The 144,179-nt window shown below is 40.0% G+C and overlaps 3 protein-coding genes and 1 pseudogene across 6 annotated transcripts; 1 reads left to right on the top strand and 3 right to left on the bottom strand.

Moving 5' to 3' along the window:
* Window positions 1–12,343: 12,343 nt before the first annotated feature.
* On the bottom strand, window positions 12,344–25,241 carry LOC138307603 (integral membrane protein 2B-like). The gene is made up of 6 exons (XM_069248408.1): window positions 25,058–25,241; window positions 21,170–21,328; window positions 20,529–20,834; window positions 19,732–19,842; window positions 18,717–18,870; window positions 12,344–14,749 (listed from the first exon to the last, which is right to left on the bottom strand). The coding sequence occupies exons 1-6, from the start codon at window positions 25,136–25,138 to the stop codon at window positions 14,607–14,609; spliced, it is 954 nt and encodes a 317-aa protein (XP_069104509.1). The 5' UTR covers window positions 25,139–25,241; the 3' UTR covers window positions 12,344–14,606.
* Window positions 25,242–25,748: 507 nt separating this feature from the next.
* Window positions 25,749–29,915, bottom strand: LOC138308097 (uncharacterized; annotated as a pseudogene).
* Window positions 29,916–45,478: 15,563 nt separating this feature from the next.
* LOC138306827 (uncharacterized) lies at window positions 45,479–105,786 on the top strand. 4 transcript variants are annotated; one of them, XM_069247310.1, is made up of 13 exons: window positions 45,479–45,834; window positions 52,733–52,790; window positions 63,050–66,766; window positions 68,545–68,637; window positions 72,863–72,929; window positions 74,601–74,714; window positions 75,122–75,657; window positions 75,905–76,099; window positions 76,398–76,564; window positions 85,728–85,873; window positions 88,537–88,608; window positions 90,465–90,603; window positions 103,149–105,786. In XM_069247310.1, the coding sequence occupies exons 3-13, from the start codon at window positions 63,050–63,052 to the stop codon at window positions 103,789–103,791; spliced, it is 5,889 nt and encodes a 1,962-aa protein (XP_069103411.1). In that variant the 5' UTR covers window positions 45,479–45,834; window positions 52,733–52,790; the 3' UTR covers window positions 103,792–105,786. The 4 variants fall into 4 exon arrangements, with proteins under 4 accessions (XP_069103411.1, XP_069103412.1, XP_069103410.1 ...); XM_069247311.1 differs by lacking the exons at window positions 45,479–45,834; window positions 52,733–52,790 and adding an exon at window positions 62,709–62,859; XM_069247309.1 differs by lacking the exons at window positions 45,479–45,834; window positions 52,733–52,790 and adding an exon at window positions 62,777–62,833 and having other exon boundaries at window positions 90,468–90,603.
* Window positions 105,787–112,472: 6,686 nt separating this feature from the next.
* On the bottom strand, window positions 112,473–138,175 carry LOC138307280 (dynactin subunit 1-like). Its single transcript, XM_069247934.1, has 6 exons — window positions 138,023–138,175; window positions 133,918–134,121; window positions 132,575–132,683; window positions 121,696–121,766; window positions 121,027–121,098; window positions 112,473–116,194 (listed from the first exon to the last, which is right to left on the bottom strand). The coding sequence occupies exons 2-6, from the start codon at window positions 134,057–134,059 to the stop codon at window positions 115,884–115,886; spliced, it is 705 nt and encodes a 234-aa protein (XP_069104035.1). The 5' UTR covers window positions 134,060–134,121; window positions 138,023–138,175; the 3' UTR covers window positions 112,473–115,883.
* Window positions 138,176–144,179: the final 6,004 nt, after the last annotated feature.

Genomic DNA, 144,179 nt, shown 5'->3' with positions numbered 1-144,179 from the left:
ACCTCTCATCACATACATGGGAGGCCGTACATGACTACCACAAACCTCTCATCACATACATGGGAGGCCGTACATGACTACCACAAACCTCTCATCACATACATGGGAGGCCGTACATGACTACCACAAACCTCTCATCACATACATGGGAGGCCGTACATGACTACCACAAACCTCTCATCACATACATGGGAGGCCGTACATGACTACCACAAACCTCTCATCACATACATGGGAGGCCGTACATGACTACCACAAACCTCTCATCACATACATGGGAGGCCGTACATGACTACCACAAACCTCTCATCACATACATGGGAGGCCGTACATGACTACCACAAACCAAACCTCTCATCACATACATGGGAGGCCGTACATGACTACCACAAACCTCTCATCACATACATGGGAGGCCGTACATGACTACCACAAACCTCTCATCACATACATGGGAGGCCGTACATGACTACCACAAACCTCTCATCACATACATGGGAGGCCGTACATGACTACCACAACAAACCTCTCCTCACACATACATGGGAGGCCGTACATGACTACCACAAACCTCTCATCACATACATGGGAGGCCGTACATGACTACCACAAACCTCTCATCACATACATGGGAGGCCGTACATGACTACCACAAACCTCTCATCACATACATGGGAGGCCGTACATGACTACCACAAACCTCTCATCACATACATGGGAGGCCGTACATGACTACCACAACATCACATACAGGGAGCCTACATCTCCATCTCATCACATACATGGGAGGCCGTACATGACTACCACAAACCTCTCATCACATACATGGGAGGCCGTACATGACTACCACAAACCTCTCATCACATACATGGGAGGCCGTACATGACTACCACAAACCTCTCATCACATACATGGGAGGCCGTACATGACTACCACACATACACCTCTCATCACATACATGGGAGGCCGTACATGACTACCACAAACCTCTCATCACATACATGGGAGGCCGTACATGACTACCACAAACCTCTCATCACATACATGGGAGGCCGTACATGACTACCACAAACCTCTCATCACATACATGGGAGGCCGTACATGACTACCACAAACCTCTCATCACATACATGGGAGGCCGTACATGACTACCACAAAACCTCTCATCACATACATGGGAGGCCGTACATGACTACCACAAACCTCTCATCACATACATGGGAGGCCGTACATGACTACCACAAACCTCTCATCACATACATGGGAGGCCGTACATGACTACCACACAAACCTCTCATCACATACATGGGAGGCCGTACATGACTACCACAAACCTCTCATCACATACATGGGAGGCCGTACATGACTACCACAAACCTCTCATCACATACATGGGAGGCCGTACATGACTACCACAAACCTCTCATCACATACATGGGAGGCCGTACATGACTACCACAAACCTCTCATCACATACATGGGAGGCCGTACATGACTACCACAAACCTCTCATCACATACATGGGAGGCCGTACATGACTACCACAAACCTCTCATCACATACATGGGAGGCCGTACATGACTACCACAAACCTCTCATCACATACATGGGAGGCCGTACATGACTACCACAAACCTCTCATCACATACATGGGAGGCCGTACATGACTACCACAAACCTCTCATCACATACATGGGAGGCCGTACATGACTACCACAAACCTCTCATCACATACATGGGAGGCCGTACATGACTACCACAAACCTCTCATCACATACATGGGAGGCCGTACATGACTACCACAAACCTCTCATCACATACATGGGAGGCCGTACATGACTACCACAAACCTCTCATCACATACATGGGAGGCCGTACATGACTACCACAAACCTCTCATCACATACATGGGAGGCCGTACATGACTACCACAAACCTCTCATCACATACATGGGAGGCCGTACATGACTACCACAAACCTCTCATCACATACATGGGAGGCCGTACATGACTACCACAAACCTCTCATCACATACATGGGAGGCCGTACATGACTACCACAAACCTCTCATCACATACATGGGAGGCCGTACATGACTACCACAAACCTCTCATCACATACATGGGAGGCCGTACATGACTACCACAAACCTCTCATCACATACATGGGAGGCCGTACATGACTACCACAAACCTCTCATCACATACATGGGAGGCCGTACATGACTACCACAAACCTCTCATCACATACATGGGAGGCCGTACATGACTACCACAAACCTCTCATCACATACATGGGAGGCCGTACATGACTACCACAAACCTCTCATCACATACATGGGAGGCCGTACATGACTACCACAAACCTCTCATCACATACATGGGAGGCCGTACATGACTACCCACAAACCTCTCATCACATACATGGGAGGCCGTACATGACTACCACAAACCTCTCATCACATACATGGGAGGCCGTACATGACTACCACAAACCTCTCATCACATACATGGGAGTCCGTACATGACTACCACAAACCTCTCATCACATACATGGGAGGCCGTACATGACTACCACAAACCTCTCATCACATACATGGGAGGCCGTACATGACTACCACAAACCTCTCATCACATACATGGGAGGCCGTACATGACTACCACAAACCTCTCATCACATACATGGGAGGCCGTACATGACTACCACAAACCTCTCATCACATACATGGGAGGCCGTACATGACTACCACAAACCTCTCATCACATACATGGGAGGCCGTACATGACTACCACAAACCTCTCATCACATACATGGGAGGCCGTACATGACTACCACAAACCTCTCATCACATACATGGGAGGCCGTACATGACTACCACAAACCTCTCATCACATACATGGGAGGCCGTACATGACTACCACAAACCTCTCATCACATACATGGGAGGCCGTACATGACTACCACAAACCTCTCATCACATACATGGGAGCGACATGACTACCACAAACCTCTCATCACATACATGGGAGGCCGTACATGACTACCACAAACCTCTCATCACATACATGGGACACATACACAAAATATGGTAGTCCGTACATGACAACCACAAACCTCTCATCACATACATGGGAGGCCGTACATGACTACCACAAACCTCTCATCACATACATGGGAGGCCGTACATGACTACCACAAACCTCTCATCACATACATGGGAGGCCGTACATGACTACCACAAACCTCTCATCACATACATGGGAGGCCGTACATGACTACCACAAACCTCTCATCACATACATGGGAGGCCGTACATGACTACCACAAACCTCTCATCACATACATGGGAGGCCGTACATGACTACCACAAACCTCTCATCACATACATGGGAGGCCGTACATGACTACCACAAACCTCTCATCACATACATGGGAGGCCGTACATGACTACCACAAACCTCTCATCACATACATGGGAGGCCGTACATGACTACCACAAACCTCTCATCACATACATGGGAGGCCGTACATGACTACCACAAACCTCTCATCACATACATGGGAGGCCGTACATGACTACCACAAACCTCTCATCACATACATGGGAGGCCGTACATGACTACCACAAACCTCTCATCACATACATGGGAGGCCGTACATGACTACCACAAACCTCTCATCACATACATGGGAGGCCGTACATGACTACCACAAACCTCTCATCACATACATGGGAGGCCGTACATGACTACCACAAACCTCTCATCACATACATGGGAGGCCGTACATGACTACCACAAACCTCTCATCACATACATGGGAGGCCGTACATGACTACCACAAACCTCTCATCACATACATGGGAGGCCGTACATGACTACCACAAACCTCTCATCACATACATGGGAGGCCGTACATGACTACCACAAACCTCTCATCACATACATGGGAGGCCGTACATGACTACCACAAACCTCTCATCACATACATGGGAGGCCGTACATGACTACCACAAACCTCTCATCACATACATGGGAGGCCGTACATGACTACCACAAACCTCTCATCACATACATGGGAGGCCGTACATGACTACCACAAACCTCTCATCACATACATGGGAGGCCGTACATGACTACCACAAAACCTCTCATCACATACATGGGAGGCCGTACATGACTACCACAAACCTCTCATCACATACATGGGAGGCCGTACATGACTACCACAAACCTCTCATCACATACATGGGAGGCCGTACATGACTACCACAAACCTCTCATCACATACATGGGAGGCCGTACATGACTACCACAAACCTCTCATCACATACATGGGAGGCCGTACATGACTACCACAAACCTCTCATCACATACATGGGAGGCCGTACATGACTACCACAAACCTCTCATCACATACATGGGAGGCCGTACATGACTACCACAAACCTCTCATCACATACATGGGAGGCCGTACATGACTACCACAAACCTCTCATCACATACATGGGAGGCCGTACATGACTACCACAAACCTCTCATCACATACATGGGAGGCCGTACATGACTACCACAAACCTCTCATCACATACATGGGAGGCCGTACATGACTACCACAAACCTCTCATCACATACATGGGAGGCCGTACATGACTACCACAAAACCTCTCATCACATACATGGGAGGCCGTACATGACTACCACAAACCTCTCATCACATACATGGGAGGCCGTACATGACTACCACAAACCTCTCATCACATACATGGGAGGCCGTACATGACTACCACAAACCTCTCATCACATACATGGGAGGCCGTACATGACTACCACAAACCTCTCATCACATACATGGGAGGCCGTACATGACTACCACAAACCTCTCATCACATACATGGGAGGCCGTACATGACTACCAAAACCTCTCATCACACAAACCTCTCATCACATACATGGAGGGCCGTACATGACTACCACAAACCTCTCATCACATACAGGGAGCCGTACATGACTACACAAACCTCTCATCACATACATGGGAGGCCGTACATGACTACCACAAACCTCTCATCACATAATGGGAGGCCGTACATGACTACCACAAACCTCTCATCACATACATGGGAGGCCGTACATGACTACCACAAACCTCTCATCACATACATGGGAGGCCGTACATGACTACCACAAACCTCTCATCACATACATGGGAGGCCGTACATGACTACCACAAACCTCTCATCACATACATGGGAGGCCGTACATGACTACCACAAACCTCTCATCACATACATGGGAGGCCGTACATGACTACCACAAACCTCTCATCACATACATGGGAGGCCGTACATGACTACCACAAACCTCTCATCACATACAGGAGGCACAAACTCTCATCACATACATGGGAGGCCGTACATGACTACCACAAACCTCTCATCACATACATGGGAGGCCGTACATGACTACCACAAACCTCTCATCACATACATGGGAGGCCGTACATGACTACCACAAACCTCTCATCACATACATGGGAGGCCGTACATGACTACCACAAACCTCTCATCACATACATGGGAGGCCGTACATGACTACCACAAACCTCTCATCACATACATGGGAGGCCGTACATGACTACCACAAACCTCTCATCACATACATGGGAGGCCGTACATGACTGACAAACCTCTCATCACATACATGGGAGGCCTACATGACTACCACAAACCTCTCATCACATACATGGGAGGCCGTACATGACTACCACAAACCTCTCATCACATACATGGGAGGCCGTACATGACTACCACAAACCTCTCATCACATACATGGGAGGCCGTACATGACTACCACAAACCTCTCATCACATACATGGGAGGCCGTACATGACTACCACAAACCTCTCATCACATACATGGGAGGCCGTACATGACTACCACAAACCTCTCATCACATACATGGGAGGCCGTACATGACTACCACAAACCTCTCATCACATACATGGGAGGCCGTACATGACTACCACAAACCTCTCATCACATACATGGGAGGCCGTACATGACTACCACAAACCTCTCATCACATACATGGGAGGCCGTACATGACTACCACAAACCTCTCATCACATACATGGGAGGCCGTACATGACTACCACAAACCTCTCATCACATACATGGGAGGCCGTACATGACTACCACAAACCTCTCATCACATACATGGGAGGCCGTACATGACTACCACAAACCTCTCATCACATACATGGGAGGCCGTACATGACTACCACAAACCTCTCATCACATACATGGGAGGCCGTACATGACTACCACAAACCTCTCATCACATACATGGGAGGCCGTACATGACTACCACAAACCTCTCATCACATACATGGGAGGCCGTACATGACTACCACAAACCTCTCATCACATACATGGGAGGCCGTACATGACTACCACAAACCTCTCATCACATACATGGGAGGCCGTACATGACTACCACAAACCTCTCATCACATACATGGGAGGCCGTACATGACTACCACAAACCTCTCATCACATACATGGGAGGCCGTACATGACTACCACAAACCTCTCATCACATACATGGGAGGCCGTACATGACTACCACAAACCTCTCATCACATACATGGGAGGCCGTACATGACTGGTTGCTAAGAGGACGTATATATAATAAATCAAACTATTCACTTCAACACCAAGCATTAGTTGCTAAAAGACTATACCAATTTTCTAAGTGTAACATCCGTGTAAATGGTGACCGAGATTTTTTTCGAAGGGTATTAATGTACATATTTTTAGTATACAGAGTAAGCGTTCCGGTAACTTACGCTAACACCTCAAAATATTCATACATTCGTTACTAAATTTTTACAACAATATTGTAATATTGGCAATAGGATATTTTATGGAGATCCATAACATAAACAAGAGGCCCAGAGGGCCTGTATTGCTCACCTGGTTTGTAATACCTAGGAATGTTCTGAAGTTTCATTTTCAAGTTCATTGTTTCTTTTCTGAATTCCCCTGTTAGGCCCCACTCTTTCTGCTCCAGGGGGTGAAAGCCAAAATTTATACAAATTCTGTTAACCCCAAGGATGTTTCTGGGCCAAATTTGGTTAAAATCCAAGCAGAACTATATGACTATTAGCGATTTACAGGATTTACCTCTATTTCCACTATTGGGCCCCGCCCCTCCTGTCCCCAGGGGGTCAGAGCCAAAACTTATACAATTTTCTGTTCTCTTTCCCCCAAGGATGTTTCTGGTCAAATTTGGTTACAACCCATGCAGAACTCTAGGACAAGTAGTAATTTATAAGATTACCTCTATTTCCCCTATTGGGCCCCGCCCCTCCTGCCCCCGGGGGGTCAGAGCCAAAATTTTATACAAGTTCTGTTCCCCTTTCGCCAAGGATGTTTGTGGCCAAATTTGGTTACAATCCATGCAGAACTCTAGGACAAGTAGCGTTTTATAGGATTTACCTCTATTTCACCTATTGGGCCCCGCCCCTCCTGCCCCCGGGGGGTCAGAGCCAAAATTTATACAAGTTCTGTTCCCCTTCCACTAAGGATGTTTGTGGCCAAATTTGGTTACAATCCATGCAGAACTCTAGGACAAGTAGCGTTTTATAGGATTTACCTTAATTTTCCGTATTGGGCCTCGCCCCTCCTGCCCCCGGGGGGTCAGAGCCAAAATTTATACCAGTTCTGTCCCCCTTCCCCCAAGGATGTTTGTGGCCAAATTTGGTTACAATCCATGCAGAACCCTATGACGAGTAGCGATTTAAAGGAAATGTTGACGGACGGACGGACAGACGACGGACGCCGCACCAAGACATACGCTCACCGGCCCTTCGGGCCAGGTGAGCTAAAAATCTATTAAAATTAATCCTTATAATTCAATTTACTGAAGATAATCTCTTCAACATTTAAAATTCATTTTGGGGATTCTTTTGTTTATGAAATTATTACGCCGTCATCTCAGCCAATTAGAAACGACGTTACAAACGGCGACGCCATTTTTCCCTTTATGGGCTGATAAAGTAAATTTTTAAGCCAATGAAAATGCTCGTAACAAGCAAAATTGAATTATTACATACGACCAACATTTGGAGGATGACTATCTCTGACACAATGACTCATGACATGACGACATCATGACTACAGCCAGTCATGAAACTAAGAATCCTGAGTTTGGGTTTGGATTAAACGTTTTAGTGAGGATACACAGAAAATAGGAGATCAAGATGCTTAGGGGCCGATTACATCTATGAAGCAGCATAGTGTGAGAATATTGTAAGAAACAACATAAAGATGGACGTTATTTCATACGTGCCGTCATTGCTGACAGACCACCAGATCAGGGAGTAGCAGTAAGACTTAGAAAAAGGCTGTCTAAAGCTTCAACTGGTGCCTCGGCACCAGCTCGTGAAGCTGGTATGTACATAGTAACCTCTTGGGTAGACATAGGGACAACTGTTTGTGGCTGACATATTACCACAGGCACCCAATCACTGGGTCGTGAGTTGGAATCACATCTGGTGCAATTGCCAGATACTGACCGCTGGTCGATGGCTTTTTCACCTAGTACTACGACTTTTCTCCGCCAACAAATGGCATATTGGGGCTTGATGTTATGAATGAGAGGCATGGCTTTCAGAAATGTCGTTTAGTATTGGATGGTATTAAAATCGCCGCTCAGTATTAGGCTGCAATGAATTGTGTTTGAGTTTAAAGTTTTACGGTGAAAACATCTTTAGTCACTAGTTCCGACCATGCCTAGTGTACCTGTGCGTTAGCTGCGATGACGTAGCTCTGAAGTACGGACGGAAGATTTCTGACAGGTGGTCGTCGTCAGAGCTACGATTCCGTCCCATTGACCATATTGTTGCAAAACATCCAGCGGTGAACATGTTGCATTTCACATGTGTCCTGTAATTTTGTAATTAAATTCAACAATATCAAACATTTTAGATATAAAATGATTATTTATTTACCTACCTACATGTCTAAATTATGTTTTAAAGCACTTTTGAATGGCTCACATCCCCGACACGGCTCACTTGGCCGCCATGATGCTTCTCGTTAGAAAGTCTCGCGCTCCAAATATGGTAACTAGTAACATATATAGAATGACCTACAAATTTTCACTACGAAAGAAATATAATGTCACAAAGTTTTTAACATGAACTTTAAAAATTCCTTTTTCGCTAAATTCTAAAAAAAATACTTACATTTATCAGTTCCAACATGTTTATTCTTAGTTTGTTGGCTTTTTAAAACTTTTAAACATATTTTACCTGTTGAGTGTTTCATTTCGTCACAGTTTCCGGTTAATCAAACATGGCGGCGTATTTGAACAGAATTATACATGTGCTGTGTTTGCCTTGAATTTTTCTACAAATAGTTGATGAAACATTATAATCGAAAGGTTTGTGAATTGAATATTGATCATAGTTGTCAGAACAATACAGTTACATAAGGACATTACCCGAAAAATATATTTTTATCAGTCTCAAAGTGCGCGTGTGGATCACAGCGGGGCTTGCAACACTAGTGGCAATGGGGTGGAATTCATACGCTGCCGGGAACCGGAGTGGAGGCAGGGTATGATTATTCGTTCTACCTGTGCGTATGATGAATCTCAGAGGAGAGAAACAGAACATATATCCTGGCACATCTATTGGTCAAGTTTGCGCCATACAGACGGTAGGCAATAGTCAGCAATCGGAAATAACAGCAGGGAAACTTATATGAGGAAGCATCTGAATAATTTGTTCTTAGCTTCTTAAACTAATATAACTGAAAAACAGCAACAGGATCTGTTAAACTTATTGATGAGGACCGAAAAAGTATTTGTAGTCACAGACTAGGATCTTGGACGTACGGATGTTATTAAACATCGCATTTGTACAGGGGATGCTCGTCCCAAGCATCCGTGGAGAAGGGTCCCGGAAAACCTTGGATCAGAATTTGATAGACATGCTTTAGCTAGGGGTAATACAAAAATCAAAAAGTGCATGGAGCTCGGGAAATATACTTGTGAAAAAGACATATGGTACAATCAAGTTTAGTGTTGACTACCGACAACTAACTCGGTGAGTATTACCAATGACTATCAGTTATCGAGAATAGATGAAACTTTAGATAAGCCAGCAAGATTTCTTATTTTTCGACCTAAGATTTATACTCTGGGTACTGGCAAATGGAGGTAAAGCTAGAAGAACAAACCAAAACAGCATTTTCTATCTACACACACTGAGTTGTGCGAGTGTTTCAGTAAATGTCTTTTGACACCAACGCCTCAACATTTGAATGGCTGATCGAAAAAGTTTTTTATCCGGCTTAGAGTAGTATTGTCATTAGATTGTTCAGGAAATGACAGACTTTTGAATTTTGGATTGAAACTCAAGGCTAGAAAATGTCATCTGTGCAAAACTGGAGTTTTGTTCCTGGGTCACGTTCGTTTCGGAGCAGGCCAATGCTACCGATCTTAGTAAGAGTTTTTGAACAATGGCCAATGCCAAACAATGTGAAGGAGCTGAGATCTTTCCTGAGGTTCTGTGGTAATAGAGAAGGTTCACAATGAACTTTCTTCAAATTGTCAAGTGTCTTCATAAACTGAAGGAGAAGGATCAAAATCTTGACTGGACACCTTGTGGATGGGGTAGAGATGCACGTAGCCTTAGCTCGTCGCACTTTGACAAAGTCAGACAAAAAGTATTGCGTCACCAGGAAAGAGCCGCTCACTGTCGCACGATATATATGCGGCATTCGATGGCTCTTAAACTTCAAGGATCCTGAGGGACAAATGGCTATGTGGATACAAGTTTTGAGTTCATACAATATGAGTATTGCACATGGACTAGTCAAACAACATATGAATGCTGATGCTATAAGCAGGACGCCTTGTTGAGTGTGTGGCTTTGAGTTTGGACTCTGAAACTGAACTGTTGCCCTTTTTATAGTGCTATATCACTGACGTATGCCGCCGAAGACAACAAGCAACACACCCCACCCGGTCACATTATACTGACAACGGGCGAACCAGTCGTCCCACTCCATGTATGCTGAGCGCTAAGCAGGAGCAGAAACTACCTTTTATAGACTTTGATGTGTCTCGGCATGGGGACAGAACCCAACAGTTCCACTGTCGAGAAGACACAACATGAATATAACGCAGTCTCCCAAAACACTCACCTCGCACAACATACACGCAACACACCGCATACGTGGGAGGCCGTCCTTACATGACCATAGCTGTTAATAGGACGTTAATTAATCAAACAAACAAACAAACTCTGATACTGGACCCTTCATCTATTATGTTTTAGTTCAGAGCGAGGTACTCTGTCATGTAACGTATAAAATATATACTGTACAGTAAGTGGCTCATAACAGGGGCCTAAGTACATCTTGGTACGAACCCCTGCCTGACACGTGGCACATATATGGCGTCACATGACTACATGATGGAACGATAACCACGTTTAACTTTTGCAGGTTGGTCTCAGCTTGTCGGGTATCTAGAAAATGTTTTGACGTATTGATTTATGATTAAATCGACAAAACATGTCTTTCATTTTCTAAAAAATATTTTTGTGATATAGCATTAACTGCTTTGCGAAGGTTTCAGTCTTTTTTGACGTATATCGATTTGTTGTCCAACGCTGTTGATGAGAACATCAAATCTCATCTCTGGAACAACAGTCATCTCGGCCTCTTGAAATTCTCAAAATCCATACCCATCATAACTTGAATCCATGAATTATTTTGGAAATAAATGTCAGTTGTTAAATAACCGCATTTTAACAATTCGTAATTTTAATACTGAGAAAGTCATATTTTCATATAACTCTTCCAAGATATTTTTGATATTAAGTTACATACATTGTACAGTTTCATTAAGGTATTACTGGACCTCAAAATGTAACCTCTGCTAATATGCCACATATGGAAAACCAAGAGTTATACAGTTCTGGCAACACAAACAGTTCACAGAATGAGGCCAAAAAAAAATAATGTGTCTGTTTAGGGTTACGCGACCGGCCCTAATTTTGTATTCCCCCGACCCTAATTTTTCCCCACTCTAATACGAAAAAAATAAAGTCGGGATTTCGATCTCAGACTCTGGTTCCAGGCACTATTTTAGAGTGAAAAAAAAAATCAACCCGGCCTACTGACCCTATTATTGTTTGCCAATGTAACCCTAAACAGACATTTTTTTTGGCCTGATGGACCAAGGACAAAAGGCGATTTGTATAGTCCACCATCTGACATAGGGTGCTAATTTTAATATGATCATACAAAATATTAAAACGATAGAACGATCAACTTTTATTAAAAGATTTCATTATACAATTAATACAAAATGACAATGTGATAAATAAGATGTCGAGGAAAGACAGATGAGAAGGAGAAAGGGGAATCATAACAAATATGGACAATAAGAAAAGTACAAAATAAAAAACTCTTCAATATTTTTTGTTAATGAAAATTTACATTTACTTTTAACATTTTTTGTACTTAACTTTATGTCCCTAACCAAGAATTTCTTCAATCAACAATGCCATTTCTCTGTCCTCGCTGAAAGCTCTGCCTATATGTAAAAATATCTACATCTTCTACCAAAGCCACTCCTACTTCTCTCATTCCGTCTGTCATCTCACTCCTCTATAACCAGTTGTGTATCTCTCACCTGTCATTCTGTCCGTCTCACTCCTCTATAACCAGTTGTGTAGCCAACCATTAGTGGAGAGGTTGGTATAAATCTAACAAATAATACAGAATTTTTGCTATGCATTTTTCAATCATAGAAAAAAAAACTAATTACCAATTTACACTCAAAGTGAACAATTATATCCTCTCAAAAACAACCATATTTTTCTATATTTTGTCACATTATTTGTTTCAAATTTGCTTCATTATCTCAGTGTCTGGACCTTCAAAACCACGGACGTTTCTCAAACAATGTCTTTTAAATCTGGTCAAGAAATCCAACACAAATTTCTCCCCTAGTATCCTTCTACTGTATCCAACACAGGATGTTATTAAAACGGTATGCATAAGATAATCACAAACCTGACAAATTATACTGTACATAAAACAAAGATAGTAGATGGGGACATCCACGCAGAAAAACAATGTCCGCACTGCTCATTATTTACCTTTTATCAGAGACCAATTAGTTTGATTACAGTCAGGTATATTGATGATAAAAGCTACGATGTCAACAGGTACGTTAGTTCAACATTACAATGATGCACATACATGTTATTAAACATTGGAATCTTGGAACATGTCTCTCAGCCGAACTGCAAGTTGTAAGCCGACATAGAAGGTAATCCTTACATCAGTATATATAAAGGTGACAGATTATAACATTGAAAGCAGAAGAGTATGTTGAAGGGAGACAACTCTTAGAGAGAAACATCTTGGATACCATGAATAATACAATATAAAACTGTGGTGCTTCGCTCAGACACACTTAATGCTGGTGTTACACATATATATTACAATGATACTGATGATGTGCAGATTTCAGTGGCCATCTTCCTTCACTGTTTTTCATGCCGACATGAATCCCAAAAGATATTTCAACAAAATATAGAGTTGGTCACAAGCTTGTAGAGAAGACCTTTCAAGACATTATTTTCTGCACCAAGCTACAGCAGTAACTTTGGATGCACCAAGCTGTTTTACCTGCCTTTACTATGTACGAGTATATAAGTACATCAACATTGTGTAAATATCTACAATGAAGCACTGACTTACACACTTTCCTGTTCTACAGGGACTAAAGTGTTCAAACATTAAACTAAAGAGTCTTGCTGTACTCTGATCCATTAGGTAAATCACAAATGAAAAATTAACAAACAAATGATTAAAAAAACATGAATCTGCCTAAAACTTTACCCACGGTTTCAAGTTGATTTTTGTCAAAAAGGTATACAATATGTATATCATTTTGCTGACTCCTTACACATATTAAAACCACCATATCAAGATTATAACAAACAAACACAGACACAAAACAGAACCTTGAAGATGATGCACTAAAATTTCTGAAATCTAGAACAGTAAAACTATATGTTTGAGTATATTTCACTGGATCAACAGGGTATAGACATTTTAGTTAACCCATTCACATTCCTCATCTTTTGAGCAAAGAATGCCTAACTTCAAACAGGGAAAAACAGTTTCTTTCAAAATGTACAATTTCTTCAATGCAAATTTGTATTTACATTATGCAAATGAACTGCTTAAAATGAGAAAAAAACAGACAACAATATAAGTATGACACCCTTATGATTCTCACTCGCGGACACTCTTACATATGTCTTATGACTTCTCTGCTGGAGTAGTTATATCACCAACAATGGCCAGGATGGTTCAATAAAACACGGCGTGACAAAGGAATCATGCTTATCCTTCATATCAGAAGGCTATCAAGTATGTCAGCCCCTCACTAAGTTCTGTTTGGGTCTAACGATTGGTCTGCCATGGTGCCGTGGTTGTATCTCCTAGTTATAAATGTGTGATGCCGGCCATTGTCGGAGGCTATGTACACAGTAAAACACTGTCTGTCTAGTTGTAGGTCAGCGACTCCGTTTGTATGATGTCATACTTCATAAATGATTTGGTCTTATCCTCGTAGTAGCCATATATCTTCTCTTTCAGGCTTTCTCCAAATCCGGCGTCTCTCTTCACAATCCATCGGCTCCTCAGTTCTGTAAATACAGCAAATATTAGAATTGAGATTCTGTGATCCTAACACAGGGTATCAATGTTAACAATCTCCAATCTCCACAAAGCCTTTGACCTCTTTCAGAAAATTTGATACAGTCACAAAATTTGCTTTTTTTACTCAAAATTATGGTATTTTGTACTTTAAAAATTTAAAATCTGATTTAAACTACATACTGAAACCTATTCCAGGCAAATCGGACCAGTAGTTATAATAAATATCTATACACAGTTCAATTTTGAACACTGAAAAGCTGTGGCTGCCATCTTGGATGTTGGTCAAAAAAAAAAAAGGTTGACACATCTGCAGGTAACCAGAAATGACATCACAAAATTTCGTCGCTATCAAATTTAAAGTTTTTTGTGAAAATGGTCAGACAAAGTCGCCGCGGAAAAAGAAGAACCAGAAGAAGAAGAAGGAGAAACGGAGCAAACACAATAAGTTCACCACTCCATTTGGGAATCTTAATAAAACAATGGTTTGCATTATTTTGTTTTAGTTCCTGTAATTAAAAAGACCTTGAATTGTATGATCTAGCCATGGCCAGTACATTGTAATTCTAGGTGTTCAAACAACAGATTAATCCTAACTACAACAATAACAAATTATTGCTGTTCATTTCGTAATAATACAAGGCCCCTTCAAACAATTTGACTACAGCTATAGATATAACTTACCTCTCACCTTCTTCTAACACCTCTCCCCTTAACCTGACCCTTCTTCTCCCTCCTATTCTTAACTTACCCTCTTCCCCTATCCCCCACAAACCATCCATCCTCCTAACTTTCCACCTTGACCGACCCCCACACACCATCCATCCTCACAACTTTCCACCTTCCCCGACCCCCACACACCATCCATCCTCAAAACTTTCCACCTTCCCCGACCCCCACACACCATTCATCCTCCTTACTTGCCACCTTCCCCGACCCCCACACACCATCCATCCTCCTTACTTGCCACCTTCCCCGACCCCCACACACCATCCATCCTCCTTACTTTCCACCTTCCCCGACCCCCACACACCATCCTTCCTCCTTACTTGCCACCTTCCCCGACCCCCACACACCATCCTTCCTCCTTACTTGCCACCTTCCCCGACCCCCACACACCATCCATCCTCCTTACTTGCCACCTTCCCCGACCCCCACACACCATCCGTCCTCCTTACTTGCCACCTTCCCCGACCCCCACACACCATCCTTCCTCCTTACTTGCCACCTTCCCCGACCCCCACACACCATCCGTCCTCCTTACTTGCCACCTTCCCCTATCCCCCACACACCATCCATCCTCCTTACTTGCCACCTTCCCCTATCCCCCACACACCATCCGTCCTCCTTACTTGCCACCTTCCCCGACCCCCACACACCATCCGTCCTCCTTACTTACCACCTTCCCCGACCCCCACACACCATCCATCCTCCACTTTCCACCTTCCCCGACCCCCACACACCATTCATCCTCCTTACTTGCCACCTTCCCCGACCCCCACACACATCCGTCCCTCCTTACTTCCACCTTCCCCGACCCCCACACACCATCCATCCCCTCCTTACTTCAACCTTCCCCGACCCCCACACACCATCCATCCTCCTTACTTGCCACCTTCCCCGACCCCCACACACCATCCATCCTCCTACTTTCCACCTTCCCCGACCCCCACACACCATCCATCCTCCTTACTTACCACCTTCCCCCGACCCCCACACACCATCCATCCTCCTTACTTGCCACCTTCCCCGACCCCCACACACCATCCATCCTCCTTACTTGCCACCTTCCCCGACCCCCACACACCATCCATCCTCCTTACTTGCCACCTTCCCCGACCCCCACACACCATCCATCCTCCTTACTTGCCACCTTCCCCGACCCCCACACACCATCCATCCTCCTTACTTGCCACCTTCCCCGACCCCCACACACCATCCATCCTCCTTACTTGCCACCTTCCCCGACCCCCACACACCATCCTCCTCCTTACTTGCCACCTTCCCCCCCCCACACACATCCATCATCCTCCTTACTTGCCACCTTCCCCGACCCCCACACACCATCCATCCTCCTTACTTGCCACCTTCCCCGACCCCCACACACCATCCATCCTCCTTACTTGCCACCTTCCCCGACCCCCACACACCATCCATCCTCCTTACTTGCCACCTTCCCCGACCCCCACACACCATCCATTCCTCCTACTTGCCATCTTCCCCTATCCCCCACACACCATCCGTCCTCCTTACTTGCCACCTTCCCTGACCCCCACACACCATCCGTCCTCCTTACTTGCCACCTTCCCCGACCCCCACACACCATCCATCCTCCTTACTTGCCACCTTCCCCGACCCCCACACACCATCCATCCTCCTTACTTGCCACCTTCCCCGACCCCCACACACCATCCTTCCTCCTAACTTGCCACCTTCCCCGACCCCCACACACCATCCTCCTCCTTACTTGCCACCTTCCCCGACCCCCCACACACCATCCGTCCTCCTTCCACCTCCCCTTCCCCTACCCCACACACACCATCCTTCCTCCTTACTTGCCACTTCCCCGACCCCCACACACCATCCTTCCTCCTTACTTGCCACCTTCCCCGACCCCCACACACCATCCGTCCTCCTTACTTGCCACTTCCCCGACCCCCACACACCATCCTCCTCCTTACTTGCCACCTTCCCCGACCCCCACACACCATCCTTCCTCCTTACTTGCCACCTTCCCCGACCCCACACACACCATCCTCCTCTCCTTACTTGCCACCTTCCCCGACCCCCACACACCATCCTTCCTCCTTACTTGCCACCTTCCCCGACCCCCACACACCATCCTCCTCCTTACTTGCCACCTTCCCCGACCCCCACACACCATCCTCCTCCTTACTTGCCACCTTCCCCGACCCCCACACACCATCCTCCTCCTAACTTGCCACCTTCCCGACCCCCACCCCCACTTCCACCTCCCACCCCACCATCCTCCTCCTTACTTGCCACCTTCCCCGACCCCCACACACCATCCTTCCTCCTTCCCTTCACCTTCCCCGACCCCCACACACCATCCTTCCTCCTTACTTGCCACCTTCCCCGACCCCCACACACCATCCACCTCCTCCTTACTTGCCACCTTCCCCGACCCCCACACACCATCCGTCCTCCTACTTGCCACCTTCCCCGACCCCCACACACCATCCGTCCTCCTTACTTGCCACCTTCCCCGACCCCCACACACCATCATCATCCTCCTTACTTGCCACCTTCCCCGACCCCCACACTCACACACCATCCTCCTCCTTACTTGCCACCTTCCCCGACCCCCACACACCACCATCCTCCTCCTCCTTGCCACCTCCCCACCCCCACACACCATCCGTCCTCCTTACTTGCCACCTTCCCCGACCCCCACACACCATCCATCCTCCTTACTTGCCACCTTCCCCGACCCCCACACACCATCCGATCCTCCTCCTCTTGCCACCTTCCCCGACCCCACACACATCCTCCTCCTACTTGCCACCTTCCCCGACCCCCCCACACACCATCCATCCTCCTACTTGCCACCTTCCCCGACCCCCACACACCCATCCTCTCCTACTCCACCTTCCCGACCCCCACACACCATCATCTCCTACTTGCCACCTTCCCCGACCCCCACACACCATTCATCCTCCTTACTTGCCACCTTCCCCGACCCCCACACACCATCCTCCTCCTTACTTGCCACCTTCCCCGACCCCCACACACACCATCCGTCCTCCTTACTTGCCACCTTCCCCGACCCCCACACACACCCATCCGTCCTCCTTACTTGCCACCTTCCCCGACCCCCACACACCATCCGTCCTCCTAACTTGCCACCTTCCCCGACCCCCACACACCATCCGTCCTCCTAACCTGCCACCTTCCCCTATCCCCCACCCCTTCCATGAGCATATACTGGATACTTACCATCATCCCCTGCGAGCCTCATCAGCTGGAAGGTCTTATAATTGCTGCACTCGTTAACGATGTAAGGTCCCAGGTAGGTGATGTTGTCCAGCGCTGGACTGACCACTCGGTATTTCCTCTTCAGGACGTTGGCTCGAGGTAGATAGTAACCAGACTGGAATCGTAATTCACAAAGTTATAGAGGTGATAGAAATTTATCTCCACCTTAATGTCTAATTGGTGTATCTATCCAGGAGATTACGCTTGACCAGAGAAATACCGATTATTTCAGAACAAGAGGCCTAGAAGGCCTGTATCGCTCACCTGCTTTGTAATGCCAAGAAATGTTCTGAATACAGGATCATTGATTCTTTTCTGAAGGAATTTAAAGATTCAACTAATTTCCCTATTGGATCCCACTCTTTCTGCTCCAGGGGGTCAAAGCCAAAATTCATACAAATTCTGTTCCCCTTCACCCAAGGATGTTTCTGGCCAAATTTGATTACAATTCAAGCAGAACTCTATGACAATTAGCAAATAAAGAATTGTTTATGGATGGACGACGGACGACAGACACTGCACCATGACATAAGCTTATGATCATTGGCCCTTTGGGCCAGATGTGCTAAAAATGCTAAAAAAAAAATGTTAGTAGAAATATGTGTATAGCATAAATGCACACACCACAATATGAAATTGGACCAGCACACCACACTGTGTGTCATGACTCACGCTTCATTCCATGGCAGAGACACAGGTGGTGGGTGGGGTGTGGTGGTAGGGAGAGACACAGGTGGTGGGTGGGGTGTGGTGGTGGGGAGAGGTACAGGTCAGACACATTAGCGCACTGTAAATCAGTTCTTTTGTTTGAAATTCTTCTTTTCAGATGAGATAAATCTACACGGTTACTGAGTTCTCTTCATAGAGCACAAAATTTGACACTTATTGAGTTTCTGGGAATTTGTCACTGTTTTATTTGTGGTTATTTCCATTCAATTTTAAATGCGGACTGAGTTCATGGAGGATTTTTACTCACATTGATTTTGTTTAGAAGGTCAATGAGGTTCCTCGGGGGTGAAACTTCATTTCTGTTCAGGTTCATTACATAACACACTCTGTCGTGGTAATCTACGATGGCCGACTTGTTCTAAAATAGACAAAAACAGTAATCTTGTTTAATTAATCAACATAAACGCCAACAATTTACATTCATGAATGAATAAACAATTCCATGAATAGACGTCAAAATAACACATTTTGAACAGTCATTTAAATAATTCACATCTACAAACGTTTAAGACAGTAATGGTTATTAAAACATTGATAAAATTCATACTCTTATATACAGATACTATTAACTTTTTAGTGTTTTGGAAACGTAGTGGGTTTTTAAGGCAAAACAAGTAAAAAAAAAATATCAAAATAATGATTTGTTATTGTTCTTAGTTATTTTATCATCAGCTTCTTGTTTCGTAGACCCTATCACACAAATGGGGCCGCGGTGGCCGAGTGGTTAAGATGTCCCGACATATTACCACAAGCCCTCCACCTCTGGGATGCGGGTTCGAATCCCATGTGGGGCAGTTGCCAGGTACTGACCGCTGGCCGGTGGTTTTTCTCCGGGTACTCCGGCTTTCCTCCACCAACAAACCTGGCACGTCCTTACATGACCCTGGCTGTTAATAGGACGAAAACTAAAACAAAACCAAAACCAAAACCCTATCACACCTTACCCTTTCAGACCTTATCACACCTTACCCTTTCAGACCTTATCACACCTTACCCTTTCAGACTTTATCACACCTTACCCTTTCAGACCTTATCACACCTTACCCTTTCAAAGTCATGCAGGATGAGAGACTTGAGAATGTCATCAATCTCTGGCATACTGATACGCTCGAAGACGTTGTCTGTGACCTCAATCATTTCCTCCATCTTGACGGTGGTGAAGAGAGGCTTCGGTCCGTGGTGGTGTTTGCGGCCATGCTTGCGATAGTGATGTTTACGGCGCTGGTCGGGTACTGTCAGGCCACCGTCATCAATCCTGGGTAGGGTGTTGGTGTCCTGGAACATCTGACTGGTTGGATCATTGTCAGTCTTCCTCAGTATGAAGGAACAGCGACCTTTGGCGTGCTTCAGCTGTCAAAATGATTGGACATTTTAGTTGTAGACATCTTATAAGCTGTAGCATTTACTTTGTTCAAGTCTATTTATATTATATTTTACATGCTTTTCTGTAAACATATCAGTTTACAGTCACACAAGTTTCTATCATTGTAATGTTAAATTGTTAATTTGGTGTACACCTGATTCATATACTTAACTTGTACATCCAGGTACTGATGTTCTGTTCAAAATATATGTAGAATGTTAAAAAGACATAAACCAGAAAATATTTTAACTTTACATAGCAGCTTTATATAATCCTATGAAGATAATATATATAATAGTTGTGATAACATTTTGGTGCTCACTTTGCTTGGAGTCATGTGGTTTTTGTACAGGTAATACCCAGCAGTCGCCCCCGTGGCCAGGACGAGGAGGGCGATGAGGATGAGGAAGAGATTTAGCCAGGTCTTAGACCTCTGTTGTCTCACATTCACCTGTACAACGGGCTCTGGCTCTGCTTCAGTCTGTAACATAAATACACGTTTATTATTAAGCATACAAATAAATAGGTAGCGAGAGTACCAGAACAAGTTACTGTATACTGTGTCTCACATTCACCTGTACAATGGGCTCTGGCTCTGCTTCAGTCTGTAACATAAATACACGTTTATTATTTAGCACACAAATAAATAGGTAGCGAGAGTACCAGAACAAGTTACTGTATACTGTTATTATTATAAACATAATATTTATCTGAATAACTTCACTTTCCAGATATTGTAACTATGTATATTGTATGATTTAAATTGGTATCAAGGAAGATTCATTTTGCCATCTGGCGATGTGATAGTCAACTAACGCAAGCAATTTTAAATGTTTACATGATGTGTCATTTTAAAGGTTGTCATAATTTAAAAAAAAAAATTCTAATAAAATGATGTAATTGAAATAAGTCATTCACATATATTTTGGGACTCACTAATTTTGTCTGGGACTCACCATTTTCTAAAGAGGCGAGTCCAGGACTCACAAGAAAAAAATCTCTCATAGATTGCTGAGATAATCAGAACAACGATGGCAAACATAAGACAACCCGTATCATGAAATTTGATTTTTTTCATTGAATTGTTCAGAAGGTGGTGATAAGTATAGTTATAACAATAGCAAATAAGTTTTTTGGTTCTACAAAATGATCAGTCTCATTTTAAATTCCTATTTTAAGAGTTAAAAGCTGTTTCGGAAGGTAGTGGGCTTTTAATAGGCATGCATATGTCCTTTATACAGAATTCAAATTCCAACAGCACCAAAATTTGTTGGTAAGTCTGTCCTTTACAGAAAAGTGTCCTATATATATAGAGTGGTGTTATACAGCAGATTTGACTGTATATGTGTATGATTGTATGTACGTAGTAACCTCATCTGTCGTGATAAGCCTCAAGCTCATTTGCATGGTTTTGATATTGATATATATACACAGGATAGCAACTTAAGTACAGAAATTGATCATTTATATATACACATAATCATATGATATGTACATTTAAGTACAAACCTTACCAAGCCTTATAAATAAATATATAGATACATTGACACTACTGGTTTATAATCATGTATTTGGAAAGTTGCCATCACAAACGGAAACTCAATGATAAAGCAATTTGAACTTCCTGTATATAGGACTCCACACAATTACAAATACTCAGATCATGTTAAATGCAGTCAATGTCATCACATTATAAAATTTTAATAGCTATAACAACACGTAATCGTAACTGTATCATGCATGTTCTGCAGTATCTGTCGGTGACAGTCTGTGCTTCATAGAAATGTGTATACACTAGCCCTCTGTACTTGTCAGTGAAAACTAGTGTCTACAGTTTAACATTTTCTAGGAAACATGATGTCATCATGATGTCGATCAATCATATAGGTACACATGTACAAGTATCCCTAGCCTTGAAATCACATAATAACAAAACACACATAAATTAATATTTGTTTTTCAGAGCAACAGGGTTACTGTATAAAATTGGTCTGTAGACAAAGCTATAGTTATATATAAATAATTTATGTTTATAGAGGAGTGACAACTGTGTAAAAGAAGCAGGTCTCTGACGTTGTATGCTTCTTTTGCTAAGTCAATTAATAGAGAGTGCACAGCCAGCCTTGGTGATATATCATGTATCATTTTCAGTTACCGTGAAATCATCATTTTTCTTGGGGGTTTATATTAATTTTCATGGATTTTGTTTTTGAACACAATCAACTACTTATATAATCAACAACAAAAAATTATATCCCCACAAAAAAGCTTATCTTTTTAATGATTTCAGTCATAGAATGATTGCTATTTCACTACATAAAGCTTATTTCAGGAAATACAACAAGTTCAAATTTCATAAAGTATTTATTGTTCAAACAAAGAAAATTTTCACAATTTGTTAGAGTAAGACAACATGTATATATACCAACGAATAATTGATTGATCCTATCATGTGTAGTAGATTTTAATTGTACATAGTGATACGTTCGTATTCTAGCTTCATGCTACAGTGATTTTTCTCCTATATAACTGGGGTCGGTAAATGACCCCATTCCCAATGCCTTAAACCCCCCAATTTTTTTCCCAATTACAATGAAAATTTCCCAAATCAAATCTCTGAAAGACAAACAAAACCCAAAAATATCTCCCCTTTTTGTTTAATCTAGAACAACCTAGTCTGAAGCTGTTGTGATGGTCATCATCTTTTGATAAAATGAAACAGTTTACCGTTTTACAATATTTAATCACCTATGATACCATGTTTATTAATGGGAAACTTTTTCCCAAAACTGCTCTTTGTGCGATTAAAAATTCCCCATTTGTTACAAAAACTTTTTTCCGAAAATACCCTGAAAAATCGCTGCGCTAGAGGGAATTTCCCTTTAGTTCAGTCAGGTAGAGCGACGGATCAGTAAGTCCAGGGTCCGGGTTCAAGCCCCTCTGGCGGCAAAGCGACACTAATCTCGCCCCGTTACATTTGATGCCGTAAACCATGTACTCCAAGCGAAAGCTTTACGCAATTGATAGGCTTCGTTGGAGACAGAACCTGAATTGGTCTTTGTTCAGGGGTGAACACGTTCGAAAGGGGGGAGTAGTGTAGCAAGTTTTAACTGTACATAGTGTTACAGTCGCCTTCTAGCTTCGCTCAATGGGGAATTTCCCTTTAGCTCAGACGGTAGAGCGGCGGACCAGTAAGTCTGGGGTCGCAGGTTCGAGCCCGGCTGGCAGCTGCATGCCACACTAATTGAGTTCTGTTACACATGAAATTATCAAAGCTGACACAAGAATTATTTCTTGGATACATCTATAAAAACACTGGTCGAATAACAACCCTTTTAAGATTGTTATTGCTGTAGAGTACAGCTTAAATCTCCTCAAGAGAACGCACAGTACGCCACTGGGGTCAGCTGTGTTTACTGTGTCTTGGACAATTGTAGTAACTTCTTCTCCACGAATTTAAGTGTCAACAAAATATTTAATTATACAATCCAAGAAAATCGAGTCCAACAGAGATCTAAATGGTGTTTGGAGGGTCTCGTGTTTGAATCACAGTCTAGCCACTACAATTTCTCCTCTCCAGTGACATCGGATATAATCCTACGTATACCTAGAGCAGAGAGCGAGCGAGATGTGGAGCCTGAGAGTAGAACTTGTAATATTATAAATAAATGTAATACCTTAAGTAATCATTGAACTTCACGTATAAGTGTGTTCTTTGCATGAAACATGCTCTCAAAAATCATTGAAAAACGTTTTACAATTACATAACAATTAGTATTTGAAAATGGAGTTAAAACATTTATGTTGATCGCCAAGAATTTATAAATAATGAAGAAACAATATACAACTTACAAATGACGCATAATAAAGATAATAACGATTTTCAAACAATTACATTGTCTCAATCAGTAAGAAATGCAGCTGATTTTCTTATGTAACCCGACAGCTCGATACGCAAAATATTTAACAACAAGACAATAACATACATATTTTTCATTATAAATTGACGCGTCTTTTCCCGACATCATCAGTATCACATACTAGACGTGTGGATTTCTTTATCTCAAATATCGCCTGATTCATTTACGAACTACCTATATCAGTGTTTATTGACGTCGCTAGAACACACCAACAAAGTCAATGTTGATATCCCGACATTTTGTAATGAATCCCGGAAGAGATCTCTAAAACCCTAAATAACAATACTCACCAGCGGGACGGTCAGCACATCTTTCTCCACAAGTTTCTTTTCCTCTTTCTTGTCTTGAGGGATTACTTTATAGATCGTCATGGTGCCGAGAGAGCCAGCAATCCAGACGAATACAAATTGTTATTATGACTTTCCTAAAATTTATTATGGACGACTTCCGGTTTGGGTTATAACGTCACTTGACAGAAGTCTCATTCGCCGAACGAGACTTCGTCTTCGCCAATCAACTGAGTACGATTTGGCGGTTCAATTCGAAAAGTACATTTTTCGAGTTAGTAGAATTCTGATTAAAAAGGGATGCTTGATTTTTATTTCTTCGTGATACATTTACGACTGCTAGCCTTATTCATGTTGGATTACAAATATATATTTGGGATCTGCTCTAGGTGTTCTAGTTCTGGTCCCAGTTTCATGACTACCCTTAAAGGATTTGTGCAGCCATTTTTTTTTTATAATACGTCAGGATATTGCTTTGGATGAATGAAAAATTAAGTCCCACCCAACGAATCGCCTAGCTTTTAGCGCTATCGGTTGGTTTTGGTCGTGATTTACGGGTAGTGTCGACTACGGTTCAGAGATAATGAGCTAGGTGGTCACGTGGTCTTGTGATGTCAGAGTAGTCCGCGGCTACACAAGGTAAGCCTAGTACTATACATGTATACAGCATACGAAATTTCGAAATTCTTTATTTCCGTAAGTATACAACTTATTGGAATATTAACATAAAATATACATATATACAATCAACAAGGGTAAACATTAAATTATCATAGACAAATTGAAATGCACATATGTGATTAAGTGATTCTGCTGTTGTTTGCCTCAATTATGTACTTGCCTAATAAATTAAGATCTTTTATGTTAAACAGATGGCTTTTCCCAAAAATAGTTTTTAATGTATTTTCTCCGAGGATCTGAAAATTTTGGACAAATAAATAAAAAATGATATTCATCTTCTATTTCGAAGAGTTCACAGTTTCTACATAATCTATTATTCCTTTCAACATTTCTATATCTACCTGTCTCGATTGCAAGATTATGAGCTGAAAGACGGAGTTTGGATACAGAAATTCTACGTTGTTTTGAAAGAGACTTCGTTAAATAAAATTGTAATGTTACGTCATCTACTAGATATCTAAAGAGATCACATTTACTGGAAGTGCTTATTGTTGCCAACAACAGTTGTTTTGTCTGATCATCAATTCGTTGTTTAATTAACGGAAGTAAAATGATATCAGCAGGAGACTGCCTTAACCATATATAACCTAACCCAAGTTCAGATAGTTTCTGTTTAATAAACACTAAAAAAATTATGTTTTGGATGTACTTTTTCAGTTTCCTTAAAAAAGAACTGATATATTTCCTTCAAAATACAGTTATTACTATTCAATAGTTTAAACCAATACTTGAAGGCTTTGAAGATTTGTTGATTTACCAAGGGAAAACGACCAAGTTCATAATAAACCATTGCATTACAAGTTGATTTTTTTTACACATAAAATATTTTTACAAAATTCTATATGAACCTTTTCAACTTCACCAGCTTTAAATCCCGCCCATGTTTCACAAGCATAATGAAGGATGCTAACAATATATGTATCAAATAAATGTAATAAAGTTTTAATATTGAAATTTACTTGATTGAACTTTGCCCGCAAGGCAAAAACGGCCTTGCGAGCTTGACTAGCTACGTGTTTAATAGTGGTTTTGAACTTGTTATTAAATCGTAGTAAAACGCCTAAATAACAAAATTCATCAATAACTGAAATACATTTTCCTTCATATGTCCATGATTCCGATTCCTTAATATTCCCACCATTTCGAAAAACTACAATTTTGGTCTTTTCAGTGTTAACAGTTAGCTTCCATTTTTTAGTGTAATCACATAAACAATTAAGCAAACTTTGTAAACCTTCGACAGATTCAGAGGAAAGAACTAAATCATCGGCATATAAAAGTAAAAATAGACTGAGATCACCGAATTCGTATGTACTTGCACCATTTTCAATAAAACTATTTTCAAAATCATTTATAAACATGGAAAAGAGTAGAGGGGATAAGATTTCCCCTTGCATCAATCCAATATGACTAGTAAAAAAATCAGAACATTTCCCATTCACAAAAACACATGATTTTACAAATGAATACAGACCCTTAATAACTTTCAAGAATTTCCCTCTGATGCCCAGTTTGATTAACTTATACCATAAACTTACTCTATCAACAAAGTCGAATGCTTTCCGAAAATCAACAAAACAGCAATATAATCTTTTTTTGGTTGATAAAGATTTGGAAATTATAGATTGTAAAGCAAAAATTGCATCAACTGTACTTAAACCCGATCGGAAACCAAACTGCGCATCCGTAAGAATTTCTTGATCAGAACAAACATTTGCAAGTCGTTTGTTAAGAATAGAAGTGAATAATTTACACAAACAGCTTATTAAACTTATTCCTCTAAAATTGTTAGGGTCTGTAGTAACACCCTTTTTATGAATAGGGACAATAAGTGCTGGCGACCAGTCTGCTGGAAAGCATTCAGCTTCTAAGATATTATTGAAAAGAGTGTGTAATGATGGAATCAGCATATTTTTACAGAAGATAAAACATTCGTTGAGCAGACCATCCGGACCATGAGATTTACCCTTCTTAAGATTAGAAATTGCAAGTTATTTCTTCCATAGAAATTGGAGAATATAATTCATTAAAGATGACGTCATTTTCGAAATCGCTGTTATCAGTATCGGATACGAAATTACCATCTTCATTACCGTGACCTGCTACGTTTTTGAAATGATCAAAAAGTTGATCCATTGGCATTTGAGGAGCTTTTGCTTTTTTCTTTGCAAAAAGTTTGTAGAAGTATTTTGGATTATGTTTTCTTAAGTACTCCATCATGTCACCCTCTTCACACACATATTGACGCTTTAGCCTACATTCCATGACTTTATACTGCTTTTTCTTAGTTTTGAGTACATCGTGAGTTAAATAATTTTTATCATAATTGAAATTATATAGGGCGTCAAGATATTGCGTTCGTAAAAAAATTAATTCATCGTTAAACCATGGTTTGTCTTCTCTTGTCATTAACCTTTGCCTCTTATCACAAGTATTTTTTCTAGTATCATAGCACGATTTCATAAAAAAAAAGGTTTCATTATACTTTGTACATTGTAGTTCAAGCGTAAAATTTTTAACACTTTCATCAATGGAAATCTGATTCAGGTCACCTCTTATCAGTACATGATTATGCAGCCTGTCTAAATTTACATTTAATGACTCCATAAATAAATGTTTTGATTCATCGTTCCATACAAATTTAGGACGATCTACGCCATTATAAGAATCATTTAAGATATCAGCATTAACATTACGTTTAGCACATAACTGAATATGCAAAGATGAATGGTCCGAGAATTCAGTAAAGTTACCAACAATAAATTTCTTTACCACTGGAAACAAAGAAAAAAGGCAAAATTAAGTAATCAATAACACTCATACCATTTGACCCACAAAATGTAAAATCATTCGAAGTACCGTCAGGATCTCTGCCGTTCATAATACGAAGGCCAGTCGATTTACATAAACTGATCAATCTGTTTCCGAAATCGTTAACAGTTGTATCCGGGTTAATTCTACGGGGTAAATCTTTAACATCATCACACAAATAATTAAAAACGGAGGCTATGTGATTCTGGATTCGATCAACCACAGTGTCATTTGCAATAAAATCGTCATTTTCACGAGTACGACTATTTAAATCTCCAATCAACATAACATTGTGACGTTCCATAATGACAGACAGCATGTTTTCTATTTCTTGAAAAATATCACAATTGTATTGCAAATAAAACTGAGAAGAACTAGGAGGGATATATGAAAACAGAATGGTAATATTTTTGTCGCTATCAACAAGGTTGTTGTCAATAGTAACTGGTATAATTGTATCAAAAACAGGATCCTCAACATACACAAATTCAGAGATAGCATCTCTAATAAGTATGACGTTACCACCACCTTGATTGCTGCGAGATAATTTTCTGGGAACAATAACGGTTTTAAAACCATCTATGTCTAAGCAGAAGTCATTTGGAATCCAACACTCAGAAACGAAGATAATGTCATATGTTAAAATATATTTCTTAAAGTTATTTTCATTGATCTTTTTACCAAAACCGCCATTAACATTCCAAGACAAAATTTTAATGTCAGAGCTAGGATTAGGCTGCTTATTGCTGGAGACGCTAGTATGAGGCTCCTGCCGACACCCCTAGCTATGTACGGAGGCACTCGTATTTCTTCTTCTACGTTTGTGTAAGGGCCGACTAGAAGCAGGCGACTTTTTCAGAACATCGCTGTAGGAACGACTATCAGCGCCATTGGATGAAGGAACTTTGACACTTGTCTCATCAGTATCCTGTTCAGAGGAAACAGAAGCCGCCACATAGAGTTTGTTGTCAATGTACAGTTTGTCGCGCACTAATCTGGTAGTATGGCCATTGGCCTTGGCCTGTTTCCTGACGGGGTAAAGGGTACGACGCTCGGTCTCGATTTCGGCCGGGAATTGCTCATTGATGCTGTAAGGGCTGCCACGAAGCTTATACGACTGAGTTTTTACATACACCAAGTCCTTATAATGTATGAAGTGTGCCACAATCGGTCGTGGTTTCCCACGTTTGTGCTTGCCAAAGCGATGCACATTGCCAAATTCGATGCGAAAGTCGATATCAAGCTCTCCAAACAGAAAATCACGTAGGACCGCCTCGGAGTCCTCACCTTTTTGCTCACCATGCAGGCCATGAAATATTAAATTATTTTTCATGGAACGACATTTCATGTCAAGAAGATCGTCACTCATTTGACTGTTCTGTGATTTCAGGTTTTCGAGGTCGTTTTGTAGAGAAGCAATCGTAGATTCTATGCTTTCCTGTAGGTCAGCCACATTACCTTTGTTTTCATCAATACGTATACGTTAGATCTACAATTTGAGTTTTTCAAAACATTTTATTTACACTATTTCAAAAATTCAAACAAGCATAACGTTATATCTAACTTTATATTAGACAATCAGTCCAATTTGATAGCGATATCAAAATAATGTTCGGATCAGTCTGGACTGAGATTCAGATAGCATATGATGTAAATTTCAGTGTAATAAAAAACAGTATAATGCAACAAAAAATTAGCATGAATATGTCTAGAATCCGTGTTTTTATTTCAAGCTTCTGCTATAACAATGCAAACACGGCACAGTTTTTGAGTAAAAATAAAATGTGGACGGTTATATATGATATTGATATAACAGTACCGAACTTAAATACCGAAAATAATATGTATATCTATATTGCTGCCTTTGAAACTTTATCCATAACGCTTACTAAAAAGTAGAAATACATCAATGTTATTTCTGATATATGTTCCTAAATTACAGTTTAAGTGTAGATTTAAATTTATTATTTCAAAATTATACTAAATCCTTAAAATAGTATATTCATCGTCGACCGTTTTGTATATCATAACGAGATTTATTAGTATGATATATGAACATAATTTTCTATTTCTACCTTTTCCAAAATTTCCATCAACGCCGTTTAAATTTTTCATTTCCCACTTATATCGCAAAAAAATTCGTAATTTTCACCAGGTGGCAATATCCCAAAATACCCAGGAAAAACACTGTAACCACATAAAGTGTTCAAATGAAAATTGAAATTACATGTATCCAGGCATTATAAATAGATATAATATTTTGTTCCTTTTTAAAAATATACTAAGTGATATTTAATAAGTATATTTAGTGTGATAATGTTGTAACCCTTCTTGTATGACTATACATGTATATTTAGGTTCGAAACGGTGAAAATACATGATTAGAATTTTCACTAATACCTAAGAAATTACGGAATATTGCTATATGCCACGATTTCGTAATTACAGTAATCGACTGGTATAATTTTTAAGGTTAAACCTTTAGTTGAAATAGTTCTTAGAACCATTTTTGTTCCTGAATAAGTCACCTTCCATTTTTGTTTTACCTGTGTACGACATATATATGTGTATGTAATATATATCCCTAGGTATGATCAGGGATATTTTATTTCCATTTGCTTTTACATCTTCTTTTTTAAAATGGAGGTGACAATAAAAAAAACCTAGAGCATAGATGTACGGGGTTTTCATAATTCAAATCACAATCCAATTAACGGGTGTCCTAACCTGATTGACAGTAAGACAATAGCAAAACCCGATATAGTCCACCGAATAGCAAATTGCCCGCGGCCAGGTAATTACAGGTGAGTTCGATGAATGGCGTTGTGTACAGGTAAACAACATCCTAGTCAAGGTATTACATAACCATCAAACCAATGGTTCAAAGCATGGCTAATTATATATCTATAATATCGGTGTATCTACTTGTATATCGATTAAAAATTGAAAGCGACCGCACGGTCCGAAAAAATAGTTTGTTTTGCTCTAGTAATATCTGAATTATTTGATCTTTTATAATATTAAAAGTTAATTCTTTCTACCACATGTTGAAACGTTTTACGGTATTGGAATAAATTTAAATGTATCTCGATTTATTCGGTTAGCAACACACAACACAATGTTTGTAATGATCAATCATCGGTGTGTACGTATACGTATATCAAGCATCATTTCCTTGATGCTTTATCAAGGATGTCTTAAATTTTTACGTAAAATTTCATTTTACAGTAACATACTTTGTAATTCACAATGTATCAAAGATACAGACTACAGGAAAACATTATCTAATGAAAGCTTATTCGTCGCTGAACTCCTCGACAAAAATCTGAAACTTTTATTTCTGTGTGGATTTTCTTTCATAATATTACACGAAGATACCTGCTATTAGAGCATAAATTACCGCCGACACAACTTCGCTACCCAAGGGTAGTCTAGGCCTAGTCTACCATACCGACGTAGTCTACCGTACCCTTGCATTGGCTAGCGAAGTTGCCGACGACGGAGCATAAATGATTAGTTACTCTTGATTTGAACAATAATTGGGATTTAATTTTGTATATACATGTCTTATTAATATATATATATATAAATGATATAAGATACTTTATTTTGTTTTTGGTGCATGTGCAATCGGTGTTCGTTCCATATAGAAAATAGTGCCACTGATTTTTTTCAATATTTTTATCCTGAATGAAAATCAATGGGAAGCTCGAACTTTTCAATGGTGGTAATGGTGTAAAGTAAGTAACTTCTGTAATTGAAGAAAATACTAATTCGCCTGCACGTGTTTTTGATAGAGAAAAAATACTATTTGTCAGCGGTGGAGCATCTTTAACATCAGGGAATCCCTCAATCAGAGACACAGATAATATAAACCTGTGCTCAACTTAAAATTCTCCATCTAGGAAAGCATTGCAGATTTTAGGGTCGGCACGTTAGCTTAAGGGTTTTTCCTATCGAGAATTTTAAAGATAAGGAATGTTCATGAAACTGGGCCCTGTTCGACGAAAATAGCGGCTTCTGATATCGGAAATTCAATTTCTGATATCGAAAATTCTATTTCTGATATCGGATATTCTAATTCTTCTATCGGAAATTCTATTTCTCATATCGGAAATTAGAAAACAAATTTCAATATCAGAAATTATATTTCCGATATCGGGAATTCATTTGAAAGAAAAAAGGGTCCTCCTGCACATTTTTGTGCTTCATTTTAGAAAATTTTCCGCTACGCGGCGCGTTTCCTAAAACGTTCAAGCACGTAATGTTCAAAACTTTATAATGGACATTCAATACACACGAACTAGACCAAAAATGTCCATCAAGGGATTATACTTTTCAAAAAATGCTTCCTAAAAGATTTATTTGTTTATATATCTGAGCAAGCCAATCAATTCTCTGTTATTTTGAGTTACACAACAATGTGTCGATGGTGTGAATCCGGTATGTTCAGGTCGAGCTGGGTTGCATAATAGTATGACGACACTCACAATTATCATTTCTAAATGCAGGTAACTTTAAATCGAAAAAAATACCGTGTAAAGAACGCTTTAAAATCATAAAAATACATAATATTTTTTATCAGGGGGAGATCCCGGGACCCCACAAAAACTAAATTCTCGCGCTTAGGGCGGTGGCAAATTCAACAAAATGCATCATAAAACTCATCTCAGCCATTCTAAATCGTAATTTTTATTTCCCGAGGGAGACCCTCGGACCCCCAAAACACCATAATCTTGCGCCTTCGTCGCACGCAGATTCAACAAAATGCATCGTAAAACTCATTTCAGCTATTCTAAATCGTATTTTTTCCCCTAGGGGAGACCCCCGGACCCCCCCCCCCCCCCAAACACCAAAATCTTACGCCTTCGGCGCTCGCAAATTCAACAAAATGCATCGTAAAAACTCATCTCTGCCATTCTAAATCGTAATTTCTCCCCGGGGGAGACCCCCGGACCCCCAATTCACCCAAATCTCGCGCCTTCGGCGCTCGCAAATTCAACAAAATGCATCGAAAAACTCATCTCAGTCATTCTAAATCGTACAATTCTTTCCCGGGGGAGAACCCAGGACCTCCCAAACAACTAAATCTCACGCTTTCAGTGCTCGCAACTTCATAAAAATTATCAAATACATAGTAAAACTCATCTCAGCCATTCTAAATCGGAATTTTTATTTCCGGAGGAGACCCTCGGACTCCCCGCCCCCCTAAACACAAATCAAGTGTGTCTCCTGTGGGTGTGGAGCGCGCGAGGGGGTGGGGACAGGGGGGTTACCAAATATTGAGGACCTTTGCCCCCCATTACGTTTCATCCTCCTATGCCACTGACGAGAGAGAGAGAATTTCTGATATCAGGAATCGAATTTCTGATATATCGAAAATAGAATTTCCCATATCAGAATTAGACTTTCCGATATCGGAATTAGAATTTCCAATAACGGAATTAAGATTTCCGATATCGGAATTAGAATCTAAGATATCGGAATTAGAATTTCAACATCAGAAATATATATTTGTATTTCCGATATCGGAATTTACATTTTTTTCTTTTTAAATTTAGATGTTTATTTCAATCTTACGTGTTTGTGTCTGTACGACTCTTTCCAATTTGTTGTCCCCACAGACACCCTTTCTGATCTATTAGAATTACTTCCCTTCATAAAACGTTCTACGTCAGACAGAGTGAAACGAAGGGATATAACTATGATAGAAATATAAACCCAGAAAACCTCCTATAAAATACCTTCAAGGACAACAAGTGTGATTTTTCACTTTAGCTCAAGAGCACACGCAGGGGTTTATGAAATAGGTTTTAAGTCAGTTAATTACACTTGTGTTTGGCATAACAATAAAGACCCCCTTCTTTTCCGATATGGCTTTTTATTTAAAAAATGCAAAATCAGTTTCATAAAAGTCCTATAAAGTTATAAGCTTACAAAAAAACTGTATCATTGGTACTACACTTATGATAGCGCAATGAACAATTTTAAACTACAGACATACGCTTTTTTGTTTTAATAAAGAAAATCATAGATATCATAGTAGTATTCTTTGAAGTCATATGTTTGGGGAATGACCATGTATTTAGTGTGTTATAGTTATGAAGACCCATTGTGTAGTGATTTTGGAGATTGTTTTAGTTAACTACCCGAGCTGCTTCCCTATAGGCTTGGTTTACATCTCGCTCGGGTCTACCATTTGTTTACCTGCAATGTGAACTAGGTAGAAACGTATGTAACATGGCCTTGGTCCACCTCAGTGATGCTGAGCACGTGGATGCATACGTTTAACAATAGAATAATTTGGGAGTTAATGAATATCAATTGTTTTTAAAGCCGAATAAAAAGAGGTGCGCGCTTTACTTATTAGAGTTTTTCTTTTAGTTTTAAAAGTTAGTGGAAGTGCCGTTACTTTGTGAGGATGTAGTATGATGTAAATATTTATATAAAAATGGTGCGAAAGGACTTGAACAAGTGTGGCGTATGATCATGGAACAGTGAGAATTATTAACTGTGCTTTGAACTTGCTGCGGATAAATAAAAATTTGAACTTTATCCATGTGTCAAGTACGTCTCGTCGTCACGAACACGCACGCGGTCGACACCATCACAATACCGTACATTAAATTGGGTTATTCCCCTTTAGTCAAACAAGACACTTTATATATTCAATTCATTTATTTGCATTTTTACATCCACAAACAAGGATCGATATCAAATTACAAAGAGAAAATTACATGTATAACACAATAATAAAAAAACAAGAACAACTTATGCATTCAGCAAGCCCGCTTTCCTCAGTTCAAACGACGTTTTAATGAAGAGGCCCAAATCCTGCAGAAGTTGTGGTTCATTAGATGACAAATAACTTTATTAAACTTTCTCATAGTCTGTGAACATAGAATTATTTTGTATTTAGATAGGAAAGTTTTTCTTTCAGTAGAATTTACTGTGCACTTGTCGAGGATGAAGTGAGCTGCATCCTCTACAATATTGCAAAATTTGCATAACCGGTGCTGGCGAGGTATCTTTTTTGTCCTACCAGCTTCAATTTCTAGGTTGTGATTGCTGATCCGAAGTTTTGCCAACAATTTTCGATATTCAAAATTTAGCAAAGAAAGATAATATTCCTCTTTGTAGTTTTATTTACCATATAGAAATAACTTATTACGACAATCTAAAAGCTGCATTTTGCTTGAGAAGATAATGTCAAATCTACACTGTATAGATTTTCTAATGATCGTTTTAATCTGACTTGTTACTTCCTACTGAAATTTCAACTTTTAATGTCAAATGTTATATTATTTTCGTTGATAATACTTGATACGTATGAATACCACGAATATGATCCACTTTCATGAATATTTTTACTGACCTTCAAAGCTTCTTTTACAAGATTATTAATGTCATCTTGTGATATTCTAGCCAAATTGTACCTTGCTCTAGTATTAATGAAACAGTCGAGTGTATACTGTCCTAATTCAGCCCATGGAAGCCACATTTACTGCATATTTTCCAACCCCAAAGGCCATTTTGCAAAATTTTGAATTTACTTGTTCAAATGGCGTTTTATCTATTATTGAAAACTCGTCAAATGTTGAATTATTCACGCGCGCTCTTTTACTTGCATTTGCAATTTCACTGTAAAAGTCAGCATATCATATTTCAGAATTGTATGAAACAACTTTTTTCCAGAGCCATATGGTCATATCAGCTATTTTATTTAAATATTGCTTAATTGAAAACAGAACTTTCCTACTTTTTACACTAAGTTCCTGAGCAGCTAGCATGAATTACCGTTGTTACAGAAGATGTACCTAAATATATATACTCAGAGACTTGTTCAATTTCCTGATTTTTAAACATAAACGGTTTCACATTATGTTTGGTTTTGATATTTCTCTGCCTAGTTTGAAAATCATCGTTTTGTTTTTTTTAGCATTTATTGATAGCTGCCATTTTTCACAGTAGTTTTCCAATTCAATTAACGATTGCTGCAGTCCCTCGGGAGTTTCTGATAAAATCAATAAATCATCCGCAAATGACAAACTACCTACTGCTAAATCTTCTAATTGTAGTGGATTATTATTTAGAATGACTAGTAAATCTCCTTGTTTTACCCCCCGAATAATGTTAAAATATTCTGTCGTGAATGTACAATGTTTTATTGAGGATTGCGTTTTTCCATACATATCACTAACAATTTTGAAAACATTTTTTTCCGATACCATGTTGTGCAAGCTTAAATACTAATCCATTTCTCCATAAACTATCTAAGGCTTTTTTGAAGTCCACAAAACATGCGTAGATTTTTCTCTTTGACTGTGAGTATTTAGTTAACTATGTTTTTAGTACGAACAAGGCATTAGTAGTTCTACTATTTTTTTGAAACCCAAATTTATTTGGGCATATAATATTTTGCATAAACATTGTAAGCTTTTTGTTTAAAATATAATTGAATAACTTTGCCAAACAACTTTGGAGAGAGATGCCTCTGTAATTCGTTGGTAGACCTGCATCACCAGAATTGAAAATAGAAATATGCGCCAGTGTAACAGCCGGACTCGAACTAGCAACCCCAGATTTACTGGTCCGCCGTTCAACCGACGGAGCTAACAGTACAATATTTCAATCCGTTTCTAATATTTTGATTAGAATATAATTTCATATTTAGTAATTTAAAGAACGTTTAGGCATTTTTTTCAGTTAATTCCCACACTGAATAAAACCCGATGTTTACATGAACTCTTGAACTCTGATTGTGGTAGAAGTGCGCCAAAGCTGAACTGCCAATGTTAATATTGGAAAATAACATACATTGGGCTAAATAGCAACATATAGGTACTGTGGCAATGTAAATTTAACTGCTGAACACGGGGTACCGACATCCTCGATACTCCAGGGGTTCATATCACTTACGATCTCTACACCCCTGGACTGTATCTCGTACGGTAGCAAAACTGGAGCGAACAAAACAGAACAGGTAATTTAGTTGTTTGATGTACATCAAAATAGCCGTATAACGGTACACTGTGGTTGGCTGTGTGGCTTTGAAGTTGAATGTCGCTCTCTCTCTGTCTTTAAAGGAAATCTTTACAGGCCTGTGATTGGTTCAGATGTTTTCCGCTTAGCTGCCTTCGGTTTTACTATTAGATAGTCCAGGGGTGTAGAAATCGTAAGTGATCAGTACCCATGGAGCATCGAGGATGACAATATATGGAATGGTACGTCTGTATGTAATGACGGAACACGGGGTACGAAATGTTACGTCTGTATGTAATGACGGAACACGGGGTACGGAATGTTACGTCTGTATGTAATGACGGAACACGGGGTACGAAATGTTACGTCTGTATGTAATGACGGAACACGGGGTACGGAATGTTACGCCTGTATGTAATGACGGAACACGGGGTATGAAATGTTACGTCTGTATGTAATGACGGACCACGGGGTACGAAATGTTACGTCTGTATGTAATGACGGAACACGGGGTACGGAATGTTACGTCTGTATGTAATGACGGAACACGGGGTACGGAATGTTACGTCTGTATGTAATGACGGAACACGGGGTACGGAATGTTACGTCTGTATGTAATGACGGAACACGTGGTAAGAAATGTTTCGTCTGTATGTAATGACGGAACACGGGGTACGGAATGTTACGTCTGTATGTAATGACGGAACACGGGGTACGGAATGTTACGTCTGTATGTAATGACGGAACACGGGGTACGGAATGTTACGTCTGTATGTAATGACGGAACACGGGGTACGGAATGTTACGTCTGTATGTAATGACGGAACACGGGGTACGGAGGTCTGTATGTAATGACGGAACACGGGGTACGGAATGTTACGTCTGTATGTAATGACGGAACACGGGGTACGGAATGTTACGTCTGTATGTAATGACGGAACACGGGGTACGGAAATGTTACGTCTGTATGTAATGACGGAACACGGGGTACGGAATGTTACGTCTGTATGTAATGACGGAACACGGGGTACGGAATGTTACGTCTGTATGTAATGACGGAACACGGGTACGGGGTACGGAATGTATACGTCTGTATGTAATGACGGAACACGGGGTACGGAATGTTACGTCTGTATGTAATGACGGAACACGGGGTACGTAATGTTACGTCTGTATGTAATGACGGAACACGGGGTACGGAATGTTACGTCTGTATGTAATGACGGAACACGGGGTACGGAATGTTACGTCTGTATGTAATGACGGAACACGGGGTACGGAATGTTACGTCTGTATGTAATGACGGAACACGGGGTACGGAATGTTACGTCTGTATGTAATGACGGAACACGGGGTACGGAATGTTACGTCTGTATGTAATGACGGAACACGGGGTACGGAATGTTACGTCTGTATGTAATGACGGAACACGGGGTACGGAATGTTACGTCGTGTATGTAATGACGGAACACGGGGTACGGAATGTTACGTCTGTATGTAATGACGGAACACGGGGTACGGAATGTTACGTCTGTATGTAATGACGGAACACGGGGTACGGAATGTTACGTCTGTATGTAATGACGGAACACGGGGTACGGAATGTTACGTCTGTATGTAATGACGGAACACGGGGTACGGAATGTTACGTCTGTATGTAATGACGGAACACGGGGTACGGAATGTTACGTCTGTATGTAATGACGGAACACGGGGTACGGAATGTTACGTCTGTATGTAATGACGGAACACGGGGTACGAAATGTTACGTCTGTATGTAATGACGGAACACGGGGTACGGAATGTTACGTCTGTATGTAATGACGGAACACGGGGTACGGAATGTTACGTCTGTATGTAATGACGGAACACGGGGTACGGAATGTTACGTCTGTATGTAATGACGGAACACGGGGTACGAAATGTTACGTCTGTATGTAATGACGGAACACGGGGTACGGAATGTTACGTCTGTATGTAATGACGGAACACGGGGTACGGAATGTTACGTCTGTATGTAATGACGGAACACGGGGTACGGAATGTTACGTCTGTATGTAATGACGGAACACGGGGTACGGAATGTTACGTCTGTATGTAATGACGGAACACGGGGTACGGAATGTTACGTCTGTATGTAATGACGGAACACGGGGTACGGAATGTTACGTCTGTATGTAATGACGGAACACGGGGTACGGAATGTTACGTCTGTATGTAATGACGGAACACGGGGTACGGAATGTTACGTCTGTATGTAATGACGGAACACGGGGTACGGAATGTTACGTCTGTATGTAATGACGGAACACGGGGTACGGAATGTTACGTCTGTATGTAATGACGGAACACGGGGTAACGGAATGTTACGTCTGTATGTAATGACGGAACACGGGGTACGGAATGTTACGTCTGTATGTAATGACGGAACACGGGGTACGAAATGTTACGTCTGTATGTAATGACGGAACACGGGGTACGGAATGTTACGTCTGTATGTAATGACGGAACACGGGGTACGAAATGTTACGTCTGTATGTAATGACGGAACACGGGGTACGGAATGTTACGTCTGTATGTAATGACGGAACACGGGGTACGAAATGTTTCGTCTGTATGTAATGACGGAACACGGGGTACGGAATGTTACGTCTGTATGTAATGACGGAACACGGGGTACGGAATGTTACGTCTGTATGTAATGACGGAACACGGGGTACGGAATGTTACGTCTGTATGTAATGACGGAACACGGGGTACGGAATGTTACGTCTGTATGTAATGACGGAACACGGGGTACGGAATGTTACGTCTGTATGTAATGACGGAACACGGGGTACGAATGTTACGTCTGTATGTAATGACGGAACACGGGGTACGGAATGTTACGTCTGTATGTAATGACGGAACACGGGGTACGGAATGTTACGTCTGTATGTAATGACGGAACACGGGGTACGGAATGTTACGTCTGTAGTAATGACGGAACACGGGGTACGGAATGTTACGTCTGTATGTAATGACGGAACACGGGGTACGGAATGTTACGTCTGTATGTAATGACGGAACACGGGGTACGGAATGTTACGTCTGTATGTAATGACGGAACACACGGGTACGGAATGTTACGTCTGTATGTAATGACGGAACACGGGGTACGGAATGTTACGTCTGTATGTAATGACGGAACACGGGGTACGGAATGTTACGTCTGTATGTAATGACGGAACACGGGGTACGGAATGTTACGTCTGTATGTAATGACGGAACACGGGGTACGGAATGTTACGTCTGTATGTAATGACGGAACACGGGGTACGGAATGTTACGTCTGTATGTAATGACGGAACACGGGGTACGGAATGTTACGTCTGTATGTAATGACGGAACACGGGGTACGGAATGTTACGTCTGTATGTAATGACGGAACACGGGGTACGGAATGTTACGTCTGTATGTAATGACGGAACACGGGGTACGGAATGTTACGTCTGTATGTAATGACGGAACACGGGGTACGGAATGTTACGTCTGTATGTAATGACGGAACACGGGGTACGGAATGTTACGTCTGTATGTAATGACGGAACACGGGGTACGGAATGTTACGTCTGTATGTAATGACGGAACACGGGGTACGTAATGTTACGTCTGTATGTAATGACGGAACACGGGGTACGGATGTTACGTCTGTATGTAATGACGGAACACGGGGTACGGAATGTTACGTCTGTATGTAATGACGAAACACGGGGTACGGAATGTTACGTCTGTATGTAATGACGGAACACGGGGTACGGAATGTTACGTCTGTATGTAATGACGGAACACGGGGTACGGAATGTTACGTCTGTATGTAATGACGGAACACGGGGTACGGAATGTTACGTCTGTATGTAATGACGGAACACGGGGTACGAAATGTTACGTCTGTATGTAATGACGGAACACGGGGTACGGAATGTTACGTCTGTATGTAATGACGGAACACGGGGTACGGAATGTTACGTCTGTATGTAATGACGGAACACGGGGTACGGAATGTTACGTCTGTATGTAATGACGGAACACGGGGTACGGAATGTTACGTCTGTATGTAATGACGGAACACGGGGTACGGGTTACGTCTGTATGTAATGACGGAACACGGGGTACGAATGTTACGTCTGTATGTAATGACGGAACACGGGGTACGGAATGTTACGTCTGTATGTAATGACGGAACACGGGGTACGGAATGTTACGTCTGTATGTAATGACGGAACACGGGGTACGGAATGTTACGTCTGTATGTAATGACGGAACACGGGGTACGGAATGTTACGTCTGTATGTAATGACGGAACACGGGGTACGGAATGTTACGTCTGTATGTAATGACGGAACACGGGGTACGGAATGTTACGTCTGTATGTAATGACGGAACACGGGGTACGAATGTTACGTCTGTATGTAATGACGGAACACGGGGTACGGAATGTTACGTCTGTATGTAATGACGGAACACGGGGTACGAATGTTACGTCTGTATGTAATGACGGAACACGGGGTACGGAATGTTACGTCTGTATGTAATGACGGAACACGGGTACGAAGTTACGTCTGAGGGGTACGGATGTTACGTCTGTATGTAATGACGGAACACGGGGTACGGAATGTTACGTCTGTATGTAATGACGGAACACGGGGTACGGAATGTTACGTCTGTATGTAATGACGGAACACGGGGTACGGAATGTTACGTCTGTATGTAATGACGGAACACGGGGTACGGAATGTTACGTCTGTATGTAATGACGGAACACGGGGTACGGAATGTTACGTCTGTATGTAATGACGGAACACGGGGTACGGAATGTTACGTCTGTATGTAATGACGGAACACGGGGTACGGAATGTTACGTCTGTATGTAATGACGGAACACGGGGTACGGAATGTTACGTCTGTATGTAATGACGGAACACGGGGTACGGAATGTTACGTCTGTATGTAATGACGGAACACGGGGTACGAATGTTACGTGTAGTAATGACGGAACACGGGGTACGGAATGTTACGTCTGTATGTAATGACGGAACACGGGGTACGGAATGTTACGTCTGTATGTAATGACGGAACACGGGGTACGGAATGTTACGTCTGTATGTAATGACGGAACACGGGGTACGGAATGTTACGTCTGTATGTAATGACGGAACACGGGGTACGGAATGTTACGTCTGTATGTAATGACGGAACACGGGGTACGGAATGTTACGTCTGTATGTAATGACGGAACACGGGGTACGGAATGTTACGTCTGTATGTAATGACGGAACACGGGGTACGGAATGTTACGTCTGTATGTAATGACGGAACACGGGGTACGGAATGTTACGTCTGTATGTAATGACGGAACACGGGGTACGGAATGTTACGTCTGTATGTAATGACGGAACACGGGGTACGGAATGTTACGTCTGTATGTAATGACGGAACACGGGGTACGGAATGTTACGTCTGTATGTAATGACGGAACACGGGGTACGGAATGTTACGTCTGTATGTAATGACGGAACACGGGGTACGGAATGTTACGTCTGTATGTAATGACGGAACACGGGGTACGGAATGTTACGTCTGTATGTAATGACGGAACACGGGGTACGGAATGTTACGTCTGTATGTAATGACGGAACACGGGGTACGGAATGTTACGTCTGTATGTAATGACGGAACACGGGGTACGGAATGTTACGTCTGTATGTAATGACGGAACACGGGGTACGGAATGTTACGTCTGTATGTAATGACGGAACACGGGGTACGGAATGTTACGTCTGTATGTAATGACGGAACACGGGGTACGGAATGTTACGTCTGTATGTAATGACGGAACACGGGGTACGGAATGTTACGTCTGTATGTAATGACGGAACACGGGGTACGGAATGTTACGTCTGTATGTAATGACGGAACACGGGGTACGGAATGTTACGTCTGTATAGTAATGACGGAACACGGGGTACGGAATGTTACGTCTGTATGTAATGACGGAACACGGGGTACGGAATGTTACGTCTGTATGTAATGACGGAACACGGGGTACGGAATGTTACGTCTGTATGTAATGACGGAACACGGGGTACGGAATGTTACGTCTGTATGTAATGACGGAACACGGGGTACGGAATGTTACGTCTGTATGTAATGACGGAACACGGGGTACGGAATGTTACGTCTGTATGTAATGACGGAACACGGGGTACGGAATGTTACGTCTGTATGTAATGACGGAACACGGGGTACGGAATGTTACGTCTGTATGTAATGACGGAACACGGGGTACGGAATGTTACGTCTGTATGTAATGACGGAACACGGGGTACGGAATGTTACGTCTGTATGTAATGACGGAACACGGGGTACGGAATGTTACGTCTGTATGTAATGACGGAACACGGGGTACGGAATGTTACGTCTGTATGTAATGACGGAACACGGGGTACGGAATGTTACGTCTGTATGTAATGACGGAACACGGGGTACGGAATGTTACGTCTGTATGTAATGACGGAACACGGGGTACGGAATGTTACGTCTGTATGTAATGACGGAACACGGGGTACGGAATGTTACGTCTGTATGTAATGACGGAACACGGGGTACGGAATGTTACGTCTGTATGTAATGACGGAACACGGGGTACGGAATGTTACGTCTGTATGTAATGACGGAACACGGGGTACGGAATGTTACGTCTGTATGTAATGACGAACACGGGTACGAATGTTACGTTGTATGTAATGACGGAACACGGGGTACGGAATGTTACGTCTGTATGTAATGACGGAACACGGGGTACGGAATGTTACGTCTGTATGTAATGACGGAACACGGGGTACGGAATGTTACGTCTGTATGTAATGACGGAACACGGGTACGAATGTTACGTCTTATGTAATGACGGAACACGGGGTACGGAATGTTACGTCTGTATGTAATGACGGAACACGGGGTACGGAATGTTACGTCTGTATGTAATGACGGAACACGGGGTACGGAATGTTACGTCTGTATGTAATGACGGAACACGGGGTACGGAATGTTACGTCTGTATGTAATGACGGAACACGGGGTACGGAATGTTACGTCTGTATGTAATGACGGAACACGGGGTACGTAATGTTACGTCTGTATGTAATGACGGAACACGGGGTACGGAATGTTACGTCTGTATGTAATGACGGAACACGGGGTACGGAATGTTACGTCTGAATATAATGACGGAACACGGGGTACGGAATGTTACGTCTGTATGTAATGACGGAACACGGGGTACGGAATGTTACGTCTGTATGTAATGACGGAACACGAGGTACGGAATGTTACGTCTTTATGTAATGACGGAACACGGGGTAAGAAATGTTACGTCTGTATGTAATGACGGAACATGGGGTACGGAATGTTACGTCTGTATGTAATGACGGAACACGGGGTACGGAATGTTACGTCTGTATGTAATGACGGAACACGGGGTACGTAATGTTACGTCTGTATGTAATGACGGAACACGGGGTACGAAATGTTACGTCCGTATGTACTGACGGAACACGGGGTACGTAATGTTACGTCTGTATGTAATGACGGAACACGAGGTACGGAAACACGAGGTACGGAATGTTTGCCAAGACACATTGCAAGTTGATATAAATGTTTTTATTTCAGTCTCGTCCTTTGAGATGAAGTAATAGAATTATCAATTGGCGATTCATCGACGTTTTATCCGTCGGAGAAATTTGTTTATTTACATTTCAATACCGTACGGAAATAACAATTATTTGTTATGCCAATTGCTAACGGTGAGCGAAATATCCCTCGATTAACTGCATAATACATCATGTATGATCACGTGTCTGTGTGTGTGTGTGTGTAGGCTGAGTGGTCGTGGTCGTGAGAGAAAAAGCGGGAAGTAAAAACACTTATACCTATATAAATAAAGCAGGAATTCGATCTAATCGATAAGCCATGGTGCTTTACGCGGGAATTACGCTGCAAAGTTTCTCATTAAAATCGTCTGCTTCTCGCGACTAGCCAGCGCGCGCTAGTCGTGACGAACTGGGCCACGTTTCACGTATACACGGTATCACACGATTCACTAGTCATATACGTGCTGGGAGGCGAGACGGTTTGGGTCTCTGGAACGCCGGCAATATTCACGATGTTTGTAGGTTTTGTGTATTGCTAACTGTGTACATGGATATAATACCGTATTGTGATCCTGTTTGGGATGATATTGGGATATAGACAGATCTGTAGTCGTGTTGGTGAGTAGATTTTGGTGTGTTCCATGTGTCCGTATTTTGTTTGTATATCTTTACCTTGTGTATGTGTATATATGTAACGTGCGTCATCAGTATACCAAGTGAATGACCCGAGAACTTGTCCGTCTGTCAGTACACAGAGAGACGTCCATGTCAGTCTCCGTGGTACCGTCAGTCGTCTGTCTCCTCAGAACGCCGGGCAGTGTAGTTAGAAAGGCCATGTAACGGTACCGTCTGAATGTCAACAAACCAACCAGTCAAGACCTCGTTCATTACAATAGGCCGACTTTGGCCACACATTTTGACGGCATGGTTAGCTTTAAGTCGAACGCCGAGATAAGACAAGCACTTGTCAGTTATATCGCTGTAATTTATACAGAACTTATTACTTCTCACTAATGTGTCAAATACACCGTTATTCATGCTGTAATATCACTGGTTTACGAGTACAAAAGTAGGTCACGTTGTTGTATTTTGTAGGTCAACGCTTATATTAATCTTTGTCGGATCGACGAAGTTAAAAGGCTTGGTTATATCCGGGTATACCACGACTGTCATGCTATAAGTTTTTTATTCAAAAGATTTATTTATAGCCGTTTTATCGTGCGTAGTAAATCTGGTTTAAATAGATATTATTCGTTTAGCAGGTAAAAACTGCGCAGTGACGTAGGTATCATACGCAGGCTAGCGTTTATGACCGGATGTTTGTGGTGCTAGGCCTACACAGGCTAACGTATGACCGGATATTTGTGGTGCTAGTCTACACAGGCTAGCGTATCACTGGATATTTGTGGTGCTAGTCTACACAGGCCATGATTGGATGTTAGTGGTGCTAGGCCTACACAAGCTATGGTTAGATGTTTGTGGCGCTAGGCCTACACAGGCTATGGTTAGAAGTTTGTGGTGCTAGGCCTACACAGGTTAGGGTTGGATGTTTGTGGTGCTAGGCCTACACAGGTTAGGGTTGGATGTTTGTGGTGCTACGCCTACACAGGTTAGGGTTGGATGTTTGTGGTGCTACGCCTACACAGGTTAGGGTTGGATGTTTGTGGTGCTACGCCTACACAGGTTAGGGTTGGATGTTTGTGGTGCTACGCCTACACAGGCTAGGGTTAGATGTTTGTGGTGCTACGCCTACACAGGCTAGGGTTAAATGTTTGTGGTGCTACGCCTACACAGGCTAGGGTAAGATGTTTGTGGTGCTACGCCTACACAGGCTAGGGTTAGATGTTTGTGGTGCTACGCCTACACAGGCTAGGGTTAGATGTTTGTGTTGCTACGCCTACACAGGTTAGGGTTGGATGTTTGTGGTGCTACGCCTACACAGGTTAGGGTTGGATGTTTGTGGTGCTACGCCTATACAGGCTAGGGTTAGATGTTTGTGGTGCTACGCCTACACAGGCTAGGGTTAGATGTTTGTGTTGCTACGCCTACACAGGCTAGGGTTAAATGTTTGTGATTCTATTTAGGCCTACAAAAGCTAGAGTATGGTTTAATGTCTGATGCTAGGCCAACACATGATAGCGTACACATAGTTTTATGTTTGTGGTGTTGGGTAATTGCCTAAATGGTGCTAGGCCTACACAGGCTAGCGTATGGATGGATGATTGCCTAAATGGTGCTAGGCCTACACAGGCTAGCGTATGGATGGATGATTGTCTAAATGGTGCTAGGCCTACGCAGGCTAGCGTATGGATGGATGTTTGTCTAAATGGTGCTAAGCCTACGCAGGCTTAGTATGGATGGATGATTGTCTAAATGGTGCTAGGCCTACGCAGGCTTAGTATGGATGGATGATTGTCTAAATGATGCTAGGCCTACGCAGGCTTAGTATGGATGGATGATTGTCTAAATGATGCTAGGCCTACGCAGGCTAACGTGGTGATGGATGTTTGTGGTACTTTGCCTACACAGGCTAGTTTATGGTTGATATTTGTCTAAATGGCGCTAAGCCTACACAGGTTAGCGTATGGCCTTTGTTAAATGGTGCTAAGCCTACACAGGTTAGCGTATGGCCTTTATTAAATGTGCTAAGCCTACACAGGTAAGCGTATTGCCTTTGTTAAATGGTGGTTAGCCTACACAGGTTAGCGTATTGTCTTCATTAAATGGTGTTAAGCTTACACAGGTTAGCGTATTGCCTTTGTTAAATGGTGGTTAGCCTACACAGGTTAGCGTATTGTCTTCATTAAATGGTGTTAAGCTTACACAGGTTAGCGTATTGCCTTTGTTAAATGGTGCTTAGCCTACACAGGTTAGCGTATTGTGTTTATTAAATGGTGTTAAGCTTATACAAGTTAGCGTTTTGCTTTTATTAAATGGTGCTAAGCCTTCACAGGTTAGCGTATTGCCTTTATTAAATGGTGATAAGCCTACACAGGTTAGCGTATTGCCTTTTTTAAATGGTCGTAAGTCGTATTGCCTTGGTTAAATGGTGCTTAGTCTACACAGAAGATGAACAATTTGTTTTCAAATCTGAAACTTATTAATTCGACTCTTTTATAACAGGAATTGACTTCATAAAAACTGATAGAACATTTATCAAAAAACAATGGGCGTGTGAAAGACAGTTCATTAAGAAATGTGCATTTGAAAGACCATTTATAAAATCTGTTTGCTCACGTGAAATCGATAGTGTGTTTTATGTCGACTGTGAATGTGATCTTTGGCTGATTACATTTTCACTTATATTAGTTAAACCGGAACCGGAACCGATTCGCATCCAAACGCAAAGTCACTAAACCACGTTACGACAGTAGTAAGTTGTCATGGATACGTCCACATCACTAACGACAGTAGTAAACAAGACAACCTCAGATGAGGGCATTCACTCTCGGCCAATATGACTTCCGGAAACAAGACTGTATCTTTGTAATTCCGGTTCCGGTGAATAATAATGATTATATAAATGCATCTGCCGAGTATCATGTGTATGTAGAACGATACACGTATATAGTTATGGTGATTTTCCCGTCGGAATAATTAAGTAGACATTTAACATTAGATAAACGTGAATTGGTACAGCCGTGACAACATTAATTCTGTATTTATCCGTTTTTGTCGTGCCAGACACGAATTAATCAGATACTGGTAAGTAGGTCATTTCTGATTATTTAACGTTACCCTGTTAACTTGTTATAATGCTGCACGACGTCACGGTATTTATTGTGTAAGGCTGTATTTAAATATACATATAGATTTCCATAACATGATGTCACTATTCAACGTTTCTTGAAAAATACAATACATTTATGTTAAACAATATTAAAACATTGCCATCTACACACACATATATATATATATATATATATATATATATGTAATGATCTACGACAGGAAGCGAAAAGAAAACAGATGGAAGACGAAGAAGGCCTTGTACATTTTGCAAACATGGTATATATAATTCGCAGACCATCGTGAGACCTATTGTACATCCGCATCGCAAAAACAAACAAACTATATGAGAACACTAACATGCTTTCAAGGACTACACAAACATGTGGACAATTCATACTACACAAATGTGTTGTAACTGAATTAGGTTTAAGTTCATTTGATTGTCTTACAATTATAATTTAGGTTTGGATAGTGAGGCATTATTTTGTCTGCTTCCATCATTACATATCATATTTATATCGTACACATACATTGAATCGTCTTGTTCATCTGGTTGCCATGTGCTAACCGTATGTCGCTGTTTTTTCTTCATGCTCCCACCTATTCTGTTTCCGGCTTCACAATTCAAAATCTGTTAAATCGACCTTTAAGTTACATTTAAATACTAAACAGAACGTAATTCACGTTCCAATGATTTCATCAGGTTTTATAGATTATTGATTTATGTTGTTACTTCCAGAGGCTAGCGAACAAAATTAGTTTTTTATACAAACATAAGTATCATATGAGAAATCTGCACTAAGCGATGAATGCTGTGTCGACGTTTATAAAAGTTTTGTGTGTGTTTAGGCGCTGACTTTGTAACTGTAACCGATACAGACTTCCGTTCCCGACTGGTATTTTTGTGATGTTCTGTCGCCAAGAGTAACATTGACCCCATATTCCTCCACATATTTATTATAACACTATAAGGAACAGTCGGAGTGATCGTCTGATGAACCAATGAATAGTAATCTACCGTAAGTGATTCGCGATTGATATCCGTTGTTTGTATCTCGATAACGCTTCATTCACACGCGTTCGCCATTTTCCTTGTAACTATTTATTTCTTCCTGTTATGACAGATACATAACTACTTATCTGATATACTTATCAGGAAGGAACGTGTGTGTTACGTCAGCACTGATCTCGTCATGTCTCCACTGGTCTCAGGATATAGTAGTGCGATACATTGTGGGCTTGTTTTCTTTGAATTTCGTATGTCCTAATGATCGAATTGCCCAATATATCCGGTAGGTTGGCAATACTAATATTTCCTATAATACAATCATTCTTGTAACGAGCATTTGCATTGGCTTAAAATATGTTATCAACTCATGACGTAAAAAAAAATGACGTCACCGTTTGTTACATCGCATCTGGTTGGCTGATACATAGTTCATAGTGTTTCACGGGATTAAATTGAATGATAAAGATTAACTTGAATATATTTATTGTGATTGAGTTCTAATACATAATAAAACAAAGCTACGTGTACAGTACGTTACACTTATCAAGTGATGCATGGGTCGCCAACACTGAACAGAAATCCAAATTCAAGTTATAATCCTGAACATACTTGACGAAATGTGTGTACATAATGATCAGACTTTATTTCAGTTTTGTCTTCATTTAGAGTTACTTGAGTTTCGGTGTTGACCTATACATGTTTGAAAACAGATTAATGTATCTTTATATGCCGCCAAGTCCACGGTACCAATATACTGTAGTTGTGAACACCACAGGTGTCTGTCAAAAAACCAGAAGCAGACATCTGTGGTGAAAACATAGCTCTAGACGATGGACGGACGATATCTAGTAGCTTTGATAACGTAGCTCTGAATGACGAACGATATCTAGTAGCTACGTTAACGTAGCTCTGGATGACGGACGATATCTAGTAGCTATGGTAACGTAGCTCTGGATGACGGACGATATCTAGTAGCTATGGTAACGAAGTTCTAGACGACTGACGATATCTAGTAGCTATGGTAACGAAGCTCTAGACGACTGACGATATCTAGTAGCTATGGTAACGTAGCTTTAGACAATGGGCGATATCTAGTAGCTATTGTAACGTAGCTCTGGATGACGGACGATATCTAGTAGCTATGGTAACGAAGCTCTAGACGACTGACGATATCTAGTAGCTATGGTAACGAGGCTCTAGGCGACTGACGATATCTAGTAGCTATGGTAACGAGGCTCTAGACGACTGACGATATCTAGTAGCTATGGTAACGTAGCTTTAGACAATGGGCGATATCTAGTAGCTATTGTAACGTAGCTCTGGATGACGGACGATATCTAGTAGCTATGGTAACGAAGCTCTAGACGACTGACGATATCTAGTAGCTATGGTAACGAAGCTCTAGACGACTGACGATATCTAGTAGCTATGGTAACGAGGCTCTAGACGACTGACGATATCTAGTAGCTACGTTAACGTAGCTCTGGATGACGGACGATATCTAGTAGCTATGGTAACGAAGCTCTAGACGACTGACGATATCTAGTAGCTATTGTAACGTAGCTCTGGATGACGGACGATATCTAGTAGCTATGGTAACGAAGCTCTAGACGACTGACGATATCTAGTAGCTATGGTAACGAAGCTCTAGACGACTGACGATATCTAGTAGCTATGGTAACGAAGCTCTAGACGACTGACGATATCTAGTAGCTATGGTAACGTAGCTCTGGATGACGGACGATATCTAGTAGCTATGGTAACGAGGCTCTGGATGACGGACGATATCTAGTAGCTATGGTAACGTAGCTCTGGGTGACGGACGATATCTAGTAGCTATGGTAACGAAGCTCTGGGTGACGGACGATACCTAGTAGCTATGGTAACGAAGCTCTAGACGACTGACGATATCTAGTAGCTATGGTAACGTAGCTTTGGATGACGGACGATATCTAGTAGCTATGGTAACGTAGCTTTAGACAATGGGCGATATCTAGTAGCTATGGTAACGTAGCTCTAGATGACGGACGATATCTAGTAGCTATGGTAACGTAGCTCTGGATGACGGACGATATCTAGTAGCTATGGTAACGTAGCTCTGGGTGACGGACGATATCTAGTAGCTATGGTAACGTAGCTTTAGACAATGGGCGATATCTAGTAGCTATGGTAACGTAGCTTTGGATGACGGACGATATCTAGTAGCTATGGTAACGTAGCTTTAGACAATGGGCGATATCTAGTAGCTATGGTAACGTAGCTCTAGATGACGGACGATATCTAGTAGCTATGGTAACGTAGCTCTGGATGACGGACGATATCTAGTAGCTATGGTAACGTAGCTCTGGGTGACGGACGATATCTAGTAGCTATGGTAACGAAGCTCTAGACGACTGACGATATCTAGTAGCTATGGTAACGTAGCTTTAGACAATGGGCGATATCTAGTAGCTATGGTAAAGTAGCTCTGGACAACGGACGGACGATTTTTATATAGTTCGGGTCTGTAATATTCGACATTTCATTGGTGAGTGTTGACTGTCATGATGAATTCATAATGTAACTGTCTGGGTCCAGGCTAATTCCACTTCCTGTCCGACAATCGATCTAACAGATGTACAATGTAGGTAAGGATTGATTGTTAGCTGTCTGACCTCCCCGGGACATAGGATGCTGTTAGGCCACTGTCGCCTACCTCGTCATGTCTAAATCTTTACTTCATTTTAGCGCGATACTTCCGGCTGGAAATGTAATATGTTTTCTTATATGTTTCAGTTTCTGATGTCGGTTTGAGGACCAAACAATATTTTACCTGAAAGTATGGATATATAAGGTAAGTTATAATACATGCTGTAATAGCGAATTAAGACTAATGATGTCCGCTTGTAACAGAATCCTTCCCAACGCTACGATATTTCATTTTGCGTTGATGCATATGGATAGTTGTAATTAAGGCTGTGATTCTCTTAAGAATCGGTAAGATTATACAATGGTATAAGAGAAACAGGTTAACAAACTCGGATTGACACGCGAATGTTATATAAGATATATATAATTGTATAACTTTGTCTTCACGTTTAGGATCATTAAAGACAAAACCATTCTAGGGTATGATATATCACGCGCCGCGTGACGTTCTCACTTACATGTTGAATCGTTGATCGATACTTAACTTGCCGAATGCTTTAGAGTGTGATTTGACAACATTATACAATGAAACCCACGCACGTGAATTCCCCAGAAGTAACAACAGCCACGTTTATCCTAATAGATACGGTATATTTTTAGCCCACCATCATCAGATGGTGGGCTATTCAAATCGCCTTTCGTCCGTGGTCCGTCGTCCGTCCGTCCGTCCGTCCGTCCGTCCCTCCGTTAACAATTTTTGTTACCGCTATTTCTCAGAAAGTACAGAAGGGATCTTTCTCAAATTTCACATGTAGGTTTCCCTAGGGCCCTAGTTGTGCATATTGCATTTTGGGACCAATCGGTCAACAAGATGGCCGACTGGCGGCCATCTTGGATTTTGATAGTTAAAGTTTGTTACCGCTATTTCTCAGAAAGTTATGAAGGGATCTTTCTCAAATTTCACATGTAGGTTCCCCTAGGGCCCTAGTTGTGCATATTGCATTTTGGGACCAATCGGTCAACAAGATGGCCGACTGGCGGCCATCTTGGATTTTGATAGTTAAAGTTTGTTACCGCTATTTCTCAGAAAGTACTTAAGGGATCTTTCTCAAATTTCACATGTAGGTTCCCCTAGGGCCCTAGTTGTGCATATTGCATTTTGGGACCAATCGGTCAACAAGATGGCCGACTGGCGGCCATCTTGGATTTTGATAGTTAAAGTTTGTTACCGCTATTTCTCAGAAAGTTTTGAAGGGATCTTTCTCAAATTTCACATGTAGGTTCCCCTAGGGCCCTAGTTGTGCATATTGCATTTTGGGACCAATCGGTCAACAAGATGGCCGACTGGCGGCCATCTTGGATTTTGATAGTTAAAGTTTGTTACCGCTATTTCTCAGAAAGTTTTGAAGGGATCTTTCTCAAATTTCATATGTTGGTTCTCCTAGGGCCCTAGTTGTGCATATTGCATTTTGGGACCAATTGGTCAACAAGATGGCCGACTGGCGGCCATCTTGGATTTTGATAGTTAAAGTTTGTTACCGCTATTTCTCAGAAAGTTTTGAAGGGATCTTTCTCAAATTTCATATGTTGGTTCTCCTAGGCCCTAGTTGTGCATATTGCATTTTGGGACCAATCAGTCAACAAGATGGCCGACCGACTGACGGCCATCTTGGATTTTGATAGTTAAAGTTTGTTAACACTATTTCGCAGAAAGTACTGAAGGAATCTTTCTCAAATTTCATATGTAGGTTCCCCTACGACCCTAGTTGTGCATATTGCATTTTGGGACAGATCGGTCAGCAAGATGATCGACAGGTAGCCATCTTGAATTTTGATAATTGAAGTTTGTTACTGCTACATATCTCAGAAAGTACTGAAAGGTTCATATAATTCATTGAAAAGCAGGGAAAAGATCCCTCTTTCTGTTGTCAGACATAGATCATTCTTTGGTGGGCGCCAAGATCCCTCTGGGATCTCTTGTTAGTACGCGTGGTCAGCGGAGGTTAACGTTCCCATTTTTACACCGGAAGTATCAATAGTTTTAAACATCTTACGGTGTTTGTTGTGTAATCATACACAGGCGACATATTTGTGGTGAGATAAAGAGGTAATTTGTTGTAGTTGTAATCTATTGAACGGTTTTGTGTAGTGTCGGCTACCGGACTGTATATAGCAAAACAAGCAGGATTGGATAACTGCCAACGTACTCGGTGTTGTGCGTAAAATAGTAAAACGGAGTTTACACTCCTGTACGTACGTAAAACACTGTGTTTGTACATGTAGATACGTAAGTGTAGGTTTTATTTACGTTGTAACTATATTACTAGTTATTGTTATGTATTAAAGCTTCCGTACGTGTAAAGAACTTTAGTAAGCGTCTACATAACTCCGGCTGTTATTTTTGTCTCGCCGTAACGTTCCCGGAGACTGCTGATATCCATGTATACTGTCGGATGTTCTAACGAACCATTAATTATATCACTCATATCACGTGTTACGGAAAACACGCGAGTAGCATGCCAAGCAAATAGGCTTTCCGAACAATCAAACTGTCGTAATCAACATTGTTACTGTGACAGGTCACGTGAAAGTGATCTGACGCCATTCACTCTTAAAGTGCACGAGCGAATACCACAAATGTGGCACGGAAATGGCCGTCATTTATACATGTACCAATAATTTGCAAATGCAAATACATGTAACGTAATAACAATATTTATGAAATGAAAACTTCTTGTATGATGACAGGGCGATCCGGTCATGTAGTGGCTGGCCATATTCGCCTCTCACGTGGCCGACCGGGTTCGATCTCCGACACGACGTTCATGGGCTATTTACTCCATCCAGTGTGTTTTCTCCGGGCACTCCGATTTGCTCCCTCTCTAGAACTCATGCGCGGTTACATTCGGGCCATATGTAGTGATGAGTTGTGTAAGTTTTGAAGTCGATGTGAAATAAATGATTTTTTTACGTTTTACAGACGGCCACATTTGATCGGGCTTGTCACACATCCGATTCCTAGCTAAATACATTGGTACTCATCAACTAAACTAGAGTACACAGAGTTCATTAATGTGATAGATAGCTACGAGATAAATAGTCAGTGACGTTGTGTAGAAATTAGTATTTACCGACGTAACGCAAACGTCCACGGTGACACTACGGATTGTATAAGCGTACCCGGGATCATTAAAAGTACTTCTAGTAACGAGTAGTATTCTGGGAAATTCGTTCCTTCTCACCGCTATAATAAACGATTCACCGATGCATCCTCGAAGTATTTATTGACACACTGTATCTCTGTTATGGTGGAGATATATACGGATGCTTTGTTTGTCGATATCTTAGTTCGGTCATCATATTTTTCCCGATACTTACAATTAATCAATCCGACAAGGGGCTGTATCAACCGAAAGTGGAATCAATTTACAAATAACGTAAAAAGCTGATAATTTTAGTACTGATTAATGTTAAAAACGAATATAGCACATTAAATCATAGGTATATAAATAACGTAGGATGTTGGTACTGAAGATTATAATGGAAGACGATAGTTGTACCCGTAACCATGGTGATCACACAGCAGTATTAGTATTACCGATCACGATTTAGTACAGAGATCAACGAACTCGACATAATACAATTCCAACAAGCTGTATATAGCAGCAGTGGACAAGCGCACGTGTTAGCTTTTCACGTGGATACTACGCGAGGAATGAGTTGTAACACATATACAGTACTCCTCCGACGTATTCCAAGTGTATCACATGTACTTCTTGTCATGTATCCGTTACTATGGATACCTAAAACTCCTACATATAATAGAACAATCAATGTAATGATCAGCCAGAGAAACAGCCTGAATACGACGGATTTATAAAACAACAACTTAAGGTAAGTATTTCAATACGAGCAGAGCTTCTCTGAAGACTATGTGACAATCCTGGATACTCAGTGGCTGTGGTATCTGTCATAATATCACTCAGTGGCGTAAGATGAAAACGGGGGGGGGGGGGGGGGGGGGGGGCGCAAAGGTTCGCAATAATTTGTAAACCCCCCGCCGCCGCACCTACAGGAGGAGATCAATTCAATTTCCAACCATATATGCTTTATGTAAATTTTTCATATATCATTAAATTTAATCATTGTACACATTTGTAGACAGTGGGGTCGCTAAAAGGAAATTAACGAATACGCAAATTGGCCAAATTAGCGTGTGAGCGTCGAAGGCGCGATATTTTGGTGTTTTAGGGGTCTGAGGGTGACCCCCGGAAAAAAATACGATTCAGAATGGCTTAGATTTTACGATGCATTTTGATGAATTTGCGAAAGTCCAAAGGCGCGAGAATTTGGTGTTAAGGGGGGGTTCGGGGGTCTCCCCCGGGAAAAAAATTACGATTTAGAATGGCTGAGATGTGTTTTACGATGTATTTTAATGATTATAAAGCGATCTTAACATGATAATTTTTTCAATTTAAAGTTACCTACATTTAGAAATGATAAAAAATGAATTAATTGTCTCGCTAAGACATATAAACAAATTGATCTTTTAAGAGACATTTTTTTAAATAGTACATAGAATCCCTTGATGGACATTTTTAGTCTAGTTCGTGTGTATTGAATTTTTACTATTTAGGTTTGACATGTGCTTGAACGTTTTAGGAAATGCGTCGCGCAGCGGAAAATTTTCTAGAATGAAGTACGAAAAATGTGCAGGAGGACCCTTTTTTCTTTCAAATAAGCATTTTTAGAAAATTTCAGTCGGCGAAAATGGGGGGGGGGGGGGGGGGGGGTGACATGTGGGACATGGGGGGGGGGCAGTTGGAAGGCTCGGCGTACGACAACAGATGACAAAATCATCAGACTCTAACATGTGTGATTGCTGTAAAGTGATTAATTTACCGATCACTTAAGGATAGGCAGATCGCAGATAAAAGTTCGTGTAACGCGCCCTACGTGTTACGTTGGGCGCCTATTGTGTAACAGGAGAGGAGAAAATGTAGCGACCAGACCGGGATTCGAACCCGGGACCTCCGAACACTAGCCAAATGCTACCTGGTCACCGATGATCAGCTCGGTCAATCCCGCTACACTCGTATGCACACAATTTAGGTAACGTATACGTAATATACATATATTGTACATACATATATACAATGTACATAGTATATGGTTTTATCAGCTGAATGGTACATGTGTACCAACTCCTTACAGTAAGTTTTGTAGGTCACACATAAGAAGTTCGTACAGACAATCTGACCAGCGTGACGTAACCACTCCTCCAGTGACCCCGTGGATGACCATACGTCCCGTTGGTCGCAGCTCATGTAAACTTGGTCATATAACCAAACTGCAATCAACATGGCGGTACCTAAGTCACACCGTTATTAAAGTACATGCTAACAGCAATGTATTCGATAATATAACATGACGAATATGTGCTGTTCTAATGTTGCTAATAAAAATTACACATTATTTGTTTTTAAATCAATTTTGCAATAAATCAATCAAATCAAATCTCGCCTCTATCTAAAACCATGCCAGTTAAAAAAACTGCCAACTGGCATGGAACTATCTGTACTAATTTACTTTAGAATGTTTGGTTATTTTCTTTACCTTTTTTTACATTTGAGATAAGTGAGAGATACTTTAATTACTCGTGCTCATTTAAGTGGATAATTTATTATTCGAGATACAATAATAGAACATCGCACCGCACCCCGATATCTCGAATAAGATATTTCGACGACTTTTTTCGATTGGTGACGATTTGGTGTATATGTATTTGGTAATCTCGAAAAAGAATTATTTGTGATGTAGTATATCAAGGATGATATGCCGTGCAGAACTGAAAATAGACACTTCTTTATCTCGAGCCCTGATAACTCGGGTTAACCTTGACGTGGGCGGTACTGCTAAATTTATCATGCGCGATTTATTTGTTGTTCCGTGTTGCGACAGCTTTGTGCAGTTCCGTGTTGCGACAGCTTTGTGCAGTTGCTGCATAATTTGTTAACAAGCCGAAAAAAACTGAAATAATTCCACTTCAACTCGAGACGAGCTTTGTGTGAGTAAACATGTAATGAAGCCCGTATTAATATACATGTTCTATATCGATTTAACTAGAGCACAATATCGAGAATGCGGTTAATAATCAATATGTCGTACTAACGAGATCTATATGTGTATTAACAGCCCTGGATTACCGCCTATTTACCTATTCCTTTATTGTGTTTTCTGTTCGTTTAAATATGTTGGAGCCTAAAACGTTAGGTCTTCAGAAATACACTCAGCATAATATAGACCAACACCACCAGACATTTCGTGACTTGGAATACAAAGATGGGCGGATAATTCCGTTTGGCCTGGCTGATGGACGGTAAACAGTGTAAAACGTCCTGTGCCTCTGTGTTGTAAATAAAGGTGATTTGTTCACGAGTCCACCATGTTCTAGAAAGTGCTGTTTTAATTGTATATAGAACGAATATACGTACCCGGCCTACTATGCCTTTAGGCCGGGTACGAATTGGTCCCTATATCGTAGTGGAGCACTGCCTCCGAAAATCACTCGGGCATCGTTTTCTTTACTTTTTGTAGGTTTCCAATTATTTTATGCGTATACATGCATTTACATATGATTTTTGTCCAAAACAAACATAACTACCATTCTTAATATCTACCTTACCGCTCACAAGACGTCAAATTTACAATTTGTGGACTTGCCGTATAAATATTATGTAAAAAAAATAATGCCTCGATGAGAATTTGATATTTTATGTGGTTCAGTTTTATTGCCTAGAAGGTAAGCGATATCAAACAAGTAAAATAAAAATGCAAAAAAAAAACCGTTTTATAATGGTTTGCTTCACTTTGCTCCATTAGCAGTAATAGGCACCAATTGTAGCTCTAAAGACGACACCATTTTTCTGTCAAAAAGTCTTTTGAGCTACAATATTGCAGCTAAATTGTATAGTACAATGCGAATCGCCAGCTGAAATAGGTCGTAACCATTTCAGACAAGATTGACGCATTCTTACAGTGTTATGTGACATCCCTATTCTTTGTTTTTGAATAGTTTTCTACTTCTGGTCAAGGTGTCATGAACATTCGTTAACCTTATGGAATTCAATGACTTCAAATTAGCATTACAGAAGTCAAAACCGGTTATTTTCCTTAATTCATTTGTAACGCTTTCCCTGTGATGTACCGTAGGAGAATGTTTGGGGACCCTGCGCCATAAGTACAGATGTTCTGGGTTGTAAATTCATATTTATAGTAATTATACAAAAAAAGTAGGTTGAGTTGAACAACCGCAGCTAATAGTCACCGCGCTACTCGGGCTATCCGACGGCTGCAGGGATTTACCAGGCTGATGAAGCCTGATTTATAGATGGCAGTTCGACAAGGCTGACAGAAGTAAATAGTGAAGTATGGCTTCCACGTGGACACGTATAAATCGGTAGTATTCGGTCAGTGCAAAGCCCTGTTTACACGTGGTTTAGGTCGTTGACCGGAAATGGCTATTTTATCGGGATAACTGGCCACTTCACATTGTGAAACTTGACCTTTTCTCTAGACCCGATAACACTACGGGCACACCTGGCCATTGTGAATAAACAATACGGACAGCTTCACCAGGGACAGTACTGTTGTAACTACAATCCGGGCCGAAAAATACAAAACTCGGTCAGCGCGTGATTTTACATAAAATCCAATGCTACAAACTACAAACAATTGAGGGAACGGGCGAGATAGAGATATATTGTCTGTCATTACGTGTATAGATATTAGACACGTTTGTCAATATGTACATTACTATAATGTATGGACAGAGGGATGTATGATCTTAGGCGAATATTGTTTTCCGACTAGCATGACTAGTCGGGGTGTGTACTAGTACATATGTTATACGATAACGCACTGCTCGAACTGTCGTAATTCTTATAGTCGTTGTTGTGACAAAGTAAATGTAGAAATAATCATGTCAGGTTAGTTTGTTTACATCAGTCACTGTTCTCTGTACACGGGAGATGGTGAGGCTAATGTAAACCCACTTACTAGTACGTAACGTATTTATGTTGGCTGCATTATCATACAGTGTACGATTCTTATGTGGCATTTTATTTTCAAAATTTACAATTTAACATGAAATTAAAACGCATCCCCGACGACTTATTTTTGTGCGAAAAAAATGATAACAGGTATCGAATCATGTTTACGTTAGATCGCGTGCCCCATCAATGATTGAAGGCCATCCCGTGTGTTACAGACTACCGTGGCCGAACACGATACCTAGGGATATAAACTTACAATCGGGGATCAATTCAGCAATTTTTCAACCATGCTTTCTCCGTTTACATGGGCTTTGTTGTTGTTTGGGATCGTGTGTTCCTAAATTACATAATAAATGGGTTTTAGATGTATATATATTTGCTTAAGATGCTTTTGAACTCTGGATGTATTAAATAACTCCACGCGCAGTCGAAAAAACACCTAGTACGCGCTTCTATAACTATTTATAAAATCATCGGGAACTGTTTATGGGAAAGATAAAGCAATGATCTGCAATTTGAAAGTTCTCATCAAGTCGTAAATGTCTTACAAGTTAAGATGTCGGAATCAGACTGATATCACATACTCTTAATCCTGAATTAGTCAAAGCAATGCTTGTCAAGTGCATTGTACTTGTATAATTTCTACTATCTCGGATAACATTACAGAGAGCTCCTTACGAGTTACAGAACGAGGTCGTGTGTTACAGAAAACATGTGCCCGGCATGGTGTCGGCTTTGATGTCCATATTACCCGAGATATCTATTCGTCCGCATGTGATCCACTTCCGGAATGGTGTAGTAAATCTCATGGCTGATATGTAGGAAATAGACATGCTGACAAGGTGGACATATTCTGTTTAATTAACATCTAAAACCTATGTCGCGAGCGAGTCTGCCCCACTTCCGGCGGTAGATGGAATATATAGCGCATACACGACACGTTCTTGTAATAGCTTGTAAAAGTTGTCCCCAGAGTTAGGTGTGGGCGAGATTCCGACAAAGTTACGTATATAGATACACTCCCATCAACAAAGATATAGTCCTGTGTCGTAAGTGTAGGATAACGTACACTTAATAGCCACCCACACAGTCGTTGTATCCTCTTTCTACACACGTGACCTTTTATTATTGTTATGATTTGTCACTTTACTATTCTACCTCAAGAAAAAAAGCACATACATCAATTAAAACGTTCTGTCAGAGGACAAATCACGTGGATTATTCGCGTCACAGCGTCTCACGAAGAGCCTACAACAAATTAAAGCGAATTCAGTTATGACGTAGAATATGAATGTCATTGTGAAGATGGTGATATGAATCGCGTATTTCTGAACGTGTTGCCAATGACGACATGGTTGTTGATTAAAACATTTATGTGGGAATGTGTCTTCGTGACAAATTGGTGTACACTAATTTCACACCGAAACGTATACACGTGGGTTTCGTGTATTAGATCGCCGTCTCACGTGCATTACAATTGGAGTTCTCGATTTAAAAACACCGACTTACGACAGGGACAACTGACGATGGTTTAGAAACACGTTATCAGACCAACCAAATTGTTCTTCGGCTGACGACCGTTTCTTAGAATTTACGTGATATGTTTTAGTCCACATTTTCTCTGATTGTTACATAATAGCACTACTCTCTGTCTCAGCTATCGCTGTGAGAGACGGGCACGTTTACCACTGCGCCCCACGTTGTCATACTGAACTCAGCGTCACATGTTTGGTTTTAAATTATCTAGATCAATATCGTTACATGGAAGACCTTTAATGCGTCTTTAGTTAAATTTATTGATTCCATGTGACGACGCGTGTAGAACGTATCTATGTCAGATTCTGTTATAGTTATTGTATAAATAAACCTACACATGCATGTTGCTATCTTGTAACAGCCGACATTACTGCACCTCACTAAATCTTGACTCTAGTCATCTTACCATCTGTATGTTCTACATACGTTTTCCCAGTATTGATTGTATGTGTGTAAACAGTTGTATCATACATGCTAGTAGTTGTTTTTAAGAGCAGATATTAAATCGTGTGTATATCTTGTTTCACGAAGACATGACGCAGATACAGCTATGATAATGAGTTATCAGCTGTGTGCGTGCTGTCTCTATATAAATAAGTAGTCAACAATCGTCGATATGCCAGACGAACAGCTGAGCGCCGTGCAGGAAGCAGCCAGGGTAAAGCTGGCGAGCTCACGACATTAGTGTGTATTTCTGTATTTATTACGTAATTGTACTTTACCGTGTAAATGAATCGTAATCCCGCCAGGAACGTTCGTTTTGTTTACGTGTGAGATTGGTATATGCGGGTTTGTGTACGATAGTTAATGATAAACATATGTTTGTTGCTATTCGTACTCGCATTCTAACATTATCTTTCTTTTGATCTTTCAGATGTTTAAAGAAATAAAGACCAACAACATTTCCGGAGGTGGCGACTGGGCCGCCTCCGGAACAATAAAATCTCCGAGGACGCTACTGCTGCCGGAACACCTGGATGGGGAGCAGCTCGAGGAAATGATCGCCGCAGCTCCTCTAGATTTATCTGTGTTCAGTGTTCAATCTAAGCCAGCTCGTAATGCCGAGAGTCCTCTGGATTTATCTTTGAAAACTAGAAAGAGAACAGCGGATTCTACGGACGAGAATCATATACAGTTGTGTGTGTTTCCTGGTTCTAAAAGAGTATGTCAAGGTGTGACAGGGGCGCCAGAATTAGCAGATAGATCTTTAGCCTTCCAACAAGGTGTACCAGGATATGTGGACGGTGGGAATAAAGGCGACTTGTATAAAAGGCATAGTAGTAGTGACTTCGACGAGAAACCATCCGTGATAAAAAATGGATATCCACTGGATAAAATATCTACTCCTTCGTCCATACAGGAACAGTATAATTATTATCAACAAACACAACAGCAGCAGCAACAACAACATCAACATCATCAACAACAACAACTTCAACAGCAACAACAGCATCAACAACACCTTCAGCTGCAACAGCATCAACAACAACTTCAACAGCAGCAACAACATCAACATCAACAACATTTACAACAGATAAAATCACGTCAGCATGCCATACACCCACCCCAGCAAGATCTATCGCCTCAACAGTTGTTGTCACAGAAACATCAAATGGTTCAACAAAGGAAACAGATGGGACAACAAGTACATCTATCACAGCAACAACAACACCAACAACACCACCACCAACGACACCAACAACACCAACAAATGTTATCTAAACACCAGCAGCAGCAGCAACAATTTACAAAACAGCAGCAAGCTCTGGCATCACAGCAGCAGCAACAACAACAAACCATAAAACATCAAATGCCACCTCAGCAACAGCTCTCACATCAACAACAGAAGTTCAAACAACAGCAGCAACACCACCAACACCAGCAGCAGCACCAACAGCATGGGTTCCAGCCACTTCCACAATATATAAAACATGAACAGCAACACAAGTCAGTCAGTCACACAAAACCGCAAGACCACAATAGCCTCTACCAACAAGAACTCAAACATCGCCAACAACAACTACAAAAACAACAACAGATGCAGCGACAGCAGTCACAACGTCAAACACGCGACGATATCGCACAAGAGAGGTACATACAGACTAAATCATCTGAAAAGACATCTCCGTCACTTCCTGGATACGCGTCACATCGTCAGAGAAACTTGGATGTAACGGCAGATCAACATCTCCATAGCTATCCATCATATGACAATTCAAGGGCAGCTAACTCCTCTCAGAACATCGACACGGGTAAACACTGTTACACAAAACAGACTGAGCCACATGGCTCTCATAATCAAACCTATACTGTCAAACATAGCTCAACGGACTGTTCCGGGTTTTCAAATGAACTACAGAGAGGTTCACAAGAAAAGCAGACAAATGTTACTTATTCCACCAATGCTGGACACCAGTCGGGTTACACATGTCTGTCTGTAACCTCTGCTAGTCATTCAGGCGGAATCGTGCACGCAGGTCCCGCCGCTCCGCCAGGTTATCATTCCGGACGGAATAACGCCCCCTGTCCGTCCACCAACCTCCAGTATTATAACATGAGCGGAGGTACCATGTCCAGGAGACATTCCCCTCACTGTGAAGGTATACAACGCTGTAGCCCGGATAGTACCATATCTACAAATTCTCCTAAACAGTTTCACGGCGACCCGGAGACCTACAGCGACAGAGCGAAACAACATCGAGCCATGATGGCGACTGACCCATCACGAAGACTTGAGCAGAGCTCAGGTTTTTCATCACTTCAAACCCCTACCACACATACATTTACGGAACCCCACTCCCCAGCCGGAAACGGACAGGTCTACTCGCGCGAGAGTTCCCCGGGTATTATGTCGCGTGGTTCACCTTCATCTTATAGAGGACATTCGCCTTCTGCCCTTCGTCAACATCCGCCACATTCAAAGAGTGGGTCACGTGGTAGCTCCCCATCCGGTGGCCGGAGTATGTATCTATCCCACTCTCTGAGTCCCCTCGTGCATAGTGCCATGTCATCCCCTGTGATTCCACTGTCTCGTGCGGCCGAAAGGTCCATAATCAAGGGCACGAGCGGTGTATGTAAGGTGCCATCTAACGACAATCAATACATTCATTCCAATTCTAACGTCTGTGATAGTAACCTGGGTAACAAACCCCCACACCGACCTGTGACGGACCACGTGGTGCCGTCTGGCGGTGTTCTTAAAAAGCCGTCCGATCCGGTGGATCCCGTCGTGTGTATCAAACAGGAAACACCATTTTCTGTACCTAAACAGCTTCCGGTTCACAGGACTAGTTTTAATAGTGAGAAAATATTGCAAAGCGATATCAAAACAGAAAAGGAAAACAGAGTCAAAACAGAAGTTACCAATGGGCATGATGTCCGAAAACCGGAAGAGGCCGAGATTGATCGGTACGCATGCCCACTCACAATTGCTATTCCCGGAAGTGCGTCTACAACCTCTAACAGTGTTAGTCAGTCCAGCCAGGTGACTACCAAGGAAGTTCCCCCTCCTGAGCCAGTGATTGTTGTTAAAGCTCCAAGGCCTTATTCTAAGAAACAGATTATCATGAACGCCGTCAACAATGACGAGTGTTTGAAGAAGATCGTGAGCACCGTCTCCACACCTAGACCTAAACCAGTACAATATCCCTCCTCGGATCATCTCAATCAGAGCTCTATCCAGAATCCTTCTCCTACTTTCCCGGAATCACCTAAGATGCCCACTTTGAGCCCCCAACAGAAGTTGTCTCCTGCTATAGCACCCCCTCTGACAGGAGAGCCGCCAACTCTAGAACCTCCTGACGCGTCTTCACAGCGCATGCGCCTAGATCAGAGCTCCAAGATCTCAATGATTCGAAGGTTTTCCGTAGGTGGGTTAATTGATAAACTGGACAGTCATTCAGAGGAAAACCATGGTGACGGCGAGAATCGTCCGGGCCGACCAGACCATGCGATAATGGGAGGTAACTCGTTCAGTAAGTGGACTTCTGGATATAGCAAGAACATTCCTGTGGCCAATGTGTCGCCCATGGTTCACGGTAACAATACATCTCAGCCGAAACACAAGTCGGAATCAGCAGAGTCGTGTGATCGTACTAAATGTGAAAACGAATCGAGCAAATCCGACAACCGTAAACCGTCCAGTGTCGCTGAAACGTTTGGCGATATCAAGTATGACGAGCGTTTTCTAGACGACGATCTTGTAGTGCTCGATAAGGAGGATATGTCGAACTTTTCAAGGTCACGGAACATATTTAAAAGTTTACATCGGCAAAAGCAGATATCAGATGAAAAGACAGACGAATGTAAAACTGAAAGTTCGTTAAGCAATTGTGTAGAGGATTCATTACGTGGGAAGTCTTCTTTATCTAGGTCAGTTTCGGCAGACAAGAGTCGGTCATCGTCCGCCGACCATAGCCGGTCTTCATCAGCCGACAAGGGTCGGTCGTCCTCGGCTGACAGACCACGATCTCTTCTGGCGGAGATCGCCAACTCTGATGGCTACGTGGCGGAGACAAAGGTCAAGGCCAAGACAGATGACCTCCTGACCGATGACCCGGCGAACCTTGGCCGCGAAGAGAGAGCATTATTGGTAAGTATGTTAAAGATAATAGCGACAAATTTCTAAATTGTTATAATATCGGCCTATATTCATTATCGGTATGTAACGGGATGGAGCACTGTGGTCTTAAAGTGTTGTATAGAGATGGGGCACTGTGGTCTTAAAAAGTTGTCGAGGGATGGGGCACTGTGGTCTTAAAAAGTTGTCGAGGGATGGGGCTCTGTGGTCTTATGTGTTGTCGAGGGATGGGGCACTATGGTCTTAAAGTGTTGTCGAGAGATGGGGCACTATGGTCTTAGATTGTTGTCGAGGGATGGGGCACTATGGTCTTAAAGTGTTGTCGAGAGATGGGGCACTATGGTCTTAGATTGTTGTCGAGGGATGGGGCACTATGGTCTTAAAGTGCCGTCGAGGAATGGGACACTGTTGTTTAAAAAAGTTGTCGAGGGATGGGGCACTATGGTCTTAAAATGTTGTCGAGAGACGGGGCACTATGGTCTTAGATTGTTGTCGAGGGATGGGGCACTATGGTCTTAAAGTGCCGTCGAGGAATGGGACACTGTTGTTAAAAAGAGTTGTCGAGGGATGGGGCACTTTGGTCTTAAAATGTTGTCGAGAGATGGGGCACTATGGTCTTAAAGTGTTGTCGAGGGATGGGGCACTATGGTCTTAGAGTGTTGTCGAGGAATGGAGCACTATGGTCTTAAAGTGTTGTCGAGGGATTGTGCACTATGGTTTTAGAGAGTTGTCGAGGAATAGGGCACTATGGTCTTAAAGTGTTGTCGAGGGATTGTGCACTATGGTTTTAGAGTGTTGTCGAGGGATGGGGCACTATAGTCCTAAAGCGACAGTTTTTGTCAATGTGACGTATGTACATTGTAACCAAAATCGCGCCAAATTATCGTCCCGCGGGAAACCATAGTCCCTGGACTGTGGCTTAGTAGTGTCTGGGGATCGAGCCAATGAAAAACGCGAGAAAAAGTCGAGTTATGTACTTTGGCTAACAAAAAGTCACGAGTCTGGCGGGCCGCTAAATATGATATCTGATAAGAAGTTTATAAGACATATGAACTTTTATTTGGTAATGATGGTCATTAAAGATTGAGAAGGGGTGTACTCTTGTGCGTGTTGTGCTCGGGAAAGTCATTAACTCTTTCTCGTGTTTGGTTTCTGTGGTTTTACGAGATTGCAGCTACACGATTTCTCGTGTTGTGAATTTGTGATTTTACGAGACTGTGGCTACTGTAGTAAGACATCTACCTATCAAAAAATAAAACCCGGGCGGGGTCTCTGACCAACCAACGACAGTGTTGGTTTATTTACAGAAGAGACAAGGCATTGGTATTTCACATTGGAATCTATTCTGTTGCGTATTCCCCTTTAAGACAATTACGATCCAATCTAATGTAGCAAAGATGTAGATCGTGTTTCACACAGCATACTAGGTTTGACAGCTGGATAGGGCGTACAGTTGTATTTGGTATTTGGTACAGTTGTATTTGTCACAGTTGTATTTGGTATAAAGGTGTATTTGGTACAGGTGTATTTGGTAGAGTTGTATTTGTCACAGTTGTGTCACAGTTGTATTTGGTACACAGGTGTATTTTGTACAGTTGTATTTGGTACAGGTGTATTTGGTACAGTTATATTTGACCACTTGTCCGAAAACACGTTGTCACAAGGAGACTCCCCGAAGGTGCCGCGGTTTCACAAACTCGCGCACATGTACCCAAGCCAGTATTTATATGAAAAGATGGTGACAATATTCATTAGCACAGTTTGGTAAAAACATTGTGTATCGTTTGTAGAGAGCTATTAAAAGATTTGAAGAAATGGAAGAACGACCTGACCAACCCCCAGCATCCCCTAAAGCAACAAAACCATCCAACACCAAATTGAAGGTAAGAGACCCCTATATAAACGTTAGCCTGTCGATAACAGGGTTATAGAAGGTAATATCGGTGTGAATTTGAACCTTACCCTGACCCTATATAAACGTTAGCCTGTCGATAACAGGGTTATAGAAGGTAATATCGGTGTGAATTTGAACCTTACCCTTACCCTATATAAACGTTAGCCTGTCGATAACAGGGTTATAGAAGGTAATATCGGTGTGAATTTGAACCTTACCCTGACCCTATATAAACGTTAGCCTGTCGATAACAGGGTTATAGAAGGTAATATCGGTGTGAATTTGAACCTTACCCTTACCCTATATAAACGTTAGCCTGTCGATAACAGGGTTATAGAAGGTAATATCGGTGTGAATTTGAACCTTACCCTGACCCTATATAAAATGTTAGCCTGTCGATAACAGGGTTATAGAAGGTAATATCGGTGTGAATTTGAACCTTACCCTAACCCTATATAAATGTTAGCCTGTCGATAACAGGGTTATAGAAGGTAATATCGGTGTGAATTTGAACCTTACCCTGACCCTATATAAACGTTAGCCTGTCGATAATAGGGTTATAGAAGGTAATATCGGTGTGAATTTGAACCTTACCCTGACCCTATATAAACGTTAGCCTGTCGATAACAGGGTTATAGAAGGTAATATCGGTGTGAATTTGAACCTTACCCTAACCCTATATAAACGTTAGCCTGTCGATAACAGGGTTATAGAAGGTAATATCGGTGTGAATTTGAACCTTACCCTGACCCTATATAAACGTTAGCCTGTCGATAACAGGGTTATAGAAGGTAATATCGGTGTGAATTTGAACCTGACCCTATATAAACGTTAGCCTGTCGATAACAGGGTTATACAAGGTAATATTGGTGTGAATTTGAACCTTACCCTAACCCTATATAAACGTTAGCCTGTCGATAACAGGGTTATAGAAGGTAATATTGGTGTGAATTTGAACCTTACCATGACCCTATATAAACGTTAGCCTGTCGATAACAGGGTTATAGAAGGTAATATTGGTGTGGATTTGAACCTTACCCTAACCCTATATAAACGTTAGCCTGTCGATAACAGGGTTATAGAAGGTAATATCGGTGTGAATTTGAACCTTACCCTAACCCTATATAAATGTAAGCCTGTCGATAACAGGGTTATAGAAGGTAATATCGGTGTGAATTTGAACCTTACCCTAACCCTATATAAATGTTAGCCTGTCGATAACAGGGTTATACAAGGTAATATCGGTGTGAATTTGAACCTTACCCTAACCCTATATAAATGTTAGCCTGTCGATAACAGGGTTATAGAAGGTAATATTGGTGTGAATTTGAACCTTACCCTAACCCTATATAAACGTTAGCCTGTCGATAACAGGGTTATAGAAGGTAATATCGGTGTGAATTTGAACCTTACCCTGACCCTATATAAACGTTAGCCTGTCGATAACAGGGTTATAGAAGGTAATATTGGTGTGAATTTGAACCTTACCCTAACCCTATATAAACGTTAGCCTGTCGATAACAGGGTTATAGAAGGTAATATCGGTGTGAATTTGAACCTTACCCTAGGCCTAACCCTATATAAACGTTAGCCTGTCGATAACAGGGTTATAGAAGGTAATATTGGTGTGAATTTGAACCTTACCCTAACCCTATATAAACGTTAGCCTGTCGATAACAGGGTTATAGAAGGTAATATCGGTGTGAATTTGAACCTTACCCTGACCCTATATAAACGTTAGCCTGTCGATAACAGGGTTATAGAAGGTAATATTGGTGTGAATTTGAACCTTACCCTAACCCTATATAAACGTTAGCCTGTCGATAACAGGGTTATAGAAGGTAATATCGGTGTGAATTTGAACCTTACCCTAACCCTATATAAACGTTAGCCTGTCGATAACAGGGTTATAGAAGGTAATATCGGTGTGAATTTGAACCTTACCCTAACCCTATATAAACGTTAGCCTGTCGATAACAGGGTTATAGAAGGTAATATCGGTGTGAATTTGAACCTTACCCTGACCCTATATAAACGTTAGCCTGTCGATAACAGGGTTATAGAAGGTAATATTGGTGTGAATTTGAACCTTACCCTGACCCTATATAAACGTTAGCCTGTCGATAACAGGGTTATAGAAGGTAATATCGGTGTGAATTTGAACCTTACCCTAACCCTATATAAACGTTAGCCTGTCGATAACAGGGTTATAGAAGGTAATATCGGTGTGAATTTGAACCTTACCCTGACCCTATATAAACGTTAGCCTGTCGATAACAGGGTTATAGAAGGTAATATTGGTGTGAATTTGAACCTTACCCTGACCCTATATAAACGTTAGCCTGTCGATAACAGGGTTATAGAAGGTAATATCGGTGTGAATTTGAACCTTACCCTAACCCTATATAAACGTTAGCCTGTCGATAACAGGGTTATAGAAGGTAATATCGGTGTGAAATAGAACGACAATCCGAACATTATAACGGTCTTCTGTTATACATAGACATCCATGAGTAATACTTCACGTATAGTTTCAAAGTTTACATAGATGCAAATAAAAGAAGCCAAAATCTATGTACACACTTTACATTTATGTAGATCGTATTCCTAGTGTTGACGCTGGAAACATTAGTTGGGGTATCTTTGATAATTTCCCTGATTGAGAAATTGCGGGCACCAGAACCCGATCGTTTACCCACAGGTTAACGACGCGCAAAAAAAAAACAACTAAAAATACTAAGTATTTTTTTTAGCGTCGTAAACCCGTGGTTTGACATTCACACTTTAGCCTTATTTACATATCGTTCTAGATATAGTTGATAAAGACGCGTGGGGACTGACATATATACGTTGCTTGACATAAGACATGTATTACAGCTATTCATTATGACTGTACGACGATATCGTCTGTGACAGATCGAGGCATATCCGTGACAATTTAACAAGTAAAGTGATATCTACCACGTGGTACTAATTATTTCCATAAATAGGCAATGTTTACCTGCTCGTGTATATAGACATTCATTGTAGATACACGTACCATTATACATACGTCGCCATTGTGCACAATTTAAATATCTGTACCGTAACGTAATGTTTCATTTATGTGTATGTCAGCAGATATTGAACATTTCAATTAGACAAATTGTCTCCAAGTTCAAAGTGCAATCCATTTTATTACTTTCTGAAATTTTAATTGCACCGAATGAATTTCACATTTATTTTTCACGACTTCCGTTTGGCTATATTCTCCTGTTGTTAAGACTTACTAATGCTATTTTACAATTACACAGACGTACACAGCACGATCAACACTCGATTTATTTCCTTTAAAAAAGACAATAAATTACAATTTTAGCATAGTTGGTACTAAGTATACCCAGGTTTGACCTTGACACTTATGTTGGATGTCTCGATGATGCACGAGACGCTTGCTCTTCGGGGACATCTTGGTATAACTTTTAATGTTTAACACACACGACCGTTCCCTGTAGGAGAATGGCGTCACGACTCTTTTAAAATTGTAAACTTGTCTGTTCGTCATGTCTTTTGATTAAATCTGGTGATAGTACATTGTGTCAACCTTGCCATAACTTTGACAATATGAAAGCGATGCACTTGATAAAATATAAATATACATCACTAACATCAACAGCCCATAGTGTGTCTGAGAGGTAGGTATATATAGGTTTATACTTACAAGCACGAACCTAAGTATGGGCATGTATCACGACGGTTACCTGTAATTGATCATGGATGGTGAAAACAAAGTACACAATTACGACAGTATTATAAAAAAATGATTAAATTCTGTTTATATAAGCACTCTTTATTTGTAAATAGATATACAAATGCGATAGGATCAAACACAAATTGAAAACATACATTTTGTAATTTGATTAGAAGAAATCGATAACTGATCTAGTCATGTAAACTTTTACTCTCATCTAACTTGAAGTTATTGTATGTTTAACGAGAAATGAATGAAAATCCATATAAGGTTCCATATGTAACACATGTTGTATAAAACTTCCGTTGGTAGGATATTTGACAGCGAGAGCACTGACTACGACCGACATAGCATTGCCATATATTGATAACTTACATGACTAGGTAGATTTACGATCCGACACACACCTATAGTTTAGAATACATTTTTGCTCTGTTAAAGGAGCCGACAAAACTAATGATATGTAATATGTATGTTTGATCAGGCTGACGAGATAAGAAGGAAAGCCAGGGGAAATAGACAAAGAATGAGTCGGACAGATCGCTTACTCGGTAAGTAGATAAACAAATCCACACAGATTACACATCTACAATATAGCCCTCGTCACGCCAACAGACTTACTAATGTACATAATTTACATAACATTAAAATATCGGCGAGGCGGCGACTCGGGTAATAGCTGCTCATATTACTCGTAAACAAGCACTCGCTTCATAACACTCGATAAAAGCTGCTGATTTTGTCTGAACGAATAAAAAATGTTTAAACGGAAACGTCACAATTTCTGTCTATACAGGTTAGGTTAGAGAAGCCAAATAAGACGGAAAAGGTTTAGTGGATAAGGAAAAGTGTGATCAAAGTTGGAGATACTAAAGCATAGTTTTTATCAGAAAATGTGATAAAGATTCATATCGTTGTTTATATTTCGGAATAAAGATGTATGACCGATAAAAAATGTTCTCTAGATCAACTTTAATATATGTAGATAACGAAATTGGGTTATTGGGAATGCACATAAATAAAATACAGTTACATTTACTACTAAAGTATAAGTGTAAGTAATATTTGATTTTATGATGCGTTAACAGTAACTCCGTTTTCCTGACGAATCCGAATGACATCATCAGTGAGATTCAGTCATTGTGGACATATACAGTTATATCTAGTAAAACCATTTTGTCTCGAGCTGTAGGGCACTTTATGTCCGTTTTTATTGATATCGAGACTTATACGTCTGGGCGAGTCCCAGGATTATTGAACTCGCACGTTTTACATACAAGTCCCTGTTGTGTTGCCATCAATAAACTAGTAATATGTTAAGTTGAAAATGTCGCTACAGTCTCAAAGGTCAAGGCTGTCTATGAACACTTTGTAAGTCACGTGTGGTACACGTTTTTGCTATTCTAAACATTCTGTGAATACACGTCTGGTACTTAAATTTCATCCCACCCTCATATCGTATAACGATTGTGTATTTAACAGACAAAACAACAAGAAATACGCATACGTTTTTTATTACTACCGGTATTATTTTATCCAAATACATACGTAACAAGTTTTACTGACGATAGGATAGAGTATGATGTTCGCGCCGACTTGTTCATCGCGTTTTTATGTATAACGACATTTTAACGTCGACTTACTTTGGCGAGTTAAGATGTCAATGTCGCGTCTTTTACTTTTCACGGATTCCAACTTGCTTGCAGACTTTAATGTAGTCCGCTAAACCTGCCTATATTATTAGGCTTTTTTAATTTTTTTTTCGCCTAATATATAGTCTATATATTAGGCCAAAAAAAATTAAAAAAGCCTAATAATATAGGCAGGTTTAGCGGACTAACTTTAATGGGATGCGAGAATGAGTTGTTGGCTGCTGACAATTACATATACTTTACGGTCGACCCGTGTGTCGTATTTAACTATTGTTCTATTTATGCCATAGTAACAGATAGCACAGAAATGATAATGTTAGGTCGTTTTATTTGCTTCTTAAGAAGGTAACCAAACCCATATCAAATAATGCTGCATGGAGTATTAGATACCGCCTGTACTTATGTTTCTAAGGACATCTTGTTTTCCGCTGAAAAAATGATTATCAATATTTTCAATGATATTCGGCTGAATCTGATCATTTCTTCACATGTTTCAATCAGTGTTGAAATTGTTGTGTACACAATATTTGGCTTTATGATATCACTTATTCAGTACATGTTGTTATTTAGGGCGACAGAAATGGATCGGAAGGAGGAAAAGGAAAAAGAAGATAGCTAAGCCAAAAGGTTTCATTGATTTTAAACCGAAAGTGCTAGAACCCCGAACTCGAACTCAGGCCGCCGGTAAGTAGCGGTGTTTAATCGTGTACAGTTAGGAGTTAGCAGAATTCAGCCTGCTATTTCTCACAAGAAAACACAAGGAGATATTCCCATTCAACCATTAATAACCCACACAACTGACCTAACAAACGTCTGCTTTAGAAAAGTTTTATGGCTGAATATCCAATTGTACGTCAAACGGATGTTCTACCAGTTTATAGTGCGATGTCACTGAATCATACTTTCAGAGACAAAAATTACACCCCAACCTGTCATATTAAACAAAAGGCAGACCAGTTTTCCTACTCTCTTTATGCTGAACGCAAATTAAGTGTCATACAACCATGTTATTGAGACAACAAGTAAAATTCGAACCCCTTACTTTCAATCTCTGTAATCACACTTCCAATAATTTTCAATTATGTTTCCAGGTAAGAAGCCTACATATGATCGCAATGCTGCGTATGATCGGGAGCTCTCGCGTGAAGAATGCCGGAAGGCGCTCAAACGACGTGAACGTTTACGCCAAACGGCGCGAAGGATCTGCCGTCGGATGAGTGAGAAGCAGGAAAGGTTGGCACTGGAGAGGCGCATGTCATCAGAGGAAGCCGCCACAGAGCTGGGTGGCTCTGTGTCCGGGGAAAATGGGGGGAAAGAATCGGGAAATCCTGGTATGTGGGAGGTCGGGGACACGAGCTCAGCACTAAGACAGACCCTCCGCAATGGCAAAAGTAAAGGTGGTTTGATGATGACGCTGTTGTTTAAACCTAAACATTTACGGTTTGGGCGGAGACATAGCCCCAGGCGGGGCGGGTATCAACTCCGAACTAACACACTGAGAAAAGACAACAACGCACGGTCAAAACGACTCGAACTGGGTAGTAAGTTGGAGGGGGCAAGACGTCGGGGACAGGCAGCAAGGCGGAAGTTAAACGACCAGCGACGGCGACATAGTCTAGAGCAACAGGTCTGTGATAAAGGAGGTCGGCGATCAAGTAGTTATCCACTTAGTGTTTATGTTTTAGTTCTTATACCTTTTACTAATGTGTTAAATTTCCATGCATCCGTCATTATTTGTTAGGGTGGATATATATGGTGTCGCCCCACCTTCGCTAGCGATGTGTTACCATGTCAGTATTAAATACTATATAATATTGATAACAATAATGTCTGCTGATATAACCAACAAATTATGATGTCATTTCTTACTTCAGGGACAGCAATGCTCTTCAATGGGCAATGATCCACTTCCGTTAGGCAACGGGAATTTTGAAGACCCAACGTTCGGCGCCAAAACGGATTTCTCGAATGATGGGTCGTACCCACTTCCGGTTGAGGTGAAGAAGTTGGCAGTGTGCCGGGACACAGGGGAAACGATCCTCCATAGGGCGGCTCGAATGGGGCACACGGTAAGTACGCACCCTACATGTGATCAAATGCAATAATAGATAAATGAATAAATTTGTTTGGACATAGCAAAATGTTGACGTTGTATTATTAGACGCAATCCGGTAAAGCAATTTAGACCAAAGCTTAATGTTGCAAAGAAATTGGAAAGAATTTGTTGTTTGGTATTTTGTCTGTATTGGTTTGATTTAATACAAAATGTTTCCCATTCAGCGTACATTGTACAAACGTTGACAAACTACGACGTTCTGTGGTGACATGTTTGATGTTTGTTGACTTGACGTACGGTTATGTTGACAGGAGATTGCTCTCCACTGTGTCCAGTCCGGACGTGTTGACGTGAACGTGCGGGATAACGCGGGCTACACACCACTGCACGAGAGTTGTGTGAGCGGGAACAGGAGTATCGCCCACCTGTTGTTGTCACGTGGGGCGAACGTGAACTGTTCTTCACAGGACGGCATCCGGTAAGTCAGTTATGGTATAGATTATCTCATGTTTCTGTTCAGCGTGTTTTCGATTTTCTGAAACCTTTCAGTCAGCAAGGCAAAAAACACAAGAAAATAAAATCCGAAAAAACTATTTAAGCTTTAGCGATGTTCAAATTGATACTGGTTATCCAAAAATAGATTATTTAATTTTATAAATTGCAGTGCTTTGAAAATAGGAGGTAACATTACTTTCCCTGTATTTTATTGCTCACATCCTAAAATGTGTAAGCGTTGTTTTGTTTCCACTCGTGGGACCTAAATCCTACAAGCACGTGGGCGCAAAACATACAAACACAACTATCGCCATACTTCTTGAAAATTACATGGCCCGTGCTTACAAAACCCATCCTAAAATGCTGACATTTATGGCGTGCAATGGAATTACACAAAACATGACTTATACCTTAACAGACATCGAACTTCCGTAAAGACTTTCAACTGCCGGTTATATAACTCGTATTGATATCGCTGCTAAAGTAAATTTTCAATGTCGTCATCCCGAACGACAAAGGAGAAAAATGAAATGTAAATCATTAGCGTATTTATTTAGCAAACATTTGAGTCAAATAATGATACTCCTTAAAATAATGAGATATATACACTTGGATGTACATTGTACGACGTCTCTCTTTTATCATTTAAACTGATAAAGACCCAAGATCAATGTCAAACCCCGACAGAAAAACCTTGGTGCATACTATTGAGAGCAAACGTTTTGCTGATTAGATATGAACAGCCGGAAGCGGAAATCAATACCAGCCCGCCGTGCATTGTGATATTTTTTTTTATCGAAATCTATTGTGACCCATATATCAGTAAGAATGGGAGTTGATTGATTGACAGCCAAAGGTTGGGAGAAGTAAAAGTAGATTGTATCGATCTTTGTCACCGTTGGACGATAACAGTCGTGATGTTATCTTTATAAGTTCTATGCACGCAACTAGAATAACGTTTGATTGTCAGTTATAAGTTCTTCTGTACCTGGCACAAAACTCATTAAATATACATCTCACAACTTGGTGACAAAATGATTAAGTCTGGTGTCGAACACCAGAGAGAATTAATACTGTAGTACATGTATCTGAAGTAAGTACAAAATGTCAACAATACAAAAAACGCAGATAAAAATGTGTCAGTGCTTTGTCAAAAAGCGTTTAAATCTCTGAATGGTTACTCGGACAAATGATTTCAGTATTTTAGCGGGGAAGTTATTAATTCAATTGTTCCTTAATTGGACTAATTGCGGATTCCGTTCGGATTACAGACCCGTACGTGCTATACGTGTCAGTCATTAAAACGAAGCACGATCGTGAGCATTTATGATGATGAAGTCGGTAGTACGTGTTAGATTGTAATAAAACCTGGTCATAATCGACCATTACACCGCCGATTTACTACTGGGTTTACGTCATCAGTAAGCGCGTGGAGCCTATCTGGTGACTTTTATATCCGAACTATTTATCTCGCACAGATAGGGTAACTATATATACTACGTGACAATTACTATAAATATTCGAGTTTAACAGCGTATTGTGCAGAACCGAGTGGGCATTGGAGCAACTTTGCGAACATCATTGGAGCAACTTTGCGAACATCACAGGTCTATTTACGATGTATTGTGACGATACATGTATTATAAAGCTTACACAATGTGTTATATACTTTATGGACAAATAAAAAACTTGCCATTTTCACACGTCGTGTAAAAAAGAGATATTTATAGGCATATATGTATGCTTCGTTTCAGCTTTTGTTTGTGTACAGCACCTCCATTTACAATGTTGCTTGACAACGTCCCCCCATAAACGATGTTTGTTTACGACACCGTTTCCGATGTTGTTAAGCTGGTTTAGCATCTGTATCCCAGTGGGTTTTTTTCCCAACCTCGTATTCTGATGTTGGTTTTCCAAACTTCTGTGTTGCATGGTCCGACTTCGTTCTGATGTGTGTTGTTAACCACTCTTTTGTGTCTTTTATGATTTAGTTTCTGGTCTTATCTCGTTACGATTCCCTATTCCGATGTTTGACTACGATTCCGTATTCCGATGTTTTTGACTACAATTCCCTATTCCGATGTTTGACTACGATTCCGTATTCCGATGTTTGACTACGATTCCGTATTCCGATGTTTGACTACGATTCCGTATTCCGATGTTTGACTACGATTCCGTATTCCGATGTTTGACTACGATTCCCTCACCCGATGTTTGACTACAATTCCGTATTCCGATTTTTTTAGCTCACCTGGCCCGAAGGGCCGGTGAGCTTACAAAATGTATGTCATGGCGCGGCGTCCGTCGTCCGTCCGTCCGTCCGTCCGTCAACATTTCCTTTAAATCGCTACTAGTCATAGAGTTCTGCATGGATTGTAACCAAATTTGGCCACAAACATCCTTGGGGGAGGGGGAACAGAACTTGTATAAATTTTGGCTCTGTCCCCCCCCCGGGGCAGGAGGGGCGGGGCCCAATAGGGGAAATAGAGGTAAATCCTATAAATCGCTACTTGTCCTAGAGTTCTGCATGGATTGTAACCAAATTTGACCACAAACATCCTTGGGGGAGGGGAAACAGAACTTGTATAAATTTTGGCTCTGGTCCCCCAGGGGCAGGAGGGGCGGGGCCCAATAGGGGTAATAGAGGTAAATCCTTTAAATCGCTACTTGTCCTAGAGTTCTACATAGATTGTATTCAAATTAGCCACAAACATCCTTGGGGGAAGGGGAACAGAACTTGTATAAATTTTGGCTCTGGTCCCCCGGGGGCAGGAGGGGCGGGGCCCAATAGGGGAAATAGAGGTAAATCCTTTAAATCGCTACTAGTCATAGAGTTCTACATGAATTGTAACCAAATTTGGCCACAAACATCCTTGGGGGAAGGGGAACAGAACTTGTATAAATTTTGACTCTGGTCCCCTGGGGGCAGGAGGGGCGGGGCCCAATAGGGGAAATAGAGGTAAATCCTTTAAATCGCTACTAGTCATAGAGTTCTGAATGGAATGTAGCCAAATTTGGCCACAAACATCCTTGGGGGAAGGGGAACAGAACTTGTATAAATTTTGGCTCTGGTCCCCCGGGGGCAGGAGGGGCGGGGCCCAATAGGGGAAATAGAGGTAAATCCTTTAAATCGCTACTAGTCATAGAGTTCTGAATGGAATGTAACTAAATTTGGCCACAAACATCCTTGGGGGAAGGGGAACAGAACTTGTATAAATTTTGGCTCTGATCCCCCGGGTCAGGAGGGGCGGGGCCCAATAGGGGAAATAGAGGTAAATCCTTTAAATCGCTACTTGTCGTAGAGTTCTGAATGGAATGTAACTAAATTTGGCCACAAACATCCTTGGGGGAAGGGGAACAGAACTTGTATAAATTTTGGCTCTGGTCCCCCGGGGGCAGGAGGGGCGGGGCCCAATAGGGGAAATAGAGGTAAATCCTTTATATCGCTACTTGTAATAGAGTTCTACATGAATTGTAACCAAATTCGGCCACAAACATCCTTGGGGGAAGGGGAACAGAACTTGTGTAAATTTTGACTCTGGTCCCCCGGGGGCAGGAGGGGCGGGGCCCAATAGGGGAAATAGAGGTAAATCCTTTAAATCGCTACTAGTCATAGAGTTCTCAATGGAATGTAACCAAATTTGGCCACAAACATCCTTGGGGGAAGGGGAACAGAGAACTTGTGTAAATTTTGGCTCTGATCCCTCAGGGGCAGGAGGGGCAGGGCCCAATAGGGGAAATAGAGGTAAATCCTTTAAATCGCTACTAGTCATAGAGTGCTTGACTACAATTCCCTATTCCGATGTTTGACTAGGATTCCGTATTCCGATGTTTGACTACAATTCCCTATTCAGATATTTGACTACGATTCCCTATTCCGATGTTTGACTACGATTCCCTTTTCCGATGTTTGAATAGGATTCCGTATCCCGATGTTGGACTACGATTCCCTATTCCGATGTTTGACTAGGACTCCGTATTCCGATGTTTGACTAGGACTCCGTATTCCGATGTTTGACTACGATTCCCTATTCCGATGTTTGACTACGATTCCCTATTACGATATTTGACTACGATTCCCTCACCCGATGTTTGACTACAATTCCCTTTTCCGATGTTTGACTAGGATTCCGTATTCCGATGTTTGACTACGATTCCCTATCCCGATGTTTGACTACGATTCCCTATTCCGATGTTTGACTACGATTCCCTATTTCGATGTTTGACTGCGATTCCCTATTCCGATGTTTGACTACGATTCCCTATTCCGATGTTTTTGACTACGATTCCCTTTTCCGATGTTTGACTACGATTCCCTATTACGATGTTTGACTACGATTCCCTATTCCGATGTTTGACAACGATTCCCTATTCCGATGTTTGACTACGATTCCCTATTCCGATGTTTGACTACGATTCCCTATTCCGATGTTTGACTACGATTCCCTATTCCGATGTTTGACTACGATTCCCTATTCCGATGTTTGACTAGGACTCCGTATTCCGATGTTTGACTAGGACTCCGTATTCCGATGTTTGACTACGATTCCCTATTCCGATGTTTTTGACTACGATTCCCTATTTCGATGTTTTTGGCTACGATTCCCTATTCCAATGTTTGACTACAATTCCTTATTCCGATGATTTATTGTACGCTGTAGCTATTATTTGCTTACGACTCTGTATTGTAGTTTTATAACTTTCTTATCTAAAAGTCACGTTGAAAATTGTTTATTCCGTTTAATAACTCAGAATAAATAATGTCAGTCCTCGCTGTTTAGTGTTTGCCATATCAAATCTTGAAATAGCGATCGGTGTGTGTTTTAAGGCCAGTGACCATTGTTTGTAGTTATTAATGTGTACTAGACATACTTCAGTATCGACACTGTCGCTGGCGTTTACGTCTTATGATAAACCATTAGCGTTTCTCTGCTATTGGCGGACCTGACCTTTGTTACGCGAGCTCACAAAATGCAATATTTAATCGCGAGTGTTGACGCACAGAGTGCCAATTTCTGACGTCATAACTGTATGGTCTGATTACTCACCGTGAGGTATACGCCACGTGCATGCAGTACTTGCGCGAGTGTATTTCTTCATAATCACGATAGGGGCTGCAGTCATTCTACGACAATATATAAATATATATCGGATACTTTTATTACTGTCGTTAATGTATACACAGCATTAGAACGCATCTGTAGCAGGAGAAATATGACTTCGTGTTTATGCAATATCATGTGCAATATAATAAATGCTAATAGTCTGGAGTTGTACGTAATTATTACGAATTCCGCATTAATAATTGTTACGAAAACATAAAACAACAAAACACCGACCTCAACAATTAAATACGAAATCAATTTATTTTAACAATCGCGGTATTGTATTGCGCTCAACAAAATGTTGGAGTGCGTGACGGCTCAACCTGTTAAAATACTGTTTTGCCAAATCGACTGTTTTTTAGGCAGGAGATTGCGTGTCGGCCTGTAGTAATGTTTGAAAGCTTGAAAATGTTTAGTCACCTAATAATATAATGGCCATACAGGAGCATAATATCACAACAATGATACCACTTTATTATTACAACTCCTATTATTTATAACAAAGCTGACCACTATATCATTAGAGCTACAATTCCTGTTAATTATCACAAATCTTCCACTTTATTAGTTCCTGTTTTGACGAGCATTTGTCCTATCTTCCTCCTCAATAACGTACATCCCGTACCACTCAGCGCGCGCCATGACGTAGGTAAAAATGACCTCGTGCTTCCCGCGAGTTACACGTAGATAGATGTTTTTACGCGCCTTATGAACATGCATTTTTTCCTTGTCTGTACATCAGCCCACTTGATTGTAAATCCTGGTCGTTGACTTACATCCGTCATAGGATTATATAATAGTCGGGCACTGTCAATAAACAGTTCACGTCTAGATTCCCGGGCGGACTGGTGCTCTTGTATATATGCTACCGTGTATCTCTTTCTGTTGATGCTTCAAACTTCCTATATATAGGATCTTAATTGAATGGACGAGATGTTTCTATTTTTGCGGGACTTTACAAAACTTTAAGACATGTTTTATAATTAAAATGTCATATAAACATCAACACATTTTTAACCTACATTTCGAAGAATTTCAACGTCAAAATGTGTTTCAAAAACCCAGTGATAGCCGCCATTGTTTCACGATGTCTTCGGATCTCGACATCACGTCATTGATTAGTGACGTCACAATAAAGTTCCAACCAATGAGAAGCGCTTTAGGCTTTATAACAGTGACGTAATCAGTGGATATCTCAGTGTATATCACGCGGAGTCATTTATTGTAGACAATAAAGAATATCGACCGAGTTACAATATTAAAATTCAAAATAAAATTTAAGTTGACAAGATGTAAACAAATTAAAGATACTTCTTTAAACTATAAAGAATATCGATCAAGTAACGAAATTAAAATACAAATGTATTAAAGGTTTGCAAGCCATAGACGAGAAATGCGCTAGACCATGTGTTCCTGCACACTAAACACGTGTTGTGTTGGTGACACCGTCACGATTATCGATATCTTACTAATTAGGGAACAAAATTGTTTGGTTAACTTTTAAATATTAATTTGATTTAAATAACGGGTAACTAAAAGCGACTGAACGTGTCAAACAGAAAGTCAGGGCAGATCATTATCACTTACAGATTTAAAATATTTTTTTATAGCTAATCTCGTGTGAAAACTAGACCATAAGTCTCACAATAGTGTCAAACTAAGGTCAAGGAAGATCCGTAACTATACCTCCGAATCTAAATCGAGGCTCCACAAAGCTGGGCAGACTCATCCGGAACTCCTCGGGGAATAGATATTTGTGTATTTTCGTGATAATACCCGATGAGTTCAGGATGGGGCAGACTAGGCTTTGGAGCTATTTATGTGGTTCCCGCTGATTCTGTACCCGTCAGTGACGTATACGGCCCGATAACCGCTACATTATTACAAGTTTAGATAAACACACAGGCTTGTTGTCCTAACTTCTAGATCAATATACTGTGGACCATTCTCCTGAAATAGTAAAATAAACCAACTCTGCACTTTGGATAGAAATGTACACGATATTTAACTATTCTGTTTGATGTGGTGCTCAATTGACACTTTATAGGCCAACGGATCAAAACATATAGTGACCGAATTAAAATAATTACTTAAGTTACCAGTTTGTCAAAATTATGATTGTTTTAATCGTAGCAGCATTGTCATTGAATGGCTCCACGCTGGTGTTACTAAACGAACGGCAAATCTGGTGTGAAAAGGAGACTGCTGATATCTAATGTGTAACAATGTTGTGATATCGGAAAAAACAATCCCGGAAGTTGTTAGACATTGTAGCACACACAATGGAACTACTTTCCCTCGAGGTCGACATGACGATGGTGTAACGCAAGCAACATATAGTACATCAGTTGTATCGTACAATGCTTTTATCAAAAACCTGGATTTGGGCATTTATTCATAAACCAAATTATTTATATTGCACTCTGAAATATGGTCTCTTCACGAAATTCTTCTGACGATTTCAGACTGGCAGATACTTTGTGTTCACGAACAAAGATGTAATGTTGCATGAATACAAAATGTCTGCTTTTAAATAAAAATATTCTTGGCACCAGAGCTCAAGACAATGAGTATTTTGCCATTCATCTGAACTAGTCGCATCCATTATTTCCCGTGTAGACACACTTCCTGTGTACACTCACTTCCTGTTTAGACTCACTTCCTGTGTAGACTCACTTCCTGTTTGGCGACCATGCTATCACTAATGTGACAATTCACGGTAATTTCCTTATGCAGACCCACCGCAAATTACATTCATATGCATCTAGTGTCGTGTAGCAGTGGTCTCCCAAGATAAACGAGTCTGCAAAAATCAATATTTGTGTTTTATAGGAATGACGTCAATCAATTACAGACAGCGTCACATGTTTGTTTAAATAGCACGTGAAACTAAATCGAAATTATGTATCGTTATTTTATTCAGTTATAAAGTTTGATAGCAATATAATGATGAATCGATATGTGTCTTGTGTTCCAACACGCTAGTGTAGTAATATACACCGCTGACGTTTTATATACGGGGGTAATTTGATGGATTCCGAAACTGTTCCGGCATTGGTCGCATTAAGTGTATCAGACATGTCTGACAAACGATTACTATTCTGACTTGTTTGTCACGGCGATTTTGATCAGACATAACGATGTGAAATTCCTTAAAGCTCCTAGTCTCCAGTAACATACAGAAATCGATATGAAAATGTCTGGGTCCGTCTTCTCGTTTTGTATGATATAAGTTGATAGTCTGTATACTGTGTTTATCGCTGCTGTTTCGTTCCTTACTGCTATACAGATGAAATACTAAATGATTCATTAAAAGATGTATAAATATAGTTTGTTGGTGACGTGAAGTGTAGGCCTTGATATCTCGGTCGTTTACCCCAGTTATAAGTAGAGCCTATCTGATAGACATATCCGACACATTCGATAACAAATGGCGTTCTCCAGACAGTCAATAAATCTACAGTAGACAAGTTCGTGTTGTTCTTAGAGTGATTCTTGTTCTTTTACCAAACAGAAACCAGTGATGTGTTTGTTTACGATATTTGCATGGTACAGAAGCCAGGCGATGTGTTGTTTATGGTCGGTGTTTGCGTGATGGTCACGTGGTGCAGATGTATCCATGTATCACATATTACTTCCGGTTTGGGTCTGTGATTATATACGAGCCCTTGATTTGACTTTCAGTTTTCACAAACTATTTTTTGGGAAAACTACTACAATATTTTTAAAAAACTGAAGTCAAATTTATAATTATGTATTATTCATTTGGTGTTTATATAGTAAGGAGAACGATTTGTCAATACATAGAGGACCTAACCACAAAAGCTCAAAACAACATGACAAATTCTAAACTCGGATCATCAATCTAATACGTGTGTAATCTTGCGACAGATCCTTTACCAAAACTGATTACACACATTTATATTCTACTTTGATAACAGAAACTAATCCGATGTACTACTTAAAGGTGTCTTAATTATCCCTTCATTTGCTAAACGCAATTATTACGCACGTACATTAAAACAGCAATATTTATTTCAGGCCTATCCACGATGCAGTCGAGAATGACAATGTGGAACTGGTTCGCATGCTTCTAGCCTTCGGTGCCGATCCCACCTTGTCCACGTATGGCGGGAAGACCCCGCTAACAATCGCTCGTACGGACCAGATGAAACAGCTCCTACACGGTAAACTTTACCACTCTCAGTGTATATTTAATTCTAACATTTATAATAAACATTTCATTTGCCAAAATGGCTATAATATTAACCATTGGGATTGTTCGATGTCCTTTTTGCGGCACGACAATTTCCTGTGAGAAAACACTTAAAAAGGCAAGAGTTCCAATATTGAAAAGAGGCACAACACTAACATACCGCAGCCTCCCAATACCTACACACATCCACACACAACACTAACATACAACAGCCTCCCAATACCTACACACATCCACACACAACACTAACATACCGCAGCCTCCCAATACCTAAACACATCCACACACAACACTAACATACAACAGCCTCCCAATACCTACACACATCCACACACAACACTAACATACAACAGCCTCCCAATACCTACACACATCCACACACAACACTAACATACCTCAGTCTCCCAATACCTAAACACATCCACACACAACACTAACATACAACAGCCTCCCAATACCTACACACATCCACACACAACACTAACATACCTCAGTCTCCCAATACCTAAACACATCCACGCACAACACTAACATACAACAGCCTCCCAATACCTACACACATCAACACACAACACGAACATACCGCAGTCTCCCAATACCTACACACATCCACACACAACACGAACATACAACAGCCTCCCAATACCTACACACATCAACACACAACACGAACATACCTCAGTCTCCCAATACCTACACACATCCACACACAACACGAACAAACCGCAGCCTCCCAATACCTACACACATCAACACACAACACGAACATACCGCAGCCTCCCATTGCCTACACACATCCACACACAACACTAACATACAACAGCCTCCCAATACCTACACACATCCACACACAACACGAACATACCGCAGCCTCCCAATACCTACACACATCAACCACACACAACACTAACATACCTCAGTCTCCCAATACCTAAACACATCCACACACAACACTAACATACAACAGCCTCCCAATACCTAAACACATCCACACACAACACTAACATACCTCAGCCTCCCAATACCTACACACATCAACACACAACACGAACATACCGCAGCCTCCCAATACCTACACACATCCACACACAACACGAACAAACCGCAGCCTCCCAATACCTACACACATCCACACACAACACGAACATACCGCAGCCTCCCAATACCTACACACATCCACACACAACACGAACATACCGCAGCCTCCCATTGCCTACACACATCCACACACAACACTAACATACCTCAGTCTCCCAATACCTAAACACATCCACGCACAACACGAACATACAACAGCCTCCCAATACCTACACACATCCACACACAACACGAACATACAACAGCCTCCCAATACCTACACACATCCACACACAACACGAACATACCGCAGCCTCCCATTGCCTACACACATCCACACACAAAACGAACAAACCGCAGCATCCCATTACCTACACACATCAACACACAACACGAACATACCTCAGTCTCCCAATACCTACACACATCAACACACAACACGAACATACAACAGCCTCCCAATACCTACACACATCCACACACAACACTAACATACCGCAGCCTCCCATTGCCTACACACATCCACACACAACACTAACATACCTCAGTCTCCCAATACCTAAACACATCCACGCACAACACGAACATACAACAGCCTCCCAATACCTACACACATCCACACACAACACGAACATACCGCAGCCTCCCATTGCCTACACACATCCACACACAACACGAACATACCGCAGTCTCCCAATACCTAAACACATCCACACACAACACTAACATACAACAGCCTCCCAATACCTACACACATCCACACACAACACTAACATACCTCAGTCTCCCAATACCTAAACACATCCACACACAACACTAACATACAACAGCCTCCCAATACCTACACACATCCACACACAACACTAACATACCTCAGTCTCCCAATACCTAAACACATCCACACACAACACTAACATACAACAGCCTCCCAATACCTACACACATCCACACACAACACTAACATACCTCAGTCTCCCAATACCTAAACACATCCACACACAACACTAACATACAACAGCCTCCCAATACCTACACACATCCACACACAACACGAACATACCGCAGCCTCCCAATACCTACACACATCCACACACAACACGAACATACCGCAGCCTCCCAATACCTACACACATCCACACACAACACGAACATACCGCAGCCTCCCATTACCTACACACATCCACACACAACACGAACATACCGCAGCCTCCCATTGCCTACACACATCCACGCACAACACGAACATACAACAGCCTCCCAATACCTACACACATCCACACACAAAACGAACAAACCGCAGCCTCCCATTGCCTACACACATGTTGTGTTGTTATTGACCAGGCCATCTGATGTTAATGTTGTGTTGTTATTGACCAGGCCACCTCATGTTAATGTTGTGTTGTTATTGACCAGGCCACCTCATGTTAATGTTGTGTTGTTATTGACCAGGCCACATCATGTTAATGTTGTGTTGTTATTGACCAGGCCACATCATGTTAATGTTGTGTTGTTATTGATCAGGCCACCTCATGTTAATGTTGTGTTGTTATTGACCAGGCCACCTGGGAGATCTCAATGGTTTTACAGACGACCAGGACCGCACTGTATGGGGCTGTACAGCGTTTGGAGGTAACTATGTTTTCAAATATATTATTTTATTTGTAGAAAAGATTTCTCACTGGATAGCGGTTGTCATGCATGTGTCTTGTAAGCTGTGACCTGCTAAATCAGCGTAGATCCAAGAATCGCTGAATACCGATAGTACAATATAATGCTTTATAAAGAATGCTTGTTTATGATTTTTACGACATTTTAATACAATGAACCGGTAATGACTCTTTAGTTTAATGGAATTCCATTAGGCTAACAGATCGTCAGCGGAAGGGCGTGGTTATTCAGCGGAAGGGCGTAGTTATTCAGCGGAAGGGCGTGGTTATTCAGCGGAAGGGCGTGGTTATTCAGCGGAAAGGCGTGGTTATTCAGCGGAAGGGCGTGGTTATTCAGCGGAAGGGCGTGGTTATTCAGCGGAAGGGCGTGGTTATTCAGCGGAAAGGCGTAGTTATTCAGCGGAAGGGCGTAGTTATTCAGCGGAAAGGCGTGGTTATTCAGCGGAAGGGCGTAGTTATTCAGCGGGAGGGCGTGGTTATTCAGCGGAAGGGCGTAGTTATTCAGCGGAAGGGCGTGGTTATTCAGCGGAAAGGCGTGGTTATTCAGCGGAAGGGCGTGGTTATTCATCGGAAGGGCGTGGTTATTCAGCGGAAAGGCGTGGTTATTCAGCGGAAGGGCGTGGTTATTCAGCGGAAGGGCGTGGTTATTCAGCGGAAGGGCGTAGTTATTCAGCGGAAAAGCGTGGTTATTCATTAACACACTGTAAAAAGATCATAAAGTGTGTTATGGTGCAATTCTTCAGTAAAAACAATCCGGAAATGATTCGTGACTTTTTCAGTGTTTTATCGCTACCCGAGCACGTGTTTTAGTACTTGTTAACGCGATAAATATTTGTATTATGTTATTATGTTTCTGGTATATGTATATATCAGTGGGAAGGAGTGTCGTATGTTGTGATCAATCGTACAATATACATGGCATAACCACGCGCAGTCCTAGGAAACTGTGGTTTTCTGGCCTGACCGGTATCATAGATTTATCTGATGGGTCGAATCGATCATTTCATCAATCGTCACTTAGTTTAGTATTTCTTGATATATCTGCGTTATAATCACTTAATCTTAATAAAAAAAGTTTTAATCCAAACATAACTTATAGCAATATTAAAAGATACAAAGTTTAAAGTTAGGCGCTTCTCGTTTAGGAATTCTTTTATTGTGGTTATTCAAATTCCAAATTTCGCACATGTCTTTGACCGTTTATCTCGATACACAAACTTTATCTTTATGAGTAAAATTTATTATCGTCAAATTCATTTAGTATGGGTTTGATATGGCGAGACTTGTATTCTGTGTAGATCTTATTTGAAATATTAGGTGAGCTTTAGTTTTGTATTTAAATGTTTTGTCAATATTATAGTATCAAAGCAGAAAAACTTCATAAAGATTGTACATTTGTATTCATATCGGCATTTTTATTCAAAACGTAGCACAAAAGAAATGTGCATTCATGTACATGACTACATGTACACAAAGTTAGATAAAATAAAAACAATTATGAACCTAGACAAATGGTTCTGTACCATCATTGACTGTTAACGTGTGTGGTGTTGTTTTCTCTGACTCAATGACAGCTATAGCGGTGTGAATAACAGCTTTGTTTGTTCGAAAGGCGTTGAATAAATGATATTGACGCAAACATTTAAACGGTGTGGCATTCTATAGTTCACCGCGTTTAAACAAATATACACGAGAACACTGCACTACCAATGCAATCTTTTGGAATTCGGTTGGATAAATGCTGACTTATGTAGATGTAATTCGACAAAGTTTGCTTAATAAACGATTTTAAATATTTTGTTCACGTTTTGGTTGCAGCAGACAAGAAGACATTCCCAGGCGTATTTACCAACATTCCGGCAGACCCACAGGAGGAAGACCAAGCAGACTATATCTTTGAGTCACGTGATCCAGAATTTTCTACCTTCAAACTCTCTAAGTCAGACAACAAAACGATGTAAGTAAATAGTGTACAGAGTTCAGAGGTCACCAACAGGTGATCCCATTTATATATGTATACAGTCACAGACAAATCACATCGTTATATTACTTTCCATGTTATTACTATATTTATTGTAAAATGTAAATAGAAATTTAGTTATAGAAAGTTGAAATTTTCGGAGCAAAACCATCAGGGACAAGGTTCCACGTGAGCACCGAACATGTGACTTGAAATGTCGAGAAATATCAGAGACAAAGCACTCTGGTCCTAAAGATCACCTCGTCAACAATACAACAGACACCTCTTAGATACATTGTAATTCAACTGTGAAATCGTGATGGGCAAGACCATTGGTGTTTTGAAAAAAGTCTAGCAGTGTATTCTGGTGCGTGTAAACTGTAGCAATAGGCATACCGTTTACCGCCATACAGACGCGCCAGTCTGAAAATATTTTAACAACTGTTAACATGCATGATGTTAAATGGATAAATGAATATATCAGAATATTTGCATCTATTTATGTCTGTTAGGAATCTGGATACGAATATATTAATATTTAACAGATACATCAGAATATTAATGAATAATAGACAGCCGGATATTGATACATCTATATTTAACAATTACATAATGTAAATATGTAGGTATGTAGATCCTGTTTCTCCCTACCACAAAACCTGGAATGTCCTACTGTACTGTTAGATCTATGTGAATACAGATTAAACATCCTGGAGAGGCAGACACATTACAAAGTTCGTACGTCAAACGCTTACTATCGTACGGGTGTATAGTAGTTCACATAAACGCTTACTATCGTACCGGTGTATAGTAATTCCCCTAAACGCTTACTATCGTACCGATGTATAGTAATTCCCCTAAACGCTTACTATCGTACCGATGTATAGTAATTCCCCTAAACGCTTACTATCGTACCGATGTATAGTAGTTCCCCTAAACGCTTACTATCGTACCGATGTATAGTAATTCCCCTAAACGCTTACTATCGTACCGATGTATAGTAATTCCCCTAAACGCTTACTATCGTACCGATGTATAGTAATTCCCCTAAACGCTTACTATCGTACCGGTGTATAGTAGTTCCCCTAAACGCTTACTATCGTACCGATGTATAGTAGTTCCCCTAAACGCTTACTATCGTACCGGTGTATAGTAGTTCCCCTAAACGCTTACTATCGTACCGGGTGTATAGTAATTCCCCTAAACGCTTACTATCGTACCGATGTATAGTAATTCCCCTAAACACTTACTATCGTACACCGATGTATAGTAATTCCCCTAAACGCTTACTATCGTACCGGTGTATAGTAATTCCCCTAAACGCTTACTATCGTACCGATGTATAGTAATTCCCCTAAACGCTTACTATCGTACCGGTGTATAGTAATTCCCCTAAACGCTTACTATCGTACCGGTGTATAGTAGTTCCCCTAAACGCTTACTATCGTACCGGTGTATAGTAGTTCCCTAAACGCTTACTATCGTACCGATGTATAGTAATTCCCCTAAACGCTTACTATCGTACCGATGTATAGTAATTCCCCTAAACGCTTACTATCGTACCGATGTATAGTAATTCCCCTAAACGCTTACTATCGTACCGATGTATAGTAATTCCCCTAAACGCTTACTATCGTACCGATGTATAGTAATTCCCCTAAACGCTTACTATCGTACCGATGTATAGTAATTCCCCTAAACGCTTACTATCGTACCGGTGTATAGTAATTCCCCTAAACGCTTACTATCGTACCGATGTATAGTAATTCCCCTAAACGCTTACTATCGTACCGGTGTATAGTAGTTCACATAAACGCTTACTATCGTACCGATGTATAGTAATTCCCCTAAACGCTTACTATCGTACCGATGTATAGTAATTCCCCTAAACGCTTACTATCGTACCGATGTATAGTAATTCCCCTAAACGCTTACTATCGTACCGATGTATAGTATTCCCCTAAACGCTTACTATCGTACCGATGTATAGTAATTCCCCTAAACGCTTACTATCGTACCGTGTATAGTAATTCCCTAAACGCTTACTATCGTACCGTGTATAGTATTCCCCTAAACGCTTACTATCGTACCGATGTATAGTAATTCCCCTAAACGCTTACTATCGTACCGATGTATAGTAGTTCCCCTAAACGCTTACTATCGTACCGGTGTATAGTAGTTCACATAAACGCTTACTATCGTACCGATGTATAGTAATTCCCCTAAACGCTTACTATCGTACCGATGTATAGTAGTTCCCCTAAACGCTTACTATCGTACCGATGTATAGTAATTCCCCTAAACGCTTACTATCGTACCGATGTATAGTAGTTCCCCTAAACGCTTACTATCGTACCGGTGTATAGTAATTCCCCTAAACGCTTACTATCGTATCGATGATATAGTTATTCCCCTAAACGCTTACTATCGTACCGATGTATAGTAATTCCCCTAAACGCTTACTATCGTACCGGTGTATAGTAATTCCCCTAAACGCTTACTATCGTACCGGTGTATAGTAATTCCCCTAAACGCTTACTATCGTACCGATGTATAGTAATTCCCCTAAACGCTTACTATCGTACCGATGTATAGTAATTCCCCTAAACGCTTACTATCGTACCGATGTATAGTATTCCCCTAAACGCTTACTATCGTACCGATGTATAGTAATTCCCCTAAACGCTTACTATCGTACCGATGTATAGTAATTCCCCTAAACGCTTACTATCGTACCGATGTATAGTAATTCCCTAAACGCTTAATCGTACCGATGTATAGTAGTTCCCCTAAACGCTTACTATCGTACCGATGTATAGTAATTCCCCTAAACGCTTACTATCGTACCGATGTATAGTAATTCCCCTAAACGCTTACTATCGTACCGATGTATAGTAGTTCCCCTAAACGCTTACTATCGTACCGATGTATTGTATCGTTCCGATGTAAAGTAGTTCCCCTAAACGCTTACTATCGTACCGATGTATAGTAATTCCCCTAAACGCTTACTATCGTACCGATGTATAGTAGTTCCCCTAAACGCTTACTATCGTACCGATGTATAGTAATTCCCCTAAACGCTTACTATCGTACCGATGTATAGTAATTCCCCTAAACGCTTACTATCGTACCGATGTATAGTAATTCCCCTAAACGCTTACTATCGTACCGATGTATAGTAATTCCCCTAAACGCTTACTATCGTACCGATGTATAGTAGTTCCCCTAAACGCTTACTATCGTACCGATGTATAGTAATTCCCCTAAACGCTTACTATCGTACCGATGTATAGTAATTCCCCTAAACGCTTACTATCGTACCGATGTATAGTAGTTCCCCTAAACGCTTACTATCGTACCGATGTATAGTAATTCCCCTAAACGCTTACTATCGTACCGATGTATAGTAATTCCCCTAAACGCTTACTATCGTACCGATGTATAGTAGTTCCCCTAAACGCTTACTATCGTACCGATGTATAGTAATTCCCCTAAACGCTTACTATCGTACCGATGTATAGTAATTCCCCTAAACGCTTACTATCGTACCGATGTATAGTAGTTCCCCTAAACGCTTACTATCGTACCGATGTATAGTACCGATGTATAATAGTTCACATAAACGCTTACTATCGTACCGATGTATAGTTAGTAGTTCCCCTAAACGCTTACTATCGTACCGATGTATAGTAATTCCCCTAAACGCTTACTATCGTACCGATGTATAGTAATTCCCCTAAACGCTTACTATCGTACCGATGTATAGTAATTCCCCTAAACGCTTACTATCGTACCGATGTATAGTAATTCCCCTAAACGCTTACTATCGTACCGGTGTATAGTAATTCCCCTAAACGCTTACTATCGTACCGATGTATAGTAGTTCCCCTAAACGCTTACTATCGTACCGATGTATAGTAGTTCCCTAAACGCTTACTATCGTACCGATGTATAGTAGTTCCCCTAAACGCTTACTATCGTACCGGTGTATAGTAATTCCCCTAAACGCTTACTATCGTACCGATGTATAGTAGTTCCCCTAAACGCTTACTATCGTACCGATGTATAGTAATTCCCCTAAACGCTTACTATCGTACCGATGTATAGTAATTCCCCTAAACGCTTACTATCGTACCGATGTATAGTACCGATTTTCCCTAAACGCTTACTATCGTACCGATGTATAGTAATTCCCCTAAACGCTTACTATCGTACCGATGTATAGTAGTTCCCCTAAACGCTTACTATCGTACCGATGTATAGTAATTCCCCTAAACGCTTACTATCGTACCGATGTATAGTAGTTCCCCTAAACGCTTACTATCGTACCGATGTATAGTAGTTCCCCTAAACGCTTACTATCGTACCGGTGTATAGTAATTCCCCTAAACGCTTACTATCGTACCGATGTATAGTAATTCCCCTAAACGCTTACTATCGTACCGATGTATAGTAGTTCCCCTAAACGCTTACTATCGTACCGATGTATAGTAATTCCCCTAAACGCTTACTATCGTACCGATGTATAGTAATTCCCCTAAACGCTTACTATCGTACCGATGTATAGTAATTCCCCTAAACGCTTACTATCGTACGTACCGATGTATAGTAGTTCCCCTAAACGCTTACTATCGTACCGATGTATAGTAGTTCCCCTAAACGCTTACTATCGTACCGATGTATAGTAATTCCCCTAAACGCTTACTATCGTACCGATGTATAGTAATTCCCCTAAACGCTTACTATCGTACCGATGTATAGTAATTCCCCTAAACGCTTACTATCGTACCGATGTATAGTAATTCCCCTAAACGCTTACTATCGTACCGATGTATAGTAGTTCCCCTAAACGCTTACTATCGTACCGGTGTATAGTAATTCCCTAAACGCTTACTATCGTACCGATGTATAGTAATTCCCCTAAACGCTTACTATCGTACCGATGTATAGTAATTCCCCTAAACGCTTACTATCGTACCGATGTATAGTAATTCCCCTAAACGCTTACTATCGTACCGATGTATAGTAGTTCCCCTAAACGCTTACTATCGTACCGGTGTATAGTAATTCCCTAAACGCTTACTATCGTACCGATGTATAGTAGTTCCCCTAAACGCTTACTATCGTACCGATGTATAGTAGTTCCCCTAAACGCTTACTATCGTACCGATGTATAGTAATTCCCCTAAACGCTTACTATCGTACCGATGTATAGTAGTTCCCCTAAACGCTTACTATCGTACCGATGTATTGTATCGTACCGATGTATAATAGTTCACATAAACGCTTACTATCGTACCGATGTGTATAGTAGTTCCCCTAAACGCTTACTATCGTACCGATGTATAGTAATTCCCCTAAACGCTTACTATCGTACCGATGTATAGTAGTTCCCCTAAACGCTTACTATCGTACCGATGTATAGTAGTTCCCCTAAACGCTTACTATCGTACCGGTGTATAGTAGTTCCCCTAAACGCTTACTATCGTACCGATGTATAGTAGTTCCCCTAAACGCTTACTATCGTACCGATGTATAGTAGTTCCCCTAAACGCTTACTATCGTACCGATGTATAGTAATTCCCCTAAACGCTTACTATCGTACCGATGTATAGTAATTCCCCTAAACGCTTACTATCGTACCGATGTATAGTAATTCCCCTAAACGCTTACTATCGTACCGATGTATAGTAGTTCCCCTAAACGCTTACTATCGTACCGATGTATAGTAGTTCCCCTAAACGCTTACTATCGTACCGGTGTATAGTAGTTCCCCTAAACGCTTACTATCGTACCGATGTATAGTAATTCCCCTAAACGCTTACTATCGTACCGATGTATAGTAATTCCCCTAAACGCTTACTATCGTACCGATGTATAGTAGTTCCCCTAAACGCTTACTATCGTACCGATGTATAGTAGTTCCCCTAAACGCTTACTATCGTACCGTGTATAGTATTCCCTAAACGCTTACTATCGTACCGATGTATAGTAATTCCCCTAAACGCTTACTATCGTACCGATGTATAGTAATTCCCCTAAACGCTTACTATCGTACCGGTGTATAGTAGTTCCCCTAAACGCTTACTATCGTACCGGTGTATAGTAATTCCCCTAAACGCTTACTATCGTACCGATGTATAGTAAGTTCCCCTAAACGCTTACTATCGACGTGTATAGTATTCCTAAACGTACCGATGTATAGTAGTATTCCCCTAAACGCTTACTATCGTACCGATGTATAGTAATTCCCTAAACGCTTACTATCGTACCGATGTATAGTAGTTCCCCTAAACGCTTACTATCGTACCGATAGTATAGTTCCCCTAAACGCTTACTATCGTACCGATGTATATTTCCCTAAACGCTTACTATCGTACCGATGTATAGTAGTTCCCCTAAACGCTTACTATCGTACCGATGTATAGTAATTCCCCTAAACGCTTACTATCGTACCGATGTATAGTAGTTCCCCTAAACGCTTACTATCGTACCGATGTATAGTAATTCCCCTAAACGCTTACTATCGTACCGATGTATAGTAATTCCCCTAAACGCTTACTATCGTACCGATGTATAGTAGTTCCCCTAAACGCTTACTATCGTACCGGTGTATAGTAATTCCCCTAAACGCTTACTATCGTACCGATGTATAGTAATTCCCCTAAACGCTTACTATCGTACCGATGTATAGTAATTCCCCTAAACGCTTACTATCGTACCGATGTATAGTAATTCCCCTAAACGCTTACTATCGTACCGATGTATAGTAATTCCCCTAAACGCTTACTATCGTACCGATGTATAGTAGTTCCCTAAACGCTTACTATCGTACCGGTGTATAGTAGTTCACATAAACGCTTACTATCGTACCGATGTATAGTAGTTCCCCTAAACGCTTACTATCGTACCGATGTATAGTAGTTCCCCTAAACGCTTACTATCGTACCGATGTATAGTAATTCCCCTAAACGCTTACTATCGTACCGATGTATAGTAATTCCCCTAAACGCTTACTATCGTACCGATGTATAGTAGTTCCCCTAAACGCTTACTATCGTACCGATGTATAGTATTCCCTAAACGCTTACTATCGTACCGATGTATAGTAATTCCCCCTAAACGCTTACTATCGTACCGATGTATAGTAGTTCCCCTAAACGCTTACTATCGTACCGATGTATATAACGCTTACTATGTACGATGTTAGTAGTTCCCCTAAACGCTTACTATCGTACCGATGTATAGTAGTTCCCCTAAACGCTTACTATCGTACCGATGTATAGTAGTTCCCCTAAACGCTTACTATCGTACCGATGTATAGTAGTTCCCCTAAACGCTACTATCGTACCGATGTATAGTAGTTCCCCTAAACGCTTACTATCGTACCGATGTATATAGTATAGTTCCCCTAAACGCTTACTATCGTACCGATGTATAGTATTCCCCTAAACGCTTACTATCCCCTGTATAGTAGTTCCCTAAACGCTTACTATCGTACCGATGTATAGTAGTTCCCTAAACGCTTACTATCGTACCGATGTATAGTAATTCCCATAAACGCTTACTATCGTACCGATGTATAGTAGTTCCCCTAAACGCTTACTATCGTACCGATGTATAGTAGTTCCCCTAAACGCTTACTATCGTACCGATGTATAGTAGTTCCCCTAAACGCTTACTATCGTACCGATGTATAGTAATTCCCCTAAACGCTTACTATCGTACCGATGTATAGTAGTTCCCCTTAACGCTTATTACGTATTACTAATCCCTACGCTTACTATCGTATAGTATATTCCCCTAAACGCTTACTATCGTACCGATGTATAGTAGTTCCCCTTAAACGCTTACTATCGTACCGATGTATAGTATTCCCCTAAACGCTTATATCGTACTGATGTATAGTAGTTCCCCTAAACGCTTACTATCAAACCGGTGTCTGGTAATTCATCTAAACACGTACATGTAGGTAAAACCCTTACAAACGAAATGCATGCCATTGCATGGTGTCTGATAATTCATTTAAACGCGTAGGTCAAACGCGTATTATTATACCTTTGCTTTCTTTTCACTATATAAAGAGTAGAGAATAGAAATGCTATTCAAATCCAATCGTAATCCAGTCGTTTAAAACCGCTATTTACCGGGTAAATAGTCATTCGAACTATTTACCTGAAAATGAGCTATTTACCTGCATTCAAATTTTCGCGGACTTTTGCTTAATCATGAATTTGATTGGATAACGCATTGGGAGTACTTCATTCGGAACCTCTCTGACTGTATGTCACTTCAAACGAAAAAACACAAAGCACTTAGGTGATCTAGATTTGACGCTGCAGACGACAACTTGTTTAAAAACATGGCCTCCAGATTCGACAACCTAGACGAGGAATCTCTCGAAAAATTGTTGACCTATAGGGACAGTGGAAATACACAGCAATTTGTTAAAACAGCAGTTAATATTTCAAAGGACTACGTACGAGAAAAATCTCTGGGCACTCGATGATATGGAATGTGGAACAAGTGAAAAATATCAACGGGTTATATGTTTATAGCATTTGTCTCAAACTGTATAATAAAACACTTATTGAATGGGTTAATTCGGGAAAATATCACCTTTTATTGTCCCCTTGACACAACTAATTTCCCTCGCTTCGCTATCGGGGAAATATTTTAAATGTCTCGCGGGGACATATAAAAGTGCTATTTTTCCCTAATACCCATTCCAATAACTGTATACTATCGAACAGGTGTTCTGGTAATTCATCTAATCACGTAAGTCAAACGCTTACTAGTTATGAACCTGGTGTCTTTGAATCATCTAAACCACGTAAACCAAACCATTTATAACTGAACTGCAACCACGTGTCTATTAATTCATTAAATTTCTTGATATTGTGTTTCCTGCCTATTTTTAATTCGTTAGTGGTCAAAGGATTGTCTTTTATAAAATATTAAAGATCATGACTTTAAATCTCTTTATTTAACATATTCCAATAAAAAATGTAGGTTATGAATTGATTTAACGTCATTTCACGTGCTAATAACGTTTAAGAGTTAATGGTGTTTCATTTCTGATAGGATATTACAATGTACATGAGAGCCGTCACGCGCACGATGCGTGTCGTGTCCAGACACAACTGTCTTATTTATCCAACAAGACGTCTTTAATTTCTCCGAGATATTTCCGTACCGGATCACCCCTCCAGAATACGGTTGTAATCCGCTTTACCAACGCAAGGAATCGGTATTGATTTTATGTTTACTTCCGGCGGTTGTTGTCACAAACTACCAAAGACTGTGTTTTGTTACGTTGTTTTACGACCGAAATGGCTTCACGTACAAATTAACGACAGCACGAGCTGTTGTCGACAAGATGGCATTTCAACTATTGATCGTGACGAGTTAGACAATATTATAGTTAATGAACGCATTCTTTTTTTTTTTCTGCCGCATTGGCTTTTTCGCACTTGAAATCGTGCTTGTAGTGTAAGATATTATATACATATATGTACAATGTAGTTAGTGAACGCGTTCTATTTATTTTGTTTTCTGCTTTTTCGCACTTGAAATCGTGCTTCAAAATTTTAACGGCGCTTGTTATATAACTACTCTCACTTACATTGTTTTATGTACATTGTAAATGTCTCCGAAAAAATAAGGCACCTAGCTTTCGCAATTTAAAGGACGTTTATTTGAAAATGTATGCACATGCAAACACAAAACACGCACACACATAGATATATATATATTAAAGAAACTGCATGTTGTTTTAGTACCATACACGACTTATGATTCCCATGAGTTTATAAACACCATAATACACAATGGGTTTATTTCAGTTTCTATTTACAAATATATCGATGTTCTCTATGAGGAAATTTAATGATGTACATTGTATATCAAGTTGTGATAAAATGTCAATTTGATGTTACTTAACATGTATTTGAAGTTATAACATCGACCACGGTTTTATCTAGGCTGAAATCAAGGAAATAGCTATCGCTCTGTCAGTTACATTACATTAACATACCATATGTAATATGTGATCAGAATATTAATAAGGTGGCGGCTGTTACCATAGTCACGCTGATGGTAATATAGGGTCAAAGGTCACGCTAGACCAGAGGACGACAATGCAATAATTACCGGTATGTAGGACTTCACAAGTATTGTGAAATCCAAACTTGATTTAGGCGCCGAGAAAGCCCTTATACATTTTTAGTTCTTAAAGATGCTCCACCGCTGACAAATGGTATTTTTTCACTATCAAAAACAGGAGTAGACGATTTAGTATTTTTCTTCAGTTACAAAAGTTACTTACTTTACACCATTACCACCATTGAAAAGTTTAAGCTTCTAATTTTACTTCAAGTTAAAAATATGAAAAATAATTAATTGCATCCCGAAAAAATTCCGTGGCACTATATCCTATATAGAATAGAGTAATGATTGCGCATGCACCAAAGGCGAAATAAATTATTTTATGTTATTTTTTTGTGTTAATTAGCCATATATATACACGATTAAACACCAATTATTGCTCAAATGATGAATATCATTTATGCTCTGTCGGCGGTGGAGCATCTTTAACATACGTGACGAATTTAGAAGTTTCCCGGGGTATTAATAGAGAATACTAAGTAGAGAATAATATTGGAACATTGAACTTGGGACGAACGATATCAAACATACTAAAGAAAACTGATCCTGTGAACGATAGGAAAATGATTATAGGAAATAGACGACTGCACCGACCTTCATCATAACCGTGGTGATTGGGAATGGACGATTTACGACTGAAAATAGAAGGAATGGCGCATTCGGTTAGATACAAAGAATAAATGATTGATAATATGGGTAGAAGACGATAGTCAACGATGTTCCTTATAACCGTATGTTACTGACGACTGGTGATAGGAAATTCGATTAGAAATGAGAAATATACGGAAGGGTTCATTCGCTTAGAGTTGAGAAATAGACGGAAGGGCTCATTCGATTAGAGATGAGAAATAGACGATTGGCAATGGCAATTGGGATCTAAACGATTGGCGACGATGTGCGTTATAACCGTATGTTATTGACGACTGGCGATGGCGAACTTTTGAAATATGCGATTGGGAACAGACATTATTTTGGCGATCGGGAAAGGATGGTACTAGACGATGTGAAATACTAGTACGCGATCATTATTGGTGAATGGAGTTTGACGTTGGAGTGAACGATTGTCGACGAAGAAAACGTGATATAGAATAGATGATTTGACTTTTAGTTTGGTAGACAACATCGTTTCAGCTGAGCTGTCAATCCCCAGGGCGGTACGGCTGATTGCCTGCTTTGCTGAGTATGAGAAGGGCATTTGAACGGTTGAAACAAATGATCGCATACATCTCTCATCATGTCCGATACACGATAAGTGATTTACCCGTGTCTGATGAGTAAACACTACTGTCAGCGTCAAGTTGTGAATCGATGTTTGCTGATGACGTGTGGAAGTGTTGATCGGTCGATATTACTGTAGGTTAACCGTGTTATATTTATGGGTGAATGTCCTCCGTCAAAGGTATTAGCGTACATATAAATCGGCCTGGTTCTAACTCCTAATCTCTAGGGCTTTCTAATGACCATTTGGTCACTGAACCTACATGTATACATATATGTAGATGCACTATGCAAATAAGTTTTCACGGTATTAACGAAACGTGGTCTTTAAAGACAGTAGATAAGACTTTGGCTATAAAATGGCAATACACAAAATTGAAATCTGAAGTAGGACAATGGAATCATGGAGATCAAGAAATACATACAATGCATTGGGCAGTGTCTTCAAATACCAATTGTATGACGACAGGCGTTAAGAAAGACAAAGGTGGCGAGCCGCTTATTTTTCTATATTTTGAGACACTTGACAATATTGCAAATATGCCCGAATTAATTACCCCCCCCCCCCCCCCCCCCCCACACATTAGGTCAGTCCATCGTGTCGGCTCACGTGTTGAAATTCTAAGATACATCAGACATATGACGGTTACAATTTAATGAGTATCACGGCACTTGATTGTATATGTGTATATGTGTATTCTAAGATACATCAGATATATGACGGTTACAATTTAATGAGTATCACGGCACTTGATTGTATATGTGTATACTAAGATACATCAGACATATGACGGCTACAATTTAATGAGTATCACGGCACTTGATTGTATATGTGTATATGTGTATTCTAAGATACATCAGACATATGACGGTTACAATTTAATGAGTATCACGGCACTTGATTGTATATGTGTATTCTAAGATACATCAGACATATGACGGTTACAATTTAATGAGTATCACGGCACTTGATTGTATATGTGTATATGTGTAATTTCATGTCGACACATGGCGACGTCTGCCTGTTTGATAATAATAGAGTCAGTCGATAATACTAAATGCACGATTTATACAGTTATTTAAGATGCTGGTACAGGACATCGTTATTTAAAGTACTTCATTGATTTACTTGATAATGTTATTATTTTTTTTTTCAGGTTGCCAGGCGATCACGTTCTGTTGAATGACGTCACGGACTTTTTGCAATTGCGCCCAGAGGATGTTCAAAATTATGGTAATGTGAAGTCATTGGTTACGAACGTTTCAAAAACGAGACTAGCAGCGACATCTTACGGCCAAACTCACCCAGAACGAGTCTCATGTTTACCTGGCACCTCTGGGAAAGCTATACTCTCGCGAGATCTCAAAGAAGTGTTTGACATTTGTTCTAAGAGAAAAGAAGCGACAAAAAGTGCATTAGCCCAATCCAATTTCCCCCATAAGTTCAAACACTATAAGTTACATAGAGGGTATGACTCACGACCGGATACGCCGTCTACAAGTGGACATTCTCGAGGGGAAACTAAGAAATACAAAGTCGGTTCGACAAAGTGCAATTTTGAGGAAGTTGGTTCTAAAAGTACAACTTTGTCATCGCGCGGATGTAAAACGAACATTTCGACAACGTCTTCTGAGTGTGCTAGCGTCTCCGATAGTATTTACGATTTTGATGACGACTTCGCTGATGTTGTGGATAATTTCACCATGAGAATTGGCGCAGTTCCAGAAGATTTCCGGGTATTTAATGGCCATCCTAATATGAAAGACAGCAGTAAAGACAATTTTGATTCCGATTCCTGAGCTGACCCACTTACGGGGATGTGGCTCAGGTCCATCTGCTTAACTTATCGAGTTTGGACTTTACCAGGTGTAAATTCAAAAGATTTGAAAATGTCAACATAAAAAGACTCAACAATTAGAAGAAAAAAATCAGCTGACTCAAAGGCTCTGCAGTTACTTACGGAGAGCTGTAATAACGGATACAATAAGTATACTTACAATAAGTATACAATAAGTATACGCCAATTGAGTGACCTTTTATCGTCTGCAGCATTAGTGCGTACCATGCCAACTACACATGGGTGGTCAGAGCATACGTTTGGCTATTGGGGAAATGATTCCATGGTTTACATATGTCACAACTGAGGAGATATTCCCTGTGTGGAGTACGGAACATCAGATATACGAGTTCTCTCTGCGTTTTAGTAGAAACTGTAATAGAAAGTACGTTGTCGACTTATCAGTAACACCGGGGCTGATTTGAAAAATCTACATACCGGGGCTGTTTTTAAAAATCTACAAAGAAAGGTCGTGAACGTGTATTGGGTGAGAGCGAGTCGTGTATATTTGACTGTTTTACATAAATGATCTCAGCTACAAAGTGCTTATCGAGAGGTAAGGAAGGATATGTAAGTTAAGTGTCAGAAAGTGCACTTTTGATCTCCCATATTCATGTTTTCTGTTGAATTTAAAAGTATTTTATTTGTCGGTAATGATATCACTGATATAACCGGTTGTAACGACACTATTGATTCGTCGATAGCGTATTAGCGTTGTAACAAAGCTTTTCATTTGTCGGTGATGTATTTAATGACATGACCGTTTGTAACATTGTATGTCATGGTTTAAAGCTGTGTAACAATTGGTTAGAAACTGAGCCAATCAATACCTTTAATAGGTTTCAGCAGATATAGATGTTATTAAAGTATGAACACAGCTAGTAACAGTATGCCCCCATTATTATGGTCTATGTGATAAGGGTATGTCGCAGTTGCATCCATGTAAATGAGAATGGATTGTGAATCTGTACATGTGATGAGTTTGAAGTCGTACATTTGCAGTAAATAAACAGAAACTTGTAATTATCGGAAATATATTCTGTTATAACCCAGATTTATACTGTGATGTCAGCTATGTTATGTGGATTATTGTTTTGTCAATCTTTGGTGATATTAACAAGTTATATATTGTTGAAGAAATATATTGGTTGGAGTTCAAATTTAAGTATGTAGTTATGCCCCTTGTTTTATTATCGCCGATCGAGGGCGCTGCTTATCATGATGAGACAAACGTGGAGATAGCAGTTTTATCTCGATTTTAGAGTCAGTAATTATCGGTGTTATTATGTGATAAGGTTATATTGTAGAGTTCATTGTTAAACAATATAGGTTTCTGTTTGTGATTGTATCACGTGACTTGTGATGACAGAATCACGTGACCGATCATGTGATGAATAAGTGGTGCTTCAATTGTCTGCGTTGTTGCCTGTTTATTGCACGCACGTGTATATATTTGATATTCAGTTCTTTCAAGTGTAACAATAAAGACTTACCATTTTGGTACAAAAACTGTTATTTTGATTGCATAGAAATGTGGTTTAACCTTTAGAGTATCGCGAATTAATAGCGGAATACAAATTTTAAGATTCATGTTGGAATACAAATCCTCATAAATGCATTTAAAATGCAAGCAAATTACTACATAATGTAGTTGTCGGTTTAGATTGATGACAAACCAACCACCTTTGAAGGTGCTTTGGAATGTTACGTCATTGGATAACTTTATAACGTCATTGAAATTTGTGTAGATTGTCATTGAATGACGCTAGCATTTTAAACGCTATTGGAATTGATGTATACAGAAATATTGTCGTTTTATAATGTAGTAGTTTTATGGATGTGATAGCGACATGCGTGCTTGTTATGTTGGGTTTGTAATGTATATTGTTGAACATATGAATGGTTATTACGTTCGGGACGAGATTTTTATGAAATAAATAATGTTATGAAACAATAAGGTTTGTAGTTCTTTTTCAGTGTTGAATCGATTTTTGGTATAGATATAAACGAGGCTTGTCTACAAAGCGAGGCCATTCCTTATCATTTCTGCTTTTAACCGACTTTCAATGCCTGTATTGACATTTACGTCAATATCGTTGTATAAGTTATATTAACAAAAGTGTGAAGAACCGGTTTGTCAGCGTGAGAATAACACATGGAGTCGTCTGATGAAGATAAAAAGGTGGCCATGAATAACACCTGACAGAAGGAGTTGGTCAGAGCTGTCATCCTATTCTGTGTCATATAACATAGGGAGGCGGGGGCTGAAAACACTGATGTCTGAACTATTGTTTTATAGACTAAGAGTACAGTACCCGGAATCTAGAATGTCTAGACCAGATAGCTACTGAAATAAGGTAATAAGTCATTCAGACATTGGTAGAAATGATCCGGATAAAGCCAGTTTGTCCGCAGATTGCCGGACAGACTAGTACCCAGACAGTGATGTCGGATCCCTGAACAGTAAAAGGTTATACTTGCACAAGACCTTATGTCGTTCACTGAAAACAATTCTAGGATAGCTTTCACGTTCTCTCCTATTGTTCCTGAAGTGACTGACGGGTTGTAAATAAATATATAAGAAAATGACTCAGAAAATGTTCTAGGATCATGAAAATTCTCCAGTGTCTTTCAACAACCACTTTATTGACAATATCCCTCAAAACCTGAAATCATCAAATCTCCCTCGCTAAATCTGGGTTTACTGGCAGTCAATCTGATACCTCGGGTTATCATTGTTTTCCTCAACACATCTGGTATTAGGTAACTTGCGTGACTAAAGATGAAGAACAATCCTAATTCATTTGTTAATGTTTTAACTAATAAATGTAACCAATGCTCGGCGATGTATCGTCTTTAAACCAGCTTTAATTAGCAGTACTTTCTTATCTAAACCAAATACCGGTATGATCTCCCTGTCTTTCAACTCGAATACTTCGAATCAATGAAAATTAATTTTCTCGTGGTTCCATTGACTTCAGGACAACGAGCTTTAACTGTAGTGAATTACAATTTCTAGACAGCTGCACCCCATTATTTCCAATATGATCAAACGGTTGGTATGAAATCCGGTGTTCATGGCGATTGTTGAAGGTAAGGAGACAAATTAATAGAACTTTGAACTCGTTCTTGGAACCATGTGGAACCTTTACAATGCTGTTATATTTCGAAGTCTGGTATGGAAATAAATGCAGACTCTGAGGCTCTGGTGCTCATCATGGCATCCATACTGATAAGAGTTCATTCTATTAAATAAGATAATCGATATTCATGTCGACCGCACCCATGATATTGCATCACATGACACTGTCGAGTTAGCCTCTAAACAAGATATAGGATTGCTATCATATGAAGTGTGTGGTAATACCCCAACCCAGGTGAACGATACTTAAGGCCCTTTATTGTGAGTAGTAAACAAATGTATTGTAAGTTCAAGACTACGTTAAATGTATTTCTAAATGCATACACCTGTAAGATGCACAGGTAACCCGAGTTCTGAAACTATTTCTCGCCAATAGTTATCTGGGTCAAGTTCAAACTTTGCTTCAAAATTCGTAATTTCAACCTGTACTCAAATATATAATTTGTATATGATTTTGTCTTCTTTTTTCAATTTATCGTGAAACTTTGGATTTCGCCATTACTCAAAGTATAATATTATGCTCAGAACGGTGAATTATAAAGGAACAGTATTAGCCCCTCTTCAAATGACTTTTGTCTGAAATTACTCACGTAGTTCCATTAAGAGTCGCATTAAGAGGTTCCAAGTATATTGTGTTATCTTTGTCTTGTAATTTTCTTGTGTGATCAGCAAAAACACCAACTTGACATTAAAGGAGTAGGTCGGGTAAGGCCCATATTTTGCCCTCAATATTTGAGAAAAAATAAACGATTAAAATGCTCCTTTCAGTGTGCTTACAACATTTCGATATAAAAATCCCATTTTTTGAAGTTTTTTTTATAAAAAAACATTGAAATATTAATATTCGCTTTTGAATGCGTCAATTATCAATTAAATCACCGTTTTAGCACTTTTTTCGACGTTTGTTCTCCGTGAAAACTACCAGCGCGGTCGAGAACACATTTCCCTGTCATACAGATTACGTGTTTTTACAGTATTTAAAACCTATCAAAAGACTGGACATGTTCTCCATTGCGCTCATATGTAACAACACAAAAGACGGTTGCCGAAAACGGTCTTTTTAGAAGAATTTGACGTCGGAAATAAGCATCGATTCTGCGCGTTATTCTCCGCCATACGTTATTTAACTCGAATACATATAATACATTGTACTTCGAACCCATGTCATGAATAAGTTTAAGATAACGAGTTTTGACTGTAGTGATTGCTATTCCTACACAGTTACACTCCTTTATCCTTAATGTGATCAAACCTACCTCAACGTTTCCATTACCTTTTTAGCGTTGTCACAAACTAGAGATTATGGAAGGCAAAGACACACTTTTAAGATTTTAACATATAACTTACTTTTTAGATAAAACAAAGAAAATTTTGAAATATATTTGATTTCTCGATTTCGTGGTCTAGGAACATTTCAGGCCTAGGTTTAATTAATATTGCGACCACTTATTTATTGCGATCTAGATTGGGTGAGAGGGGAAGTAACTCCTAGATGTGATGGGGACTTGTTATACTCGGAAGAGTTATGTCCCTTAAAGATATCAGTGTAGGTTCTGATTGGCCTGGTACAAAGTTCAAATCGACTATGTTTGGTTTGGGCCCTTTATGACCCCAAAATCCGTCATTTGGTGATTAAGTTGTATTTGAAATCAAATGTTGTTCAATGATGCGCTCTGTAGTTTCCTAAACAAAAACGTGTAAAAAAAGGTCAAAATTTTCCCATTTTCATAATTTATGTATAATTTGGATGGTAACCATGGAAATTAAAGCTGCAAAAGTAGAAACTTTTTCATTACAGTTCAATCATTGATGGACTAATAGTTCAAATAAAACAAATACTAGCCAACTGTTTTGAAATTGTTACCCCAAACCATACATACACATCGTCCTTATAATTTGTAGTTACAACCTACTGTCTCATTTCTATTTTTTTGGTTCCAATTACAATTTATAATGTAAATTGATTAATGTTTGAAAATTGTATTTCTGTATGCACTATAGTATAGGCTGGATTTACTTTAAAAGATATAATCAACAGGATTTGTGTTGAAAATATCACACAATTTCTATGTATGTTGATTTGGCTTGCAGTTGATTTCTCTTTCATATGTGGATATGAAGGATGAGGATATATTCTACCCTCGGGATCACAAAATGTTGTAAAACTCTCTGCGAGCCTCAGGTTCCACAACATTTTTTGACCCTGGGTAGAATATCTTTAACCTTCATATCCTCATATGAAAATGTCTTATAGTACAACGTCATTGTCATATAACTCAATCACAGAGGATCTCATGGTCATTCTGTGAAACCTTTGATATATTATTACCAAAATAAATTCAAAAAGTTGTGTAAAACAATTGCACATTTCCATCACTGGAACTCCTATGAATATGGTACCAGTCACAGAACCATATCAACACCAGTAGCATTGTTTGGCATTTTTAGGTCATCTGACCCGAAGGGTCAGGATGACCTATAGTCATCATGTTTCGTCCGTCGTCTGCCGTGCGCCGTGCGCCGTCCGCCGTGCGTTAACTTTTCACATTTTGAACTTTTTCTCAAGTTCTACCGGTGCAATTTGGCTGAAACTTGCATGAAATGATCCTGACATGGTCCCGACAAGGTGTTGTTATTTTTCGGGTCGATCCGAAATCCAAGATGGCCGCCACAGCCGCCATCTTGAAAACACATTTTGAACTTCTTCTCAAGTTCAACCGGTGCTGCGATTTGACTGAAACTTGCATGAAATGATCCAGACATGGTGCCGACAAAGTGTTGTTATTTTTCGGGTCGATCCGAAATCCAAGATGGCCACCACAGCCGCCATCTTGAAAACACATTTTGAACTTCTTCTCAAGTTCTACCGGTGCAATTTGGCTGAAACTTGCATGAAATGATCCTGACATGGTCCTGACAAAGTGTTGTTATTTTTCGGGTCGATCCGAAATCCAAGATGGCCGCCACAGCCGCCATCTTGAAAACACATTTTGAACTTCTTCTCAAGTTCTACCGGTGCGATTTGACTGAAACTTGCATGAAATGATCCAGACATGGTGCCGACAAAGTGTTGTTATTTTTCGGGTCGATCCGAAATCCAAGATGGCCGCCACAGCCGCCATCTTGAAAACACATTTTGAACTTCTTCTCAAGTTCTACCGGTGCGATTTGGCTGAAACTTGCATGAAATGATCCTGACATGGTCCAACAAAGTGTTGTTATTTTTCGGGTCGATCCGAAATCCAAGATGGCCGCCACAGCCGCCATCTTGAAAACATATTTTGAACTTCTTCTCAAGTTCTACCGGTGCGATTTGACTGAAACTTGATGAAATGATCCAGACATGGTCCCGACAAAGTGTTGTTATTTTTCGGGTCGATCCGAAATCCAAGATGGCCGCCACAGCCGCCATCTTGAAAACACATTTTGAACTTCTTCTCAAGTTCTACCGGTGCGATTTGGCTGAAACTTGCATGAAATGATCCTGACATGGTCCCGACAAAGTGTTGTTATTTTTCGGGTCGATCCGAAATCCAAGATGGCCGCCACAGCCGCCACAGCCGCCACAGCCGCCATCTTGAAAACACATTTTGAACTTCTTCTCAAGTTCTACCGGTGCGATTTGGCTGAAACTTGCATGAAATGATCCTGACATGGTCCCGACAAAGTGTTGTTATTTTTTGGGTCGATCCGAAATCCAAGATGGCCGCCACAGCCGCCATCTTGAAAACACATTTTGAACTTCTTCTCAAGTTCTACCGGTGCGATTTGACTGAAACTTGCATGAAATGATCCTGACATGGTCCCGACAAAGTGTTGTTATTTTTCGGGTCGATCCGAAATCCAAGATGGCCGCCACAGCCGCCATCTTGAAAACACATTTTGAACTTCTTCTCAAGTTCTACCGGTGCGATTTGGCTGAAACTTGCATGAAATGATCCTGACATGGTCCCGACAAAGTGTTGTTATTTTTCGGGTCGATCCGAAATCCAAGATGGCCGCCACAGCCGCCATCTTGAAAACACATTTTGAACTTCTTCTCAAGTTCTACCGGTGCGATTTGACTGAAACTTGCATGAAATGATCCTGACATGGTCCCGACAAAGTGTTGTTATTTTTAGGGTCGATCCGAAATCCAAGATGGCCGCCACAGCCGCCATCTTGAAAACACATTTTGAACTTCTTCTCAAGTTCTACCGGTGCGATTTGACTGAAACTTGCATGAAATGATCCTGACATGGTCCCGACAAAGTGTTGTTATTTTTCGGGTCGATCCGAAATCCAAGATGGCCGCCACAGCCGCCATCTTGAAAACACATTTTGAACTTCTTCTCAAGTTCTACCGGTGCGATTTGGCTGAAACTTGCATGAAATGATCCTGACATGGTCCCGACAAAGTGTTGTTATTTTTTGGGTCGATCCGAAATCCAGGATGGCCGCCACAGCCGCCATCTTGAAAACACATTTTGAACTTCTTCTCAAGTTCTACCGGTGCGATTTGACTGAAACTTGGATGAAATGATCCAGACATGGTCCCGACAAAGTGTTGTTATTTTTCGGGTCGATCCGAAATCCAAGATGGCCGCCACAGCCGCCATCTTGAAAACACATTTTGAACTTCTTCTCAAGTTCTACCGGTGCGATTTGGCTGAAACTTGCATGAAATGATCCTGACATGGTCCCGACAAAGTGTTGTTATTTTTCGGGTCGATCCGAAATCCAAGATGGCCGCCACAGCCGCCATCTTGAAAACACATTTTGAACTTCTTCTCAAGTTCTACCGGTGCGATTTGACTGAAACTTGCATGAAATGATCCAGACATGGTGCCGACAAAGTGTTGTTATTTTTCGGGTCGATCCGAAATCCAAGATGGCCGCCACAGCCGCCATCTTGAAAACACATTTTGAACTTCTTCTCAAGTTCTACCGGTGCAATTTGGCTGAAACTTGCATGAAATGATCCTGACATGGTCCAAACAAAGTGTTGTTATTTTTCGGGTCGATCCGAAATCCAAGATGGCCGCCACAGCCGCCATCTTGAAAACATATTTTGAACTTCTTCTCAAGTTCTACCGGTGCGATTTGACTGAAACTTGGATGAAATGATCCAGACATGGTCCCGACAAAGTGTTGTTATTTTTCGGGTCGATCCGAAATCCAAGATGGCCGCCACAGCCGCCATCTTGAAAACACATTTTGAACTTCTTCTCAAGTTCTACCGGTGCGATTTGGCTGAAACTTGCATGAAATGATCCTGACATGGGCCCGATAAAGTATTGTTACATCTCTGGTTGATCACAAATCGAAGATGGCTACCATGACACTATATCTAATTAATTTCCTATATGTTAAGGCCCTTGGGCCTCTTATTTGAAATAAAGTTTGTTGAAAGAAATTGAAAATGATCCTGACATGGTCCTGACAAAGTGACGTTCTTTTGTATTTTTCTATTGATTCTGATGCAATTTAGAGAGAGATAAACTTTTAAGATTACAATAAGTCACTCCAACAATTTGTTTAAAGAATAAACAATATTTATTTGAAACAAGTTGACCCCTAACCTATCACAAAGGCAAACAACAATATCCCTCTCCCTGTTAATGCTGTGAGGACAAGTATATTATTATAAATCATTGTAACAATGTAACGTCATGACAAACTACAAGCTGGTGGTCACTGAAGCGGAAATCTTAAATATAGAAACGTACAGATAATATAAAGGTCCTGATGTAAACTATTCACTATCTCAGTGTTACATCGCAAACACAAACAAACCTTTACATTGACAGTATTATTTTTCTCTACAACAATGATCAGATTTTGTTATTGTTATTTGTCTGCATTAAACCACTTTCTCATTTTTTTTCCAAGTGAAAAGTTTGGTAACAACATATTTGCTAAATTATCAAGAAAAAGTAAAATTTCTAGCAAAATACGACCTTAAAATCTTTGTGTCTCATTCCGTATTGGAGACATATATTTAAGTTATTACATTTCTTTTTATTTTTAATGAATTTCAGAATAATGTTATTCGTGTAAGATGTCTGTGAACAGGTAAAAGGGGACAATTATTATACTTCTACTCCCTGATATAATGAACTAATACAATAAAAGGACAGTTTGCTGTGTCAATGACTACAACAGATAATGACTATAAACAGATAAATAATAGTATCACAGATACAGTTTGTGTATGGAAGTGTAAAAGATAATAAATATATAAAAGGTTTTATTATACAACAATAGGTAAACAAGGGTAAACAAAGATCCAAATGGACTTAATCAATCTAAGAAACACATAAACAAGTTGACATACCTTCATAAGACAATGTATCCCTATGGTACATGTAGATAGTTTCTGTCGTACTAGATAAGAGATTTTACTTCTGTTTAAGTTTTTTTTAAGTCTCAACAATGTTTAAGAGGAATTTTCAAATTAAGATAGAATTTTTTTAACAAACTTGACAACATTTTATAAAATTCTAAAGTGTGTCATTCTGAACCTATTTGCCCATTTCATTTTTATTCAACAGGTTGTACAAGATTTTCTGCTTAAAATATATAGTGGTATGTACAGAGGTTACGGTATATAAGCATGCATGTGCAGTGTTTTGGACAGGAGTAGGTGATATAATATGCTATCATTGTGATACTTTCTATGTAAATATGAATCAATTAAAAGGGGTTACATACATTTTGAGCATATCTGATTATTCGCTTATAAACTACAATTTTTAATATACAACATATGGCAATAGAATAAAAAATAACACTGAAATAAATTACATACATACAAATGTAAACAGGTACTTGTAGTACACTTCAATAAAAACAAGCTACCAATTCTTACACTAAATATCACAGACCACCATGGTAGATCTCCCACACAACTAAACATAGTGTGAAAAATAGTCATATTACAAAAAATAAACTTGGGTAGCATCGGTAAATTAAAGATGTATTGAAAAAAGACTTATTTTAAATTTTATGCTTAACCAAACTGAAAATAATATAAATTCGAAAAAGACTATCTCAAAAAAAACTTAACACTATGATTTGCAATAGAAATATTTTCATATCTTATTTACAATACTTTGATCTTAATAAGGCTTCCTGAAACAACAGGTGCATAGTTAAAATATTTAAAAAAAAAAAAATACCAGTCACTTGAGTAAAACTATATTTCTGTCATAATCGATAATGATATTGAAGGGAGACAACTGATATCTGAACAATAAACATCACATATTCCATCACCATGATACGTCTCATCAGCAAACCGTCATACACAATTGAATCTCATTTCTAATAAAATGTGATAATGTATACAGGATATATACGTTAATCTTTGACCTCTGTCAAAACCTCTCATTTCATAAATCCATAGTTACATACATGTATAATACATGTACCACACTCTATATTCCATCTTAAAATATCTTTAACTTTTATCTCTTATGTGTAAGACATGTGAGAAAAGATTTTAATAAATAAATAGTTAACTAATGTAAAAAATTGATGGTATTTCCATGACCTGGCTAAATTTGACGTAAAAATGTCAATTTCCAATTAACATTAACAGTCATGGTCATTTAAGGATGTGCCAGGTTGATGGGGGGGGGGGAGAAGCGGAAAACATCCACAGTACCTAGTAACTGCTCCACTTGGGATTTGAACTCATCACCCACAGCTGGAGGGCTTGTTATAATACAATATGTCAGAACATCTTAAGCACTTTGGCAATGTGGACCCTAAGATTCCAAAGAAATGTAATTAAAGGAGTAAGAAATGATAATTTTACTTTATAAATTATATATAATTACCTCTCACTACTGATAGAGGAAAGCAATAGGCTAGGTGAGGCACCCTCGTCAGCAAATATATACATTGTCTGGAATCTAACTGTAGTTGAGAGGTAAAATTGTGTGTCCATGTGTTTGTTCATATTTAATATTCTACACAAATGTACTGTACAAACAAACATATCGGTATTCATATGCTTCTTAAAGCATGGTTCAAGTAGTCAAGAAAAGGCAATTTAAGTCAGGACATTTCATATTTATACAAACCATTTTGAATGATAGTTAGTTCCATTATAGTCCAAAAATTAACATTTGTTTACTTTGCCATGAACTCTATCTCAGACCATCTGAAACTTTACAGCTTAAAATGCCTCAATTAGAAATAGGCCTGAGATTACAAATGCAGTTTTATGAAGTTTCAAGTTTTCTTGCTTTTACTTATTTTTTCTTCTGCTTGAACCCTGCAATTTTACGTGTCTTTTGAATTTAAATAATACGTATAAAAGTTGCGAGTTGAATGGATCCCCTCCTGTGTGAGGGCAACTTATTGTATCATTTCCCTCTTTTAAGTAATAAAAATCTTTAAAAAAAAAAAAAAAAAAAAGATTCCTCATGTGTATATCATAATTAGGTAGATGAAGACTATAATCCCATCACATTATGTAAATTATAAATCGTTGAGCAGCGTCAAACAGCAGCACTTCATATGTATACCTTATTCCTATTGTATTAAATGTAACAACATATATTTCCAAAGGCAGACATGTTTAGATTCCATAATAAAGCATAAGAGGCGATCAGATCACAATTTGGTAAGCTTCAACGGTAAATAAAATATTTTCCTTCACATTATTTGAACAACAAGTATTTCTGGGATATAAAAATTATCCCATCTGATCTGTCAATCAATCAAATCAGACACATACCTCAGGACATCTGTAAGGCGATGAAATGTGTATTTTTGTTCTCCCAATTCTTTGTATATTTGATGACTTTTCTGTCTTTACATTGAACAGAACCAAGATGTATATTCCACCAGCAGGTCTATGGACTTTAACTACAGTTTGTACAATACTGTATATAGGCATTTCCTGCTCCTAACTCAGCCTATCAATAAGATATATCATTCCATTGGGACAGCTTCATGGAGTCCCGTCCCGTCCCGACCGACATTTCCCGTACATAGTGCGTACCGTCCCAGCCCCGACTGACCTGGTTACGGAGGGCGGAGTGAGGCATGTGTGTCTTTGGAATAGTTGGAGTGGAGATGAACTCTCCCTCGGGTAGGAACTCTCGGTGGATTGGAGAAGATCGGTACGAGAATTGTGACATGGCAGTTTTGGGGCGTCGCATGGTGGCAGCGGGGATTGTATTACTGACAGAGTGTCGGAGATTATAGTTCCTAGAACCTGTCATCAGATCTGTAACACACAAAAATAGAGGACTAACGAAACAAAACTCCATATTACATGATGGTATGTTTATAAAAAATCTTAAAATCTGGAAATCTTAATCATTAGTATATATACCTTCTAACAGTTCTTGAAGAAACGTAAACCTGATGACGAGTGTTATTACCAGGTATGTGCTTTTTGTGATCAGGGTATGTCTAAAATTTAGTAATACCGGTAACTCAATTAATTGAGGACATTGTAGAATCCTATATACATTTCTTTGTAGTTCACTTAACCCACCTTTATGTAAGGATTCTGAGTACCAAATATAATCAAAATCTGTCAAGAAGTTTAGGAAGAGTTCCCCAGACAAAGTTGTGTCTACAGACAGACGGACAACCTGATTCCAGTATCCCCACCTTAAATTTGTTGCAGGGGGTATAACAATTACTTACTGACCATGAATAACTATATATGCTACAAGTACCTCAAGTCGTATGAATAATGTGGCTTAATGGCAATGCATAGACACAACAGTACAGACCAGTGATCACGAGCTAGTCTGTGATATAGTTAAATGTCAAACTACTGGACATATCAAATGAACAATAATACACTAGCATTCACCCCAATACTAGAAGTTACTATTACTGATGTTATATCCACCCCTGGACCATCCTCAATACTCCAGGGGTTACTATTACTGACATTATATCCACCCCTGGACCATCCTCGATACTCCAGGGGTTACTATTACTGACTTTATATCCACCTCTGGACCATCCTCAATACTCCAGGGGTTACTATTACTGACTTTATATCCACCTCTGGACCATCCTCAATACTCCAAGGGTTACTATTACTGATGTTATATCCACCCCTGGACCATCCTCAATACTCCAAGGGTTACTATTATTGACTTTATATCCACCACTGGACCATCCTCAATACTCCAGGGGTTACTATTACTGATGTTATATCCACCCCTGGACCATCCTCAATACTCCAAGGGTTACTATTACTGACGTTATATCCACCACTGGACCATCCTCAATACTCCAGGGGTTACTATTACTGATGTTATATCCACCCCTGGACCATCCTCAATACTCCAGGGGTTACTATTACTGACGTTATATCCACCCCTGGACCATCCTCAATACTCCAAGGGTTACTATTATTGACTTAATATCCACCTCTGGACCGTCCTCAATACTCCAGGGGTTACTATTACTGACGTTATATCCACCCCTGGACCATCCTCAATACTCCAAGGGTTACTATTACTGATGTTATATCCACCCCTGGACCATCCTCAATACTCCAAGGGTTACTATTATTGACTTAATATCCACCCCTGGACCATCCTCAATACTCCAGGGGTTACTATTACTGATGTTATATCCACCCCTGGACCATCCTCAATACTCCAAGGGTTACTATTATTGACGTTATATCCACCCCTGGACCATCCTCAATACTCCAAGGGTTACTATTATTGACTTAATATCCACCCCTGGACCATCCTCAATACTCCAGGGGTTACTATTACTGATGTTATATCCACCCCTGGACCATCCTCAATACTCCAGGGGTTACTATTACTGATGTTATATCCACCCCTGGACCATCCTCAATACTCCAAGGGTTACTATTATTGACTTAATATCCACCCCTGGACCATCCTCAATACTCCAGGGGTTACTATTATTGACTTAATATCCACCCCTGGACCATCCTCAATACTCCAGGGGTTACTATTACTGATGTTATATCCACCCCTGGACCATCCTCAATACTCCAGGGGTTACTATTACTGATGTTATATCAACCACTGGACCATCCTCAATACTCCAGGGGTTACTATTACTGATGTTATATTCACCACTGGACCATCCTCAATACTCCAGGGGTTACTATTATTGATGTTATATACCACCCCTGGACCATCCTCAATAATCCAGGGTTACTATTACTGATGTTATATCCACCCCTGGACCATCCTCAATACTCCAGGGTTACTATTACTGATGTTATATCCACCCCTGGACCATCCTCAATACTCCAAGGGTTACTATTACTGATGTTATATCCACCCCTGGACCATCCTCAATACTCCAAGGGTTACTATTATTGACTGTTATATCCACCCCTGGACCATCCTCAATACTCCAGGGGGTTACTATTACTGATGTTATATCCACCCCCTGGACCATCCTCAATACTCCAAGGGTTACTATTACTGACTTAATATCCACCACTGGACCATCCTCAATACTCCAGGGGTTACTATTACTGATGTTATATCCACCCCTGGACCATCCTCAATACTCCAGGGTTACTATTACTGATGTTATATCCACCACTGGACCATCCTCAATACTCCAGGGGTTACTATTACTGATGTTATATCCACCCCTGGACCATCCTCAATACTCCAGGGGTTACTATTACTGACGTTATATCCACCCCTGGACCATCCTCAATACTCCAAGGGTTACTATTATTGACTTAATATCCACCTCTGGACCATCCTCAATACTCCAGGGGTTACTATTACTGACGTTATATCCACCCCTGGACCATCCTCAATACTCCAAGGGTTACTATTATTGACTTAATATCCACCCCTGGACCGTCCTCAATACTCCAGGGGTTACTATTACTGACGTTATATCCACCCCTGGACCATCCTCAATACTCCAAGGGTTACTATTACTGATGTTATATCCACCCCTGGACCATCCTCAATACTCCAAGGGTTACTATTATTGACTTAATATCCACCCCTGGACCATCCTCAATACTCCAGGGGTTACTATTACTGATGTTATATCCACCCCTGGACCATCCTCAATACTCCAAGGGTTACTATTATTGACGTTATATCCACCTCTGGACCATCCTCAATACTCCAAGGGTTACTATTACTGACGTTATATCCACCCCTGGACCATCCTCGATACTCCAAGGGTTACTATTATTGACTTAATATCCACCCCTGGACCATCCTCAATACTCCAGGGGTTACTATTACTGATGTTATATCCACCCCTGGACCATCCTCAATACTCCAGGGGTTACTATTACTGATGTTATATCCACCCCTGGACCATCCTCAATACTCCAAGGGTTACTATTATTGACTTAATATCCACCTCTGGACCATCCTCAATACTCCAGGGGTTACTATTACTGATGTTATATCCACCCCTGGACCATCCTCAATACTCCAGGGGTTACTGATTACTGATGTTATATCCACCCCTGGACCATCCTCATACTCCAGGGGTTACTATTACTGATGTTATATCCACCACTGGACCATCCTCAATACTCCAGGGGTTACTATTACTGATGTTATATTCACCACTGGACCATCCTCAATACTCCAGGGGTTACTATTATTGATGTTATATCCAACCCCTGGACCATCCTCAATAATCCAAGGGTTACTATTATTGACTTTATATCAACCCTGGACCATCCCTCAATACTCCAGGGGTTACTATTATTGATGTTATATCCACCCCTGGACCATCCTCAATACTCCAGGGGTTACTATTACTGATGTTATATCCACCCCTGGACCATCCTCAATACTCCAGGGGTTACTATTACTGATGTTATATCCACCCCTGGACCATCCTCAATACTCCAGGGGTTACTATTACTGATGTTATATCCACCCCTGGACCATCCTCAATACTCCAAGGGTTACTATTATTGACTTAATATCCACCCCTGGACCATCCTCAATACTCCAAGGGTTACTATTACTGACTTTATATCCACCCCTGGACCATCCTCAATACTCCAGGGGTTACTATTATTGACTTTATATCCACCTCTGGACCATCCTCAATACTCCAAGGGTTACTATTACTGACGTTATATCCACCCCTGGACCATCCTCAATACTCCAAGGGTTACTATCACTGACATTATATCCACCCCTGGACCATCCTCAATACTCCAAGGGTTACTATTATTGACGTTATATCCACCTCTGGACCATCCTCAATACTCCAAGGGTTACTATTACTGACTTTATATCCACCCCTGGACCATCCTCAATACTCCAGGGGTTACTATTATTGACTTAATATCCACCTCTGGACCTCCTCGATACTCCAGGGGTTACTATTACTGATGTTATATCCACCTCTGGACCTCCTCGATACTCCAGGGGTTACTATTACTGATGTTATGTCAACCCCTGGACCATCCTCAATACTCAAGGGGTTTTATTAGTTTAACGTCCTATTAACAGCTAGGGTCATGCAAGGACATGCCAGGTTTGTTAGTGGAGGAAAGCCAGAGTACCCAGTGAAAAACCAACGTTCAGTGGTCAGTACCTTGTAACTGCCCCACATAGGATTCGCACTTGCGACCCACAGGTGGAGGGATTGTGGTAATATGTCAGGACATCTTCACCACTTGGCCACCGTGGTCCACGAAACTCAATAGTCCAGGGGTTGTTATTACTGACATTCATATATCCACCAATGGACTATCACATGGTAAAACTGGAGGCAATTCAGGAGAAAAAAATCTGACCAATCAGATACCTGCAAAGACTTCCTTTGAAGACTACAGAGAGAGTGATGCCCACTTCAAAGTAACACAGTCAATCACAGTGTACAGTTATTCAATTTCTTTGATATACATGTACATCAAAAGGTCAAATAGCCTGTGTCTCCTAAACTGCCTTCAATTTTACTATGAAAAAGTCCAGGGGTGGATATAACGTCAGTAATATTAGCCCCTAGAGTATTGAGGATGACTGCTATCACTCAATTTAAAATACATGTAAATAACTTTTTTACTGAATGAATTAACTCGTAGCCCCGACTTACCATCAAATGAATGTCGTCCCTGTAGCTGGTCCTGGTACCGGTTAGAGATTCTGGGAGGTTCCTGACAGGCAACTGTAACAAATTGTTATCAACTACATTCTTCATTCTTGTGTGATTTTCATTTTAAACCAAAATTTAAGTAGAGTTTGGCTAATCAATATTTTTGTCAATAATTAAAGCACAATCAATGATATAGTTATGCAGTTTTAAAATAAGGAAATGTCCATCTCCATGTACAAATGATAAAAGCTAAGAACCACATGTACAATGTTTTTGACAGAAAACACAAGGGTTCCATTTAGCATCCCTCCCCCCTTTTGACGCCTCAATTGAATTTACCTGTAAAGGAAATGCACAGCACTGTACCTAAACCCATATTTTCCTAAAGTATTGGTGTCACCAGAATATTATTATTGGTATCAATCATATGTCTGATTTCCAGGTAAAAACTTGCGGCTTTAATATTATTTTTTTTATTTCTTTTGCAAAATGGTTAATTTTGTGAAAGGTCAGTCCAAAGATTGTAGTAAGTGTTCCCTCATTTATATCAGTTTTCTAGTGTCCATCAGAGTGCCTATCGGGTCGAATACAATATACATGTACATATCTGTAGATATGATAAGACATTGTTCATGCCACATGAATACTGTGCTATCAATGAATACTGACCTGGAGCTGGACCAAACAGGGGCTCCTCTACATACGAGTTCTCTCGTACTCGGTGGTATTTATTAAATAATCTAAAACAAAAATCAACAAACGTCTTAACAGGCAGTAAACATTTACCATTAGTTATCAGGTCCTTTGTTTTTATACAATCTATGGACATACATATATACATTGTAGCAGGTTCTAGTGGTCATCACCACTAAGATATCAATAGGCCTTAACTGCTGATGTAACAGAGCCCATGATTTTTTTTTTTTTTATATATTTTTTTATTTTTTTGTCAAACAATACATCAGTTTTATATTAATCACATATTCATGAATTATTGATATAGTTATCTTCCATGCACATCTTTCACTCTGCCATTCTTTCATTCATCATTATAATTTCATTGTTTGATTTTTTTTATAGAGAGAGGGGAGGGAGAGAGAAAAAAAAAAAAAAAAAGAACAAAGAATTGGGAAGGAAAGAAGGGATAATGGGATGAACTAGAAACGAGCGATCGTGAAGTATAATATTTAAATGTAGATATATTCTTATATGAAGAATAATGAATCAACTAAATGAAAACACGATTAAAAAAAAAAAAAAAAAAAAAAAAAAAAAAGTAAAGAAAGAAAAAAGAAAGAAAGAAGGGTGAAAAAAAGAAAAAAAAAAGAAGGAGGCAAGAAGTTAGATAGTCATTCTATATTTGATAGTTACAATAATATTATTGAATTAAAAATTTACTGCTCAACATCCTGATCAAAAAGCAAGCATGACACATGTATGTATGACAAACAAATAAATATATATTCAATTTTAATAAAAGATGGGTGTGCAACTGTCAGGGATTTGTGAGTTCTATTAGCTTTATCCATTTTTTCCAATCTTTGGTAAATTTTTTTAAAAGTTTTTTCTCCTTTTTTATAAGCTAATATATCTTTGAACATAATAATAATCTTTAATACAGTTTAAAAAAGCCATCACATTTAAAGAACCATGTAAACATCTTGTTTTAATAAATAATAGTGTATTTGATAAAAAGAACAATTTTCATTGTCGATTCTTTGATATATTCCGTTATGATTAAAATTTTCCGAAAATGCATAGTTTTCTTTAATTAATTGCAAAATGGTATAAAACAGAATATCTAAAAGACTTTCAAAAATTAGCTAAAAAATCCTTAACTTCAGAGCATTCCCAAAATAGATGAGTGATTGTCTCCCTTTCTAAAGCACATAACAAACAAATAAGGATTATTAGAGAGACCAATTTTACAAAGATAAGTGTTAGTTGTTAGTATATAATGGGAGATTCGGAACTGAAGCCACAGAAGTTTATTATTATTGGTAGAGATGAAGGGTATATTATATATATCTTTCCATGTTTCTTGATCGTAGTCAAAAGAGGTTCCCCATTTAGCTTGACCAGTTATTACAGTATTGTTTTTTGACAAGTGCTCTATAAAAATCTTGGACTCCACAAATGTTTTTTATATTCAGATATTAATTCAAGATTAAAAGGAAATTAATTGGATTTAAAAAGTATTTCATTTGGTAAATTTATATATTCTCAGATACTTTTTAATGCTGGATATATCAGTCCATCTATATTGAAGATAATTACTTATTACACCATAACTATTACAAAGTTCATCATATCGTAAAGGAATGAACATGGATAGAAACACTTTTTTAACAGGTCTTTATAATTCGAAATTCCCTTTCTAAACCATGATTGGTAGAAAATCGTTTTATTTCCAACAGTAATGTTTTATTATTGTACCAAAATTGGTGTCCTTAAGAACAGAGTGTTCATACCGCTTCTAATTGATTATCCTTTATTCTTCGTTTGAACCATGCTGTAAATACATCCTTCCAAAAATCAATTCTTACAATTACATAAAATTTTATTCAGATATTTCTTCCTTCACATTTGCCAGATAAAGAATAGTTTACTTTAGTTTTTAGATATCATTTGCCATTTTTACCATTTGATCCACCCTATCTTTAACGAGTCTATAAACGATGAAAGATGAATCATTTTCAAACCTCCATCTATATAAATTCTGGATAACTACATCTCGCTTAACTTTATCTGTGTTGCTATTCCAAAGAAAATTTTAAAAAGAACTGTGTTAAGATGTGTTTACAAAATTTTCATCTGGATTTTGGAAGTGAAATAAAAAGATGATTTAAACTGAGAAATTAAGAGAGATTTTTATGATACAGAGCCCATGATTTGATATATAAACATAATCACTACTACTACTTGAACTGGGAACCTCTGTAGTAGAGTTACTAAGTCTGAACGCTCCAATCGTGCTAAAGAGAAGATTCTCTCTCTAGCCGAGCAGTACATTAAATTACCGCTAGTAATTCACCAGGGTTATATATAGTTCTCTCTAGCCGAGCAGTACATTACAGCTAGTATTCACCCAGGGTTATATATAGTTCTCTCTAGCCGAGCAGTACATTACAGCTAGTATTCACCAGGGTTATATATAGTTTCTCTCTAGCCGAGCAGTTACATTACAGCTAGTATTCACCAGGGTTATATATAGTTCTCTCTAGCCGAGCAGTACATTAACCGCTAGTATATTCACCAGGGTATATATATAGTTCCATCTCTATTAATTCCCAGTGTTATATATAGTTTTCATTACAGCTAGTAATTCACCAGGGTTATATATAGTTCTCTTCTAGCCGTAGCAGTACATTACAGCTAGTATTCACCAGGGTTATATATAGTTCTCTCTAGCCGAGCAGTACATTACAGCTAGTATTCACCTGGGGGGGTTATATATAGTTCTCTCTAGCCGAGCAGTACATTACCGCTAGTATTCACCAGGGTTATATATAGTTCAGATCATCTAGCCGGGTTAGCAGTACATTACAGCTAGTATTCACCAGGGTTATATAGTTCTCTCTAGCCGAGCCAGTACATTACGCGCTAGTATTCACCAGGGTTATATATAGTTCTCTCTAGCCGAGCAGTACATTACCGCTAGTATTCACCAGGGTTATATATAGTTCTCTCTAGCCGAGGCAGTACATTACAGCTAGTATTCACCCAGGGGTATATATATAGTTCTCTACTAGCCGAGTCAGCAGTACATTACAGCTAGTATTCACCAGGGTTAATATATATGGATTCTCTCTAGCCGAGCAGTACATTACAGCTAGTATTCACCAGGGTTATATATAGTTCTCTCTAGCGAGCAGTACATTACAGCTTAGTATTCACCAGGGTTATATATAGTTCTCTCTCTAGTCGAGCAAGTACATTACAGCTAGTATTTCACCAGGGTTATATATAGTTCTCTCTAGCCGGAAGCAGTACATTACAGCTAGTATTCACCAGGGTTATATATAGTTCTCTCTAGCCGAGCACATTACACATTACCAGCTAGTATTCACCAGGGTTATATAATAGTTCTCTCTACGCCGAGCAGTACATTACAGCTAGTATTCACCAGGGTTATATATAGTTCTCTCTAGCCGAGCAGTACATTACAGCTAGTATTCACCAGGGTTATATATAGTTCTCTCTAGCCGAGCAGTACATTACCGCTAGTATTCACCAGGGTTATATATAGTTCTCTCTAGCCGAGCAGTACATTACAGCTAGTATTCACCAGGGTTATATATAGTTCTCTCTAGCCGAGCAGTACATTACAGCTAGTATTCACCAGGGTTATATATAGTTTCTCTCTAGCCGAGCAGTACATTACAGCTAGTATTTCACCAGGGTTATATATAGTTCTCTCTAGCCGAGCAGTACATTACCGCTAGTATTCACCAGGGTTATATATAGTTTCTCTCTAGACCGAGCAGTACATTACAGCTAGTAATTCACCAGGGTTATATATATAGTTCTCTCTTACCGAGCAGGTACATATACCAGGTAGGTTATATATTTTGTTTTCTCTAGCGAGCAGTACATTACCGCTAGTATTCACCAGGGTTATATATAGTTCTCTCTAGCCGAGCAGTACATTACAGCTAGTATTCACCAGGGTTATATATAGTTCTCTCTAGCCGAGCAGTACATTACAGCTAGTATTCCATTGTGATATATAGTTCTCTCTAGCCGAGCAGTACATTACAGCTAGTATTCACCAGGGTTATATATAGTTCTCTCTAGCCGAGCAGTACATTACAGCTAGTATTCACCAGGGTTATATATAGTTCTCTCTAGCCGAGCAGTACATTACCGCTAGTATTTCACAGGGTTATATATAGTGTCTCTCTAGCCGAGCAGTTACATTACAGCTAGTATTCACAGGGTTATTATTCTTAAATTACCAGCTAGTATTCACCAGGGTTATATATAGTTCTCTTCTAGCCGAGCAGTACATTACAGCTAGTATTCACCAGGGTTTATATATAAGTTTCTCTCTAGCCGAGCAGTATCCATTACAGCTAGTATTCACCAGGGTTATATATAGTTGTCTCTTCTCTAGCCGAGCAGTACATTACAGCTAGTATTCACCAGGGTTATATATAGTTCTCTCTAGCGAGCATCTTCAGCTAGTATTACAGGTTATATATAGTTCACATAGTATTTCACCAGGGTTATATATAGTTCTCTCTCTAGCCGAGCAGTACATTACAGCTAGTATTCACCAGGGTTATATATAGTTCTCTCTAGGAGCCGAGCAGTACATTTACCAGCTAGTATTCACATAGGGTATATATAGTTCTCTCTAGACCGAGCAGGTACATTACAGCTAGTATTCACCAGGGTTATATATAGTTCGCTCTCTGTGCGAGAGAACGGATTTAAATCTGTCAAGAGAGAGCAGTACATTTATCAGCTAGTATTCACAAGGGTTATAAAATATAGTTCTCTCTAGCCGAGCAACTACATTACAGCTAGTATTCAACCAGGGTTATTATATAGTTCTCTCTAGCCGAGCAGTACATTACAGCTAGTATTCACCAGGGTTAAATATAGTTCTCTCTAGCCGAGCAGTACATTACAGTCTAGTATTCACCAGGGTTATATATTTTATAGTTCTCTTAGCCGTGCAGTACATTACAGCTAGTATTCACCAGGGTTATATATAGTTCTCTCTAGCCGAGCAGTACATTACAGCTAGTATTCACCAGGGTTATATATAGTTCTCTCTAGCCGAGACAGTTACATTACAGCTAGTATTCACCAGGGGTTTAGTATTCTATCGTAGCCGAGTACATTCTCTAGCCGAGCAGTATACGTTTCAGACATATTACGCTAGTATCACCAGGGTTATATATAGTTCTCTCTAGCCGAGCAGTACATTACAGCTAGTATTCACCAGGGTTATAGTATAGTTCTCTCTAGCCCCAGTACATTACAGCTAGTATTCACCAGTAGATAGTACATCTACCGTAGTATTCAGCTAGTATTCACCAGTTAAATAGATAGTAATAGTTATTTATATAGTTCTCTCTAGCGAGCAGTACATTACAGCTAGTATTCACCAGGGTTATATATAGTTCTCTCTAGCCGAGCAGTACATTACAAGCTAGTATATCACTCACCCAGGGTTATATATAGTTCTCTCTAGCCGTTGAGCAGGTACATTACAGCTAGTATTCAACCAGGGTTATATATAGTTCTAGCTCTAAGCCGAGCAGTACATTTAACAGCTAGTATTCACCAGGGTTATATATAGTTCTCTCTAGCCGAGCAGTACATTACAGCTAGTATTCACCAGGGTTATATATAGTTCTCTCTAGCCGAGCAGTACATTACAGCTAGTATTCACCAGGGTTATATATAGTTCTCTCTAGCTAGTACATTACAGTAGTATATTCACAGGGTCATATTATATAGTTCTCTCTAGCCGAGCAGTACATTACATTACAGCTAGTATTCACCAGGGTTATATATCGTATATATCTAGCCGAGCAGTACATTACCGCTAGTATTCACCAGGGTTATATATAGTTCTCTCTAGCCGAGCAGTACATTACAGCTAGTATTTTCACTCAGGGTTATATATAGTTTCTCTCTAGCCGAGCAGTACATTACCGCTAGTATTCACCAGGGTTATATATAGTTCTCTCTAGCCGAGCAGTATTTAACATTACAGTAGTATTTCACCAGGTAGTATATATAGTTCTCTCTAGCCGAGCAGTACGTTACAGCTAGTATTGTTAACCAGGGTTATATATAGTTCAGCTCTCTAGCCGAGCAGTACATTACAGCTAGTATTCACCAGGGTTTATATTAGTAGTTCTCTCTAGCCGAGCAGTACATTACAGCTAGTATTCAACCAGGGTTATATATAGTTTCTCTCTAGCCGAAGCAGTACATTACAGCTAGTATTCACCAGGGTTATATATAGTTCTCTCTAGCCGAGCAGTACATTATGATTTATTCCAGGGTTACCTTTACAGCTAGTATTCACCAGGGTTATATATAGTTCTCTCTAGCCGAGCAGTACATTACAGCTAGTATTCACCAGGGTTATATATTCTTCAGCCGGCGTACGTTCTCTCTAGCCGAGCAGTACATTACAGCTAGTATTCACCAGGGTTATATATAGTTCTCTCTAGCCGAGCAGTACATTACAGCTAGTAGTTCACCAGGGGTTATATATAGTTCTCTCTAGCCGAGCAGTACATTACAGCTAGTATTCACCAGGGTTATATATAGTTCTCTCTAGCCGAGCAGTACATTACAGCTAGTATTCACCAGGGTTATATATAGTTCTCTCTAAGCCGAGCAGCACATTACAGCTAGTATTCACCAGGGTTATATATAGTTCTCTCTAGCCGAGCAGTACATTACAGCTAGTATTCACCAGGGTTATATATAGTTCTCTCTAGCCGAGCAGTACATTACAGCTAGTATTCACCAGGGTTATATATATAGTTCTCTCTAGTCCGAGCAGTACATTACAGCTAGTATTCACCAGGGTTATATATAGTTCTCTCTAGCCGAGCAGTACATTACAGCTAGTATTCACCCAGGGTTATATATAGTAGTTCTCTCTAGCCGAGCAGTACATTACAGCTAGTATTCACCAGGGTTATATATAGTTCTCTCTCTAGCCGAGCAGTACATTACAGCTAGTATTCACCAGGGTTATATATAGTTCTCTCTAGCCGAGCAGTACATTACAGCTAGTATTCACCAGGGTTATATATAGTTCTCTCTAGCCGAGCAGTACAGTTACATTACCAGCTATATTAGTTCTCCAGGGTACATTACATATATTCACCAGGTATATATAGTTCTCTCTAGCCGAGCAGTACATTACAGCTAGTATTCACCAGGGTTATATATAGTTCTCTCTAGCCGAGCAGTACATTACAGCTAGTATTCACCAGGGTTTATATAGTTCTCTCTAGCCGAGCAGTACATTACAGCTAGTATTCACCAGGGTTATATATAGTTCTCTCTAGCCGAGCAGTACATTACAGCTAGTATTCACCAGGGTTATATATAGTTCTCTCTAGCCGAGCAGTACATTACAGCTAGTATTCACCAGGGTTATATATAGTTCTCTCTAGCCGAGCAGTACATTACCGCTAGTATTCACCAGGGTTATATATAGTTCTCTCTAGCCGAGCAGTACATTACCGCTAGTATTCACCAGGGTTATATATAGTTCTCTCTAGCCGAGCAGTACATTACAGCTAGTATTCACCAGGGTTATATATATTTCTCTCTAGCCGAGCAGTACATTACAGCTAGTATTCACCAGGGTTATATATAGTTCAGTACATTACCGCTAGTATTCACCAGGGTTATATATAGTTCTCTCTAGCCGAGCAGTACATTACAGCTAGTATTCACCAGGGTTATATATAGTTCTCTCTAGCCGAGCAGTACATTACAGCTAGTATTCACCAGTATTATAGTTCTCTCTAGCCGAGGTACATTACGCTAGTATTCACCAGGTTATATTATAGTTCTCTCTAGCCGAGCAGTACATTACAGCTAGTATTCACCAGGGTTATATATAGTTCTCTCTAGCCGAGCAGTACATTACAGCTAGTATTCACCAGGGTTATATATAGTTCTCTCTATGCCGAGCAGTACATTACAGCTAGTATTCACCAGGGTTATATATAGTTCTCTCTAGCCGAGCAGTACATTACAGCTAGTATTCACCAGGGTTATATATAGTTCTCTCTAGCCGAGCAGTACATTACAGCTAGTATTCACCAGGGTTATATATAGTTCTCTCTAAGCCGAGCAGTACATTACAGCTAGTATTCACCAGGGTTATAGTATAGTTCTCTCTAGCCGAGCAGTACATTACAGCTAGTATTCACCAGGGTTATATATAGTTCTCTCTAGCCGAGCAGTACATTACAGCTAGTATTCACCAGGGTTATATATAGTTCTCTCTAGCCGAGCAGTACATTACAGCTAGTATTCACCAGGGTTATATATAGTTCTCTCTAGCCGAGCAGCCTACATTATAGTAGTATCACCAGGGTTATATATAGTTCTCTCTAGCCGAGCAGTACATTACAGCTAGTATTCACCAGGGTTATATATAGTTCTCTCTAGCCGAGCAGTACATTACAGCTAGTATTCACCAGGGTAGTATATATATATAGTTCTCTCTAGCCGAGCAGTACATTACAGCTAGTATTCACCAGGGTTATATATAGTTCTCTCTAGCCGAGCAGTACATTACAGCTAGTATTCACCAGGGTTATATATAGTTCTCTCTAGCCGAGCAGTACATTACAGCTAGTATTCACCAGGGTTATATATAGTTCTCTCTAGCCGAGCAGTACATTACAGCTAGTATTCACCAGGGTTATATATAGTTCTCTCTAGCCGAGCAGTACATTACAGCTAGTATTCACCAGGGTTATATATAGTTCTCTCTAGCCGAGCAGTACATTACAGCTAGTATTCACCAGGGTTATATATAGTTCTCTCTAGCCGAGCAGTACATTACAGCTAGTATTCACCAGGGTTATATATAGTTCTCTCTAGCCGAGCAGTACATTACAGCTAGTATTCACCAGGGTTATATATAGTTCTCTCTAGCCGAGCAGTACATTACAGCTAGTATTCACCAGGGTTATATATAGTTCTCTCTAGCCGAGCAGTACATTACAGCTAGTATTCACCAGGGTTATATATAGTTCTCTCTAGCAGAGCAGTACATTACAGCTAGTATTCACCAGGGATATATATAGTTCTCTCTAGCCGAGCAGTACATTACAGCTAGTATTCACCAGGGTTATATATAGTTCTCTCTAGCCGAGCAGTACATTACAGCTAGTATTCACCAGGGTTATATATAGTTCTCTCTAGCCGAGCAGTACATTACAGCTAGTATTCACCAGGGTTATATATAGTTCTCTCTAGCCGAGCAGTACATTACAGCTAGTATTCACCAGGGTTATATATAGTTCAGTACATTACAGCTAGTATTCACCAGGGTTATATATAGTTCTCTCTAGCCGAGCAGTACATTACAGCTAGTATTCACCAGGGTTATATATAGTTCTCTCTAGCCGAGCAGTACATTACAGCTAGTATTCACCAGGGTTATATATAGTTTACTCATTCACCCCTCAAATTTCACAATGGATCGGTCTAGTCAATGTTTCAGAAGAGCCTATTAATATGTCTGCTGGGGGAATGAGTTAAATAGACTTACCATCAGCATCTAGAATATTAAAATCATTACTAAAATTTGGATTAGAATTTTGTGTCTCTGTGACATACCTAGTTTTAAGTTTTAAACTAGAGAAGATAATCTGGTATTAGGATTCCCATGAAAACATTAATAACTTAGGGTCTGATGGCTAGTCTTACTGTTAAGATGATGGTTTTAACCACAAATAAAGCCTTGTGGTTCAATTGCAAATTAAGAAAATATGGCTTTAAAGAACAAATCTTTAATTTTGTATACTGCCCATATAATTATGTCAATACATGAAATGCAAAATTTCCTTTAAAGGGACCATTCATTGAGGCTAATTCTGTTACATAACCACGAAGCAAAATATCACATAAATGTATTGTTCTACTTTCTTTATTAAACAAGAAATATTGAAAAATTCCACGACATTTTTAAGTTTTTTGATTGGTACCATTGACAATCCAAATCGTTGTTCGATACGATTAAGCAGGTATAACATGTATGATGTACCCATACCCGAGCTAAAGTCACTTATGTCAATCAAATGCAATACACAACCACTGAGGAGTTGGTGAAATTATATTGAGACAAAACATGCACCTCATAACGCAAACACACTACTGTTAGAGCAATTTGAGTAGTTCTAGACAAAAAATTCTTTACTACACTAATAAAGGCCAAGGTTCGGCATACAAGACGTCCGACTACAATATGTTATGACGAACAGTAAGTAAGTTTGAACATTTCACATATATTTTACTACAGCGGGCTTTTCTGGCATATCACAGTAAAACCAACTTATCTAATTGCTATAGGAACTGGTTTGTTTCCGATATATATCAGTTTTAGATACTAAAGTTATTGGAAATGAAGACCGCTGGTCTCCGTAAAGAAAGAAAATGAGGGCCCTGGCAAATTTATCGGGGCCCAAAATCTGGATACCCAACTAATTTGAATGTGACTGGTTATTTTGTCTCAAAGAACATTATTCAAACACAAGTTTATTTTATCAAATAAATGAAACAAGTTATGATATATTACAGCAAAATCTTAAAAATTATATAAACATGCAAAAAATCAGTGGCTCAGTGGGCCCTCTAAAACACAAAACTAGGGGCCATGAAGATGTTTAGGGGCCTTGGGGTCCCGGTCTTGCATTAGTGTTGATAGCTGTATATGCAAATTTTAATGTACTATTAGACTGAATTGTCCCTTTAATTATTCAGTCAATTGAAATCTTTTACCAGTACTAGCTAATTAAGGAAGTCCAGTCATGTTTCATACCTCCGTACTACTGGGATAAAGCGAACACAGTTGGCCCTAACAAACACTCCATGATCCTTACTACAGGTAAAGTAGCGCCGTCCCTGTACCATACCATCATTGTCACCCACTGTAAATGAAAAGTATACAGTTGTAACAATAGGTTTTAATGGTTAGTTTATAAGGTTTATGAACAGCTATGGTCATTTGAGGACAGCCTTCCATGTATGATTTGAAATGTTGTCTATGTTTTGGGAGACTGTGTTATATTTGAGTTGTGTCTCCTTGTGATAGTGTTTTGGGAGGCTGGGGTATTTTGTGTTGTGTCTCCTTGTGATAGTGTTTTGGGAGACTGTGGTATGTTAGTGTTGTATCTCCTTGTGATAGTGTTTTGGGAGACTGTGGTATGTTAGTGTTGTGTCTCCTTGTGATAGTGTTTTGGGAGACTGCGGTATATTTGTGTTGTGTCTCCTTGTAATATTGTTATGGATGGCTGAGGTATATTTGTGTTGTGTCTCCTTATTATAGCATGTTTTGGGAGACTGAAGTATATTTGTGTTGTGTCTCCTTGTGATAGTGTTTTGGGAGACTGTGGTATGTAAGTGTTGTGTCTCCTTATTATAGCATGTTTTGGGAGACTGAAGTATATTTGTGTTGGGTCTCCTTGTGATAGTGTTTTGAATGGCTGAGGTATATTTGTGTTGTGTCTCCTTGTGATAGTGTTTTGGATGGCTGCGGTATATTTGTGTTGTGTCTCCTTGTGATAGTGTTTTGGATGGATGAGGTATATTTGTGTTGTGTCTCCTTGTGATAATGTTTTGGATGGCTGCGGTATATTTGTGTTGTGTCTCCTTGTGATAGTGTTTTGGATGGATGAGGTATATTTGTGTTGTGTCGTCTTGTGATTGTGAATCTCATGCCTATATTTGTTAGAAAGTACCAAGAATATGTTACATTTCACTTTATATCTTCAGTTTAGAGACAGACTGCTGTACAATATGACTTTTCAGTTTTCAAAGTAACGTTATGGAGCTTTAAAGAGACAATTTCTTTGTTTTTAACTGTCAAGAGTTATGAAATAAAACTAAAAGGAAAATGTGTATTTCCCTACCACAGGAAAGTTTCATTACATGATATTACCGGTACATTGTTATATCAAGGTTAACCAAAATTTCTTACAATATGATGTCCTCAAATGTCATGAATTTGATTTAATATTCTAATGTTAATGTTTAGAATTTCAACACATTTTGTCTAAATAAAGAAATGTGCCTCTGTCCCTTTAAATATATGTTATATGTATACTCTGGTGATTTGAAATATTCCCTTGAAACATTTTCTATTATGCTATATCATCTACTTACCAGGGACGTCCATACTAACTCCGACCCACTCGCCCTTCCGTCCGACCACAGTCCCCTTGTACTTGACCATCCCCCTAAACACTGAGTAGCCAATCTTGACCTCCACTCGCTGACCGATGTTGATATTGTGATGTAACACCATTGTGGAGATCTGAAGTCTATATAGGATGTGGTACAAAGTCTGTCAGTCACTCCTTATCATCACTGAAAAATAACAACAAAGTGTTAAAGTAGGATGAAAGGTTCTTTACATAAAACTCATCAAATGGATAATGATAATTACATGATATTTATACCCAATTACAATCTACAGTACTACACAATGATACACATGCATACTGTTACACGTGTGTGTTGAAACATTTTTTGTACATATTTTGTTTGGAATTAGGTGCACTATACAGTATCTGTATAATATTTTGAATATTTTTTTTTATATGAAAACTGTCCTTTCAATGTCCAATAACTGAAGAAGTCATTGTTTCCACCAATGAAATGATTTGACAGCACCGAAAAAATAAAAGCATTGATATATAATATATAATATATATCGTAATTAAGATTTATTTCAGTAAGCAATTTCAATTACTGATTTAAATTTGTCTTTTGTTACTTTATTAATTTCTTTTTTAATACCAAAATACAGAAGAGACTATTCCATTTTGTATACATACATATCAATTATAATAATTATACAAATATAAATAGCAGTCATTCAAAGCATAACAATCTAAGTAATACCGGTATATTTAATGCTGCAGATGTTAGAATAATTAACCTAACATTGAAGGCCTACTACCTTTCAAAAACAAAAAGTAAAGTTTCTAAAAAGCAAAGAAATTATAATACCAAACAAATGCAGCATTTCTTGCGAAATATATGTGAAGGTTCATATAGCTGTTGTGCCGTCTCTCTCAGTACAAATAACGTGCAGTAATTAGGACGACGGTGGGGAACATATATATATATATATATATAGGACACCTTGCGTTATGGAAATTATCATTTAATTTATTTTAATGACCCTGGTTAATAGTTCAGAAGGTTATGATAAGTGTATCATTAATGGTAAACTGATAACTTCTGCGACTCTACCAATCTCGTTTTGCATTCCTATTTCAAAAATCAGAAACTGTTTAAGAAAGGCAGTGGGCCTTTCACTTTGTCACAGATATGATGGTGATATGTGAAGTTAATGACAGAACTTTATACGATGATGAACAAATTTAGAGACATACCAGTCTAAATCTTACAAAAACTATCGACACAAAAGGTACATAAAATAATTTATTTGAAGAATACTAGTAATGTATAAAATTGTCTTCCAAACTTGCATATCTGGCTACATTTATCAAATGTGTTATTAAAATTCATAGACTGTTAATATACAAACAGGCACAGTGTTAACAAAGGATGGGACATTAAATGTAAAATAGGCCAGAACAACAGTGTCTGAAATCAATAACTGCTGGACTCTAGCAAAGATAAAGTTTAACAAAGCCATTACAAATGTATAGTTACAGAAAACACAAAGAATGGTCAACAAACACTGGTTGTTATACATCAGCTGTGTGATCATCACAACAGTGTACTGAATAGGTAACTATATCTTAAACTCTTTTATCTGGTAGTGGTACATTGGTTTAATAACAAAACAGTTTATCTCACCAATCAATAGTCATCTTTACAAATATCTATTTACAACAGGGCTTATGTACACATGCATGAACAGTCTTCAAAACATACATATATAGCCATCAAGAACGTTTAACAATAACAATCATTGAGACAAAGATGAAATATTGTTTGTTTTTTTTTTAAATTGGCCAACCAATTTAGAGCAGACATCTGGCAATATTTTTTTCATGTTGAAAAATTCAGAAAACAAATTTTTAATTCAAAATTGGCTGGTCAAAAACCAACTAATCTCACTTTCATTACAAATGGTTTGTTTCTGATATATGTACAAATCAGTGTAGCAAGACTGGACAAAGTCGGTCATAATTATCAGTGTAGCGGAACTGGATAGCGTCAGTCATAATTATCAGTGTAGCGGAACTGGACAGCATCAGTCATAATTATCAGTGTAGCGGAACTGGATAGCGTCAGTCATAATTATCAGTGTAGCGGAACTGGACAGCATCAGTCATAATTATCAGTGTAGCGGAACTGGACAGCGTCAGTCATAATTATCAGTGTAGCGGAACTGGACAGCATCAGTCATAATTATCAGTGTAGCGGAACTGGACAGCGTCAGTCATAATTATCAGTGTAGCGGAACTGGATAGCGTCAGTCATAATTATCAGTGTAGAAGAACTGGACAGCATCAGTCATAATTATCAGTGTAGCGGAACTGGACAGTGTCAGTCATAATTATCAGTGTAGCGGAACTGGACAGCATCAGTCATAATTATCAGTGTAGCGGAACTGGACAGCATCAGTCATAATTATCAGTGTAGCAGAACTGGACAGCATCAGTCATAATTATCAGTGTAGCAGAACTGGACAGCGTCAGTCATAATTATCAGTGTAGCGGAACTGGATAGCGTCAGTCATAATTATCAGTTTAGCGGAACTGGATAGCGTCAGTCATAATTATCAGTTTAGCTGAACTGAACAGCATCGGTCATAATTATCAGTATAGCAGAACTGGACAGCGGTGGTCATAATAATCAGTGTAGCAGAACTGGACAGCATCAGTCATAATTATCAGTGAGCAACTGCAGGAAGCATCTCACTAGTGTCCAGAGGTCATTGGCATGAACCTCTGTCCACTTCATTTTCTCCTCTCTCGTTACTATTTGAATAAATACATCTACTTGTACATTAATATTGTACATCTAGGATTTCTATACATTTATAATTACAATAAAAATATGGTATTACTTGTCAAAGCCAACCCTTGTTGGATTCAAATCCCTATATATTCAGATTTAATTGTACAACATTTTCCTTCCTAGTTTTATAGCTAGCCAAGGGTATTTAATCTGATACTCTCCCTACAACGCTTGGCAGATCTCACTTCAATACTGACATTTCTGCTTTCAAATTCTAATTGGATGCAGCTAGGTTCAGGCGACCAATGAGAATGCGGCTTTGATATGTCAACAAAACTGAACTTAAGCGATAGTAGTGCCCTACATTTGTATATATTGAGGCATCAGACATGTCATGCCTGTCATCAACTCCTAGTGAAGTCATATCACTAACTATTTAAACAATCATTAAATGTTGCGAAATGAATGTCATGTTTATGTTGCTCTCCAAACAGATAGGAAAGTAAACAGTGCATGGTTTCTGTTTCACAAAGTCTAACAATTGAAAGATATACTTGTAGCGGAATTGGACTGGGTCGATCATTGGTGACCAGGTAGCTCAGTCGGTAGAGCACTCGGCTAGTGTTCTGAGGGTCCCAGGTTCGAATCCTGGTCTGGCTGCTACATTTTCTCCTCTTATGTTACACAATAATGATACTGTACAAGCTTTTTGATTGGTTGCTTATTACGTAAATGGAAGGGGCATAGCAGCAGGTGGAGCAGTACAAGAACAGCAGTTTTGAAGCGAAATCCGCCAATGATTGTAGGTAGAGTATCAGACTTAACACCTTTGGCTGTGGAATAATCTGGAAGTCGTACACTGGCTATACCCATCAAATAATTAGGTCCTGGTGACATTCAGTAAAGACAAGTTACGCTCTAACTTGTTCTCCTCATGTCTCTTTTCCCCTTTTATAACAATATGTAAACCATGCAAAATATAAGATACACAATGTAATGCACAAAAAGCCGATTTTGTATACATTTTGTACACGCGTGCATGAGCATCAATAATTGCGAGTGTTTCTTCTGTTGAATTTATGTATATTGTAAATAACAACAACATTAAACAGTAAGAAAACATTGACTCCGACCCTAAACAAAAAAGTCTTTGTTCTAATGAAAGTGTCGGCGTTGTGTTGACATGATGGTCTGGCAACGAATGAATAATTAATCATCCTTGCAATGTTCACTAAGTAAATTCAATACGAAACCAAAACTAATTGACCAAAACGAGTATGTATAAGCACTATTTGGTCACACACGATACGGCAGTAAAAATAATTACCTTGGGAGAATAAGAAATGCCTCTGTAGATTACAATTCAAGTACCTCCGACGCCATATTGTTTAAAGATTATATTCTACTCGAGACTCCTTGAGACTTTAGTTGCACTGCACACAGAAAGGGTAAGAGAGGTGCGAGTAGCTTTCGTTTCTATGAAAGATCTCTGTCATTCATGCGTTTGTAACAAACTAGGGTTGGGAACGTGTTGTTGACAGTAATCAATTCATGGTCATACAGACGCTTCGGGCACCTGTTGGAGCTGTCAGTACGTACACTGTATTACAGCAAGTGTGATCAGCAAATCTGGGCCACATAAAGGATTAAAAAGAACAATATTGAAGTTAATGACCCGTGTAGCTTAAGAGTACCAGGCTGATGGAATCAGTCACATTGTCACCAAAACACTCGAAGATAAAATCTGAGAAGGATTATTTATTTTATATACAAATGTACAATGTACTTGGCCAAGTTATGAATAGGATATTTAAATTGTTTAGAACAAACTTATCAAGATACATCAACATGAAATACATAACCTAAGGATTTCATATAAAGTAGTACTCTATATATGTCACTTGCGCGTGTCGTCGCACGCACAGTAGAAACCTTAGTACATTGTATATGTACGTGTACCAAGCCTAATTATATATATTATATACATGTACATTTTTATATACATTTGGTACCTTTCTAAAGGCGACACCTTATCTGTCTGCATGTCTTTTGAGCTACAATATTGTAGCTAATTATATATATATATATATATATATATATAAGAAATAAAAACAATAACGACTGACTAGTGAGCGCTTTCGCCCCATTCAAGGGAGCTCATCAGACTGTTTATTGAAGACGTATTATGACGTCATAATTCATGACGTCATTTGCTAAGAGACATGATATAAACAATCAATGAGGAAGAATACAAAGAATACAATGTCGGATTAAATAAAAGACAAAACATGAAAATATAAAAATATTCCTCATTGATTGTTTATATCATGTCTCTTAGCAAATGACGTCATGAATTATGACGTCATAATACGTCTTCAATAAACAGTCTGATGAGCTCCCTTGAATGGGGCGAAAGCGCTCACTAGTCAGTCGTTATTGTTTTTATTTCTTATAGATTTCGTCCGTAAGGATTTTTCTTTAAATTTATCATATATATATATATATATATATAATATACACCTTATATGTACATCAAGGATTTAAATGATGCATGTATTGTACATGTATAATGTGTATGTTGTGCATGTACATCTTACACATTATTCAAAACTTCAGATGCAACATAACCTTAGACTCATATCGTGACCAATGTTTATCTCGTAAACATGTGCTTTTAATCATGTAATTAAAACACCAATTTAAGTCCTTCTGACTTCTGGAGGCGTATCCTTGTATGTGATCAAATAATCGATCAGGTAGCACTATAACAAGTAGGAGAGAATTTGGAGGGTTCATTGTACCAGTGCTGGTTAAGGCGCAATTTAAACGAGTTCACAGACTTTGCAGACACTACATTTTCTGACAAATTGTTCCAAATATCTACAATGCTGCTGTTAAACCGATGTTTGGTTACTTCTAGTCTGGATACTGGCTTCACGATATTTTTAGAGTGACCTCTTGTGAAGGTGATGGGAGACATTGTAAACAATTTAACTTTGTCGACTTTAATGATGTTGTTGATAATCTTAAAAATTTGGATGAGATCGGAACGTTTTCTCCAATACTCAAGGCTTGGTAATCCTAAGGATATTAGTTGCTGTTCGTAGGATAAGTTAGTTAATCCATTTAATCTTTTGGTCACTCTCCTCTGGACAATCTCGATCACAATTTTATCCTTAAGTAACATAGGGTTCCAAATGCAGGATGCATATTCCATATTAGGCCGAATCAGGGACTTGTACAAGTTAAGGAACATTGTTGTATCGATGTAGGTAAAGGATTTGAAGATCAGACCAGTTAATCTGTTACCTTTTGAAACACAGTTGGAGGCATGCTCACTAAAGTTCATTTTACTATCAAAAGTTACGCCAATATCTTTTTCGGATTTAGTTTTGGTAATTTCACTCTTTTGACCTTCATTTTCGATGTTATATTTGTTAATGTTGTCCTTGGAGTTACCGATACACAGGTGTTTACACTTTTTGGCATTAGTTGTATTTTCCAGGTCTCGGTCCATTTGCAAATATTCACAACATCTCTCTGTAGATCCTCTTTGTCATCATTGTTGTTTACTCCTTTCAATAATTTTGCGTCGTCTGCGAACATTTTTATTACAGTTTGCACTACTTCCGGCATGTCGTTCACGAAAATTAAAAATAATATTTGCCCTTAAATGCTCCCCTGGGGGACACCACTTGTGACGTCACTTACGTAGGAGAATTCATCGTCAATACAGACACGCTGCTTCATTCCAATGAGAAAGTTTTTGATCCAATGTGAAACATTTCCTCTGATACCATATTTTTCCAATTTTAAAAGTAACTTTTTGTGAGGGACCCTGTCGAAAGCTTTACTGAAATCGAGGTATATGATGTCGACGTTTTTCCCCTCATCCATTTCATTGGAAATGTAATCTTTGACCTCGATGAGTTGTGTCACACAGGATTTCCCTTTCATGAAGCCATGTTGGTGATTTGAAAATAAACCGTTTGTTTCCATGTGAGTGGTGATTTCATCTTTCAGAATTCGTTGAAGAATTTTGCATGGTATCGACGTTAGACATATTGGATGATAATTTTCTGTTTTGAGTCTAGACCCATTTTTGTGAATCGGTGTTACATGAGCAACCTTCCAATCTGATGGTTCCTTCTTCTATTGATTTCTTGAATATTATTTCTAGTGGCTCAATCAGTTCATCAGGTGTTTCTAAAATCAGTTTTGAATGGAATATGTCTGGACTTGATGATTTGTTTGGATTCAGTTTCAAGATTGCTGATTTGATTTTTTTAAATATATTTCCAGAACTGTTTTGGATTGGCTTTTATGTGATTGACTATACCTTAAATACATCAGATGACTCCAATGCTGACCGGTCCCCTCATCACGTGGATCCTCCTTCCTTAGACGTTTCTGCGCTTTCCACGACGTCCAGAGGTGCGCCGGCTGGGTTGATCAGGCCCAACCAGGGACTGGTTGGCTATCGCATCCGCTTGATGTTATTGCGGGTAGTTGTCTTTTCTGCCTGTTCATCGCCACGGGCTGCAATGTGTGTCCTTCTACCATTCGTCACCTTGTGGCTAGCACTGTTGCTGGTGACCAATCCACTTCTCCTCCCTCTTCCTCCAGATCCAACTGGAAGCAACTTCTGCCTGCCTGCTAACTGCTGCTATCAGGTTCCTCCGGTCTGCTCCGGTTACCCCTAATAGGCGTAGGGCTCTCCATAATGACTGGCCGGGGAAACCCCTACGTCCGACCTCTATCGGTAAGCACCATGTCTTTTATCCTCGATGTTGGTATTTCTGCTGCTTCCGTTCGTTGGCCTCCTCCGTCCTGTCTTCCCATGGTACTGTTAGTTCCACCAAGACTACCTGTTTAGAGCTGCGGGACCATAACACAACATCGGGGCGGAGTGGTGTTGAAGCCACCTCTGCTGGGAAACCCATCCTCTGCTGGATGTCTGCCCTCATTTCCCAGTCTCTTGCTGTTGAGTACTCCACCAGCCTCTACGCTTCCTGTAGCCCGGGTTCCAGACTTCACAAATGTGACAAACTTTGGCCCTTTTGATATCGTCCGCTTTTTCCTCCTTGCACGATCTAGACTTGCTGCTACTTCCTTGAGGACCTGGTCGTGGCGCCATGTGTATCTTCCATCTGAAAGTGCCACCTGGCATGATGTGAGGACATGTGCCAGGTTGGCTGGTTTCCTGCAAAGTACACACTCAGCGTTGTCCTTGATTCCCCAGGTGAATAGGTTGGTTGGGCTTGGCAGTAAATCGTAGGTTGACCTGCAGGAAGCTAAGTCTGTGACCTTCCACCTTCCAAGATACTTTCCTCTGCCTCACTCCCTCCCAGTGAGTCCAGCTGCCCTGCTGTCTCATGCTCACTGCCTTCATCTGCCTAGCCTCCTCATCCATCGATCTAATCTCTGCCTGGGCCATGTCCCTACATGTCCGTTGGTTTGCACTTCCCCACCTTGGCCTTGTGATGGTCCCCAGGCCAAGACGCCCTGATGCCACGGACCCTACGATATCACCATGCCGAAGTCTTGCCTCTGCTTCCTTCAAAGCCTGTTTAGCGTCCCACTTTCTTCCTGTTCGTGTAACGACCCTCGCTTCTCTGACCTTGTCATCCGCACTGTCCCTCAACATGATGACTTGACGTACTTTGATAACCTTGAACTCCTCCGTTAACGATTTGAGCGGGAGTTGGAGTTTGGTCCCTGAGCTGTACAAGCCTACACTGCTGAAGCTGCGTGGAATATTCAGCCATCTTCGAAGGTGTCCACTGATCATCCTCTCCATTGCCTCTGCAGATGTAATTGTTACTTCGTAGACAAGCAATGGCCACAAGAGTCTGGGTAGTACGCCATGCTAGTATATCCAGGCTTTGAATTTCCCTGGGAGTCCTCTCTTCTCAACTGCTTTATTACGTTCAAAGTGATATTTCGACACTCTAATGGAGGATGTTGCCTTGTCCTCGTTAGTTTGTATTGATTCCAGTTTTCTGATGTCCTACATTCTTGATATCTTAACCACTTTTTATGCTTATCCTTGATGTTGATTCTAGCTAGTTTGTTTAAAGGGGCTGATTGCTTTGGATGGTCGTAATTACCTTTGCTCACTAGTTCATTTTGATCTACTATCATTGATACAAATTCAGCGAAGGCTTTCCGCGATTCCTCTGCTCCCTTTTCCTCTAGGAGAGTATGCCAATCTTTGTTTGTTAGTTCTTCTTTGATGTTATCATAGTTTCCTTTGAAATAGTTTTTTTCACTGTGGTTTTAATCGTTGTGTCTGAATATGTTAAGATGAAAAGTCAACAGCAAGTGATCACTATGACCAAGTCATCAACCATTCCCTTTTCGTTGGTAAAAATCAAGTCAAGGGAATTAACCGTTTGACCCTCTATATCTAGTAAGAAGCTGGCCATGCTGATTGAGGAAGAGATCTTTCGTCGTTTCTAAAAACCCATACGATAGATGACGTTCAGTAACTGAGGTCGAACAGTTATTCCAACTGATCTCTTTGAAATTGAAGTCTCCAGTTATTAAAGTATGACTAAATGATCGTTTCATTGCATCTGTGAAAAGGTGTTGTAATTTGATGTTATTGTCGTTATCACTGTTATCGTAGTTTCCTTTGAAATAGTTTTTTCACTGTTCGGGCTTCTGTAGATTTTTCCAATCAGTAATTTATATTTGTTTTTCAAATTTATGCTGCACCAAACATGTTCGTCGAAATTAATTGCTATTAATTCTTTCATAGCATTGGGATTTTTCTTTGGTATATTGTAGAATTCCTGGTATACTTTTGTGGTAAACCTCAGAAAGCTATATAATGTCTGGTGATTTTTCGACTGCCATTTGCTCCAGCTCTGATAATGTGCTTGCCGTGAGGGTATCAACATTTGAATAAAAAACGATGAGGGAAGGTGATTGGTCGATAGTGGTATTGATGTCATTATTTACAGTAAAAGCCTCCTTAAAATTAACATCCTAGACTCTTTCAACTTCTGGCGATGTCGGAACTCTACTGTCAAGGATAGTGTCCTGGCTGTACACTAACGTCATGCCACCTAAAGATACGTCATTATTGTGTGATGTCATGTTGAAGGACCGTCTTATAGGATTAATCTCATTTGTTGATCTGACGGAATTGGATGTTGTCTGTGAATCAATTCTGTTGTCAACTTCCACCTTTTTTTGGTTGTTACTATCATTTTTCTTCGCTACAAACTTTTTTTTGCGGTCTTGTCTTTGTTCGATGGTCATGTCCCGAACTATAATAACCCTTTTTTAAGTCAAGTGCTGCTTTTTCTCGTACTAGTTTATTATTTTCCAGGAGGAGTTTTCTCTGCTTTTTGTTATTCATGATAACTTTCAGGGGTCTGGTTTTGTTACTCCTGGGTTCTGGTCGACCTAGCCTGAACATAGCGATAATGTCTAAGTCAGGAACTCCATTCGAGTCAGCAATGGTTTGAAGTTTC

Source organism: Argopecten irradians, chromosome 14 (assembly GCF_041381155.1).
Source record: "Argopecten irradians isolate NY chromosome 14, Ai_NY, whole genome shotgun sequence".
Classification (NCBI taxonomy): domain Eukaryota; kingdom Metazoa; phylum Mollusca; class Bivalvia; order Pectinida; family Pectinidae; genus Argopecten; species Argopecten irradians.
This window is presented reverse-complemented; position numbering and strand designations above follow the sequence as displayed.

Excerpts from the sequence above, each read along its gene's own strand:
- LOC138307603 (XM_069248408.1), bottom strand. The coding sequence starts at position 25,138 with ATGACGATCTATAAAGTAATCCCTCAAGACAAGAAAGAGGAAAAGAAA. Across the intron at positions 21,329-25,057 it reads ATGTGCTGACCGTCCCGCTG|ACTGAAGCAGAGCCAGAGCC; the intron begins GTGAGTATTGTT and ends TTTATGTTACAG. Across the intron at positions 14,750-18,716 it reads GAGGCTCGCAGGGGATGATG|AACTGAGGAGCCGATGGATT; the intron begins GTAAGTATCCAG and ends CTGTATTTACAG.
- LOC138306827 (XM_069247308.1), top strand. The coding sequence starts at position 62,792 with ATGCCAGACGAACAGCTGAGCGCCGTGCAGGAAGCAGCCAGG. Across the intron at positions 74,715-75,121 it reads AACTCGAACTCAGGCCGCCG|GTAAGAAGCCTACATATGAT; the intron begins GTAAGTAGCGGT and ends TTATGTTTCCAG. Across the intron at positions 76,100-76,397 it reads CGGCTCGAATGGGGCACACG|GAGATTGCTCTCCACTGTGT; the intron begins GTAAGTACGCAC and ends TTATGTTGACAG.
- LOC138307280 (XM_069247934.1), bottom strand. The coding sequence starts at position 134,059 with ATGGTGTTACATCACAATATCAACATCGGTCAGCGAGTGGAGGTCAAG. Across the intron at positions 132,684-133,917 it reads AGTTAGTATGGACGTCCCTG|TGGGTGACAATGATGGTATG; the intron begins GTAAGTAGATGA and ends TTTCATTTACAG. Across the intron at positions 121,767-132,574 it reads TTTATCCCAGTAGTACGGAG|ATTATTTAATAAATACCACC; the intron begins GTATGAAACATG and ends TTTTTGTTTTAG.